Source organism: Triticum aestivum, chromosome 6A (genome assembly GCF_018294505.1).
Source record: "Triticum aestivum cultivar Chinese Spring chromosome 6A, IWGSC CS RefSeq v2.1, whole genome shotgun sequence".
In the NCBI taxonomy this organism is placed as follows: domain Eukaryota; kingdom Viridiplantae; phylum Streptophyta; class Magnoliopsida; order Poales; family Poaceae; genus Triticum; species Triticum aestivum.
Genome location: NC_057809.1, coordinates 313,356,367 through 313,500,545, shown reverse-complemented (window position 1 = coordinate 313,500,545; position 144,179 = coordinate 313,356,367).

Below are 144,179 nucleotides of genomic sequence, written 5' to 3'. Positions count from 1 at the left end.
GGAGGAGAAGGAAATGGGAAGGAGGAAGGGTTAAGGCAACGGGCTCCTGGTGTGGTTGAGGACCCAGCGAGCAATCGGATCGAGGAGGCTGCGGGTTGCGGGAGGCTCTCTAGGTCATCGGATCTATGATCTGGCGGTCCAGATCGAGTGGGGTTTGGCTGGTGGATCTTGCCAAGTGGATGCAGGGGACTAGGTGCATGCGGATTACGAGGAGAGAGCGGCGGCGGCTACGGGATGGAATATATGGATGGGAAAATTTAGGTCTAGGGTTAGGTTCTTTATATAGGTAGGTTAGTTAGCTTAGGGGCTATTAGGTCCCTCCGATTGTAATCGGATGACCCGGAATAAATAGGTTAGGTAGCCCATAGAAGAAACCAAAGATATTTTAGGGAAGTTTGTCGATGATCCGGACCCATTGGTCATGACTTCCCAGGTCAGGTTCGGGACAGCTTTCAGATGTGCGTGAGGGGTTTGACAAAAGACCATGGAGACAAGGGGGTTTGATAGGCTCAGGAAATATAGAGAAGAGAGCGGTCTAGTTTATCTGAGAAAAGGTCAACAGAGACAAGAAAGAAGCGGCAACTAAGAGCAGATGCAAGTTTTATGAAAACATGTGGATGCAATGCTCATGATGACATGATGAAATGCAACAAACAAATAAATAACACAGCTGGCATGCAAAACATGGAAGGCATCTGGAGCATCAGTCTCGGGGTCTCACATGGTGTCATGTGAAAGTCGACTACATGACACTTCACCATGATTTGGGCCTAGGGGAAGGCATTGGGAAGTAATAAGTAGATGATGGTTTGCTAGAGTGACAGAAGCTTAAACCCTAGTTTATGCGTTGCTTCATAAGGGGCTGATTTGGATCCATATGTTTCATGCTATGGTTAGATTTATCTTAATTCTTCTTTCATAGTTGTGGATGCTTGCGAGAGGGGATAATCATAGGCGGGAGGCTTTTCCAAGTAAGGATAGCACCCAAGCACCGGTCCACCCATATATCAAATTATCAAAGTAATGAACGTGAATCATATGAGCATGATGAAAACTAACTTGACAGTAATTCCCATGTGTCCTCGGGAGTGCTTTGCTTTATATAAGAGTTCTTCCAGGCTTGTCCTTTGCTACAAAAAGGATTGGGCCACCTTGCTGCACCTTAGTTACATTTTTCACTTGTTACCCATTACAAATTATCTTATCACAAAACTATCCGTTACCGATAATTTCAGTGCTTGCTAAAAACTGCTTGTCATTTCTTTCTGCTCCTCGTTGGGTTCGACACTCTTACTTATCGAAAGGACTACGATAGATCCCCTATATTTGCGGGTCGTCAAGACATTTTTCTAGCGACGTTGTCGGGGAGTGAAGCGCCTTTGGTGAATGAAATTTGGTAAGGAAACATTTATATTACATGCTGAAATTTCCAATCACTTGTCACTTTGGAAAATCATCCTTTGAGGGGCTTGTTCGCGGTATCTTCACCTCGACCGGAAGAGCAAAGATTTTCTCCTCAACCTACTAAAAATATTTATTATGAAATTCCTTCGGGTATGATAGAGAAACTACTAGCTAATTCTTATGTACGAGATGGAACACTACATCTTGATATGCATATAATCTATGTGGATGAAGTTTGTGGATTATTTAAGCTTGCAGGTTTGCCCGAGGATGATGTCAAGAAGAAGGTATTCCCTTTATCTTTGAAGGGAAAGTCATTGACATGGTATAGGCTATGTGATGATATTGGAGCTTGGAACTACAACCAATTGAAATTGGAATTTCATCAGAAGTTTTATCCTATGCATCTAGTTCATCGTGATCAGAATTATATATAAATTTTTTGGCCTCCTGAAGGAGAAAGTATCGCTCAAGCTTGGGGGAAGCTTAAGTTAATGTTATATTCATGCCCCAATCATGAGCTCTCAAGAGAAATTATTATTCAGAATTATTATGCTCGACTTTCTCGTAATGATCAATCCATGCTCGATACTTCCTATACTGGTTCTTTTATGAAGAAGTCTATTGAATTCAAAAGGGATTTATTGGAAAGAATGAAACGCAACTCTGAAGATTGTGAGCTCGATGATGGTAAGGAGTCAGGTATAAATCTTAAGTTTGATTGTGTTAAATCTTTTATGGATACTGATGCTTTTTGTGAATTTAGCACTAAATATGGACTTGACTCTGAGATAGTAGCTTCTTTCTTTGAATCATTGGCTACTCATGTTGATCTCTCTAAGGAGAAGTGGTTTTGTAACACCCATAATGCGGCTATATCTCCCACGTGCCGGGGCACGACTTAGAGGCATAGCCGCATGGTAGGCATGTCGCAAGAGGGGTAATCTTTACACATCCCATTTACTGAATAAGAAAGGGATAAAGAGTCGTCTTACAATTGCCACTTCACACAATACATAAATATATCATACATCACCCAAGTTACAATCAAAGGTCCGACTACGCAACCAAAATAAAGAAAGACCACCCCAAATGCTAGATCCCCGATCGTCCCAACTAGGTTCCACTACTGATCATACGGAAAAGAAACATAATAGCGACCCAAGTCTTCGTCGAACTCCCACTTGAGTTCGGTAGCATCCCCTGCACTGGCATCATCGGCACGTGCATCTGTTTGGAAGTATCTGTGAGTCACGGGGACTCAGCAATCTCACACCCGTGAGATCAAGACTATTTAAGCTTAAGGGTAGGAAAGGGTAGTGAGGTGGAGCTGCAGCAAGCACTAGCTTATATGGTGGCTAACTTACACAAAATAGAGCGAGAAGAGAAGCAATGCACGGTCGAGAAGCTAAAAGTGATCAAGAAGTGATCCTAAAACTACTTACGTCCAAGCATAACACAAGACCGTGTTCTCTTCCCGGACTCCGCCGAAAAGAGACAATCACGGCTACACACGCGGTTGATTCCATTTAATTAAGTTAAGTGTCAAGTTCTCTACAACCGGATATTAACAAATTTCCATTTGCCCATAACCGCGGGCACGGCTTTCGAAAGTTCAAAACCTTGCAGGGGTGTTCCAACTTAGCCCATCACAAGCTCTCACGGTCAACGAAGGATATTCCTTGTCCTAGGAAGACCCGAGCAGACTCGGAATCCTGGTTACAAGACATTTCGACAATGGTAAAACAAGACCGGCAAAGCTGCCCGAATGTGCCGACAAATCCCGATAGGAGCTGCACATATCTCGTTCTCATGGCACACCACATGAACACTACGTACAACTAAAACCAACCCTCAAGTTTCCCCTAGATGGCACTGCAAGTGGCTCTGTTTTGGACCAACACTCAGAGGAGCACTGGCCCGGGGGTTTAAAATAAAGATGACCCCTGAGTCCGCGGAACCCAAGGGAAAAGGCTTAGGTGGCAAATGGTAAAACCAAGGTTGGGCCTTGCTGGAGAAGTTTTATTCAGAGCGAGTTGCCAAGGGGTTCCCATAACACCCAACCGCATAAGGAACACAAAATCAAGGAACATAACACCGGTATGACGGAAACTAGGGCGGTAAGAGTGGAACAAAACACCAGGAAAAAGGCCGAGCCTTCCACTCTTTACCAAGTATATAGATGCATTAAAGTAAATAAGAGGTAATAATGATATCCCAACAATATCCATGTTCCAACATGGAACAAACTTCATCTTGAGCTGCAACTAGCAACGCTATAAGAGGGGCTGAGCAACAGCGGTAACATAGCCAAACAACGGTTTGCTAGGAAAGATGGGTTAGAGGCTTGACATGGCAATATGGGAGGCATGATAAAGCAAGTGGTAGGTAGCGCAACATAGCAATAGAGCGAACAACTAGCAAGCAAAGATAGAAGTTATTTCGAGGGTATGGTCATCTTGCCTGCAAAGTTCTCAGAGTTGTAGAAAGCTTGATCCTCATTAGAGTACTCAACAGGTTCCTCGATCACGTACTTGTCTCCCGGCTCTACCCAAAGAAAGAACACAATCAAAGTACCAACAATCAATCATGGTGTAATGCAGAAGCAACATGATGCAAAACATGGCATGATATGCAAGACATGATATGCAATGCATATGCATGCTCCGGAAGAGAAAGAATGATCAAGGAATCAACTTGGCAAACCAAGGGTTCCGTTGGAAAGATGAGATGATTTGGGTCGAAATCGATATAGAGATCACCAGAAACGGAGGTACGGTTTGCAAATGGCAAGCAAAACAAGAATGGCACAATTCTGCGATTAACAGCACGATGCCATATAGAATACAACAAGAAACTAAGCTACTGCACTCCAACATAGCAACAAAGCACATGGCAGTGATTTACACAAGATGCTTGACAAAACATGAACATTGAGCTATGGCTAAATCACAAAAGAGCAGGTTCAAACAAGCATGGCAAAAGAAGATATCAGCTTCATAGACTTAGTGAAAATACTATCATGCCAGAAATAACATCAGGAAGCCATGTTTAGAGCAAGCAAACAACATGCTACAGGAACATACCATAGCAATACAAGGAATGGCATGAATCTACTAAATGCATAGATCAAAAGTCTCTGACTGAACATAAGCCAAAAAGGCACAGAAGATATGATGGCACTCATGTAAACGTAGCAAGTTTTATTAACAGTTTCAAACAGCAGAAAACAGAGCATGGCATAAACAGAATTATGAAGGTAACTTTGCGAGCTCAATGCACTCACCACAATGCATTGCATGACAAAACAAGCATAAGAATAGCAAGATGACATGTTCATGAAGCTCACCATGGCAACATCAAGTTCATAGCATGCATGGATCACTAGTAACAGCCACGGCAAAATTTATTAACATGTAAACGATCTGCCAGGAACATTTTATAGCAAAAGTAGAGCAAGATTAAGACATCCTATGGCACTCAATAATTGCAAGAAGGGGCATGGATGGATAGAGCATAACCATATGTTTAAAACAACCTTACTGAAGATACTCAAAACAAGCATGTAACTCACTATAGCAGGCACAAGACTTACAAAATCCTAAGTCTCTAAGAACAGCAATATCACGAAAGCTACTTTGCATGCTTGTGCTAGTCACCAGATAGATCACAAAAATACATGGCAAGCACCTCTGTAAAGATGGCATGGCATAGTTCAAAGCACATGTAGAGCTCATGCCCATATGAAGAACACATCAAATGTGGCAAAAAAGAAAAAACATGGTAATCTCGTAAGTAGCAGCAATAAACATTTTATAGCACTCTTGCATCAATGATTTAAGAATCAAGATGAGCTCAAACAAGCATACCACAATGGAATGAAATGAATAGCATCTCACAATGAACATTTTAATATATCACGCGGATGAAACGGAGCTACGGTCATGGAGATATGGCATGATGAATAGGAGCATAAAATGTAACAGGGGAAAAAGACTTGGCAATTTTTACCCTCCGGATTCACAGATCTAGGGTTCCGACATGACTTTCGAGGATGGCCGGGGTTGCTCGCCGGAGAAGAAGAGGGCAGAGGCGGCGCGGGGTCGACGGTGGAGCATGGGCGGCGGCGACCGGCGTCGAAGCTGCGGGCGCGGAGCTCTGGCGTAGGTCCAGCGAAGAGTGGCGCCGGCGCGGTGGCGGTGTGCGGCCAGCGGCGGAGGCACGATGCGGAGTCGGGCGGCGAGGGGAGCGGCTCGCGCGGGGGCGGCGGCGCCGAACCGGGCCGGGAGGGCCTCCCGCGAGCACGGCGGGCTGCGGTGGCGGGGAAGACGCGCACGCAACGTGTCGACGCCTTAGTGGCTCGGGGCGGCGGCGCGAAATGTCCGGCGGGCGGCGGACATCTCCGGCGGCGCAGAGGGAGTTGGATCTAGGGTTTCGGGACCCGAATTTGAACGAGGTGCTCATATTTATAGCTAGGAGGAGGTAGGAGTGTCCAAATGGAGTGTAGTTTTCACCCACACGATCATGATCCGACGATGGAGGACATGGGAGTGGTTTGGATGGGTTACTGGGCCGTTTTGGAGGGGTGGTGGGCTGCAACACACAAGAGGCCTGCCTGGTTACCCGGTTAACCGTTGGAGTATCAAACGCACTCCAAATGGCACGAAATTTGACATGCGGTCTACCAGTGGTGTACCAAGGCCACTTGGCAAATCTCGGTCCATTCCAAGAACATTTAACACTCACTCATGAAAAGATACAAAAGGGGCACACCGGTGCATGTAGGAGTGTCGGATTGCAAAACGGACAACGGGGAAAATGCTCGGATGCATGAGACGAAGACGTACGCAAATGTGATGCACATGATGACATGATATGAAATGCATGACATGAACAAAATGCAAAACAAAGACAAAACCCAACCATGAAGGGAAATCTCATCACTTAAAGCCAAAAACGGCAAGATTTGGAGTTACAAATATGGCAAGTTACATCCGGGGTGTTACAACACTCCACCACTACGAGAGGATCTCGTCCCGGGATATAGGAGTGAAAGAACTCCGGATATTCAGAACGGAGGTGATCCTCGCGTTCTCAGGTGGCTTCTCGGTCGGAATGGTGTGACCACTTCACTTTCAGGAATTTGATAGACTTGTTGCGAGTCTTGCGCTTGGTTTCTTCAAGAATAGCAACTGGATGCTCATGATAAGACATGTCTTCTTGGAGATCAATCTCTTCGAAGTTGATGGTGCGCTCAGGAGTCTTGAAGAACTTGCGAAGCTGTGACACATGAAACACGTCATGCACATTTGTGAAGTTGGACGTAAGCTCAAGTTGATAGGCGAGATCACCTCTTTTTCCAATGATCTTGAAAGGACCCACGTATCTAGGGGCAAGCTTCCCTTTGATACCGAAGCGACAAGTTCCTTTCATTGGAGAGACTGGGAGGTAGACATGGTCTCCGATTTCGAAAGCCAAGTCATGGTGCTTGCTATCATAGTATCTCTTCTGACGCGATTGCGCGGCTTTGAGATTTTCACAGATGACTTTACACATTTCTTCAGCCTCTATGGTTAAGTCATTGCCAAGAAGTTGGCGTTCACCAGTCTCTGACGAATTAAGAGGAGCACGACACTTTCTGCCATAGAGAATCTCGAATGGTGCCTTGCCCGAACTTGCATGGAAGCTGTTGTTGTAGGAGAACTCGGCATATGGAAGACAATCTTCCCACTTCATACCAAAGGAAATGACACAAGTCCTGAGCATATCTTCAAGAATTTGATTGACTTGCTCGACTTGGCCACTAGTTTGAGGATGGAAGGTTGTGCTGAAGCAAATGTTGGTGCCGATGGCCTTCTGGAAGGAGTCCCAGAACTTAGAAGTGAAGATGCTTCCACAATCTAAAGATATCAATTGCGGAATGTCGTGCAAGGAGACAATCCTGGAGGTGTATAGCTCTGCCAGCCGAGCTGCTATGATCGATTCTTTGATTGGAAGGAAATGAGCCACTTTAGTAAGCTTGTTGATGACAACGAAGATAGCATCATTTCCACGCTTGGACTTGGGAAATCCAGTCACGAAGTCCATCTCAATATGGTCAAACTTCCATTCTGGAATAGCAAGAGGTTGGAGGAGACTAGCTCGCCTTTGGTGTTCTGCTTTCACCCTTCTACAGACATCACATTCATTCAAGAATTGAGCGATCTCTCGCTTTATTCGAGTCCACCAATACGACTGCTTGAGGTCATAGTACATCTTTGTACTTCCAGGATGAATGGATAGAAGGGAATTGTGCGCCTTGTTCATAATGACTTTCCTTAGATCACCTTTAGGAACCACAATTTGATCCTCGAAGAATAGAGTATCTTTGTCATCAATGTGATAGCACTTGTACTTGGGTTGGCTCTTGGCAATCCCATTTTTCACCTTCTTCACCATGGAATAAAGAAGTTGTGCCTCACGAATTTGATCGTCCAATGTAGTAGAGACTTGGAGGTTGGCAAGAAAGCCTTGAGGGACAACTTGGAGGTTCAGTTTGCGGAAAGCTTCACAAAGGTCCGGTTGGAAGGGCTTGAGAATTAAGCTGTTGCAGTAAGCCTTCCTGCTCAAAGCATCTGCAATGACATTGGCCTTGCCTGGAGTATATTCAATACTTGGATTGTATTCTTGAATCATTTCAACCCAATGAGTCTGCCTGAGGTTGAGGTTGGGTTGAGTGGAGATGTACTTGAGTCTCTTATGATCAGTGAAGATGTCCACTTTCCTTCCCAACAAGAGATGTATCCACGTTAATAATGCATGGACAACTGCCGCCAACTCTAGGTCATGAGTGGGGTAGTTCCTTTCGTTGGGCTTCAAATGACGAGAGGTATAGGCCACAACTTTCTTCTCTTGCATTAACACAACACCGAGACCTTGCAGGGAGGCATCATAGAAAACTTCAAATGGCTTGGATTCATTAGGAGGAGTCAAGACAAGAGCTGTGACTAACTTCTCTTTGAGGGTGTTGAAAGCAACGTCACATTCAGGTGTCCAAACATACTTGACATGCTTCTGGAGGAGGTTGGAAAGAGGCTTTGCAATCTTAGAGAAGTTCCCAACGAATCTTCGACAATAGCTTGCAAGCGCAAGAAAACTGCGGAGCTACTTGACATTCTGAGGAGGCTCCCTATTCACAATTGCAGACTCCTTCTCGGGATTAACAGCGATGCCCTTGGCGGAGATGATATGACCAAGGTAAGGAACTTCGTCAAGCCATAACTCACACTTGGAAAACTTCGCATAGAATTGATGCTCTCTGAGTTTGTCGAGTACCAATCTCAAATGCTTGGCATGATCCTCCTTATTCTTGGAAAAGACCAAAATATCATCGAGATACACCAAGACGAAATGATTTGTGTAAGGGTTGAAGATGAAGTTCATCATGTGAGAGAACAATGGAGGAGCATTGACAAGGCCGAAAGACATGACAGTATATTCATAAGAACCATAGCTTGTTCTGAATGTTGTCTTGGGGATATCTTGTTCATGAATGCAAATCTAATGATAACCCATATGGAGGTCAAGCTTGGAGAATACCTGAGCACCCTTAAGTTGCTCGAATATCTCATTGATGTTGGCAAGTGGATACTTGTTCTTTATTGTTTTCTTGTTCAATGGGCGGTAGTCGACGCAGAGTCGTTCCGTTCCATCCTTCTTCTTAACAAAAATAACACCACAACCCCATGGAGATGAACTCAGTCTGATCACACCCATGCGCTCTCGTTCATCGAGTTGTTTCCTCAACTACTTCAACTCCTCTGGTCCAAGCTTGTAGGGACGTTTGCAAACAGGTTCCGTGCCAGGCTCAAGATCGATAACGAATTCAACTAGCCAATGAGGAGGCATTCTTCGAAGCTCTTCTGGAAAGACGTCTTGATATTCACAAATGACTGGAATCTGAGAGATGGCGTTCAACTCGTCCTTCTCATTGAGAGAAAACAATTGAATGGTATCATCACGAGCGGCATAGATGATTACATCCTCAGAAGAGTGTGTCAATTGAATCTGCCTGGCAGCAAAATCAAGCTGAGCCTTGTGCTTAGAAAGCCAGTCCATGCTGATAATTAGATCAATATCCGAGTCACCAAGAACAATTGGAGAAGACAGAAACTTATAGTCGCCCATCTCGATAGACACATCCGGGACGCAATTATTAGATGCCATTTGCTTACCTGGGGACACAATCTTCAATGGGAAAGGAATCTTTTCGGTCACAAACACATGCTTGGCAACAAAAGGTCTTGAAATGAAAGAAAACGATGCACCAGTATCAAACAATACTTTTGCAGGAAAGGAGTTAACTAGAAGGTTACCCATGATCACTTCTGAAGAATCCTCTGCCTGAGCTGCATTCATCATGTTGACCTTAGCATGCTTGGGATTATGCTTGACCACTGCATTGCTGGCAGATCTCACAGGAGGAGGAGGCGGAAGGCGCCTTTGGTTGAAGCACTTGTTTGCATAGTGCCCTTTCTGCTGACACTTGTTGCAAGTAACCTCTGAGAGCGGACGGTGATAAGGAGAACTTGACCTTGGAGTATGAGACTGAGCTTTGTTCTGATAGCCTGGGTTGGGTGGGTGAGAAGATCCATTGCCACCTTTGCTCTTCTGCTGATAAGGCTGATGAAACGGAGGAGGAGAAGGCAACCAGAACTTTTGTTTCTTAGCTGCCACTTTTGATGAAGAAGAAGATTGAACTGCATCCCTGACTCTCTTCTTAGATGCCTCACACTTGAGCTGAGCGGCTTCTTTCTTTAGTGCCATGTTGTAGAATTCATCAAACTTAGTCGGCTCAAGAAGCACGAGAGCTAATTGCTGATCTTCTCTGAGGCCACCTCTGAACTGATAAATCATACTCTTTTCATCAGGGACGTCTTGTTTAGCGAAGTGAGCGAGTTTCTGAATCTGGATATTGTATTGATACACGGACATGCTGCCTTGCTTGAGATTGCGGAACTCCTCACGCTTGCTCTCAGCAACACTTTGTGGAATGTGATGAGCTTTGAAATCTCGGCGGAAATCATCCCAGGTAATCACACGACCTCCTATGGAATCTCTGTATTGTTGAAACCACTCAGCAGCTTGGTCCTTGAGTTGAAACAAAGCAAACTTGACAAAGTCCTCAGGCCTGACATTGCTACACTCAAAATGTTTGCAGATATCCACGAGCTAGTCGTTGGCGTCTATGGCCTCGACACAATTGCCGAAGGACTTCGGCTGGTTTGCGAGGAAATGGTTGAGGGTAGCAAACTGAGGCTGATTGTTGCCTTGGCCTTGATTTCCTTGGTTATCTTGCCCTTGGTTGCGCTCTTGCAAGAGTTTCAAAAGCATCTGAGTGTTGGCGTTGGTGGCTGCCATGACAGCTTTCCATGCCTCCAGAGGTGGAGGTGGTGGCGGAGGGTCTGGATTCTGACGCGTTGGAGGAGCCATCCTGAAGAGGTTGACATCCGTTAGCATCTTGAAAAACAGATATTCAAGCTGAATCAATGGATCAAAATTGCAACATAAAGTCTTCACAATAAACATTCGAACAAGGATGAATGAATGAATTCCAAATTAAATCATCACACTTCCATTAAGGTTGAGAAGCCACTTAGATAAAGGTAGATGAATAAAGCAACAAGGTACGGATATGAACAAATAAGTGGTAAGGATTAACCAATCACAAACAAAAAATCTGCTGGAAGAAATACTAGAGCTACATGAATTCCCACCTATGAAACTCCCGAAACTTTCTGGTTATGCAATCAGGTGGTTGGGATACAGGGGAAGCATAACATCTCACCCAAAACTAGCAACTCCTACATCCAGCTGTATCCATCCTTCAACACATAACCAAGAAACCTTTAGAAATCATTTACCTCAACCTTCAAAAAGCATCTGTTATACGAGTTATGGCAAAACTCCAGAACTCCCGCCCCAGTACTGGGTGGCGTCGAGGTTATCTCACCAACAACTGCATAAAAGAGATTTTCGATGTCGGCGAACTCAGGTATTCCAGAATTGCAATGATAAAATTGTGACGACAACACCTCGGAGCTCAACTCCCCAGGACACTACCACAACCCCTAAATGTCAGGAGGCACGAAGAACAATATTCTCGTCACAAAACCATCGGAACGATTCCAAGATACCCGCGTGATCCTAATTTTTTTTCATGAAATTTGAGGAGAGAAGAGTCAAAACTCTACGTCAGGAGGCCTCACTAGAGCGACGAAGGGACTAAGGAGTAAAAAGAATCCAACTCTCCGATATATATAATCCTAAGACTCAAAACATTTTCTTCTAGACTCAACAACGTCAGCGATTCGATCAAGCATGGGCTCCTAAGTCGGGCAAGGCTCTGATTACTAGCTTGTAACACCAACATTGCGGCTATATCTCCCACGTGTCGGGGCACGACTTAGAGGCATAGCCGCATGGTAGGCATGTTGCAAGAGGGGTAATCTTTACACATCCCATGTACTGAATAAGAAAGGGATAAAGAGTCGGCTTACAATCGCCACTTCACACAATACAGAAATATATCATACATCATCCAAGGTACAATCAAAGGTCTGACTATGGAACCAAAATAAAGAAAGACCACCCCAAATGCTAGATCCCCAATCGTCCCAACTGGGCTCCATTACTGATCGCCCGGAAAAGAAACATAATAGCGACCCAAGTCTTCGTTGAACTCCCACTTGAGTTCAGTAGCGTCCCCTGCACTAGCATCATCGGCACCTGCATCTGTTTGGAAGTATCTATGAGTCAAGGGTACTTAGCAATCTCACACCCGGGAGATCAAGACTATTTAAGCTTAAGGGTAGGAAAGGGTAGTGAGGTGGAGCTGCAGCAAGCACTAGCTTATATGGTGGCTAACTTACGCAAAAGGGAGGGAGAAGAGAAGCAACGCATGGTCGAGAAGCTAAAAGTGCTCAAGAAGTGATCCTGAAACTACTAACGTCCAAGCATAACACAAGACCGTGTTCTCTTCCTAGACTCCGCCGAAAAGAGACCATCACGGCTACACACGCAGTTGATTCCTTTTAATTAAGTTAAGTGTCAAGTTCTCTCTAACCGGATATTAACAAATTCCCATCTTGTCATGGAATTGTCATGGCAGATTTCCTAGCGAAAGGACTTAGTCGTAGGGCCATCGCAACAAGGAAGCTTAAAGGGGTTAATCGGGACAAAGGACACGAGAGGTTTATACTGGTTCGTCCCCTTACGGTGAAGGTAAGGCCTAGTCTAGTTGATGTTGTATTGCTAGGTTTCGATGACCAAGGAGCGAATCCGCTTGCTCGGTTATTGGTCTATTGTCTCTTCCCTCAAGCCGTTGCCAGGTCATCCCCTTATCTACACGGGTTAACGCCTGACGGCCTACAGAGTCCCGGCTGGCTCATAAAATGTGTCCGGCTCGGTGACTTCTTTTATATGCCTTCTTTACAAGTCTTTCTTTACATATGGCTATTTAAAATATTGGGCCTTAAGTCGCCTCTGGGCTTAGGCCTTCTATAATTCTTATCAACTTGAATGTTTACTGGGCTTCTTTTGTAACCCGCCATTGGGGTTGACCCGGCCCCTCCTGGGCGGGTCATACCGGGTAGCTATATCCCCAACATTAGGCCCCAGGTTGACTTGAACTTTGTTCTTTGTCAATCTTCAACACTTAGCGAAATCCATCTTCATCTGTCTGTAAAAACTCTGTAACCCGCCATGACGTCATCTTTCGAAAACATGAAAGCCTATTATGACGTCATCTTCAATGGATCTTTATCTTTTAATGTCTTCCAAGAATCGAGGCGTCCATTTAGGTGGATAATCATTATTTTGGTATTCCTCAATTTTCATGCCTGCCTGTTCACTTATCCCCTTATAAATAGGCTTGGTCGGTCCTTCCTCTTTCTTCTTCTTCCTTCCATCTTCTCGCCACCTCTCTGCCTCTCGATCTCCGCCATTGCCATAGCACTCACCTTCGCCCTCAACAATGGCCGCTGCGTCACCCTGAGCTCGTCTATAGAACCGCCGCGACCCTTTGTAGTAGATCTGCATTCGTAAGTTCCTACCTTTCCACGCCCTTAGATCTGTATTAGGGTTGCGAATTCGTCGGTGTTCTTCTCCATTCATCATAGAACTTCTTGTAGTTTCTTCTCCGTACCCTCTTTTGATCTAGAAGAAATATAGAACTTATGCAGTAGTGGGTTTACACCCATTTTAGATGCTAGCAGATCCCTTTCCTTTGTACAGATACCTTCTTAGACCTGATGAACTCCTCTACGTTCATTTTTTAGGTCTAAATTTATTTTTCTTTTCTGACCCATTTTGATCCAGAATAATAGCAATAGCTTGGGAAACTTGTTTGTCTCAACACTTAGCCAATTCTGTTTCTGGCTTCCTTCGAATGTCTTTAGTTATGGCGGCTTATCACGCCGGCTCACTTTTCCTTTATATGTCATTAGCCCTTACTTAAGCCGCCACAGTTACTGAGGATACCTTGAAGGAATTTGTCACCATAGGATTTTTGCCAGAGAAGAATGTTATGTCTTACCGTGCACCTGACCCGAACGAAAAACGGCCTCAACCCAAAGACGGTGAAGTTATCATTTTCACTAATCACATGAACCGGGGCTTCTCACCACCCGTCTCAAAGTTCTTCCGAGACATTCTGCATTTCTTCAAGCTTCGCCCACAACACATTGGACCCAACTCTATCTCCAATATCTGCAATTTTCAAGTTCTTTGTGAGGTATATCTTCAAGAAGAACCGACCGTGGAACTCCTCAGAGAATACTTTTATCTGAACCGCCAGAATGAATGCACCAACGGCCTTAGTTTGGAGCTTGGTGGAATCTCAATTCAGCGCCGACAGGGCGCCATATTTCCCTTAATAGTCTTATCAAGCCATCCCAAAGATTTGAATCAGACTTGGTTCTACTGCCAAGATACGTCACCAGCCAATGAAATACCACTGTCGGGTTATCGCGCGGAGCGTCTGGATTCCAAGTTTGTGCTCCCTGATAAGCTTACCGCTGCTGAACGCAAGAATCTTATTCCATCTATTAGATGGATTAAAGCTTTATTAGGGAACGGCTTAACTGGAGTTGACCTGACCCGTTGCTAGGTCTCATGGCGGGTCATCCCTCTAAGCCGCCGATCCAAGTTAATGTATGAGTATGGCGGAGGCCCAAATGACTCTCTGCGTTACAGCTCTGTTCAATTGACTGAAGAAGACGTTGTTGCAATGTCAACCATCCTTGTGAATGGCAAATACGAGGACTGCAGTAAGGTTAGGTTAGACCCCTTCTGCAAACTTAACCCGGCCCCAGAGGTGAAAACCCCTGACCTCTTTCTCTTTTTGTGTTTTCCTCAGTAGTTTAAATACTTGCATGACCTTTCAACCTGTTTATTTATTTACAAGCCAAATCTGACTTCTGGAAGGCCAAGTATGATCATGAAGCTGCCAAGAAGGCTAGAGCCACTGCCATAGCTGCTAGGAGAACGACCTAGAAGCTCAAGAAGAAGAAGACTGCATCTGACATGTTCCTGCTGGATGATGTTTCTGAGTCGGAGGTAGCCCTTGACTCCCTTGGCCAATATTTCAACTATCTTATTGACACTGACTATTGCCAGGACGACACGGGGGCCAGCTAGGCCGTGGAAGAAGAGGTAACTATCTCCTCTGACTCAGCCCCTTTGCCAAGATAGAAACTTCGACTGGTAACCCGGAAAGTAAAGTTTTCGCACCCTTTGGCTTATTTGGACCCTCATTTTCTTTTGAAAAAGCAGCAACATGAGAGCCGCCGTCAGGCCCGGACTAATGATGATGGTGAACCGCCTTCTGACTTACAAAAAACTCCTTGAAAACGCTAGAATGAGGTTTCTTTCACCTTTGTCCTTTGTTTTTATCCTTGAATCTATTTCCTCTTATGCTTTAACTTTATTTTACTTTTGCAGGAGGTTTCTCGCTCTTTTGGCGACTCATCTCAGACTCAATTTCCGGCTTTCAAGACTGCCCCTAGGTAAGGAAAATCCTATTTCCTCTGCATCTTTAAAACTGGATCATTATACTAACTGTCTCATAAAAAATCTTTCTTAGTGGTCAAGCGAAGTCCAAGAAAGCTAAGGTTATTAAACCGATAGAAGACCCAAGAAATCATGCACCTGAACCGGCAAAATCAACTCCTCCCGCTCAATCTGAAGTACCAGAAGATCCGGCTGTCCATGCTCAGTTGGACCCTCCTGAGCTGTCAGCTGATGAAACCATTGTTGATCCCTCCACCGTCAGACCATCCGGTTAAGCTAACCTGCCAGCATCTTCTGACCGTGACGTTCTGATCACTGGCAGCGGATTTGTTGTGCCGGGTAATCCGACTGTGCTGGCCAGGCATTCTGCCAAACAGGAGACCTTAGAAAGGCAGAAAGTACAATTTGATATCTCTCACTACACTCATCTGAATGCTAGTGACATACTATCTGGCTATCTCAGTCATGTGCATTCCAGCCATGAGTCGGAAATTGAGATGGTCAAGCAATTGCAACTGAAATATGAGGTATGTACTCTGGTTTATATATACTCTGCCAGCCCCCGAGTCTTCAGATTATGATGAGCCTGAATGATCTGTAGACTTATGATATAGGTTGATACATTGTCTTTAGATTTTTCCTAAGTCCAATAGATTAGTATAAACTTTCACCTGTAGTCCCCAAGGGCCGGCCCAATTTATCATAAATGAACCGGTACTTAACTTCTTAACTATCTTAACTCAGTCCAAATTAGTATGATCCGGCTCAACTTAAAAACTTTCTGAATGTCATGCATTAGCCCCCAAGTGCCAAGCGTTGTTACTTTGTAAAACACTTGGGACTTGAAACATAGAAGAGTCATGTTGCATAAAAATTGCTTTGGCAGACATTAGCCCCCAAGTGCCAAGTTCTATTGCGTTTGCAAAGTACATGGGACTTCAATCATTATAACCTTTAGTTAAATCTTGACACACGTGTGCATGCTTGTAGACCGCCCTAACTGAATTGGGTTCTCAATTGACGGATGTAAAGATCCGGCTGGCGGATCAGGAAGTAGAGATAAAGATTGCTAATTCCAAACTTCAATTGAGTCTCTCTGAGACTGAAAAATTGAAGAACAGTTTGAGCGAGAAGAAGAAATCCTGGGCCGATGAGAAGACCTTGCTGATACAACGTGCCGAGACAGCAGAGGCGGCTCTTGAGGAGGTTACCACGGAGCTCACCGGCTTAAAAAACCATGTGTGTCAAATAGTCTCCACCATCTTCAGTAAGTCATTTGTATTAATCACTTATACTTTATTTTGACCACGAATATGAGCCGCCTACTGAGCCTTTGTTAAAACACACTCGCAGGTCCACGAAGCAGAAATCTGAGCCAAGAGAGTGTGACAAAACTGAAGGCGGTTTATACCTTGGTGGAGCAATTGTATACTGGCGCTCAATGAGCACTTGCTACTATCTCCCCTGCCAACCAAGGACACAGCCACCTAAGTGATGTTTTGAAGAAGTTATCGATCTTACCCGCCAGGTTTCAAGAGGTCAAACGATCTTGTGCCAGAGCTGGAGCCCTGACTGCCCTGAGCCGCTCCAAAGCCTGGGTGCCGGATCTAGACCCGGTGGACATGGCTAAGGGGTACCCTACCGTGAAGGAAGACGGGACTCCATTTGAGCAAGATGACTTTATTTCCTGTGTGAGGGGAGTTCGTCCTGAAGCTCCATTCTTGGAGAGGAGACCAACATCGACAAATATCAGCCGGGTTTTGATATGGAGAATAAGAATATGGCGACTCCCTCTTATAAAGTGATGTATCTTATCCCGTCGGTTCGTAAACACACTTTTGCCCTGGAAATTGACACGGGCGGCCTAATTGACGATGAGGCTGAGTTCATTGCTCTGAATGGCTTTGACTGGTCCAATCCCAGCTTCCAACCAGTGGAGGGAGGTGAGCCGGCCAGGGGGGAGTCATAACCATCTGAACAATCCAGATTTTAGCTTAAGACCTGCTTAGGAGGGAAGAACAGTCTAACCTTTTGGGCGCTCGATGCCTTGTAATAGGTTAGTTAAAAAACTGCATATTTTGCCTATGCCATCGTGCATAAGATGTTGCATATGACTCTTTACCCATGATGTCAATATGTGTGTTATATCCGTGGTTACATCTGTAATGTTTTAACTCTATTCCTGTAAAAGATGAAAAAACTGTCCTGGCGGTTTACCACCGGACGGGTCAAAAACACCCGATATATGACTTATGAAATTATCATAGTGGAAAAAACAGAACCGGATGTAAGATAAACAAGGCTGAAAAAACCTTTGATTAACGAAAAAACACAGAGAAACTTGTTCATGAATGACACTGTCATACCTGTTCTCTTTGAACCCGGACTGCCGGCTTACATGACCCGGATGATGAGGTTGATAACCCAATCTTTTGTAGAAGTCAATACTTCCATATGTCTAATGACTGCTATGCCCTGGCAACTCATTGTCAAATAACCGAGCCGGTTTAATTTGAAACCATACTGACAATTAAATTTGAGATTATAAAAAATAGTAAGACAAAACACTAGGCTTCAGACAATGTAAATCAAAATATTTAAATAAAAACTAGAGGCTTCTGATTCGAATACGATCAGTAAACCAGACCAAAGGGGTTAAGCTAAGATTCGAATATGATCATATATCCCCCAGTGGCTCTGGCGTTGCGCCGATCAAGAGGGTACCGACAGCTATGTTCTCTTTGGTTCGAATACGACCTATGTTTGAATAGGAAGCCCCCAAATGACCTTGAGAGGTTTTTAACGACCCTGATTCAAATACGATCCAAGTCGGACCCAAAAGGGGTTAAGCTATGATTCAGATACGATCAAGAAGCCCCTAGTGAGTTTGGCTTTTAGTCGATCAAGAAGGTTATGACAGCTATGTTCTCTTTGGTTCAAATACGACCTTTGTTTGAACAGGAAGCCCCCAAGTGGCAATGAGGTTTGCAGCTAGATTCGAATATGATCATGAGGTGGACCAAAATGATTAAGCTAGATTCGGATACAATCATCCCCCTTTTGGTCATTGTAAATAACTAGCACATATGCCCATGCGTTGCAATGGGAGAGATATTTTTTTACGACAGGCAACGTGAAAGATAATCAATGTGTCCACAAAAATATGGTCTCCACAACGGTACTACCTCCTCCTAGGTGAATAAGTCATTCGTGTACTTCTAAGTCGGCGATTTAACTATCTAAACATGTATTATATGTGACAAAATATATATATTTAGATACTACATTCGTGTAGAAATCTAGTGATATACTTTTCATGAAATATAACACATATTTAATTCGTCAAATCTATGACCTAGAACTACGCGAATGCCTCATTCATCTAGAGGGAGGTAGTAGGTGACCGAGCAAGGAGTTGTGGTCTTCTCACTGGACATGTTTGGCCCATGAAATCTTCATAGTGGTGGGCTTGCTAGGCATGGTGGCGAGCACCGAACTCGTGCATTTTTCTTTCGCGTCCGCATCCTTCTCGGGGTTGTGCATGCCTCCTCATTTGGTGGATGTGTGATGACCTTCGGGACACGGTTACTTCGACCACTGTCCTACGACGGCATAACCGGATAGATTACTAATTGTACCGCATAAATCATGTTTCATAAGTATAACCAGGCATGAATGTCGCTTCATTATGACAGTTTATTCTCTTTGATTATTTTAGGGCTCATGTGTCCATATTTTTTTTCTAATTAGAGCCAAATAACATATTCTCTTTTGTTGGCACATGCCCACAATTTTTTTTAATTTATATCCAACCAGGATAAAACAAATGCGCACTGCTAACCAATGGTCATCGGGAATATTAAAGAAAATAGAATAGCTTCAGATTCGATTTATTTATTTATTTATTTGAACATTCAAAGAAATATGAACTTCTGAATATTCTTGGAAATGTTTTTCTGAAAGCCTTGGAAGTTTTTAAAAATGTGAACATTTTTTTGAAAAATCCATATAATTTTGGAAAAAACACAAACAAAATTAGAAACATGAATAGTAATTAAAACTCAAAAATAATATTTTGAAAACATGAACCTTTTATGAAAAACAATGTTATTGATTGTTTTTGAAATGGGGAACATTCAGAACAATTTATAAAAATGCTTTCTGAGACACAAACATTATTTTTTTTTGTGAACTTTTCACTAAAATAGGAATATATTTTTTCTTATGGAACATTTAAAAAATAATAATTTTATAAAAGAAATCTTGAAAAATTATGAAATATCTTTTTTACATGACAACATTTTTTAAATGTTGAGGAAATTCAGAAATCAGATTTTTTTAAGTTTCTATTATTTTTCAAAACAGGAATAAATTTTTGTAATGCTGACTTTTTGAGTATTTGAAAAAACATAAAATTCTGTATATGTTTTGTATTTTTTTATTTCACATCAAAATAAAAATAAAGAAGGAGAAAATAAAAACGAAACAGAAAAAAACACTGAAAAAACAAAAATGGTTCGGCCCAGTCTTGGGCGACCTGTGCGTACCTTCAGCTATTTGTTGCCACGTGCAACAAATAAGGTGCTCCCAACACACGGGCAGGATAATTATTGGGTTGGATTTGTTGGGATGGAGTGCGCCTGGCCCAATTGTGGAATTCTGGACAAACTTTTTGTCTTTTCTAGTGGAGAGACACACAAAAATTTAGTACCACCTGGGATAAAAAAATCTTTTCAACGTTGAACGGATGAAAATATTGGCAAAATGCACCTCGCTTTATTAGTAGGTGTAGATGAAAATAATAAAGATATATGATCATTGAAAGGGAAAATGACAGAGGTCCTGCTTTATTACTTATCATAATATATACAACGTCAAAGTATGTACATGACGAGAGTCGGTGGCTTAAGTATAGTACGGCCAAAGCTGAGCAATGTTCCACGACATGCGGGTCTCCTCCTCCGACTTACGTGAGTCTTTGTACTCTCGAACGTCAATGAGGTAATATGACGTATTGTTTAAGTTCTTGTTGACCGCAAAGGGTCCTTCCCAAGGCGGGGATAGTTTGTGAGCATTAGACATATCCTGGATGAGCCGGAGCACTAGGTCACCTTCTTGAAAGGTCCTGGACTTAACCCGGCGGCTATGATAATGGCGCAGGTCCTGTTGATAATGCTGATCGAGCCGCCGCCCAATATCTCCCCTCATCTAATAAGTCAAGTGCATCCTGTCGGGCTTGTTCATTATCAGCTTCAATGTAAGCCTCCACACGAGGAGACTCATGACTGATGTCACTAGGCAGCACTGCTTCTGCTCCAAAACCATGAAGAAAAGTGTATAACCTGTAGACCTGTTAGGAGTGGTATTGATACTCCACAGCACAGAGGGTAATTCCTCTACCCAACAACCCGGTGTCCATTGTAAGGGAACCATAAGCCGGGGCTTGAGACCTTTTAAGATTTCTTGATTTGCTCTCTCGACTTGACCATTAGATTGGGGGTGAGCTACTGAAGAAACTTCAAGCCAGATTTGCTCACGTTGACAAAACTCCTCCATAGCACCTTGGGACAAATTAGTGCCATTGTCAGTTATAATGCTGTGTGGAAAACCGAAGCGAAAAATCACCTTTTTATGAACTGAACCGCCGTGGCTGCATCACACTTGCTCACTGGCTCTGCCTCAACCCATTTTGTGAATTTGTCAACTGCCACCAAAAGATGTGTCTTTTTATCTTTGGATCGTTTGAAAGGTGCCACCATGACAAGCCCCCAGACTGCAAGCGGCCAAGTGATTGGAATCATCCGCAACTCTTGAGCTGGTATGTGCGCTCATCGTGCAAATTTTTGAGATCCATCACACCTACTGACCAGCTCCTCCGCATCAGCATGAGCTGTTAGCCAGTAAAAACCATGACTAAAAGCTTGGTCACAAGAGACTTTGACCTCGCGTGATGACCACAATCCCCTTCATGGATCTCACGAAGAATTTCTTGACCTTCTTCAAGAGAAACACAATGTTGAAACGCTCCAGTGACGCTGCGATGATACAACTCACCGTCAGAAATTGTCATTGACTTGGACCGCCGGGTTATCTGTCGGGCCAGGGTCTTCTCCTCTGCTAACTCGCCCCGGGTCATGTAAGCCAAGAATGGTATTGTCCAATCTGGAATGACATGAAGAGCTGCCACCAACTATGCCTCAGGGTCAGGAATGGCCAAATGTTCCTCTGTAGGCAACTTAACAGACGGGTTATGTAAAACATCCAAAAAGGTGTTAGGTGGCACCGGCTTACGCTGAGATCCCAACCGGCTTAAGGCGTCGGCCGCTTCGTTCTTTCTATGGTCAATGTGTTCCACTTGATAACCTTTAAAATACCCTGCAATAGCATCGACCTCGCGGCGATAAGCCACCATGAGAGGATCCTTGGATTCCCACCTGCCTGACACCTGTTGAGCCACCAAATCTAAGTCGCCAAGGCACCATACCTGCCTTAGACTCATCTCTTTAGCCATTTGAAGACCATGGAGCAAGGCTTCATATTCTGCTGTGTTATTAGTACAAGGAAACATCAGTCACAACACATAACAAAACTTGTCACCTCAAGGAGAAGTTAAAACAACTCCAGCTCCCGAGCCATCCAATTGTCTGGACCCATCAGAAGGAACCGTCCAATATCTGTTGTCTGGTTTCTCCTCTGGCATCAGCAACTTTGTCGAGTCATTAATGAAGTCAACCAGCGCTTGATATTTGATCGCAGTACATGGCACATACTTCAAACCATGAGACCCGAGTTCAATAGCCCACTTGGCGACTCGTCCCGTGGCTTCTCTATTTTGAATAATGTCTCCTATAGGAGCAGAGCTAACCACAGTGATTGGCTGACCCTGAAAGTAATGCTTGAGCTTCCGGCTTGCCATGAACACCCCATAAACAAGCTTCTGCCAATGTGGATATCTTTGCTTAGATTCAATGAGCACCTCACTGACGTAGTAAACCGGCCATTGGACCGTATGTTCCTTGCCAACCTCCTCACGTTCCACAACAATGGCCACACTGACAACCCGTGAGTTAGCAGCCACATACAACAACAATGGCTCCTTCTCAACCGGAGCAGCGAGAATCGCCGGCTCAGCGAGCTGTTTCTTCAGATCCTCAAAAGCAGAGTTAGCAGCGTCACTCCAGACAAAGTCATACGCCTTCTTCATCATTTTATACAAAGGCATCGCCTTCTCCCCTAACCGGCTTATGAACCGGCTTAAGGCTGTGAGGCGACCCGCCAACCGCTGAACGTCATTGATGCACGCCGTTTTAGACAGAGATGTAATTGCCTTAATTTTCTCTGGGTTAGCCTCAATACCTCTGTTAGACACCAAAAAACCCAAGAGCTTGCCAGCTGGGACTCCAAAAACACACTTAGCCGGGTTAAACATCATTTTGTAGACCCAGAGGTTATCAAAGGTCTCCTTCAGATTAGTTACCAAGGTTTCCTTCTCTCTAGATTTCACCACTATATTATCCACATAAGCATGAACATTACGCCCAATCTGATTGTGAAGGCAATTCTGCACACATCGTTGATAAGTCGCCTGGGCACTCTTAACCCCAAAAGGCATAAACACATAGCAGAAGGCTCCAAACGGAGTGATGAAAGCTGTGTTCTCCTGGTCCTTAACTGCCATCTTGATCTGATGATAACCCGAATAGGCATCCAAAAAACTCAGCCACTCGCAACCCGCCGTAGCATCAATTATCTGATCAATATGAGGGAGAGAAAAAGGGTCAGCCGAACAAGCTTTGCTCAAATCTGTGTAATCCACACACATGCGCCAGGTGCCGTTCTTTTTAAGCACAAGCACCGGGTTAGCCAACCACTCCGTGTGAAAAACTTCAACAATGAACCCGGCCACCTCTTCTCCAATAGCCTTGCGCCTTTCCTCGTTAAACCGTCGAAGAAACTACCTGACCGGCCTAAATTTCGGATCAGTATTGAGAGTGTGCTCAGCGAGTTCTCTCGGGACACCCGGCATGTCAGAAGGCTTCCATGCAAAGATGTCCCGGTTCTCACGGATGAACTCGATGAGCGCGCTTTCCTATTTTGGATCCAAGTTAGCACTGATAATGAACTGTTTGGATGAGTCGCCAGGCACAAAATCAACCATCTTGCTGTCATTAGCTGATTTGAACTTCAACACCGGTTCATGCTCCGTAGTTGGCTTTTTCAAAGACGTCATGTCTGCCGGGTCAACATTATCTTTATAGAACTTTAATTCCTCTGTTGCACAAACAGACTCAGCATAAGTAGCGTCACCTTCTTCCCATTCCAGTGCTATTTTTCGACTTCCATGTACTGTGATGGTGCCTTTATGACCCGGCATCTTGAGCTGCAGATAAACATAACAGGGCCGAGCCATGAACTTGGCGTAAGCCGGCCGTCCAAACAGGGCATGATATGGGCTTTTGATCTCAACCACTTCAAAAGTTAACTTTTCAGCCCTAGAATCATATTCATCCCCAAAGGCCACTTCCAGCTCAATCTTACCAACTGGGTATGCCGACTTACCAGGTACAACACCATGAAAAACAGTGTTGGGTTGTCTAAGACTCTTGTCAGTCAACCCCATGCGACGAAATGTCTCATAATAGAGGATGTTGATGCTACTGCCTTCGTCCATGAGTACCTTAGTAAACTTATATCCACCAACCTGAGGCGCCACTACCAAAGCCAAGTGACCCGAATTATCAACCCGGGGAGGGTGATCATCCCTACTCCACACAATAGGCTGTTCTGACCATCTCAAATAACGTGGAACCGCTGGCTCAACAGCATTTACAACCCTCTTTTGAAGTTTCTGGTCCCTCTTACACAAACTAGTGGTAAATACATGGTACTGCCCACTGTTCAGCTGTTTTGGGTTACTCTGACACCCGGACTGCTGCTGCTGTTCCAGCTGATTACTTTAGCTGGATTGCTGATTATAACCACCCTGGCCGTGAAAACCGCCTCCGCCTGAGCCGGCGCCCGGGCCATGAAAGCCGCCACCGCCTGAACCGCCGCCAGGTCCGTGGTTACCATCGAAGATGTTGGAATTTTTAAATGCCTTCAGATCATACAGTCCTTCCACAGATGGGTAGCTAGCTTCACTACAAAAAAAAGACACATCTGTGACATTTTGGGTCGAACGAACTTTTTTTCTGTCATACATATGACACTTCTATGATGATAATTATGACAAAACCCCGTATCATCATAGATGTCGTGGGCTCCTACTTCTATGACAAAAAATCATGACAGAAAATGGTCTTTTCGTCCTGGGCGGGCCGGAGACGCGGCTGCATGACATTCTTTGGGCCGTCCATGACGGAAAAAACGATGGTAGAAGCGAGGGGGAGGAAAATTTCGGGGAGTTCCCGGTTACGGTGGCAGGTCGAGGGCCGAGCGATGCGTGTTTCTCTCATACACATAGATGCGTGTGTGCAAGGCATTGGCTCTAACTGAACCCGAGCGAGGCGTTGGGCTCTAACTGAACCCGAGCGATTGCACTTCGGCTACGCGTTACTGAACCTGAGCGATTGATCGATGGCTGTTAATTGAACCCGATCGAGCGATTCCTTCGCTACTGCTGCTAACTGAAGCTGATCGATGCTGCCTCTGGGATGAACAGTGAGCGTTGCGGGGGGGGGGGGGGGGGTTGGATGAACAGTGAGCGATGGCGTTTCCTTTGGATAAAAACCCCGTGGTGTGATGGAGGGCTGGATGAATAGTACATGGTGGAGGGGTGCCCGTGGAGGGCTGGTTGAACATGACCCCATGGTGTGAAGGGCTAGATGAACAGTAGACGGTGGAGGGGAGGTTTAATAGTAGCCGGTGGGGTAGCGAGCGGTGGAGGCCGGATGAACAGGAGCCCGTGGAGGCTGGAGGAGGTCGACGGTAGCCCGTGGAGGCTGGAGGAGGTCGATGGTGGAGATGAACAGTATCCCGTGGAGTCCCGTTTTGCAGTATGCCACACCCCTCCTGATGAACAGGTCCCGCATTTTGACCATAGCAGGTCCGTTTCATCCATTTTGCGGTATGCCACACCCCTCCTGATCAACAGGACCCCCGTTTCGACTGTAGGAGGTCCGTTTCCACCGTTTTGCGGTACGCCAGACCCCTCCCGATCAACAGGACCCTGTTCCGAATGTAGGAGGTCCGTTTCCTCCGTTGTGCGGTACGCCAGGCCTTGTTTCCATCGCATGTTCCGTCCAAGCCCTCCCGATGAACACGACACACATTCCGTTCCGACCCAGCCGGTTGGCTCCCACGTGTTCCGTTGCCTCCCGATGAACACGACGCATTCCGTTGCCTCCCCATGAACACGACGATGATGTTGTTTCTCCGTTCCGACCCAGCCATGTACATGAGCCCTGGCCGTACGTATGCGCGAGTAGGCGTTCGAGACCCCACCCATATGTACACATACGTGGCCGTATTTTCTATCTTGCACCCTGGCCGTTGTACGTACGTGTAAATGCTATGTGCGCGCCTCTACTACGACACATATGCGCCTCTACTACGACACGTGCGCGCCTCTACATCCACCAGTATATATGTACGTACACGTTCGCGACCAGAATGACAGCTACGTACGCTTCGACCAGGTGGGTCCCGACTGTCAGGCACTTCCTTGCCTGCGAAGATGTAGCTGGTGGGTCCCAGCAGTCAGGGGGGCGAATCGTTTTGTTTTTTTTGCCCGGACGCACTTCCTTGCGTGCGAAGATGTAGCTGCTGGGTCCCAACAGTTAGGGGGGCATCATTTTGTTTTTTTGCCCGGACGCACTTCCTTGCATGCGAAGATGTAGCTGGTGGGTCCCAGCAGTCAGGGGGCGAATCATTTTTTCGGACGCACTTCCTTGCGTGTGAAGATATAGCTGGTTGGTCCCAGCAGTCCAGTGGCGAATCGTTTTTTTTCGGAAGCACTTCTTTGCGTGTGAAGATGTAGCTGGTGGGTCCCAGTAGTCAGGGGGAAACATTTTTTCGCAAAATATGGTGGCCCGTCCGGTGGGTCCCCGCTGTTAATTGGAGGAATAATTATTTTGCGTGTAATAAGGAGGCACTTCCTTGCTGCGGATGTGGACCCAGCTGTCAGCCTCTCCACATACAGTCCACATCCGATGGAAGCCATTCCTTGACCACGTTGTCCGCGCCGCGCCAAGAACACTAGGGCGGTGGATAATGGCGAGGCCTAGGAAGGGGACGACGCGGAGCCGGGGAGGACACGATAGTGGATGCCCACGCATAGAGGAGTATGAGGGTTCACTCGCTCGGCTGTGGTGTGAGGCTGTCGTCGCCGCAGAATAACAGGGGGTGTGGGTGCATAGAGGGATGGTCTGGCGAGCGGTGGGAGTAGGGGGCCACGGGCGACAGGAGCAGGCAGCACGACCGGCGCTGCTTTGGGCGGATGGAGCAAGAAGACCAGAGGTTGAAGAAGCACTACGGCCGTTGGATGGACATCGTACGGTCATTGGAGCTAGAATCGTTCATATATTGATTAAAGTTGACAAAGGCCTCCGTCCCAGTCAACTCAGTAGGCCCACAAGTCAGCCTCCCACCAAGGTGGGTCCCAGGTAGCAGTGAGGTATTCATTTTTTGTGTGTAATAAGGAGGCACTTCCGGTGGGTCTCAGCTAACAGCAGGGGAACGTTTTTTTCGCGAAATACGGTGGCCCGTCCTGTGGGTCCCAGCAGTCAAGGGGAAACGTTTTTTTTTCGCGAAATACTGGTGGCCCGTTCGGTGGGTCCCTGCTGTTAGGTGGAGGAATAATTATTTTCTGCATAATAAGGAGGCACTTCCTTGCGGCTGTCGTGGACCCAGCTATCAGCCTCTCCACGTACAATACTCTTCCGATGGAAGTCGGTCATTGACCACATTGACCACGCCGCGCAGAGAGCACCACGGCGGTGGACGACGGAGAGGCCTAGGAAGGGCACGACGCGGAGCTGGGGAAGACGCGGCAGCGGAAGCCCGCGCAGAGAGGAGTACGAGGGTTCACCAGTTCGTCTACGGTGTGAGGCTGCCGTCGCCGCAGAATAACAGCGGGTGTGGGTGAGTAGAGGGATGCCCTGGCTAGTGGTCGGAGTAGTTGGGGGCGCTGAGGCCTGCGCGGTAGCACAGCCGGCCATGGGAGTTGGGATTAGGCGGTCCCGCCGGCGCTGCTCTGGCGGCTGGAGCAAGAAGATCAAAGATTGAAGAAACACGAGGCCATTGGATTGACATCCAACGGTTACGTCTGCTAGAATCGTTTGTTGACGTATATAATAACTAAAAAAATAGTGCATATGCTTCAACTAAACGGGCCCAGAAGTTAGACCAATCCCTCTTTTTTTCAATAATTTATATATAGCTCATGGCAACTTCTTATGCAATTTATTGCAGTCGTTTTTTTGGTTGGCCAGGGCCAATTTCGCATATTTCTATGGGTTCCAAACTATTTTTAATACCAAAATGTCGAGCGAGATTTAAAGTACTTTGAAGATATATTTAAATTAGGTTAATGCCCAGTGAAATAGGAATATGAAAATGTGAAGAAATTCAGAAATTATAAAGTAATTGCCAATTTGTCATCTATTTTTATATTTACAACCCATTTCATATTACTTTCAAGATTTGCAGGCGTCTTGAAAGAGTTGCAGCCCATCAGGGCGTAGAAAAACAAGTAGGCCTAGATTGGGTATTCTTCAGAAAAAATAAGCTGGGCTCATTTTCACAAAGAAAAAATAGCTGGGCTGGTCACATGGTGAACATAAAATAAAAGCCTAGGCTAGACGGGCCACAGCCCAGTTCAAACCCTACTTCGTCTCAACAATACCAAATAAAAAAATATTGCTCGAGTAGCTATGTCCCAGGTGTCATCCGATCTTGTGTTGTTCTCTTGTCTATTGACTTTATACGCTCACAATGTCGTGGGTCCCAGATGTCAGGAAACCACTAGGACGAAGTATTTTATTTTTCCATACGCTGACGTGGTGGCCCCTACTATCATCCTCTCCACGTACTTCTGCCGATTCCTGTTGTTTGTTGACCATGTTGACAATGCGATAGGGCGGCGCCACGGCAAGCACACCAAAGCGCGCGGAGGACGTCGGCATTAACGATTTTGGAGATGGTGGGGCGGCGATGTGTGCGCTGAGGCGCAGCCACCCATGGGAGGCGGAAGCAGGCGGCCCCGCCGGCGCTGGTTTGGTTTTGGCGGCTGGAGGAAGACAGGACTAAAGAAACACGACAGACTATAAAAGAAGTAGGAGTACTTAACAACCTTAACTGAAACCAGTAGGGGCACTTAACAACCAAAGTTGAAAGCAGTATGAGTACTTATACAGGTTCAACCATACAAAACACGCCTCGAACAGTGCTACATAACCAAGGGTGAGGCCGCCAAGCCCCAGGACAAGGCCCAGGCTCCACCCCGCGCATCCACAACCTTATGAAAGTGGCTTCATCTCGCAATGTGGTCAATAAAAAATGAGCAGACTGCTTAACTCTGAAAAAACCTACATGTGCCACCAATTATAAGAAAATATTAGTTAGAAGTAGCATCTTCGTGAGAGATTCATTGCTACTTCTAAAGTTAAATTGTGATTAGTTAGACAGAATAGGTGGATTAAGAAGTAATCGAGGCAACAAGCAAGAACCAGATACAAAACTAACATGGATGAACAATTGGAACGACGTTGGGGTGGAAGATCGCAGTGAAGATGAGACCAGGTTCTGCTATTTCCATCAACTTTCGTGCGCCAGTAACACTTGAGAAAGTTTATCCAAGTTCGGACATAAAAAAAGAAGCGATCTTCTTGGTTCATGAACCCAACTCAGAACTTATATCCATGGCTTGTCTTCACTGTGACCATTAAACTAGTGTATTCAGTTATGGCAAGGACGAGCATCTTGAGTACATGTGTTCTGGCAGAGCAAATAATACACTGCAGGAAAAATAATATGAGAACAACATGTTCAAAAAAACCCCACCCTGCCGGATAGAAAAGAGGATTCTAGGAACATACTGTGCTCGTTTCAAAATGTTGTGTTAGGATGAGAATGAACAAGTGCGGCGTCTCGCCGAGGGCGCAGAAACCTGTAGGGTACTCGCACTTTGGGCACTACAAATGAAACACACTAGATTCAGTAGGAAGAAAAATGCATCAATGGCGGCGGCTGCCATCCTAGGATTACCTGCGACCAAGGGACTTGGATTCATCGGGGATGGATGAAGAATTCATACCTGGTTCTCCATGAGAAAACCCTATGCAATCACCAAGAGGGGGTTTTCTCTGAACAAGCAAACGAGGGAGAAGGGGATTCAGGCCGAGTGAAATATTGTCGCTTCGTCCGTCCAGCTTACTGCTAATGCTGGAAAGGGGGTGTTGTGATTTGATGGCTCATTAGGCATTACTGCGGCACTACGACCAGGGTGTGTCTACCATGAAGTTGTGCACTCTAATTTGTGCATATGGCATGTGGACCCCGTTGCCGGTTGCCCCACATATCAGCAAAAGGAAGTAGAAAGACAGGAGTAACTAGTTACACATAAATATATTTTTTAACAGAGAGATACTCCCTTTGTAATAAAATATACAAATATTTTATATAACAGGCTCACCTTGCCGAGAAATATACTTCCTCTGCAACGCACGGTAATTATGGGGGTTCAGCTTTTTTATGAGAGTTCAGCTGAGAATATAATACTCAGATAGGCTCATGGTTCTGGACTTTGGGTCGTAGGACGACCCTGCATGTTTGGGGGCCCATGTGTTCTACCTGAGCGCTTTTCATATTGCAAGCGATTGGTACAACGCTAGTTTTAGATGCTGTCGCAAGGCGAACACACAAAATTGAATAAAGCATGACAGCTGTTGGAATGAAATCGAACGACAGTTCCTAACCAGCAATCAGAGTTGCAATTCTATCAACGATATACCATGTGATAAATAATACCGTCGTACTACTTATATACACAGGACACTTGTTTCACCATGCCAGATTATTACATCAAAATCTCTCGGAGGATAGATTAGTTCGGCAGTTGCATGCTGCTACTGAAGAATTTCAAAGTTGATTTGGACCAGCTCTCCTTGCCGAGAAAGTTCGATTTTGACATCCTCACCTACCACAAGATATGATTTAGATTTGAACCTTGACCATCCTTTAGCATCAATCATCATGCGACCATCCTTTGTACTGACGGTATATTGAGCAGGTTCATTCACACCAAGGCTGCGCATGGTAAGAGAAACTTGGCCGCGGTCGCCCGGATTGTTGAATGACTCCCTTGTTGCTCTAGGAATTCTCTGTTTGCAAACAAGAAGACATAACCAAACAGTTACATCAACACAGTGAATCATGTGAAACAACATGGAAAGAAAAAAGAACGAAGAACTTGGGCGGCCAATGCTTACCAAGAAGGTGGACATGTCGGTTTTTGTAAGGACTTTGGTATATGAAGTGCGAACTGCAACCCAGGCTGTTGCCGGTGCAACTGAACGGGCTGGAGCTGATGCAAGTTCAAGTGTTGGTGCAGGTGCCGAAGCCGCTGCTGCTGCCGGAGATGGTGCTCCTTGTAGAGCTGGTGCCGGTGTCGGAGCAGGTGCCGGTGTCGATGCCCGATCCTCCGGTAGATCAGACTGTTCCGTTGACGCGGTCGGTGCCCAATCCTCAGCTGGATCAGACTGAGCTGCTGCCGCTATCAGTGCTAGAGCAACTGCTGGTGCTCGATCTATGCGAGACGGCAGCGATCGTGTCTGGTCTTCTATGATCAGCTTTCTAACTTGACTAGGATCCGTGACCGTGATCCAGTCTTTTCTTCATTTCTTCTAAACGCGAGAAGGACTAATTGTGGCGTTTTTGTTAAACCAAACTGCAGTTCATCATAGGGATTCAGCTTGTACTCAGACAATAGACTGGTCCAATTTTTTCCAGTAATATAAGGGATGGACAGTGCCTTCGTTACTGACACGACATAAGAAGTGAAACCTACAAAAATAGCCATCATAGAGCAAACCAAACGGTTTATTCTGTGACGAATGTCACATGGAAAAACCTACACCATAAAATTGCAGGAAAAGAAAGAAAACATGACATTAAATCAATAAGATTTAGACAGTAAATCAATAATATTTACTTGATGTGACATGAGTGAATCCTTACCAGGAAATCACAATGTTGAAGTACTAAACAGAAGATTGATCGTCCAACTATGCATGGCATGCAGGGGCCCCGCCTACTCCCACAAGCAGGACAGTCCAAAGGTCATGACAAATCGTATGGACCGAACATCCATGGGACTTGAAATCCGGGTGGGTCCGATAAACCCTGCAATGCATACAAATATTGGAGTGTAACCATAATTGATAAACCATCCTCACAAAAAATATGAACTGGATACTTCAAAATATACAGACTGAATTGAGTGGACAGACATTAACATAGACCGTTCTCAGGACAGACCACACATCAAAAGCGGCAGTACTAATAAACAATACAGGGTTCACAAACAAAAATCAAGTACTGAACAATAGTACTTACTACAGACAAGCAAAGTTGCACTAACTAAACTCTGCAGACTATTTCTTGCCACCGACCTACGGGATGAACCCCGCATAACTGACTAGGCCATGGACTTCATGTGAGATGTCTACATGCACCATCATCATCTTGTCATCCTTGGAGAACCTAACAGAGTGGTCTTTCCACTCATAAACATGATGATGAAGAAATGCCGCATCAGATTTGTTGGGAAGCTTTACAAGAACAACACCATCGTAATTGAAGGCACAGCCAGGAAATTGTTGTGGTCATGTACAGCCTCGAGAACATGCCTGACAACAATGCTACATGAAAACACAAGTTCAGGACACGTGGCGACAAGGACACAACAGCTGGATAGTTCAGCAGTAGAACTCATCATCAGGTCTTCCAGTTCACACGACATGACTTTGAGAACTTCATCTGCACCGCAGACCTGGTTCTAATTCAAACAAAAACCATATTTTATTACTACATCCGTTCAGAAATATAAGATGATTTTCGATATTATACTCCATATATGACTACATATACGCATAGAAATGAGTGAACAAAGATAGTAGAACATGTCTTCAAAGTCATGAGAGCAGAGGGATTACATGCAATATCCATAACACAAGTTACTGATGCAAATATACCCTCATAAAAGGTAGCATTGATGTTCATAAAGTACTCCCTACGTGCCAAAATTCTTGTCTTAGATTTGTCTAGATACGGATGTATCAAGTCACATTTTAGTATTAGATACATCTGTATCTAGACAAATCTAAGACAATAAATTTGGGACAGAGGGAGTAGTTGAAAGTAGTCTATAAGAAATCAGTGTCAACCTCTCGCATGTTTTGGTCAAAATAGGAATTTAGAATCATCATTTGGCACACTAAAATCACATGCAAGATCACCCAGAAAGTTGTACTACAAGTACTAGTACTGCGTGTTAGATGGAAAAACACGATCAAGATCGAGAAAAAGATCGTCAACAAGAGACATTACCTGGACTTGCTTAATGAGGGATCCTGGAGAGGGGGCTTGGACAGGGCGATGGCTTTGAGCTTGTCTGCGGTAGTCTCGGCGGGGTGCTTGCGCTTTTTCGTACCACGAGCCTCGACGGTTTTGGCCAGAGCCATAGACATCACGTCGGCCGGTGCCCCGGCATCCATCCAAGAGAGGAAGCTGAGAGAGAAGAGTGAAAGGAGGAACGAGATGAGGGAGAAGCGAAGCGAGTGGGGGTTTTCTTCAAGAGAGGAAGCTGAGAGAGAAGAGTGAAATGATGGTTGCTTCGTCCGTCCAACTTACTGCCGGAAAGGAGGGGGTTTTGTGATTTGACGGCTCATTGGGCATTACTGCGGCGGTTCAATCAGGGTAGTCTACCATCACTTTACTATGGAGTAATTTAGTGCATGGCTGGTGGACCCAGGTGCTAGCTGTCCCACACGTCGACGAAAGTGAGTAATTTAGTGCATGGCTGGAGGAGGAGGATCCGCATGGTAGAGCGTGTCCACTATTTTTCTGAAGACAAAAATGATTACAACAAGCGTTTCCACTCTTACGACGGAGGAGTGTGAAACACGACAGCCACTTGAACATACACAGTGCTCCTACTACTAGGCATGTGCAGTGGTTCATACGTCGGTACTACACAATCTTGTTGCTAGTGTAGTAAGATATGACGATAACAAATGATGTTGTGCGCATGTCAACCACTCCTATATGTAACATAGTACCGCTTTTGCGACTGTCCGGGCGAGAATGAACGGTGAGATCAATGTTAACAGAACTAGGTGCACAACACATGGAGAGTACGGTGCTACAGTACTCCATGAAACATGAACCAAATGAAGCACGAATAGTGTTGGGTGTATGAAGGGTGCACGCGATGGGAGCAAAAGTTCCCTTCTCGACCCACTTTTGGGTGTTTGGTAGAGTGCATGAGTCCACACTAGTAGGTTGACAAAAATACACGAAGAGGAAACAACTATATTGAGATGAGAATGCAACCAAACACGGCCACACGCTTTGTGCTACAATGACTGATCTCCATCGTCTGAGTTTGATCCAACGGTCATGTTGCACCGAGACATGGACATGCCCATGCAGAGGGCGCCTAAACACCACCGAAGTCCATCTGCTTCTCGAGGCGCACGATGTTGGTGATGCAGGGTGCAACCGCCCGCAGAGCCCGCTCCCGGTCGACGGGAGCCAGCTCGTCAAAGACGGCATCCATTGGCACGAATGGATTCCGGTGACGGGGCCCTGAAAGGATTCGCCCGGCAACGGCGACGGCAGCCCGCAACCCCTCCTCGTCCAGCTTAGCCACCACCATCGCGCGGAGACGGCTCAACTCCTCGGAGATATAGGTGAAGAAGGAGACCAGGTCAGGAAGCCGCAGCTCGTTGAAGTCGACCGGGTGGTCGAACGGGTTTAGCCAGACGGCCGGCATCGTCACGCTGGCACGACGGTAGGCATCGCGCAGCCGCAACACGTGTGTGGCAACTTGGTTCACCAAGTGGCTGAGGCGATCCTGGACCTCGTCACGATCGGCCCACTCGCACTCCAGCCGGCTCCCGTGACAGCCTATCGTATCTCCCGCTTTCTGCAGCAATGCCGCCGACGCCTCAAGCATCTTTGTAGTGGACGCCTGCCGCTTTTGAAGCTCAGTTAACTCCCGAACATAACGGAGGAGCATGGCACTCCTCTCCTCCTTGAGCTCACGGAGCTCCATGTCCTTGGCCCTGAGCTCTGCATCCTTGGCATGGAGCTCCTGTGTCAGGAGCCTCACCTCAGACTCTGTGATCTGCTGCGCCGCCATGGCACCAGGTGGAAGCAATGGGGAGAGGAAGCAAAGGGGGCGAAACGGCTGAAAGGCAATGCGATCTACGCGAAGGCGGAGGGAGCGGGGAATCTTTTGGTTTTCACCATGGTAAAACACCAGTCGACGACTTCTCACATCAGGGAGCAGTGGGTTTTTACAGGCGGAGTCATCATGACTAATTGCTGCCGCGCCTGCTCCCGTCAATCAAAAAATAAAAAATCCTGCCGCGCCTGCTCCCGTCAAGCAAAAAATTAAAAATCGTGCCGCATCCAAACACCAGAGCAACGCCGTGGTGGATATTTAAATTTACCTGCCGGCAAGTAGATACAAAAGGGGTGAAAAAACAAATGTGGCGGCGGCCTAGCTAATCGGTTGAACTAGCCCAACTAGCTAGCCACCGTGCTTCACTGATGTACTCGGCGGGAAAGGTGGTCTTTCGTGATTTGATGACTCATTTACTTGCTTCGGTGCTACGACCGAGGAGGACCCATAAAACGTGCGGTAGGGCATCCCACGTCAGGAAGAATATATGTGTGCACCACCCGGGAGGACCCTGAAACTGCATGGTACGGTGTGCCACGTCCCGGCACGAAGGAAAAATGTGCATGTAAAAATATACTGTATCAGACGTAGTACCTATGGTTCGACCTCGGGACCCAGCCAGTCGGTCGAAAACACCCCACTAGCCACACAGCTTCATCATGCAAACGTGGCACGGAGGATAGATGTGCTTAGCTCCGTCTCGACCAGCCACAATGTCTCTTGTTCTAGGCGATTCTTCTATATTCCAAGTTTTTTTAGTTGTAATAACACCATGGCAAGCTAGCGCCGCTCTTCGCGTGTGCCCGTGCAAAGGTTAGACAATGGAGAGAAGAGAGATTGAGATCGCAGACCTGGAACCACCAGTAAGTGAGACAACGGTCATGCACCTGTTGACGAGGCAACTTCCACTATAGGAATCAACTATTTTGCCGTCTGCCACGGTGGACGGAAAAGGCATGAACGGCGGACGGCAAAGGCCTTTGCCGTCAGCCACGGAAGGCAAAAGGCTCTGGCAAAGTAGGCTACGGTAAACAGCTACTTTGCCGTCTGCTTCCTGGCGGCTGATGGCAAAGGCCCTTTGCCGTCTGCGGCGGACGGCAAAGAGAGCGGACTGCAATAATTGCGTTGTCAGTCCGTTAAGTGGCTAACGGCAGGCCTTTGCCGTCCGCTGCTGACGGCAAAATTTCTAGTGTCTTTGCCGTCCGCTGTATGATGTCATCTACACGTCACTACATGGCAGGTTCTTTGCCGTCTGCCACTAATGGCAAAGTGCAGGTTCTTTGCCGTCTGCCACTGATGGCAAAGTATTTGCCGTCTGCCACTGTAGGCAAACTGACCAAATGGGTCAGCTCCCAGGAAGCACAGCTGGATGCCACATGTCTTGTTTGCCGTCCGCGGCAGACAGCAAAGAGCCCGTTGCCGTCGGTGGCAGACGGCAAAGAGCCTGCATATTGGCTCTTTTATCTGTTTTTTATTAAATCCAACAATTTTCATCACAAGTATATATGACATATATAGATATATTTCAAAAGGCCATTACAGAGCAAACATATAAGATATCCAACACATAACTTCATCATCCAACCATATATATTACATGCATAGTTCCATCATACATAACAAGTTCAACATAGAGGCATCCAACCATATATATTACAAGTTTCATCCAACATACATGCATAGTTCAACGATACAAAAGAAAAAGAGAAAGGGATAAGGAGCACTCCATCTATGCAAGCTTTCGTCAAGTGAATGAAATCTGCAAAATGAAAAATAAGAAAGTTAGAACAAGAAGAGTAGAACAAGAAGAAGAGTAGAACAAGAAGAAGACTAGAACAAGAAGAGTAGAACAAGAAGAAGACTAGAACAAGAAGAGTATGTCATTTATGAGCTAACTTACGTGAAATGGATCATATATGAGCTAACTAAGTTGAAATGGGTCGTTTATGAGCTAGCTAAGGTGAAATGGATCATTTATGAGCTAACTTAGTTGAAATGGGTCGTTTATGAGCTAACTAAGGTCAAATGGATCGTTTTTGAGGTAACTAAGGTGAAATGGATCGTTTTTTAGCTAACTTAGGTGAAATGGATCATTTATGAGCTAACTTAGTTGAAATGGATCGTTTTTGAGCTAACTTAGGTGAAATGGATCATTTATGAGCTAATTTAGTTGAAATGGATCTTTTTGAGCTAACTTAGGTGAAATGGATCATTTAAGAGCTAATTTAGGTGAAATGGATCGTTTTTTAGCTAACTTGGTGAAATGGATCGTTTATGAGCTAAATTAGTTGAAATGGATCGTTTATGAGATAACCTAGGTAAGATGGGTCATTTTGGAGTTAACCTAGGTGAAATGGGTCATTTTAAAGCTAACGTAGGTAAAATGGATCATTTAGGAGCTAATCTAGGTAAAATGGGTCATTTTTGAGCTAACTTGGATGAACTGGATCATTTATAAGCTAACCTAGGTAAAATGGGTCATTTTAGAGCTAACTTAGGTAAAATGGATCGTCTATGAGCTAACTAAGCTAATTATGCAATTTTTGACATAAGTAAGCTAAGTACAGATCGTTTTAGAGCTAACTTAGGTAAAATGGATGGTTTTGGAGGTCAGTAAGCTTATTAAGTCATTTTGGAGGAGAAGAAGCTAAGTCTAGGTCATTATGGTAAGCATTGGAGGAAATAAAGCTAAGTCTAGGTCTTTATGCATGTGTTAAGCAAAACACTAGATAAACTTACCAAGATCCAGGAGGTGTAGGAGCGGGGTGGCTCGTGTCGGTAGCTGGAGAAGGATCGTGCGATGCTTGTCTGGAGTTACGCTGCACCAAAGATCATTTCCAATGTCTTGTTAGCATGATGACACTCAAATGTTAAGACTAGCAAGTAATGTCCATTCAAATAAAACTCACCGTGGTCCCAGGAGCAATCACTGGCATCGGCGGAGCGGTCTGACCTGTCTTCTCGCACACAGACTGCACATTTGGTTTTGACGACTCAGTCATACTAGTTAGTAATGAGACAAACACTACATGAATGTTTTGGCTAATCTGCAGAAGAAACTTACCACAAGGAGCTCGTACATGGCCCTTGCCTGCATGTCATTCCGTGCCCTCTCCTCCTCCATCATCTTTGTCGTCCTCTCCTCCAACTCCCGCTGCCTCTCCGCCGCCTCCGCCAGAAGTTTCTCCGTTCTATCTCTCTCACTCTGTATAGCAGCCTGCAACACCACTCACATGACCATTTGTAATCATTGATGGAAGCGCACACAATGTAATGGAGAAAGATAACTGAGTACGTATCACTAACCTTGATGGCGAGTTGCACTGGCCGTTCACGAGGCCTTATCTCAGGAGCGGAGCTCGACTGGCGCGCCTTGATCTCCGGGAGAGTGCTAGGACAACGGATAAGTCCATCTCCAATGGCTATGGAGCCATGGGACCTCCCGCCACCAGATATCATCACCAGCTCTGGATCAATGGGACCCTGGCTCGGGTTAAAGTCCTCCCCTTTCCTCGCCTTCCCCTCATCTCTATATCTCACGAGCTTGTTGTGGGAGGAGATGTTGGTGAAGTTGTTTGCATCATCGAGGTCAGACTGAGAGAAAGCCTTGACTTTCTTGAAAGAGGCAGTGTGGGCCATGGCATACAGGTCGTACACCTCTGGCACCTTATCCGCCTTATTGTAGCGTGCCTGAAAGAGAGAAACAATGAAAATTAGTAATTAAAGGGCTCAAGCTAGCATGATGAATGAATTGCATGAATCATGAAGCAAACCACATACCCAGTTGCGCCCGAACTGATATAAGTTGGAGCTGCCTTGATGGTGTGGCACACCTTCCATTTGGGCACGTTTGTCCTTGGCCTCGTTGTGGAGGGCTAGCCATTGTTTTGAGCACCACTCATCGACCAACACCTCCCAACAATCCATCCGATCCGCACACCATCTCGGAGGCGCCTAAGTTAGCAAATAGAAACTTGAGCGCTACGGCTAAGAATTACTAAATGAAGGAACTTAAGTAGAGAAGGCCTTAAGAATTACCTTCATGTACTGCTCCTTACTCAGGAACTTATCGCGGCACGCCGGCTTGGTCTTCTTGATACCACGCAAGGCGTAGTAGTCTCGAACAGCCTGCACCCGAGCCTCGTGCCGTAAGTTCTGGAGTAGGCGCTTGCAGACGTTCTCGATAACATGTGCCGCGTCCTCCTCGTATCCCTCCTCACACCTGTAGAATGTCTGCAATCAAATGAGACAATATTGATTAGTACAATTAATAACTAGCTAGTTGAAGATTTTTAAATGTGTAAAGGAGAAATTACCCAGAACTTTCTGATCACCATGTCTGCCCTCGTGTCGCACACGACACCGTCGATAATCTCATCCGGCGGGGCCGGGGCAGCCACGTAGTGCTCCCAGCTCAATCCAAGCTCTGGAAGCCGACCCTCACCAGGCAACGTGACAAACCCCGGGAAGTTTTGCCGGCAAAGAACTCCAAGGACGGAGTTGGGCCGGCGGACACTATGATGGTGGTCCCAACCCCTGCAGCATGACAAGGCCAACGCATTAGTTATTTGAAGAAACGTGAATGCAGAAGGTACAAAAATATTAAATGCACTTACGTACCTCTCCCCATCAGGGAAAATCAACCACCTCTGCTCGCGGGTCAGCCGGCACGGACGGGAGCCGTGTAGCACCACGCTTGTAGACGGTGCCCCCCTCCTCCCTCAATATCAGTCGGCTCCCCGCCATCATCAGCATGGCCACTCGGCTCCTCGGGGCTGATCCCGGCCAGGTACCCCATCCGGACGTGTGCTCCTCCGGGGTCTCGTGGGCCGAAGGCCCAGTCGACCCGAGGCTCGTGGGCCGAAGACCCGTGGACCGGAGGCTCGTGGACCGGAGTCCGTGTAGCCTCCTCCTCGGACGAGTCCACCCTAGCAGTCACGTGCTCGGGTGAAACAGCTGGGGGCGGTGGCGAGGAAGGCGCCGTAGCAGTCACCCTACCTCCTCTCCCGCGACCACGTGCCCCACCTCCTCTCTTCCTACCTCGTCCCCTGCTGGGCACCGCGGTCGACGAAGAAGGGCCCGGCGGTGTCGCCATACTGTCCAGCAACGCTCGGCGGAGAGGTGCGTCTGGAATGGAAGACCTCAGACCACGCGCCGACGAAGAAGGGGCCTCGGCGCGCTCCCGACCAGCGCCCACCATCTTTCAACACCTGCCATGACAAAGAATAAACGAAATTAGTACAACATAAAAAAAGTACCGACATGAATAATAATATGTATATCACTTAAGTGTATCATCATCAAGTACAACATAAAAAAATTGAATACCTGACACTACTAATAATCTCGATCAGTATCATCAATAAATGCATAATCATCATCATCACTATAATCAATGATGGGCTCATAGGGTTCATTGGCATCAACATGTGCAAGGCCACCTTGACGTAATCGGTCAAGCATTGACAGGTCATCCGCAGCAGTAACCTCTTCTTGTTCCGGCTCTTCTTGTTCCTCCTCTGGGGTGATGTCGGATTCATTGTCGCTGTCTACTTCAATGTTTTGGGGTGAAGTATAGCGGTTCTTGAAACGCTTTTTGGAAAGACGTGTCTCTTGGAAGAATTCTCCTTCATATGTGTCTGGGTTAATGTGAGGTTCATAATCCTCTTCCTTTGGGGGAGAAAGTCTAGCACGTGGCGGCACTTCATAAACGACATCCCAACCTTTCAGATTTGGATTAGTTTGGCAGGCCCACGGTAGATAGAATACTTGGGTCGCCTGTTGAGCCATAATATAGACATCAGGAACATCTAAATGAGTGCTTTGGTTGATTTCAACTAGCCCTATATGTTCATGAGTCCTTCTAGTCTCCTTCGGCTGAAACCAATAACATTTGAAGACTACGACATTCGGTGGGTTTTCACCATAGAACAGAAGTTCATAAATTGCTTCAACTCTCCCATAATACTCGGTACCTCCTTCGCCGATAGCAGATACACAACAATTTGTAGACTTTCGGTCGGCCATAGATAGCTCTTTGCCATAGGTACGAAAGCGATACCCGTTGATGTCGTACTTGTCAAATGAACGGACCTTATAGTCAAAACCATTAGCGACTTGTCTCAATTCGGCGTCCATAGACTCTGAATTAGCCTACAAGTTTAATATGAAAGGATTGTTGCATTATGCACAAATTAGCGAATGAAATGAAATTGTCTAATAGAAATTACCGTTTGTTTGAACCAAGAGATGAAACCGGGATAGCCACCTCCTTGCTTTGCGAGAAGCTCATACTCTTCGACGGAATCCTTTTGGATCTCCGCTCCATACGAGAATATGGCGACGTATCGACTGTATGACATATCCAGGAATAAGAGTAGTTCAAAGGAAATAGAAGTTGCGAAACAATGTACCGAGAACTTACTCGATGTACGGCCGCACTTCTATCAGGTTGTTGAAGATATACAACGAAATGGTCCGCCATTCTTCGTTATCCAAAGATACTGGATGTGAAACACTAGCTGGTGCGAGATTCCCTTTGAATAGGCTGAGGTTGGATCCACCCTTTTTAGGCTCGTCAGCATTGTACCGAGGCTTCGGATTATGCAAATGACGATTTTTGGCTTCGTAGTGCGCTGTTACGAAGTTTGCCGCCTCCTCTGTGATGAATGCCTCAGCCATCGATGCTTCAATTCTACGTTTATTTTTACATTTTTCTCGAAGCGTCTTCTGCATCCTCTCAGTTGGGTAGCACCAACGATTTTGCACGGGCCCCCCCAATCTTGCCTCGGTCGGGAGATGCAAAATCAAATGCTGCATTGGATTAAAGAAGCCCGGTGGAAAGATCTTCTCTAACTTGCAGATCAACTCCGGCGCCAACTCTTCCATTTCTTCTAGCACGCCAGGCGATAGTTCTTTCGCACAAAGAACACGGAAGAAATAGCTGAGTTCTGCCAGTACTAGCCATTCATCCTCAGGGATGAAGCCACGCAACATCACCGGCATTACCCGCTCAATCCATATGTGCCAATCATGACTCTTGAGACCAAATATCTTCAGTTTATCAAGATTCGCTCCCCTCTTTAGATTCGCTGCATACCCATCGGGGAACATCAACTGCTGTTGCACCCACAAGAGAATTTCCCTCATAGCTGGCCTTCCAAGATTGAACCATGCCTTTGGCTTCGTCCAGTTCTGCTTTCCTTTCGGTTCTTTCATGTTTTGTAACGGCCTATCACATAGCGCCTCCAGATCGACTCTAGCCTTAGTATTATCCTTTGACTTCCCATCTATGCCGAACAATGTACCAAAAAGTGCCTCGGCGATATTCTTCTCAGTGTGCATCACGTCGATGTTGTGTGGGCAAAGGAGGTCTTTGAAGTAAGGCAGATCCCATAAGCATGTTTTGTGAGTCCACGCGTGCTTAGTATTATACCCCTTGAAGTACCCTGGACGTTGTGGATCTGGCTCGAGAGCGTTTAACTGATCCAGGGTCTGTTGGCCTGTCAATGCAGGTGGTGCAGAGTTTTTGACAACTCTACCCCTGATGAAGTTCTTCTTGTCTTTCCTGAACTTATGGCGAGGATCCAGGAACTGTCTATGCATGTCGAAGCAAGAAAACTTGCGACCGGCCTGAAGCCAACGAAACTCAAGAGCTCCCTTGCATGTGGGGCACGGGAACCTTCCATGCACACACCAGCCAACGAATAGCGCATACGCCGGCAAGTCATGCGTCGAGTACATGTACCAGACACGCATTATGAAGTTCCGTTTGCTAAAGGCGTCGTATGTCTTGAACCCATTATCCCAGGCTTCTTGCAATTCGTCCTTAAGCGGCTGCATGTACACATTCATATTTTTGCCCGGATAGTTGGGTCCTGGAATTATCAACGTCAGGAAAATGTTCTTTCTTTGCATAATCTGTCCGGGGGGGAGATTGAGTGGAAAGACAAATACGGGCCAACAACTGTATTGGGCTGCCGTCATACCAAACACACTGAACCCATCCGTGCTGATGCCGACTCGAGGATGCCTCGGATCTGCCGCTTTGTCAGCATGTAATTCATCAAACTTTTTCCACGCAACACCATCCGATGTGTGTACCATCATCAGATTCCCATCTGCATCTAGTTCGGTTCTTTTGCCTGTTTTGTGCCATGTCATCTGTCTGGCCGTCTCTTCGACCATGAAAAGACGTTGAAGTCTTGGTACGATTGGCATATACCGAAGAACACTAACGGGGATTTTGGTCTGTGTCTTCTCACCCATACCGTTGTCTACCACAATATACCTGGAAGACTTGCAAATGGGACAATAGTTCAAGTCCGCATAGTCAAGCCTAAATAAGGCACATCCTTTCTCACAGGCATGTATCTTCTCATAGGGCATCTTCAGTGCACGGAGGATTTTGTCCGACTGGTACAGGTTTGCAGGCATTACATGGCCTTTGGGTAGAAAGCGTCCAAATACTGTCATAATTGCGTCATAGCATTCTCTGCCCAAGTTGAACTGAGCCTTCAGAGCCATTACTTGTGAGATGGCATCCAACTGACAAAGCTCAGTGTGCTCGTGGAGCGGACGTTTCGAAGACTCCAACATTTCATTGAAGGCCTTTGCAGATTCCTCCATCTCCTCGTCCGAATCCCGAGCATCATCATAGCCTTGCACCATGTTTTCCATCCCGGTACCATGCTCGTCGGTGCGACGACGATCCACCTCAGCTCGGTCACGTTGGGCAGACTCACCATGAAATGTCCACACCGTATAATCGGGCGTAAAACCACTCTTCTGCAGGTGTTTGCCCATTTCAGCCTCTGTCTTCTTTTCCCAATTGCCGCACCGGAAACAGGGGCACCAGGTTTTCTTTTGGCCATTTGCAAATGCGGCTTGCACAAACCCCTTAGTTTTTGTGAACCATTCAGCGCTCCATTTGTTCTGACCAGTGTGACCGGTATACATCCAAGCACGGTCACTCATCTTGACTTTCAGAGCTACTGGGCACACAACAATTATATATGTAATTCACCATGTATATATTCATCAGTTGATCTACTTTGTCAATTTTATTACGTCCATGCAACCTACACTCTAATAGGTAATGATAGGTCCTAATCCCACCCGTGTATGTGTAGATTGGGTTCATTTTCCCATGCTATGCTCCGGATCCGACGCAAAATTTCGGCAGCACCTCCCCGCTGTTCTCCTGATACACGTCTCTGCAATAAACAGAGAGGATGTGTACCCGGAGAACAACAGGGGAGGCACTGACGAAATATATGCGTCGGATCCGGAGCAAAGCATATGGGAAAACGAACCCAATCTACACATACTCGGGCTGTCCATGGATAGCGTTGGACAATTCGAAAGAATCAAGGTTATAAATATGCAAATGCATGCATATTTATAACTATGACGCTTTCGAACGGGAGACACATATTGGTTACGCATACTGATGATTCAAGACACATATATAGCTAGCTATCAAGTTTCATCGGAATAGATCAAATAATTAATGGGGGAGGAGGACTTGTCATTTGTGCTCACCCACGAACGAAGGGGCAGAGCTCGTCAAACGCACGGCGAGGTCGTCGAACACCAAACCTCGCAGCAATGAAACAACTGCACATTTAAAACTACACGATCAACACAATTATATATGATGTTTTTCATAACAAAATCAAAAAACATATGACCTAACTAATAATTCACAAATATATGACCCCGTCGGCCTCTGGAAGGCCAAAGAACACCTTTTCGGGAGGTGTCAGTGGTCGGGGTGTCCTGTCGGTGTCGGGGTGCCGTGTCGGGGTCGGGGTGCTGTTTCGGGGTCGGGGGGTCGTGTCGATGTCGGGGTAGTGCCGTGTCGGTGTCGGGGTGTTGTTTCGGGGTCGGGGTGTGGTGTCGGGGTCAGGGTGTCGGGTCAGGCTCGGGGGCGGGGTGTCGGGTCAGGCTCGGGGTGTCGGGGTCGGGGTGTCGGGGTCGGGGGTCGGGGTCGGGGTGTCGGGGTCGGGGTCTCGGGGTCGGGGTGTCGTGTCGGGGTGCCGGGTCGGGGTCTTTTTTCCTTTTCTTCTTCTTCCTCTTCTTCCTTTTCTTCCTTTTCTTCCTTTTCTTCCTTTTTTTCCTTCTTCTTCTTCTTCTTCTTCTTCTTCCTCCTTTCCTTTTTCCTCTTCTTCTTCTCCTCCTCTCTTGTTTTTTTCTTCTTCTTCTTCCTCTTCTTCTTTTTTCTTCTCCTCCTCCTCTTCTTCTTCTTCCTTTCCTTTTTCCTCTTCTTCTTCTCCTCCTCTCCTGTTTTTTTCTTCTTCTTCCTCTTCTTCTTTTTTCTTCTCCTCCTCCTCTTCTTCTTCTTCCTTTCCTTTTTCCTCTTCTTCTTCTCCTTCTCTCCTGTTTTTTCTTCTTCTTCTTCCTCTTCTTCTTTTTTCTTCTCCTCCTCCTCCTCTTCTTCTTCCTTTCCTTTTTCCTCTTCTTCTTCTCCTCCTCTCCTGTTTTTTTCTTCTTCTTCTTCCTCTTCTTCTTTTTTCTTCTCCTCCTCCTCTTCTTCTTCTTCCTTTCCTTTTTCCTCTTCTTCTTCTCCTCCTCTCCTGTTTTTCTTCTTCTTCTTTTTCTTTCCTAAAACTGAACTAAACCTAAAACTAAACCTAAATCTAATCCAAACATAAACCTAGAACTAAAAAAACAGAAGAAAAAAAGGAAAAAACTAAATCTAAACCTAAAACTAAACCTGAACCTAAAACTAAACCTAAAACTAAAACTAAAACTAAATCTAAACTAAACATAAACCTAAAACTAAAAAAACAGAAGAAAAAAAATGGAGAGGTAGAGCTCACTTGGGCCGGTGGAGGAGGTGGGCGGTGGAGGAGGGGGCGGGGCGGCCTGGGGCGGCGGCGCCGGTCCCAGGGCGGTGGGGCGCGGGGGGGCCGGGGTGCCGGGGGGCCGGGGCGCAGCGGGGGCGACGAGGCGGGCGGCCGGTGGAGCGACGGCGCCCGGGGCGCGGGGGGCCGGGTCGCCGGGGGGCCTGGGCGCGGCGGCGCCGAGACGGGGCGGGGGGCGGGGGTGACGGGGCGGTGGGGCGACTGGCGGGGGGACGGTGGGGCAGTGGGGCGGTGGTGCGACCGGGCGGCGGCGAGTGGTGGGGGCAGTGGCGCGTGTGTGTGGGAGGGAAACAGAGAGAGAGGGGGGTGGGGCACGCCGGCCGTTTAGATACGTTTAATCTTTGCCGTCCGCCACCTTTGCCGTCCGCTAATGTGCGCTTTGCCGTCCGCTAGCGGACGGCAAAGAGGGGGCCGTTAAGTATTTTTTAACCAGCTCCTCAGTGGGGCCCCCTCCCTCTTTGCCGTCCGCTAGCGGACGGCAAAGATTCTTTGCCGTCATCTAGCAGACGGCAAAGAACAGGCTGATGGCAAAGGCTTTCTTTGCCATCAGCCTGTTCTTTGCGTCTGCTTTCAGGTAGCTGATGGCAAAGAGCTTCTTTGCCGTCCGCTAGCTGACGGCAAAGAGCTGGCAGATGGCAAAGTAGCTGATTCCAGTAGTGTCAAAAGAAGTCTGTATGCAGATGGGGCAAGTAGCTCAGGCATTCCAGTAGTGAGTTATGTCTTCGATTGTTAGTTTGCATTGATTAATGACAGGTGGGACCCCGTTGTGTTGTTCCGATATTTCAGTGTAGGATGGTTTTTTTTGAACAAACACTTTGCGCGGTTAGACAAGTAACAGCACAAGTTACACATATTTTGCAAGTTTACGAACAAAAATGACAGTGGCTGTCAGGACCCCGATTCCAAGTCACATCGATCTAGCGGTAACACCTCATATCACTTTGCGGCCTCACGCACGGTATTCCCATGGGTGTCGCCTTACCATGGCCCGGGACCGTTTGCGCCTTTTGGCTCACGTATATGATAGTGTCGCTAGCATCCATATGACAGAGAAGCCGAGCCGACATGGCTAATCATGAACCCAAAGCGGCACTAACCTATGGGGACAGGCATACATGAATCACATCGAGCGTGTTGGTCAGCAGCGTGTGAATCCAGGCTGTAGCACTGGGCTAACAGGACTCCGGGAACCCGGGCTGTAGCAGGCTAGGTAGGACTCCGGATGTCACGCGTGACATTTCCCCGAAGGGACAGACACAGAACGAAGTGAAACACATGCCGGCCAGTCAAGTGTCCTGAGCAGTAGTGCTGGGCTAACAGGACTCCGGTGAACCGGGCTGTAGCGGACTACTATGGCTCATGGAAGCACTAGACTACATTTCCCCATAAGAGAGGCTGCCAAGGATAAACAACTAGATTGTCGGATCCCACACATACCAAGCATTTCAATCATACACACAATATGCTCGATATGTGTAAATACAACATGGCATCACAACATAACTCTACGACTCAAGTATTTATTCATTAGGCTCCGAGGAGCGAGATATTACAAACATGGGTCTCATGACCCAACAATCATAGCATACAAATCAAAGCACATGCGGAAGCTTAACATGTCTGAGTACAGACATCTACAAATGAAAAAGGCTGAGAAGCCTGACTATCTACCAGATCCTGCCGAGGGCACAAGATCGTAGCTGAGGTAGCAAGCTAAACGTCGAAGTCCACATGGAACTACTAGCGAGACTGACGTCTCTCTGCAAAACATAAAATAGGCAAACATGAGTACAAATGTACCCAGCAAGACTTACATGAGAACTATCTACATATGCATCGGTATCAATAAAGGGGGTGGTGGAGTTTAACTGCAGCAAGCCAGCTTTGACTCAGTGGCTAACCTGAACTACGACTGCAAGCAACTCTTTGAGGTGGTGCGCACGAGTCCACATATTCACCATTCAAAACACCACTATGGATTCGCTCTCGTCTCCCTACGAGAAGGCCATCCATAGCACTCACACTTATCTTGCGAGTTTTAGAGTATCCACTTCAAGTTATCTATGAACTATGCAAGGAGTCCAAGTTTCCATATCCGAGGAATCCAGCTATTCGAATAGATAATGATAACCCTGCAGGGGTGTACTTCTTCACACACGCTCCCACCACTTACCGTCGTTTACACGACATGTACTCGACAACCTTCAAGCGGAAGCCCAACGAGGGTGTCGGCCACGGCCTACCCAAACACTCAAGTCTCTCGTCCAGGTTTATCGCCTATCCAGGTTCCATCCGTAGGGAGTCCGGCCGAGGTTTCCACATACGGCCCCGAACGATGTGTACAGGGTTCTGAGACACCAAACGGGCGCCCGGCATGCCCGGCCACGGTGTATCTACCGCATCATAGCCCACCCCTAAGGTCAGCGCTATGCAGGGCCACCAACACATATCCTATAAACACCAGAAACTAGTTGCAACTCCTGCACAGAGGACTAGGGTGATTAAGAAGCCGAGAGGGTCAATTAAGGATCCCAATGAGTGATAGTAGCTGTTCATGGATCACAGACATAGAACTCAGTTCCTAAGAACGGTTTCAATGAGACAACCCACCATGTACTCCTACATGGCCTCTCACCGCTACCTTTACCAAAACGTGTTCACACACTTAGCTGACACACAGTAGGACATGTTCATCACCATTCCAATTCATTCCCGATGAATCAGACCCAACACAACTCTATGCAATAGCAGGCATGACAAACAAGCATGAATGAGTAGGCACATCAGGGCTCAAACAACTCCTACTCATGCTGGTGTGTTTGATCTATTTACTGTGGCAATGACAGGTCATGCAGAGGAAAGGGGTTCAACTATCGCAGCATGTAACAGTTGAATCGTTGTTGTCCTAATGCAGTAAAAGAGAGCAGGAGCGAGAGAGTGGGATTGTATCAGAATGAACAAGGGGGTTTTCCTTGCCTGGCACTTCTAAAGATAGTATAGTTCTTCATCGGTGTCATCGAACTCATCGTCAGAACCATGTGTAACGAGAGGGGACAAATACTGGCAAACAAAGAGGAACACAATCAATGCAATGCAACAATTATGATGCATGATAATGTCATGGCAATATGTTGTTGAATGAGCTAATGCAACTAGCAATCATATTAAATGAAGTTAGTTTGAACCAAGGGTTCAAATTCAAACTCCATATGTGCTTATTTAAATGTCAATTATGCAAATTTCCCTGTACAGCAACCCTGGGTTGTTCAAACATGCATGCAAATGCCATAAACAAAATTCTTGAATTTTTCTCATAATTTTTCATATATAATTCATTTCATTCTGAGTTATAGATAATTTTCTATGAATTTTAGAAGTTTTGGGCATTTTCTGGAATTTCTTGAATTAAATTAAATCCAGAAAATAGACTATTGCATCGGCAAGACATCAGTGTGACATCAGCAGGTCAACACGCCAGGTCCAGGTCAAACCTGACCAGTGGGTCCCACTAGTCAGTCTCACAGTGATGGCTAGGCTCATAGACATGTGGGTCCGGTCAAAGGCCACGTCAGCATGGTAAATGCTGACGCATGGGTCCACTGATTTTATTAGTTAACCTAATTATTTTGGTTATCCAGTAATCTAACAAGGCGGGTCCCACTGGTTAGTGTCTTGTGTTAAATTAACAGGGTTAGTTAGCCCCTAAACTAATGACGGCCACGTCGGCTAATTGACAAATAGCCGCCGACGCTAAGCAGGACACGGCGGAGGTCCTCGTCCGGCCGTTTCCGGCGACGAGAGGTCGTGCGGATGGGCTCATTGGAGAGCCCTTGCCAGCATGCGTCGGATGGTGGTGGTGCCGGGCCTATGGTGGCCGGAGTCATCGCCGTCGACGACTTTGGCGACAGCCGGAGCTCGGGTGAGCTCGGGGCCGAGGCTACGGCGAGCGAGGCGGCACGTGTGAGGCATCAACAGGCTCTACACGGAGCGGGGATCAAGCGGGGCACGACGGCCGGGCCATTGAGTGGCCGAGGGCACGTCAGCGGCGAGCACAGGCGGCGGCGTGTTCGGTCACAGGCGAGCTGGCGGGTACGGCACGCAAACGAAGCAAATGAGAGGTGGGTTAGGGGGAGGAGCTCCCGGCGGATGCGAGGAGAGGCTCAGCGGACTCGGGGAGGGGATGATGAGATCGTGCAGCCGCCGGCGATCTCGGGGCAAAGACGACGAAGATGGCGGGGTAGAGGGCGAGGCAGGGCGTCCGGCATCGTGCGAGCTGACGGAGAGACATGGGAGGTGGAGGCGGAGCCCGTGGACTGCTTGGAGAGGCGAGGGGAGCTCGGTGGCCACGGGGACAGCGGGCGGCGGCAACGGTGGTGCTCGGGCGCGAGAGGGAGAGAGGACCAGAGGAGGGGAAAGGCAAGGGAGAGAGCTCGAGGGGGTCGGGGAGGTTGCGTGGCGTCGCGGGGAGGGTCCAGAACGACGAGGGGGCAGCCAGGCAGGGTGGAGGTGGCCGCACTGCGGTGCGCGCACGTCGGGCACGCGCCCGTCCTTCTGGCAGAGGAGGAAGACTACAGGGAAGGAGGCGGTGGTGGGCTGGGCCGGTGAAGCTGGGCCGGCAACAGGTAGGTGGGCCGAGGTAAGTCCAGGTAACTCTCTCTCTCTCTGTTTCTGTTTTTTTGTTCTGTTTGTTTTTATTTTATCTTTGCCACTGCTTTTAAAATTCAAAACAGTTTCAAAAATAGTGTCAATTATCCTCTAATAATTTCATGTTGCAAAATGGACTTTTCCAAATGCACATAAAATATATCAGAGGTATTTGGAGATATATCCTATATATATTTGGGTATATTTCCAAATTCAAATAGGATAGTGATTAAAATTCAGTGCCCAAAATATTCCACAAAAATGTTACCCATTTTTGGTTTGGTCTCAAAGCCTTGCCAAAATTAACAAACATTTATGAAGGCATTTTGGAAACAATGAATGCAATTTAAAGGGTTCTTGCCCTTCTTATAAATTTATTTTTGAGGCTTTCGCTTTCCTCATTTCAAGTTTCTTGAAATTAACAGGATGCATGATGCTCACTTATGCAACTATCTCCAAACAATTCTAGGGCTGTGACAACTCACCCCCACTAAACGAGAATCTCGTCCCGAGATTCAAGACATGAGGTAAGAAGATAGAGGGATCACCAATAAAGAATCTTCACGATCTGATTGCCCTTCTCGAAGATGTTGATTCATTGCATCATGTCGATCTTGACATCCTCGCTTTTGAGATCTTCATGCACGGGATGACGACAGAAAGAAACTATACTGAGATTGATCTTCTCGAAGATCGAGCTATAAAGAACCACTCGCGGAATGAGATGTTGAAACATCTTGAGTTGGGACACAGAACACATCGAGAGGGATGGAAGAACAAACTGCGGGGTTTGATTTGGTGGGCAACAATTCCACGCTTAGAAAGATGGTGGATGGTGTCAAGGTGGCGAGGAAATAATTGCCATGATTCCATAATGGGGCACCTTGGAAAAAAGTGACTCGATGAACTATTCCCTTAAGTGGCAAAAAGAATTACTTTTGATCCATAGATCGTTGAAACTCTCTATACCAGCCTAAGGCAATTTACAATTGATCGTTTGAAATAGCTCGAAGAAATGGCATACTCGGACTAGGATGAATGATGTGGACTACCTTGTTGAAGACAACGCAATGGATGATTTGCTTATCATCGGAGACGGATGGGACCCATGGTAAGTCCACTTTTGAAGATGATCCTGGACAACCACTACTGGGGTGCAAGCTGGGAACAAAAAGCAAATGCTGGGAATGATTCTGGTAACTGGGGCAAAACTCAACAGTCGAGAGTGTTTCCAGTGTTTCAATGGTTATAGAATCATCGAAGAAACTGAGAGCACAAGGATCCCTAAGGAACAACTTCTATAATAAATCGCACGAAAACCTCATGGAAAGATGGGCAAAGATACTATAATGACAGATCTTCCGGCTAGGTGTGTCGGCCACAACATCAACCCTGTCGGGACCTACATCATAGATCCTAGAAAAGTTCCAACCATCATATCTGCCTGAGATTCAGATCTGGTTGGTAATAGGATATTTCAGACAGCATGTCTGGAAAAGAAAGTTTGCAACACAAACCGACGAGATGACGTTGCGAGATTCTCAGAAAATGAACTACGATAGTAAGCTCCAAAACATGAGCCGGTTTTGCTACAAACCTGTGAACACGCTGTCCCAGACAAGCATGACCACATAGTAGTCTTATAATAAAACACTACCGAGTCCAGATGGGGAACCATCATCGAGGATATCGAAGTCCTTGCGTAAGTCTAGCTCTTAAGAAGAAACTTCTTCTCCTTGAACAAATCAATCAGTGGCTTGGTGTGCTAGGGATTCATATAGAATGAAGGTTGCAAGTCTCCAGACCACAGAATACTTCGCACGTATGCATGACTGACTTGGGATGATTCCAGAGAAAGCGAGACAAACTTTCCCAAATTCATGGCGGCAACTTGCTTCAAATGCACGTGAACTAGAGGAAGTCACTTCTTATACCAAACATATGCTTCATGAGCTAGCATGAAGAAATGCTTTCAAAGTTTCCAACACTAGCTTAATGTTCAACATGAATCATGGATAAGATGAAAATATTGTCGATGGGCTCAACAACAGGTCATCCAGATTTCCGTGAAGATGGAATTCCATAATTATGTGAACAAGGTGATAGCATTGGTCAGACCCAAAAGATATAACGGTGTATGCTCGAGGAAACAACCACGAGTAAGACAACATTATGAACATCGTTGGTTCTCATTTGACTTGACGATAGCCCGCACTCAAATCAAGGTTTGGACAAGACGATAGATTCAACAACCGATCCCGAGGAACAATCGATGAAAATATCATCTTTCTTCAACACACACACACACAAGGATATCCCTTTGGAATGAACTGAGCCGGACAAGCTTTCATCTTCCAACTCTCCAAGTTGTTGTTCAGCTTAACCGACTAGCTCAGGGTATCCAACACAGATTCTTGGAGAAGGGGTGGTTTACAAGAAACCAACTTGATCACGAGCTCAACATAACAGTCAGGGGGAAACCTGGTGATACTTCCGAGGAAATATTCAGAAAATCACGAACCACCAATATGTTTCTAAGCTCGGGAACAATCTTGCTTTTCAGAGCAAGACGATATGATCAAGAGAGCGAGGGACTGACACAATCCTAACTCATTGATCGAAGAGTGCACCAGGAAAAATGGACTAGGTAGCACGATCAATCTTAGGATGATGATTCAATAACCAACACGCTAAGAAAGAAATTATTGTCCATTAGCTACCTAGGAACTAGTTGCTAGCAGTATTGATTTCACACATCATGGTTCACTTGCCGGCATTCCGGTTGCGACAACACGGGACCGAGGAATGAAAAATAATGGTAAGAAGTATCACTGCGTCAAGAATTCATGAGAGAGGGTTCAATTCTCATGACAATCCTGACATAAAGGGGGTAATACTCCAAGGTATAACAGAGCAAAAGCTGGATTGGCATTTGATCTGCAGAACACAACTACTTTGACCCAATCCTGGATATGGATGAGGTACTGGAGTTTGCTTCTCCTAGTCATTCCGAAATAGAATGGCTTGACGGATCACATGAACAATAGGCATCGATAACACCAATGCACAACTACTCTTGACCAACAATTAACGGACGAGGGTCAGAATACAACTAAAGAGGGACAACTCAAAGGAATATATAATTTTCTGAGTTGTGGATGCATAGATTAGTATGTCGAGCAAAGCTTAACATTCCTTCCGGACAACCCATGCAGAAAGGTAGGACTGGCAGATTCACAATGAAGAATGGAGAACTCACCAAGAGCACTGTGGTTGTGATCTTTTGGTTCAAAGAACTTCTGCCATAGGCGGTTCGTAGTATTTCGAAGAAGGATATACCACGGACCTCGAGCACTAATGAAAAGGTTACTAATATCCTAAAGGCACTAGTAACACTATCAACATGAGGTAAGTAGGGTGAATCTTGGGTTAAAGAACCCAGGAATAGAATACCTACTACTAAATGGCATCACGGAACGCTTTCGAGAATGGTGGCCAGAATCATCACACTGGGGATACAAAGCATTGCTAGATTACTAGGTGACTCCCTAAAACACCTACGGTCATAATAATAGCTCCAACATATATGTCGAGACAATAAATTACCTCAACGCACTGGTTAGTGTGCTTATTCTCACCATAAAGGACATCGGGAACGGAAAGAAAGGATTGCAAATGCATCAGATTATCTAGAAACCTGGGATGACTCGGATAGCATAACGGCTGTAAATGCTCAAAAGATTTGAGACATCCTACAAAATGGTGGCATAACCACTCAACAACACAATATCAAGGTTCTGAGATCAACTGTCAACACACAGAAATAGTAGGAACTGAACTAAGAATTGAATCCATCAATCCTATAAGTCTATGGATTAGTAACACGTCATCCTGATAGATAGATTAGAAGGCCTAGTTCTTAAACCCCGTAGAAGAGAAGAGGATGACTCAAATTAGAAGGCCATAAGGTAAAGGAGTAAAAAGAGCCTTATGTTCCCATCCACAATCAACTCCCCTACATAACTAAAGCATTTCTAGACACAACTTCGACCGGTTTGGCTTGGTAATCCTACAGGCAGTCAGGCTCTGATACCAACGCTGTCAGGACCCCGATTCCAAGTCACATCGATCTAGCCGGTAACACCTCATATCACTTTGCAGCCTCACGCACGATATTCCCACGGGTGTCGCCTTACCATGGCCCGGGACCATTTGTGCCTTTTGGCTCACGTATATGATAGTGTCGCTAGCATCCATACAACAGATAACCCGGGCTGACATGGCTAATCGTGAACCCAAAGCGGCACTAACCTATGGGGACAGGCATACATGAATCACATCGAGCGTGTCAGTCAGCAGCGTGTGAATCCGGGCTGTAGCACTGGGCTAACAGGACTCCGGGAACCCGGGCTGTAGTAGGCTAGGCAGGACTCCGGACGTCACTGCGTGACATTTCCCCGAAGGGACAGACACAGGAACGAAGTGAAACACATGACGGACAGTCAAGTGTCCTGAGTAGTAGTGCTGGGCTAACAGGACTCCGGTGAACCGGGCTGTAGCGGACTACTATGGCTCATGGAAGCACTAGACTACATTTCCCCGTAAGAGAGGCTGCCAAGGATAAACAACTAGACTGTCGGATCCCACACATACCAAGCGTGTCAATCATACACACAATATGCTCGATATGTGTAAATACAACATGGCATCACAACATAACTCTATGACTCAAGTATTTATTCATTAGGCTCCGAGGAGCGAGATATTACAAACAAGGGTCTCATGACCCAACAATCATAGCATACAAATCAAAGCACATGCGGAAGCTTAACATGTCTGAGTACAGACATCTACAAATGAAAAAGGCTGAGAAGCCTGACTATCTACCAGATCCTGCGAGGGTACAAGATCGTAGCTGAGGTAGCAAGCTAAACGTCGAAGTCCGCACGGAACTACTAGCGAGACGGATGTCTCTTTGCAAAACATAAAATAGGCAAACGTGAGTACAAATGTACCCATCAAGACTTACATCAAAACTATCTACATATGCATCGGTATCAATAAAGGGGGTGGTGGAGTTTAACTGCAGCAAGCCAGTTTGACTCAGTGGCTAACCTGAACTACGAATGCAAGCAACTCTTTGAGGTGGCGCGCACGAGTCCACATATTCACCATTCAAAACACCACTATGGATCTGCTCTCGTCTCCCTACGAGAAGGCCATCCATAGCACTCACACTTATCTTGCGAGTTTTAGAGTATCCACTTCAAGTTATCTATGAACTATGCAAGGAGTCCAAGTTTCCATATCCGAGGAATCCAGCTATTCGAATAGATAATGATAACCCTGCAGGGGTGTACTTCTTCACACACGCTCCCACCACTTACCGTCGTTTACACGACATGTACTCGGCAACCTTCAAGCGGAAGCCCAACGAGGGTGTCGGCCACGGCCTACCCAAACACTCAAGTCTCTCGTCCAGGATTATCGCCTATCCAGGTTCCATCCGTAGGGAGTCCGGCCGAGGTTTCCACATACGGCCCCGAACGATGTGTACATGGTTCTGAGACACAAAACGGGCGCCCGGCATGCCCGGCCACGGTGTATCTACTGCATCATAGCCCACCCCTAAGGTCAGCGCTATGCATGGCCGCCAACACATATCCTATAAACACCAGAAACTAGTTGCAACTCCTGCATAGAGGACTAGGGTGATTAAGAAGCCGAGAGGGTCAATTAAGGATCCCAATGAGTGATAGTAGATGTTCATGGATCACAGACATAGAACTCAGTTCCTAAGAACGGTTTCAATGAGACAACCCACCATGTACTCCTACATGGCCTCTCACCGCTACCTTTACCAAAACGTGTTCACACACTTAGCTCACACACAGTAGGACATGTTCATCACCATTCCAATTCATTCCCGATGAATCAGACCCAACACAACTCTATGCAATAGCAGGCATGACAAACAAGCATGAATGAGTAGGCACATCAGGGCTCAAACAACTCCTACTCATGCTAGTGTGTTTGATCTATTTACTGTGGCAATGACAGGTCATGCAAAGGAAAGGGGTTCAACTACCGCAGCATGTAACAGTTGAATCGTTGTTGTCCTAATGCAGTAAAAGAGAGCAGGAGCGAGAGAGTGGGATTGTATCAGAATGAACAAGGGGGTTTTGCTTGCCTGGCACTTCTAAAGATAGTATAGTTCTTCATCGGTGTCATCGAACTCATCGTCAGAACCACGTGTAACGAGAGGGGACAAATACTGGCAAACAAAGAGGAACACAATCAATGCAATGCAACAATTATGATGCATGATAATGTCATGGCAATATGTTGTTGAATGAGCTAATGCAACTAGCAATCATATTAAATGAAGTTGGTTTGAACCAAGGGTTCAAATTCAAACTCCATATGTGCTTATTTAAATGTCAATTATGCAAATTTCCCTGTACAGCAACCCTAGGTTTTTCAAACATGCATGCAAATGCCGTAAAGAGATTCCTTGATTTTTTTGATAATTTTTCATATATAATTCATTTCATTCTGAGTTATAGATAATTTTCTATGAATTTTAGAAGTTTTGGGAATTTTCTGGAATTTCCTGAATTAAATTAAATCTAGAAAATAGATTATTGCGTCGGCATGACATCAGTGTGACATCAGTAGGTCAACACGCCAGGTCCAGGTCAAACCTGACCAGTGGGTCCCACTGGTCAGTCTCATAGTGATGGCTAGGCTCATAGACATGTGGGCACGGTCAAAGGCCACGTCAGCACGGTCAATGCTGACGCGTGGGTCCACTGATTTTATTAGTTAACCTAATTATTTTGGTTATCCAGTAAACTAACAAGGCAGGTCCCACTAGTCAGTGTCTTGTGTTAAATTAACAGGGTTAGTTAGCCCCTAAACTAATGATGGCCACATCGGCTAACCGGCGATTAGCCGCCGGCGCTAAGCAGGACACGACGGAGGTCCTCGTCCAGCCATTTCCGGTGACGAGAGGTCGTGCAGATGGGCTCGTTGGAGAGCCCTTGTCGATGCGCGTTGGATGGTGGTGGTGGCCGGGCCTGTGGTGGCCAGAGTCATCGCCGGCAACGACTTTGGCGACAGCCGGAGCTCGGGTGAGCTCGGGGCTGAGGCTACGGCGAGCGAGGCGGCGCGTGCGAGGCATCAACAGGCTCTATGCGGAGTGGGGATCAAGCGGGGCACGACGGCCGGGCCATTGAGTGGCCGAGGGCACGTCGGCGGCGAGCACAGGCGGCGGCGCGTTCGGTCACAGGCGAGCTGGCGGGTACGGCACGCAAACGAAGCAAATGAGTGGGGGGTTAGGGGGAGGAGCTCACGGCAGATGCGAGGAGAGCCTCAGCGGGCTTGGGGAGGGGATGATGAGGTCGTGCGGCCGCCGGCAATCTCGTGGCAGAGACGACGAAGATGGCGGGGTAGAGGGCGAGGCAGGGCGTCCGGCGTTGTGTGAGCTGACGGAGAGACGCAGGAGATGGAGGCGGAGCCCGTGGACTGCTCGGAGAGGCGAGGGGAGCTTGGTGGCCACGGGGTCAGCGGGCGGCAGCGACGGTGGTGCTCGGGCATGAGAGGGAGAGAGGACCATAGGAGGGGACAGGCACGGGAGAGAGCTCGAGGGGGTCGGGGAGGTTGCATGGCATCACGGGGAGGGTCTAGAGTGACGAGGCGGCAGCCAGGCAGGGTGGAGGTGGCCGCACTGCGGTGCGCGCGCGTTGGGCACGCGCCCGTCCTTCTGGCAGAGGAGGAAGACGACAGGGAAGGAGGCGGTGGTGGGCTGGGCCGGTGAAGCTGGGCCGGCAACAGGTAGGTGGGTCGAGGTAAGTCCAGGTAACTCTCTCTCTCTCTGTTTCTGTTTTTTTGATCTGTTTGTTTTTATTTTATCTTTGCCACTGCTTTTAAAATTCAAAACAGTTTGAAAAACAGTGTCAATTATCCTCTAATAATTTCATGTTGCAAAATGGACTTTTCCAAATGCACATAAAATATATCAGAGGTATTTGGAGATATATCCTATATATTTGGGTATATTTCCAAATTCAAATAGGATAGTGATTTAAATTCAGTGCCCAAAATATTCCACAAAAATGTTCCCTATTTTTGGTTTGGTCTCAAAGCCTTGCCAAAATTAACAAACATTTATGAAGGCATTTTGGAAACAATGAATGCAATTTAAAGGGTTCTTTCCCTTCATTTAAATTGATTTCTGAGGCTTTCACTTTCCTCATTTCAAGTTTCTTGAAATTAACAGGATGTATGATGCTCAGTGATGCAACTGTCTCCAAACAATTCTAGGGCTGTGACAGCGGCATAGAATATCACATCCACCCCGCAGCTTAGATACTATGGTGATACGAGTTTTTACACCGTTGGAAGTGAGATCCAATGGCTTGGGAGTAGTCTTTGTAATTATGCGCAATTTCCAAACTCTCCAAAGGTTTGTTTTGCAAATAAAACATTCAGGCCTCGTGTGTGCCGCTGCATCTTCGATCCAACGGCTCCCCGGTGCTCATATTAGGTGCTCCCCGTAGCTTAATTACCCGCTACCGTGATATGAGCATCTAGGTCGTATGATCAGTGATCAGATGGCACATGCATAGTACTTGTACTTCCTGCGCATTTCCCAAACTCTATCAGTAGTATATTGCAAAAACATTCAAACCTCCTACTATGGGCCATTAGATCTCAGTGAACTGGTATCACCATAGTATCTATGGTGCGGGAGCACCTCATACTCTCCCGTGCGAGAAAACATACGGTGCTATCGCAGCTTGGATGCTACGGTGATACGAGCTTGGAGGTCGTTTGATCTGAGATCCAATGGCATCTGAGCAGTCTTTGTGCTTGTAAGCAGTGGCCGAACTCTTTTGGGGCTTTTCTGCAAAAAAAACCATTCGAACCACCGAGGAGGTGTTGGGTCACAAATCCAACACCTCCGAAGAGCTTGTATCACCAAAGCATTTAAGGTGTGGTAGCACATGATATTCTTACATACAGGAGAATATGATGTCCTCCTTCATCTTAAATGCTACGGTGATACGAGCTTCGAGGTCGTTGGATATGGCATCAAAGGGCATCTAAGTAGTTTTTGTACAAATTGTGTGCAATTCTCAAACTCATCAAGGTTTCCTGCAAAAATATTAAGCCACATCATGTGAGCTGCTATATCTCAAATCTATAAGCTCCAAGCAACTCATATCGGCATATAGCATCTAAGGTATGGGGGCACATAATATTCTCCCGGGGAGGAGGGGTGGGGGTGCACAACCAATCGGTGGTTGGGAGGGTGGGGACAAATATAATCTAAACAACCCTAAACAGAGCTCCACAATTTTATCTAAGGTCGAGGGGTTGACCCCAGACAATCATACCTCCGCCTAAACACAACATTTGCATGTACTGTAGTACTAGACTTAATATTCATGTTTCAGTTTCATGTTCATTTTAAATATTGAACTGAGGACCATGGATGTATTACATTTTACTCCCTTTGTTCCTAAATATTAGTCTTTTTAGAGGGTTCAAATGGACTGGCACATACGGATGTATATAGACATATTTTAGAGTCTAGATTCACTCATTTTGCTTTGTATGTAGTCACTTGTTGAACTCTCTAAAAGACTAATATTTAGGAATAGACGGAGTATTTTTGAATTCATGTCATACATGCATGGTTTGGAAAATAGATGCACTATACTTATGGAATTGTTGTTGTGTTCGTGCTTGTGTGTCTCTCTCTGTGTGTGTGTGGTCATATGCTTGATACATACAATGTTTTCTCACCTCCATATTGTTCATATTTTAAATTTGAATTTGCATTGGAAAACATACTAGGGATACCATGAAATGTGAAATCCACGTTGAGAGTAGTATATCACAAACTCACTCTAATTCAAGAACTCGTCATTAATCAATTACCACGTTGAGATTAGTATTTGCAAGGAAAATACGGGTATTGTAATACACATAGATTCGTTCGGCAATTTAAAATGTTCCTTTTGTATTTTCGAATGGTAGGACCCAACAACGTACCAGCCAGACCTTGGCTCATGTTGATCCTAAAAAAACCGGGCTCGTGTCCTTCGGTGGCGTGCGTGGTACACACATTAGGCAACCCCAACCAGTCGAGCCTCAGCATTTCAAGTCAAAATATCTGGCGTCCAGAATACCAGCCCTAGGAAATTCCCCTCATGTCCCCGGTCCATAATGACTACCGATGAACAATGGAGGGATGCTTTAGTAACTAGACAATGTTACCCACCGTGCCGAGCACGGTTCAATTCCCTCGCTCGCCGCTCATCAAGGTCACCCGTCAACTGCATTGCTTAGTACTACTACTACACCAGGATGGGCACAGAATTGAGCCCGTTTGTTCGTGCCTAGTACTTGAGTTAATATATCAGGCAATGCACTGGTACAGAGGGATTATCCTTTTACTCTGCATATATAACTTGTCTGAAGTCTAACTAAGCAAAATGTTTGACCAAATCCTTTCTTAAGAAATACAACAGGACAGATGTGCGGCTTGAAAATTTATTGCATGATGCAGGTTATGATATTGTTTCGAATCCTGGATCTTAAATTTCAGAAAATCCAAAAGTGAGCATAAATTCTTGAAACTAAGCATGGTCACGTGATATGGCACAAATATTACTTCGTAAGTTTTTTCTTCAATTTGAGACAAGCTGCTTATGACAAGTTGCACAAATGAAGAGCCAAGGTATTTTGGAACAAAGACCTGTCACGTTAAGGCGAACGCTTTCACTATTGAAACCGTGGGCGTTTACGTGCTGCCACGAGTCCCCGCTTCTCATCGGCAGGTGCCGTCTGAGCAAGCGTGTGAGTCCACGGGAGGTGTGCGAGCAGACCGCTACGCCGCCTGTCAGGGAGGCGTGCGAGCAGACTACTATGCAGGCTCACCGGGAGGCAAGCCCTTTGACCAGGCTCCACCGCCCACCATCGTCCCAACTGCTCCCACTTTTAATATCACCGGCACCGCAGTTTAAAATCAACCCCGCACTACCCGGTATAGCTACAATCCTCTTTCTTCCTCTCCGATTCTCCTGTCGTCTACCTCCAACTAGCCTGACCTAAACATACGCCATGCCGCATCACGATGGTCTGCCCTTAGTGTTCAAGTTTCCTGAGGAATACACCCAGCCGGAGTCTCAAGAACATAAGGTGCTTTGCGACGAGCTTGAACTGGCCTTGCGGGAAGAAAACACGCCTGTCCCCGCTCCCGTTCCGGCTCCCATCACCCCGACTGCGCCAGCGCCAATCCCCATGCACCTGCCAGCACATGCGCCTGCGCGTGCACTGACGCAAACGCCCATGCCGGTGCCCGTGCACGTGCCAGCGCATGCGCCTGCGTGTGCACTGACATGTGTGCCCGTGTCGATGCCCGTGCACACGAATGTCTCCCCCACGCCATTAACAGCGCCTGTCTCCGTGCGGGTGCCAGTGCCCCCCTCAACGACATGGATGGCCGCCGTCGACCGCTTCCTTGCACCAAAGCCAGTCGCCTCCTTCCACCAGTTGACTCGCTCCGAAAACCAAAACATTTTGGCCTTCCTTGAAGCTAGGCCAACGTCCAAGAGTACGCCAAGAATGGCGCAAGACGCCGCCGTCGCCGTCTGTTAGTGGCCCGACGACACAGAGAGCACGGCAAAGGAACCGCTTCCCACCGCGAGACGCCCCCGCCGCCGCCGCGTAATCTAAACTTGCCATGAAAAACGTTCGGATTGCCATGCTTAAAATCCGAATGTTTATCATTTCCATTTATTTTATATCGATCGTCGTATAATTTAAAGTCAGAGTCAGACTGAACGAAATGTATGGTTTGCTCAATCGAATGTTCTGCTAGAGCCGTATCAAATTAAATATAAAACGTCATCAAGCCACATGTATTCCTTGTCATCCAACGACCTAGACTGCTTCAATGTCGAGCGCTCAACACGTTTAGCGTGTAGTTAATTTCATGCCAAAAATAGTGTTAATCACATCACAACACGCAAATAATATCCTAGTATTTAATATCCGCATGCACTTAATATACTTCCAAATTAACGTGCATTGCACGTACACACTGACTAGTACTGCTAGTATGTGAAACTGGTGTCGTGACTTGTGAATGCGTCCAGATATGGTCAACGGCAACATCGCCCGTGAGTTCTTCCTGTTTGCATGTGCATCTAAACGCAGAAGGGGAGGAGAGAGAGAGCACACATGTAACCCACCATTAAGTGAAGGCGAATAGTACTAAAAATAATATTACACGTTATCCATTAATTAGGCTGTGGTAATATGAAAACATTATGTGAACAGAGGGAGTACAACAAACATTGCTATTCTACGTATGTTGCCTATTGACGTGCGGCTTGAAGGCCCGGTCGCATGTTCGATCCTCGTCCTTTATTTGTTAATTTGTATATGGGTCCAAATTTGTTTCATGACATGTGGGCCCCTCGGTGTGTAGTTTGTAGCACTTTAATTTGTGGGTCGAAATTTGTTCCATTCCAAGTGGACTATCGGTGTGTAGTTTTATAGCTTATTTATAATAATTAAAGAGAACAACATAGTTTTTTCAATAATACCATGGTGCGACATTGAAGGCGAGAAAGGACGTGCGAGAGAGCGATGACCGAGCCAGAGGGAAATCAACTAGGGGAGTTGCATGGGTTGCAACGGTGTTTGGAGTAGTCGTGGGCCGAATGCTACGAAAATATAATCTAAACCGACCGGAACAAATGCCTACACAAATTAATCCAAGGTTGTAGTGCCCCTTGCAATGTAAATAGTTATGGCTTTGCGAGGGATGGAGAGGTAGTAGCTTCAACGCGTGGAGGATACGGTGTGAGAAAGCGAGGTCAATCGAGAGACATATAGATAGACAGACAAAGTGAGTGTGGTCTGACATTCATTGAAGAAATATATATGCTCTCGAGAGATATTGTCCGATTGAGCTTTTTGGTAAGGGTGAGGGTTGTAAGATAGAGCTTGAGAGATGATCCAGTCACAGACGTGTAGATATATTTTGTGCGTGGGAGGAAGCAAGGTCAACCGATCACATAGGGTTGCCGTGCGATCGAAAGAGTGAGACGGGTTGGAGAGAGTGACCTAGATAGACGATGTGCCTGAGAGAGTATACAATGTGAATAGGTCGAATTGGGCTCAAACATGGTGATATATCATTTTTGTCCGAGAAAGAGCGAGGTCAATCAAGACATACGGAGAGAGAGAGAGAGAGATTGAGTGAGAGTGGCCCACCATGAGGTCGAAAGAGTGGCAGCGGCTTGGATGGACTGACCTAGATAGACAATCTGCGTGAGAGAGTATAGAGTGTGTCGATCGAGGCCCGAACAGGGAGATATATCATTTGTGTGTGAAAGAAAATGAGGTTAAACGAGACTCAGATAAAGAGAGCGAGATTGAGCGTATGTGGCCCGCCGTGCGGAAGAAAGAGTGAGATAGTCTCGAGGGAGTGACCTAAATATACAACGTGCATGCATGCGGACGAGAGGTTGGGGGCTAGATAGGCAATGCATGTATTTAGCGCGAGAGGGTGAGAGGGAGAGGGGGAGAGAGAGAGCTCGTCATGGGGCGCAATGGCGGGTGTGTGAGGTAAATACATTTGGTAACAGAGTGGAAAAAGGGGTTGTGTAGTTGAGAGACTTAGAGATCAAAACATGGAGAGAAAGAATGAACGTGTGTTGGAAACCGATAGCTTCCTAAGGTGGTTAGGAGAGGAAGATTGACCGATACAGGAAGTATGTACCGTTTGTGCGGGGGGGGGGGGGCAAAAACAACATTTGAATGTACATAGTATGAGACCTAAAATCGACGTGTCAATTCGGTGTACATTGTAAGATTTGAACCAAGGACCAGGCATATGGGTAAATATTTCAAAATCGTGCCATACTAAGTTTCGAAAAGTTGACACTGACTCAGTTTGTTGTGCTATTTTCTAGGTCATATGTTTGAATACATCCAAAAGTTTTCTCACTACCATGGTGTTCATCATATACATATGAATTTGTATTAAAAACATAGCGTGGATACAGTGAAATGTGAAATCCACGTTAGAATTGGAGATTGCTACGTGACACACACTCTAATTCAAATAACTAACTACGTGAGACACACTCTAATTCAAATAACTATTTATGTGACACACACTCTAATCCATGTTAGCATGGGTACCATTTCGATATATTTTTTCAAATAACTCCTCATTAATTAATTTATAGTACTCCCTCTGTTCACTTTTATAAGACCTTGAAGACATTTCAGACAATGTGCAAAATAGTTCATTTTAAGTCGTCTGAAACGACTTACAAAAGTGAACGGATGGAGTATCTCGTTTCGAATGACTAATTATTGGAAGGAAAACACGGGCATGGTAATACATACAGATTCGTTTGCAAATGAAAGAAGATTCATTTGCATTCTCAAATGTAGGCGCACCAGGCAGACCAGGGTCGTGTTGGGGTGGACTCTACTTTGGTGCCTTAAAGGCAACCGCCTTTGGGTCACTGACATGTGGGCCAGCCACCTGTTGGGCCCACATGTCATGGACACAAAGGCAGTTGCCTTAAGGCACCGAAGCATAGTCCTGTCGGGGTGGTTGCGTGTGTCGGACGGACGCGTAGCACCAAGCCACCCACCCCCCTCCCCCCCAAAAAAGGACGACGACAATGTAAGTTCGCGCTTCCATGTTTCAGATTGAAATATCTGGCGGCCCCAATTCCAGACCTGCAAAATCTCTCTTCTCCACCATCCCCTTCCATGCCCAGATTGCTCAAATCCCTAATTCACCGCCAACCCTCGAATCGCCCCTTGTCTCATCTCTTTCCCCACTGTTCCCCACCTATGTGCCAGACGACAACGACGAAGATGACGGTCGCACTTCACCACCGCACCGGGTAGTCCACCGACAATGTCGGCCACCGCAACCGACGTGCCTCACAGACACCGAGTTCCACAGCATCAGGTGCGCTTCACCGACGCCGTCTCCCAGCTCACCGGGGCTACTTCACCGAGCACATTATCGCACCTCCGCCCCCCGAGGCCGTTGGGGCTTCACCAACGGTCTCGTCCACCGCATCGTAGCGCTCTGCAGCCACTCAAGATCTGCATCCATGCGTGGCCAGCCAATGCCAGCGCATCACCCTCAATGGTTCTGAAGTGACCTGCACTGTAGCTAGGCGACCATGCCCAAATGCCGGCCCGAACTAGGTATCCACACATCACTCCCTTGTGCACTGTTCCGACGATGTTTGGGTATCCTTTCACTGCTCTCTTAGCTTAGACGCCTATGCAACTCTGACTTTAACTCTTATTTCTTCTGGAGATATCATCTGAAACAAGCTAATCCATTTTTTAGCGAAGCATGACGGTGCTACGGGATCTGGTACACATCTTGCACACCCGTATAACCTTGTAAGTATCTGTCCACCGGTACAACATCAAGTTCGATTCCTCTTTTTTGATCAACCATTCGCCGTGTCAAAAATGCAGAGGTGGATGCAGGGAGCACAAGGTTTGCACATCCAAGCAAGTTGTAACATGGACTTGTACATGGAACATCCCAAGCGCAAGCAAAGCTGAAGTGAGCCTATACAACGAGCTAGCATAAGTCCCTGCATTTCATTTAATTCGTACTGACATTCGTGTATGATTTGTGTGAAGTGGCTGATCCACGAATTCAAGTTACCAGGGGCGAACATTTTAACTTAAAAAATACGAAGGCACTTGCACTCCGGAAATCAACATAACTTGAGAAATGTGAAGCTACATGCACTTTGAAAACTAGCTAACGATCCAAAGTAGTTCAGATTATAAACACTAAATGATGCAAGCACCAAAAAACACAAAATGCAACATGGTGTACAAGGACTACAAACATGGTCTGTACCTGCTTGAATTATTCGTTCTCTGGCTGAAAATATCGAAGTGCAATTGCACGTATAAGCAGTGCGCAAACTGCATATCAATATATCTATCCTGCACAAGTATGCCAATAGTTTCAAACAACAGATCAGAAAAGTATTTATGCTATGTTGTCATGATACGGGGACTTTCTGGCTGATGGCCTTGGCGTTTCCTCAAACTATGAAAATGCACTATAATTTGCTTGTCATCAATGCCTACAAATCTCTGTCTCTCTCAACATAGTAGATCATCATTAGACACTAAATCCTTCAATGAGGTTGCAAAATGCTTGCATTAGATCCCTCATTAGACACTATATGTTCATCACCAGGAGCATGTAAAATGTTTGCATCAAATCCTTCATTAGCAGTCTGTTCATTAGACACTTCAGGCTCAAGAACAACATGAGCTTGTATGTTTGCACCGGAAACTTGATTAGATACATCAGATTCAGTCAGTTCAGTATTGATTGGGGGAGTTATAAAATAAGTAGAAATTGGTTTCATTTTCTCATAGATTCCCTACATACAAGCAGTTTTACAACACCGTCAGGTTTAACTATTGGCCAGAAATTGAAGAGTTGAATTAGATATAATCAGAGATGTGATGTACCTTCTCGTTGCACATGCTACTCTTGCAAGCTGCGATTGCCCGTGCTGCCGCCGCTGCCTCCCATGCAGGATACACCCAGGATTGGATCTTCATCTTCTGGTCCTTCCGTTCGCTTGAAGCCCGGCGACCGCCCTCCAACGAGGGCGCGAGGAAGTGTTGTGTCGGTCTGTCCAGCGGCGGCTAGGTTAGGAGCGAACCAGACTGGAGGCTGGAGCGAATGAATTGGGATTTTTCCTGCTGTCGATCGATATTGGAGGCGCTCATTTGGGTCGCGAGCCTGCTATAAGGCCTGCCTTGCACTTATGTTATTGGCCCATCCAGATTGAAACATTTTTCTTCATTTTTACATTGCCTGCTCGTGCGTTGGGACGAACAAAACTAGCATGGGCCAACCTGGACGACTCAAACTAGGTGCACACTTTCCAACCACCTAATATTCCAGTGGCGCTGTTGATTTACCCATGGAATGGTTGAATTTCTTGTTTCTATGAACTGAGTTTGCCAATAATGTGAAGGATGCCAGTCTTTTCATCCTATTATAGATTGCTTAGATCTCGATATGCCAAAAGTAATCGCATGAAATATACAGTAAAAGCCAGTGTGATGTGTTTGGCTACAACTAGTCTGGCTACACGTCCTCATATAACATATCAAGGATGCACCATCTTACCAGATTAACCATTCGACTTACCCACGCAGTGTGGGAAGAAAGAAGTATTGGGACTGCGTATCCAAGCAATTGATGCCATGGACTCCTTCATACAACCTTGTAAGTGAAAAAGAAGTTGCAGTGTGCCTGTACAAAGAACTAGCGTAAGTTCAGTTACCTACTTCTCGGAATTTTAGTTAGCCACTTATTGCAAAATTGTTCAATTATGTTGCTTGGTTTAATTTAGTTTGCTACTTATTACATAATGGCACAGCCTGTTAATCATATTGTAGACTGCGCGTGTCTATGTGTTTGATACTTACTGTTAAGAATTACCTGTTTTCCTTAACTTAATTATCTACTTGTTTGTTTAACTGCTTTGCTACTGCAACAACGGGTTCCAATAATGTTAATATCTACTTTTCAGCATCCAATTGAAACTCTTTAATTCCTTGTTTGTTTAACTGGTTTGATGTTATAACTCCCAATTGAGATGTTTTGCTAACTTCAACTTTTCTGAATCCAATCGGAACTTTAATGGAAAAACAGGTTAGCCCAAGATCGAAGAGCGAGGTCCCCATGGACGTTGCATCATCCCACAGCAGTGGCACCGGCCCAATCATGCATTATGAATTGCCAACTGCTGATGCTCTAGAGGCTAAACTAGTGGTAGAAAGAGATTCTGCTTCTGCACATAGAGATGAAGTTGACATGTTGAGGAAGCAAACAGCACAATCACAAGCAGTACTCAAGACAACCATTAAATATTTGGTGGATTTCAAAATGAAGCAAGCTGAGACTGACCAGATTGTTAAGGTCCTGAAGGAAAAATAGAAATTAAATTCCTACTTGGTAAATCATAGGTGAAATGTTCTTTGCATAGTTGAATAACCTTTGTGTTGTCTGTTCATGTAATCAATCAAACCATTTGTTTTAGAGATCATGTAATAATTGTTTTTTTTGGTTTGTAATTTTATTTGAGCACAAGTCTATATTAATTGATAAGACTCGGAGACATTTCATTTGGATTGCTGTGCCAGACCTACAAATATGCCAATCGGGCTGAATGTGCATTCAACAATAGTAGTAGTATAGATTGACCATAAGTGGCATGCATCAGAAAGGGCCAAGATGCTGGCTAAAAAAGGACACTGTTGTAGCCAAAAAAAAGTACAGCGGCCTGGCTTATGTATGTTAGTTGATATTATTGATCCATATACTCTATAAGTGTTTATATGTTTGTTAGTTCTGTACATTCTTCGTTGATTGACTCGGTATTTGAATCTTGATACATCGCTTGTGTACATATCTAAATGGGAGTACACATTATGCTGTGTGTGACATTTGAGTTGGACATGAAGTGTTCCAAATATTCGAATTCACCTTAAACTGGATTCTAGTTTCTGAATTTGAGTATCGACATTTGTAAACCATATTCATATATGACAGTGGAATACATCTTTGTCGTCCTTTTGAAGATATATAAAAACACATAGAATGATTTATAAAGATTAATATAGGAATACAAAATGGATTCAAATTTAGTTGCCAGGGTAAACATGGATGCTTATTGTCCCAAAATTCAAAAGAAGCAGCAAAATGTCCACTCCCACGTCGGCTGCCCGAAGTGAAGTGTTTGGGAGATGGAAATTACTGTCTACCCATTACACAGACAATCCATCGGCCCGATTTCCACTGCTCTAAATAGGGGTAGGTTAGTAACTTCAATTAGATGTGACACGACCATCTCTGAGCCCATTCCGACACGGTGCACGTCAAACATGGGCGGCAAAACTCATTTGATTCAAGATCGTCCGAAAGACCTCTGTTTCTCCCTCCATTCCCCATTCATACACGGTGGGCGGCAAAACAAACTCGACTCGGCCGAAATTGATGTAGGAAAATATTTTCAATAGGGGCAGGTTTGTAACTTCACTCAGACGTGACACAACCGCCCTACCTGTCAGCCCCGTTCATACACCGTGGGTGCCAACCATGGGTGCCAACCACCCTCTCCTCGCCCGAAATCGCTCTGGGAAAATATTGGCGAGATGCGAGATTACCGTCCTATCCCCAACCGACGAGACGTCCAAATTCTAAATGGGGGCTAAGTTCGTAACTTTCCCATATTTCAGACAGGCGCGTCCGAAAAACATGGTTCCCCGTACCTCTCCCTCCATTTTCCCATTCATACACCGTCTGCGCTAGAACATCCCATCCGCACACCAACCTCCGTCCGCCACCCCATCCATCGCCGTCGTCCTCCACCACATCCATCGCTACCGTCCTCCACCATGCCGGAGCGCCTACCAAGACCGCGTCGTCCACTTCTAGAGATGGACGTTTCTCATCCACGGCGACGGACCAATAGCCTTGCATCGCGTCCTCTCGCTTCATCAGCGCCGTCGTCCTCTTTGTCGAGGCCGCTCACACGACCTTCTCTTCCACCACAACGGGACTTATCCCCCGATGCACCCGTCTACCGTCGCAGATCTACTTCAACACCACCGACATCCATCGCACCCCCGATGCCTACATGCCACCGCAAGAGAGGTGGTACTTCATATCTCCTCAACTTTTGGATCTCAACCAGAAAAGAGATCTTAACTTGGTTACTCTACTTTCTTTTCAGCTCTTAGAATTTAGTTCTTAGTTCGAAGCAAACAACGGATGCTAAATATCATTTCTCTGGTTTGCAGCTTCAAATCTGCCATGGCACATCCATAATACGATTTAATTGATCATGCTTAGGGTTTAATTGATCATGTTGGTTCTGTGGTGGTTCCTTTAATAGAAATCGGAGGGGAAACCCTCTTTTGCTAAAAAAATATATGCTTAGAGTTTCCCCCTTTTATGATCATTATACGATCAGAATACGTGCTTCGTGTCATAATAACACTGCTCCACCCATCAAGCTAAACAAGCTTAGTTGTTCAAATACGAATCTGATATTATTAAAACAGAGTTGTTTAATTGGTCAGCTAAATATTCCTAAATTAGTTTTGAAAATGCATGTTCGCCGCTCAGCTATGTATCTCTACAGGGTGCCCACGGTGGGCCGGCCCACCCCGGGATTTTGGGTTGTCCCAGGCCTCGATTCCCCTCTGTTTTGCTGCGCGCTTCCGGTCTCTACTCGCCCCCAGCTGCCTGCCTCGCCGGCGACTTGCCATCCCCGGATGGCATGACTCTAGGAGGAGATGCCGGACTAACAGGAGGCCAGGAGCCACTCGCCCAACAGTGTCACTGCTGCCCGGGCGCGCCGCCGTGCCTACCTTCCCAGTCCGTTCAGGGCTCAGGCGTGCAGCACCCACCAAGCCAACCCGATTTATCTTGAGATACGTCCTCAACACTCAGCAGCCACTCCTCATCACCCATTTTCTAATTGATTCATTACTCATTAGGCAGGACTGTCATTAGGGTTTGTTGTGTGCTCAGTGCTACCTACACTTAATGGTTCAGATGTATTTCGGTAATCTTTAGTACCTCTAAAGTTCACAGGGTTTTCAAAAATTTGGCCCTCGGAACAGACACTAGTCATTTTGGATTGTTGGTCGTAGTGACATTGACCCAGATTACCACTGCAAGCCAGGTTTGTTGATAATTTTACTTGTCTTTCTTACTCATTCGATATAATATCCAATTATTCACGTCGATTAGTTGCAAACAATAAGTGCTAGACAAACTTCTTCATTCAGATTTTGGACGGTCTCTTACTGCAGTTACAATTCTGCATATTTGTCCTAGTAAGCTTGCAAGTAAATGATTGATTCACTACATCTATGCTTGCCATGTCATATTTGTTGTCAATATTCTTTTAGGGTGGACCACCCTGTTTCTAAATACTGGAACCGTAGACATGAGTGAATAGTATTTCTCTATGTGATCTCTTCCATCATGTGTGGGTAACGAACACTGCATTGTATAGAAAGAAAGTGTCATTTCCAGCTTTTACATAGGTTTCGATCTTTTACATGGAATACAATCTGCCTACTTGCTTTGTGTCGCACTACCAACACTCCACCCTTGAAGCTAAACATTACGCCACTCATAATTGCTTAGTTTATTTGTTCAAATACGAATTTCATATGATTCTAATGTTCCTACTTCAGTTTTGAAATGTGTGCCTGCCTGTTATAGAGACATAAGGGGTTTGTATTTCTGTGTGTGGTCTGGTCAGCACGGTTGGGGAGGTGAACTTTGCATATGCAGGGGTTTATAGGGAGACACTCTCCGAGTTGAATCCGCAATGCATTCCATAGATAATCTGACTACTTTTTATGTTTTCATGAATCTCAGATTCTGAACAGCATCATAATGATTATGAGCTTGCGCGCATGAAAAGAATAAAGCAGAACAATGCCATGGCTGTCAAACTTGGCATTAAGGGACTGAAATCAAGTCTGGATGCAATGCAATGCAAACGCTCTCCACCTACAGATTCATGCTCAGAATATGATCCTAACAGTGATTCTGAGCTAGAGGGAGACCTAAGTCAATGTAGCTCCCTAGTGGAGGAGTCAGAGGAAGATGCCCTATCTTATTCACCCATCAAGGTACTTGCTCTAACTTTCCAAGGTTACATTGCTCGCACATATCTTGCAACTGATGCTTTGCATTGCTTCTACTTTGTTGAACTGCCATTAGCTTAGTTTACACATCGTGTATGTGAATACGCCCTGCCTATCCATTTTCAGTACATATTCCATCTGTCATCATACCATATTTATCCATTCAAATGTTGTTCTTGTGTATCAGACGTTCAAAAGGAAGAGGGCGATTGCTGATCGTGGAGGAGCACAAGCAAAGTATTTGGAAAAGGTAGTGGCACCTGATAAATCAAATAGCCCATTAGGTGTAGTTGCAATATCACCTGACCCACAAAATACCCCAACTCTAGCAGACTCTAGCCCTACTACACTGGTCATTTCTGATGCCCCAACTCAGCAGACCCCAACTGCAGCAAACAGTATGATTATGCCAGTTGACATAGCACCAGCTGTACGACGCAAAACCCCCATTCCAGCAAAGAGTACACCAAATCCAGTTGCCAAATCCCTTTTCGAACCAGAGAGAGCCCCAATTGCAGCAAATAGGACCCCTGTTCCATTTCTTCCCAGTTTAGAAGACGAAGCTTATGTTGTTGTCAGGAACTTTGTGCGCATCTTTCCTTCATGGAAAGATTATACCGCAGACACAGAACAATTTCCAGTCTTCCTCCGCAACTTACGCGTAAGTAATGTACTAATGTTATTCATGGTCATTACTGCATATGTTTCTGCTGACAGAAGACACAAGATTTCATTCTTTTAAATAGGCGAGGAGCAAACTGGATTGTGATGACGAGCAAGGGTTGGTTGCGCTTTTCAAGCACTCGTTGATGAAGTATCGTTCCTACCTGAGGCAAGCGCACTTCGATGGCAAGCCTCTGAACGAAATTTCTGTAAAGTCTCCGGTGCTACATTTATCCGACGGTGACTGGAATAATCTTGTTACACATTGGTCTCGGCTGCAGCGTAAGGTACTGTCTATGATATCACATCACAATTTGAACTACATTTCTGCATTTGCCTTAATGTCTCACTTGTACGAAAACTGTTAGCAGAAGAACATTCGTTCTCAAGGGACCACAGAATCTCGCAACTATACTGCACACTGCATTGCTCTTGTGAGTACCTCTTGCCCTGTATGACCATACTTACTTTCATAGCTGTTTGATTATGTAGCATCACTGCACATGTTAGCCTCGTAATCGTCCATTTGGTGGACATTATAAGATCCGTATGGACTCTTACATAAATTTAGAATCAACCCAATGCTTTTGAAGAGGTTTAGCTCTGCAGTCCTCTTGTAAGGACTGAACGTGGTCTATCACTGTACTTACATTAACAGCTACTCCCTCCGTCCCATAATATAAGAACGTTTTGTACAGTACACCAGTGTTCAAAACACTCTTGTATTATGGGAAGAGGGATTGGTTCATTTTGTAGCATTCTGCATCTTATCTCCCTCGCCCACCATTTACTAAAAAAGATCAGATCTATATTTAATCTTACCAACAAGTAGAATACACAGACAATGCCAGTGCAGAAGTGTAGCCCATTGCTCTTGTCAGTACATTTTGTCCTGTAACGCTTGTACTTCCAGGGATTGGTAGTTGATTATGTAGCATCAATCTGCATCTTATCTTCATTATCCTCTATCCCTTCCAGTATTATCATATCTATAATTACTCTCTACAAAATGTAGAGTACAGGCAATGCTTATGAAGAAGATTTGTGCTGAAATTCTTGAGTTATCCTTCCCTTGACATGGAGAAGGGCATTATAAAGCCGGTGTTAACTGTTAATGTAAGTCAGTCCTTCTAAAGCCTTTATCCTCAACTGCTGTTTAATTTGCTCATACTCCCTATCGTTTACTGCTGTTTAGTTTGCTGTTTCTACCAAAATGCATGTTCGTAAGAACCGTAAGTTCTAAGTTTTACTTGTAAAACCAAATTCCTTATTCATACCATGCACATTACTTAATACTCCCTATATGTATGCTTGTTTTGTGGATCTATAATCCAGTGTGTGGTGAAGCAGCCCACGTTTGCACCTTGTCATCTCCTGTTTTATCTTACTGATGTGGCTGATGATATGAACAACATGCCATGCACATTATCCAAAATAGATACAATGATTTTCTTTGCCCTTCATCTATGCTTGTTATGTTGACATGGTAATCCAGTAGTGTGGTGAAGCTCCCCGCATTATGAACAATGCCAAATTATGCTATTGATATTTTGAACTTACTCTTTATTTTCTAATTTGAAATTGGATAGAATTGACAGAACAGTTATCATCTTTGTTTATACACGTGCAAAACCTGTCATCTCTCTGCTTTGTTTCAGGGTGATATGCCTGATGGCATGCACAAGTCTGCTGAAGGCTGTGAGACAAACCCAACATATATTGCAGCAAAGAAGGCAAAACATCTTGAAGATAGCGAGACAACCCCAAAGTCTTGTCTTGATGCAGTGTTCAAGTTACTTGAGACTAACAGTCAGACAAGCTCACAGAATTCGTTGTCTGAATCAGTTCGACTTCTTCAGACCCAAGTTCTAGCAGAAAGGCATTCTGCAACTCAACTTTGACTTGAAGTCCTATCTCTAAGAAAGATTGCGGAGAACACCAATGAGAACCTCATCGCTAAATAGCTACACCTGGAAGTTATGACCGACATGCTAGACCGGTCTCACAGCCTTGCTCAGCAGCTTGCGTAGCAGTTCCCCCGCAAGGCTAACCTTTCTTGAACTGTCTTGGAAGTGGTCTAGGTTCCGTATTATTTTGTTACGCTGCAATGGTGCCCAGTTTTTGTAATCTGCTTCTTTGTTGCGCTTTATGATGACTGGTGGCGAACTTCGATGCCCAGTGGATGTAATATACCTTAAATTCTTTATTGTATAGTGTAGGTTTATTCTTAGTTACTATTCCGTAATTTCTTTATTGTATAGAGTAGGTTTGTTCTTAGTTCCTACTAGTTACTGCCATCATTCGCTATCTGAAAAAAATTAGATGTAGTCAACCGGACCGAAACATTCGACTCTAACGGGCCAGGTTTTTAGCGGGCCACAATTGGGCCGGCCTGCGTCTTTCTTGGGCCCGAATGATTGGGGCCTTCACACATTGCGCCAGGTCCAAACTTACACCGTCCTATATTTTAGTTGGGCCTTTTGTCGACCCAGCGCTTAGTTTGGCCCAGGTAGCGTTGGGCCATTAACAGGCTGGATATTGTACTGGCTTGTTATAGCCGAGATGAAACCACGGGCCTTTAGCATGCCAAAATGCATGTTGGGCCTCAATTTTCACTAGTCGTCGACGGGCTTTCAGCAGGCCGAAATGAAGACCGGGCTGTTTTGGGCCCATTTAGCTCATGGGCCGTTACGAGGCCGAAACATATCTCGGGCCTTAGTTGGCTCACTGATATCATGGGCCTTTAAGAGGCCGAAAGCTTAGCACAGGCATCAACAGGCCAAATTACGCGACAGGCCTATAACAGGCCCAAAGTCATATTGGGCTTAACTGTTGCCACTTTTAGCACGGGCCGTTAGTGGGCCTGATGTCCCGTCGGACCATATATGGCCCATGGGCAGCATGGGCCATTCCCAGGCCGAAAGTCACACCGAGATGAAATGGGCCCATGTCTACATCAGGCCTCTAACAGGCCGAAAGTCACTGGGCTGTAGTCGGGCCCAAATATTCAGCGAACAATTAACAGGCCAGATCTGGCTTCGGGCCGCAAATGGGCCCAAATATTGGTCGAACAATTAACGGGCCAGATCTGGCTTCGGGCCGTAAATGGGCCCAAATATTGGGTGAACAATTAATGGGTCAGATCTGGCTTCGGGCCGTAAATGGGCGTTTATTCAGCAGGCCGTTATTGAGCTGGCCCACTAGTACATGATTAAGTTCTACGGGCCTTTTACTGGGCCGGCCTTTTTAACCTATATGGGCCTCTGTTGGGCCTAGCCACGTGTCGATGTATCATAGGCATGTCTCCTCCAATGGACGGGCGACATCTGGAACACTGACGAGCTAACAGGTGTTCCCTTCGGCCAATCAGAATTTTACACGTGGAAATTTCCCATTGGTCAGGGCTGTTAACGGGTTATCGGATCCAAAATCCGACCCGATAGCTTAACGGCGTTCCCTTACGGTGGATGCCACGTGTCGGTCACCCTTGACGAAAGCACTTCTGTTACGTGCGATTTATCGTCATGGAACTGGACACTTCCGTGATGATAATTTTGGTAATGTCATGGAACACTTCTACAACTGCACAGGTATGACTATCTTGATTCTGTCATAAAATCGTCATGGATGTACATGCATGACAAATAACGCGACCTACTATGACAAACACGTATCATCACGGAAGTGTATTTTTTTGTAGTGCTTCTCCTGGGTGTCGTGTCTTGGACAGGGTTCATTCAGTAGTTGCTCAAGGGTGGGGCCTGACCCACTGGACCGAGGAGGTGGCCTCCCCTTGCGCCATTGGTTGTTGCCCTGTGTACTGGTGTTAGCCACAAACTCGTCAGCCTTACGTTTATTTCCTCCTTGATTCGCCGGGTTATGCTGGTGACCCTCGCCATTGTCATTCTTTTTTCCCTTCACTGCCTTCTCTTCATTATACGCGGGATCCTTAGTACTATCTGAATCAACATATTTGACCAGAGCCGCCATCAACTGGCCCATGTCATGACAATCACGCTTGATCCGCCCCAGCTTCTGCTTTAGAGGTTCAAAACGGCAATTTTTCACCAACATTAAGACCGCAGAGCCGGCATCCATCTTATCAGATGAATGTATTATCTCCGTGACCTGGCACACCCAATGGGTCATGGACTCACCTTCCTCTTTCTTACAGTTAGTCAAGTCTACGATTGACATAGGTTGCTTACATGTGTCCTTGAAGCTCCCAATGAACCGGGCTTTCCACTCCGCCCATGAGCCGATGGAGTTGGGCGGTAACCCTTTCAACCAAGTGCGAGCTGTTCCGTCCAACATCATAGTGAAATATTTAGCCATTGCTGCATCGCTCACCTCCAATAGCTCCATCTCCATCTCATAACTTTCAATCCAAGCTCCAGGCTGCAAGTCGGCCGTGTAATTAGGCACCTTATGAGGCCCCTTAAAATCTTTTGGCAAGCGCTCATTACGTAGAGCCGATACCAGGCAAGGGACACCTCCTGCTATAACATGGGCTCCGGGTTGGGCGAGGGGTTGAATGGATTATGTCTCGACTACAAGAGTACGTATCCTACTGTGCCAGGGTTGTGTCAAGAAGTTCTCTGACCCTTCGTGTTTTGATCGCCGTTGGAGAGTTGCCTTCCATTGGGAGAGCCGCCAGACGAGCCGACGCAGCAATTATATTCTCTAAAGGGTTAGATAAGTGACCCGGCGGTACTGGCATGTAATAAGGCGGAGCAGTATTCACACGGGGTGGTTCCATGTCTCTCGGCTGAACCGGCGCCCCCGTCCCGGGTGTTGTGATCCGGTTTGCCTCCGGTGGGGTTGTTGGGACCGGCCCCAAGTGCGTGGAAAAGATTCCTAGGATCGTAATTCAGAGGCAGACGTGACTGCGTTTTCTGGTGTCTTCTCCTCATGACCTCGTTTGATGCGTTCAGATCCACCGAGAGCCGGAAAGTCTCGATTGAAGCTGCTGAGCACGAGCATCTAAAGCCGCCCGCTCCGCAGCCATCCTGACATCTTCTGCTGCTAAATTTTCCTTGGCTTGTGCCACCTCTTCACGTAGTCATGCCACCTCTGCGTCATGCTGAGCCTTATCCGCAGGCTCAACCCAACAGTCAACAAAGCCGTCATCTTATCCATGAGGTCCATTAATACCTGAGCCTGGGGGCGCGCGGGGTCTCCTGACCCGGCTGCTACCGACCCGGTGGTTATTGTTGCCGTAGCCGTAGAATACTGCCCGGGTTGAGTGCCAGCCATGAAGACTCCGGCTCGATTGGCAGCTCAGAGGGGTCCGAAATACTGCTGCCATCGGAATAGCCCCCAAGCACGCCATCTTGTAGCTGATACAAAGAATCTGTCTCGCCTGTGGACGATGCACTATCAGAACAGATGGCCGTCTCACCACCGTCTACTGATCCTTTTGAAAATTCCCCTCCATGGATGCAACCCATGAAGGCCTGCCGCACGGTGGGTTGAGCCTGGGCGGGTCTCGCGTGCTGAGCCGTCTCGATGAGGTTGGTGGAAACGTCCGGCTCAGGGCATGAGTCGCCGATCCGGCCGATGAAGACATGGATTCCACCGAAGGGGACCCGGTACCTGTACTCAATCGAGCCGGCGTCGGGTCCCCAACCTTCGTTGTCGAAGTAGAGCTTGCCGCGACGACTCTTGGTCATCCAGCCCACAGCGTATCCCTCGAGCCCTTCGAAGTTGCCCTTCAAGAACTCAAATCCACTGTGTGCTGGCCCCATGGTGGGCGCCAACTGTCGTGGAATTGTCAGGGCAGATGTCCTAGCGAAAGGACATAGTCGTAGGGCCATCGCAAGTAGGAAGCTTAAAAGGGTTAATCGGGACAAAGGACACGAGAGGTTTATACTGGTTCGGCCCCTTACAGTGAAGGTAAGGCCTAGTATAGTTGATGTTGTATTGCTAGGTTTCGATGACCAAGGAGTGAATCCGCTTGCTTGGTTATTGATCTGTTGCCTCTTCCCTTAAGCCGCCACTTGGTCATCCCCTTATCTACACGGGTTAACGCCTGGCGGCCTACAGAGTCCCGTCCGGCTCATTAAACGTGTCCGGCTCGGTGACTTCTTTTATATGCCTTTCTTTACAAGTCTTTCTTTACATATGGCAGTTTACAATATTGGGCCTTAAGCCGCCTCTGGGCTTAGTCCTTCTATAATTCTTAATAAACTATCACCTTGAATGTTTACTGGGCTTCTTTAGTAACCCGTCATTGGGTTTGACCCGGCCCCTCTTTGGCGGGTCATACCTGGTAGCTATATCCCCAACACATCTGGCCATAACCGCGGGCACTGCTTTCCAAAGTTGAAAACCCTGCAGGGGTGTCCCAACTTAGCCCATCACAAGCTCTCACGGTCAACGAAGGATATTCCTTCTCCCAGTAAGAACCGATCAGACTCGGAATCCCTGTTACAAGACATTTCGACAATGGTAAAACAAGACCAGCAAAGCCGCCTGAATGTGCCCACAAATCCCGATAGGAGCTGCACATATCTCGTTGTCAGGGCACACCGGATGAACACTACGTACTGAAGGAAATATGCCCTAGAGAAAATAATAAAGTTATTATTTATTTCCTTATATCATGATAAATGTTTATTATTCATGCTAGAATTGTATTAACCGGAAACATAATACATGTGTGAATACATAGACAAACAAAGTGTCACTAGTATGCCTCTACTTGACTAGCTCGTTAATCAAAGATTGTTATGTTTCCTAAACATAGACATGAGTTGTCATTTGATTAATGGGATCACATCATTAGGAGAATGATATGATTGACTTGACCCATTCCGTTAGCTTAGCACTTGATCGTTTAGTTTGTTGCTATTGCTTTCTTCATAACTTATACATGTTCCTATGACTATGAGATTATGCAACTCCCGTTTACCAGAGGAACACTTTGTGTGCTACCAAATGTCACAACATAACTGGGTGATTATAAAGGTGCTCTACAGGTGTCTCCAAAGGTACTTGTTGGGTTGGCGTATTTCAAGATTAGGATTTGTCACTCCGATTGTCGGAGAGGTATCTCTGGGCCCTCTCGGTAATACACATCACTTAAGCCTTGCAAGCATTGCAACTAAATTAGTTATTTGCGGAATGATGTATTATGGAAGGAGTAAAGAGACTTGCCGGTAAAGAGATTGAACTAGGTATTGAGATACCGATGGTCGAATCTCGGGCAAGTAACATACCGATGACAAAGGGAACAACGTATGTTGTTATGCGGTCTGACCGATAAAGATCTTCGTAGAATATGTGGGAGCCAATATGAGCATCCAGGTTCCGCTATTGGTTATTAACCGGACACATGTCTCGGTCATGTCTACATTGTTCTCAAACCCGTAGGGTCCGCACGCTTAACATTTCGATGTCGGTTATATGATGAGTTTATGATTTTTGATGTACCGAAGGTTGTTCGGAGTCCCGGATGTGATCACGGACATGACGAGGAGTCTCGAAATGGTCGAGACATGAAGATTGATATATTGGACGACTATATTCAGACACCGGAATGGTTCCGGGGGTTATCGGATATATACCGGAGTACCGGGGGGTTACTGGAACCCCCCCGGGGGTTATTGGGCCTCATGGGCCCAAACTAGTGGAAGAGAAGAGGCAGTAGGAGGTGGCGCGCAGCCCCCCTTGCCCCAATCCAAATTGGGAAAGGGAAGGGGGCACGACCCCCCCTTCTCCTTCCTTCTCTCCACCTCCTCCTTCCCCCTTCTCCTAGTTGGAATAGGAAGGGGGGGGGGCAAAACCTACTTGGAGTAGGATTGCCCCCCTTGGGCGCGCCTCCTCCTCTAGGCCGGCCCCCTCCTCCTCCACTCCTTTATATACGTGGCCAGGGGGCACCCCATAGAGACAACAATTGATCTCTAGATCTCGTAGCCGTGTGCGGTGCCCCCTTCCACCATAATCCACCTCGATCATATCGTAGCGGTGCTTAGGAGAAGCCCTACGATGGTAGAACATCATCATCGTGACCACGCCGTCGTGCTGACGGAACTCTCCCGTGAAGCTCTACTGTATTGGAGTTCGCGGGACGTCATCAAGCTGAACGTGTGCTGAACTCGGAGGTGCCGTGTGTTCGGTACTTGGATCGGTCGGATCGTGAAGACGTACGACTACATCAACCGCGTTGTTCTAACGCTTCCACTTTTGGTCTATGAGGGTACGTAGACAACACTCTCCCCTCTTGTTGCTATGCATCACCATGATCTTGCGTGTGCGTAGGAATTTTTTTGAAATTACTACATTCCCCAACAGTGGCATCCGAGCCTGGTTTTATGCGTTGATGTTATATGCACGAGTAGAACACAAGTGAGTTGTGGGCGATATAAGTCATACTGCTTACCAGCATGTCATACTTTGGTTCAGCGGTATTGTTGGATGAAGCGGTCCAGACCGACATTACGCGTACGCTTACGCGAGACTGGTTCTACCGACATGCTTTGCACACAGGTGGCTGGCGGGTGTCAGTTTCTCCAACTTTAGTTGAACCAAGTGTGGCTACGCCCGGTCCTTGCTAAGGTTAAAACAGCATCAACTTGACAAACTATCGTTGTGGTTTTTATGCGTAGGTAAGAACGGTTCTTGCTAAGCCCGTAGCAGCCACGTAAAACTTGCAACAACAAAGTAGAGGACGTCTAACTTGTTTTTGCAGGGCATGTTGTGATGTGATATGGTCAAGACATGATGCTAAATTTTATTGTATGAGATGATCATGTTTTGTAACCGAGTTATCGGCAACTGGTGGGAGCCATATGGTTGTCTCTTTATTGTATGCAGTGCAATCGCCCTGTAATGCTTTACTTTATCACTAAGCGGTAGCGATAGTCGTGGAAGCATAAGATTGGCGAGACAACAACGATGCTACGATGGAGATCAAGGTGTCACGCCGGTGACGATGGTGATCATGAAGGTGCTTCGGAGATGGAGATCACAAGCACAAGATGGTGATGGCCATATCATATCACTTATATTGATTGCATGTGATGTTTATCTTTTATGCATCTTATCTTGATTTGATTGATGGTAGCATTATAAGATGATCTCTCACTAAATTTCAAGATAAAAGTGTTCTCCCTGACTATGCACCATTGCCAAAGTTCGTCGTGCCCAAACACCACGTGATGATCGGGTGTGATAAGCTCTATGTCCATCTACAACGGTGCAAGCCAGTTTTTGCACACGCAGAATACTCAGGTTAAACTTGACGAGCCTAGCATATGCAGACATGGCCTCGGAACACTGAGACCGAAAGATTGAGCATGAATCATATAGTAGATATGATCAACATATTGATGTTCACCATTGAAAGCTACTTCCATTTCACGTGATGATCGGTTATGGTTTAGTTCATTTGGATCACGTGATCACTTAGAAGATTAGAGGGATGTCTTTCTAAGTGGGAGTTCTTAAGTAATATGATTAATTGAACATAAATTTATCATGAACTTAGTACCTGATAGTATTTTGCTTGCCTATGTTTGATTGTAGATAAATGGCCCGTGTTGTTGTTCCGTTGAATTTTAATGCGTTCCTTGAGAAAGCAAAGTTGATAGATGATGGTAGAAATTACACGAACTGGGTCCGTAACTTGAGGATTATCCTCATAGCTGCACAGAAGAATTACGTCCTGGAAGCACCACTGGGTGCCAGGCTTGCTGCAGGAGCAACACCAGATGTTATGAACATCTGGCAGAGCAAAGCTGATGACTACTCAATAGTTCAGTGTGCCATGCTTTACGGCTTAGAATCGGGACTTCAACGACGTTTTGAACGTCATGGAGCATATGAGATGTTCCAGGAGTTGAAGTTAATATTTCAAGCAAATGCCCGGATTGAGAGATATGAAGTCTCCAATAAGTTCTATAGCTGCAAGATGGAGGAGAATAGTTCTGTCAGTGAACATATAGTCAAAATGTCTGGGTATCATAATCACTTGACTCAACTGGGAGTTAATCTTCCTGTTGATAGTGTCATTGACAGAGTTCTTCAATCACTGCCACCAAGCTACAAGAGCTTCGTGATGAACTATAACATGCAAGGGATGGATAAGACGATTCCCGAGCTCTTCGCAATGCTAAAGGCTGCGGAGGTAGAAATCAAGAAGGAGCATCAAGTGTTGATGGTCAATAAGACCGCCAGTTTCAAGAAAAAGGGCAAAGGGAAGAAGAAGGGGAACTTCAAAAAGAACAGCAAACAAGTTGCTGCTCAGGAGAAGAAACCCAAGTCTGGACCTAAGCCTGAAACTGAGTGCTTCTACTGCAAGCATACTGGTCACTAGAAGCGGAACTGCCCCAAGTATTTGGAGGATAAGAAGGATGGCAAGGTGAACAAAGGTATATGTGATATACATGTTATTGATGTGTACCTTACTAGAGATCGTAGTAGCACCTGGGTATTTGATACTGGTTCTGTTGCTAATATTTGCAACTCAAAACAGGGACTACGGATTAAGCGAACACTAGCCAAGGACGAGGTGACGATGTGCGTGGGAAATGGTTCCAAAGTGGATGTGATCGCGGTCGGTACGCTACCACTACATCTACCTTCGGGATTAGTTTTAGACCTAAATAATTGTTATTTGGTGCCAACGTTAAGCATGAACATTATATCTGGATCTTGTTTAAAGCGAGACGGTTATTCATTTAAATCAGAGAATAATGGTTGTTCTAAATATGAGTAATATATTTTATGGTCATGCACCCTTGAAGAGTGGTCTATTTTGATGAATCTCGATAGTAGTGATACACATATTCATAATGTTGAAACCAAAAGATGCAGAGTTGATAATGATAGTGCAACTTATTTGTGGCACTGCCGTTTAGGTCATATCGGTGTAAAGAGCATGAAGAAACTCCATACTGATGGACTTTTGGAACCACTTGATTATGAATCACTTGGTACTTGCGAGCAGTGCCTCATGGGCAAGATGACTAAAACGCCGTTCTCCGGTACTATGGAGAGAGCAACAGATTTGTTGGAAATCATACATACAGATGTATGTGGTCCGATGAATGTTGAGGCTCGTGGCGGATATCGTTATATTCTCACCTTCATAGATAATTTAAGCAGATATGTGTATATCTTCTTGATGAAACATAAATCTGAAACATTTGAAAAGTTCAAAGAACTTCAGAGTGAAGTTGAAAATCATCGTAACAAGAAAATAAAGTTTCAACGATCCGATCGTGGAGGAGAATATTTGAGTTACGAGTTTGGTCTACATTTGAAACAAAGCGGAATAATTTCGCAACTCTGCCACCCGGAACACCATAGCGTAATGGTGTGTCCGAACGTCGTAATCGTACTTTACTAGATATGGTGCGATCTATGATGTCTCTTACTGATTTACCGCTATCGTTTTGGGGTTATGCTTTAGAGATGGCCGCATTCACGTTAAATAGGGCACCATCGAAATCCGTTGAAACGACGCCTTATGAACTGTGGTTTGGCAAGAAACCAAAGTTGTCATTTCTTAAAGTTTGGGGCTGCGATGCTTATGTGAAAAAACATCAACCTGATAAGCTCGAACCCAAATCGGAGAAATGTGTGTTCATAGGATACCCAAAGGAGACTGTTGGGTACACCTTCTATCACAGATCCGAAGGCAAGAAATTCGTTGCTAAGAATGGATCCTTTCTAGAGAAGGAGTTTCTCTCGAAAGAAGTGAGTGGGAGGAAAGTAGAACTTGATGAGGTAACCGTACCTGCTCCCTTATTAGAAAGTAGCTCATCACAGAAATCGGTTCCTGTGACAACTATACCAATTAGTGAGGAAGTTAATGATGATGATCATGCAACTTCAGATCAAGTTATTACTGAACCTCATAGATCAACCAGAGTAAGATCCGCACCAGAGTGGTACGGTAATCCTGGTCTGGAAGTCATTCTACTGGATCATGATGAACCTATGAACTATGAAGAAGCGATGGTGAGCCCAGATTCCACAAAATGGCTTGAAGCCATGAAATCTGAGATGGGATCCATGTATGAGAACAAAGTGTGGACTTTGGTTGACTTGCCCATTGATCGGCAAGCAATTGAGAATAAATGGACCTTCAAGAAGAAGACTGACGCTGACAGTAATGTTACTGTCTACAAAGCTCGACTTGTTGCAAAAGGGTTTCGACAAGTTCAAGGGATTGACTACGATGAGACTTTCTCACCCGTAGCGATGCTTAAGTCTGTCCGAATCATGTTAGCGATTACCGCATTTTATGATTATGAAATCTGGCAGATGGATGTCAAAACTGCATTCCTGAATGGATTTATGGAAGAAGAGTTGTATATGATGCAACCGGAAGGTTTTGTCGATCCAAAGGGAGCTAACAAAGTGTGCAAGCTCTAGCGATCCATTTATGGACTGGTGCAAGCCTCTCAGAGTTGGAATAAACACTTTGATAGTGTGATCAAAGCATTTGGTTTTATACAGACTTTTGGAGAAGCCTATATTTACAAGAAAGTGAGTGGGAGCTCGGTAGCATTTCTGATATTATATGTGATGACATATTATTGATTTGAAATGATATAGAATTTCTGGATAGCATAAAGGGATACTTGAATAAGAGTTTTTCAATGAAAGACCTCGGTGAAGCTGCTTACATATTGGGCATTAATATCTATAGAGATAGATCAAGACGCTTAATTGGACTTTCACGAAGCACATACCTTGACAAAGTTTTGAAGAAGTTCAAAATGGATCAAGCAAAGAAAGGGTTCTTGCCTATGTTACAAGGTGTGAACTTGAGTAAGACTCAATGTCTGACCACTTCAGAAGATAGAGAGAAAATGGAAGATGTTCCCTATGCTTCAGCCATAGGCTCTATCATGTATGCAATGCTGTGTACCAGACCTGATGTGTGCCTTGCTATAAGTCTAGCAGGAAGGTACCAAAGTAATCCAGGAGTGGATCACTGGACAGCGGTCAAGAACATCCTGAAGTACCTGAAAAGGACTAAGGATATGTTTCTCGTTTATGGATGTGACAAAGAGCTCATCGTAAATGGTTACGTTGATGCAAGCTTTGACACTGATCCAGACAATTCTAAATCGCAAACCGGATACGTGTTTTTATTGAACGGTGGAGCTGTCAGTTGGTGTAGTTCTAAAAAAAGCGTCATGGTGAGATCTACATGTGAAGCAGAGTAGATAGCTGCTTAGGAAGTAGCAAATGAAGGAGTCTGGATGAAGGAGTTCATATCCGATCTAGGTGTCATACCAAGTGCATCGGGTCCAATGAAAATCTTTTGTGACAATACTGGAGCAATTGCCTTAGCGAAGGAATCCAGATTTCACAAGAGAACCAAGCACATCAAGAGACGCTTCAATTCCATCCGGGATTTAGTCCAGGTGGGAGACATAGAAATTTGCAAGATACATACGGATCTAAATGTTGCAGACCTGTTGACTAAGCCTCTTCCATGAGCAAAACATGATCAACACCAAGGCTCCGTGGGTGTTAGGATCATAACAGTGTAATCTAGATTATTGACTCTAGTGCAAGTGGGAGACTCAAGGAAATATGCCCTAGAGGCAATAATAAAGTTATTATTTATTTCCTTATATCATGATAAATGTTTATTATACATGCTAGAATTGTATTAACCGGAAACATAATACATGTGTGAATACATAGCCAAACAGAGTGTCACTAGTATGCCTCTACTTGACTAGCTTGTTAATCAAAGATGGTTATGTTTCCTAACCATAGACATGAGTTGTCATTTGATTAACGGGATCACATCATTAGGAGAATGATATGATTGACTTAACCCATTCCGTTAGCTTAGCACTTGATCGTTTAGTTTGTTGCTATTTCTTTCTTCATAACTTATACATGTTCCTAGGACTATGAGATTATGCAACTCCCGTTTACCGGAGGAACACTTTGTGTGCTACCAAACGTTACAACATAACTTGTTGATTATAAAGGTGCTCTATAGGTGTCTCCAAAGGTACTTGTTGGGTTGGCGTATTTCAAGATTAGGATTTGTCACTCCGATTGTCGGAGAGGTATCTCTGGGCCCTCTCGGTAATACACATCACTTAAGCCTTGCAAGCATTGCAACTAAATGAGTTATTTGCGGAATGATGTATTATGGAACGAGTAAAGAGACTTGCCGGTAAAGAGATTGAACTAGGTATTGAGATACCGACGATCGAATCTCAGGCAAGTAACATACCAATGACAAAGGGAACAACGTATATTGTTATTCGGTCTGACCGATAAAGATCTTCGTAGAATAGGTGGGTTACCGAAAACATGTCTCGGTTCCGCTATTGGTTATTGACCGGAGACATGTCTCGGTCATGTCTACATAGTTCTCGAACCCGTAGGGTCCGCACGCTTAACATTTTGATGTTGGTTATATTATGAGTTTATGATTTTTGATGTACCGAAGGTTGTTCGGAGTCCCAGATGTGATCACAGACATGACAAGGAGTCTCGAAATGGTCGAGACATAAAGATTGATATATTGGACGACTATATTCGGACACCAGAATGGTTCCGGGGGTTATCGGATATATACCGGAGTACCAGAGGGTTACGGGAACCCCCCGGGGGTTATTTGGCCTCATGGGCCCAAAGTAGTGGAAGAGGAGAGGCAGAAGGAGGTGGCGCGCAGCCCCCCTTTCGCCAATCCGAATTGGGAAAGGGAAGGGGGTGCGGCCCCCCTTCTCCTTCCTTCTCTCCACCTCCTCCTTCCCCCTTCTCCTAGTTGGAATAGGAAAGGGGGGGGGGAACCTACTTGGAGTAGGATTGCCCCCCTTGGGCGTGCCTCCTCCTCTAGGCCGACCTCCTCCTCCTCCACTCCTTTATATACGTGGCCAGGGGGCACCCCATAGAGACAAAAATTGATCTCTAGATCTCTTAGCCGTGTGTGGTGCCCCCTTCCACCATAATCCACCTCGATCATATCGTAGAGGTGCTTAGGAGAAGCCCTGCGACGGTAGAATATCATCATCGTCACCACGCCGTCGTACTGATGGAACTCTCTCGTGAAGCTCTACTGGATTGGAGTTCGCGGGACGTCATCGAGCTGAACGTGTGCTGAACTCGGAGGTGCCGTGCGTTCGTTAATTGGATCGGTCGGATCGTGAAGACGTATGACTACATCAACCGCGTTGTGCTAACGCTTCTACTTTCGGTCAATGAGGGTACGTAGACAACACTCTCGCCTCTCGTTGCTATGCATCACCATTATCTTGCGTGTGCATAGGATTTTTTTTGAAATTACAACGTTCCCCAACACGTACAACTAAAACCAACCCTCAAGTTTCCCCGAGGTGGTGCTGCAAGTGGCTCTGTTTTGGACCAACACTCAGAGGAGCACTGGCCCGGGGGTTTAAAATAAAGATGACCCTTGAGTCCACGGAACCCAAGGGAAAAGGCTTAGGTGGTAAATGGTAAAACCAAGGTTGGGCCTTGCTGGAGGAGTTTTATTCAAAGCGAACTGTCAAGGGGTTCCCATAACACCCAACCGCGTAAGGAACGCAAAATCAAGGAACATAACACCGGTATGACGGAAACTAGGGCGGTAAGAGTGGAACAAAACACCAGGCAAAAGTCCGAGCCTATCACCCTTTACCAAGTATATAGATGCATTAAAGTAAGTATGAGGTAATAATGATATCCCAATAATATCCATGTTCCAACATGGAACAAACTACATCTTCACCTGCAACTAGCAACGCTATAAGAGGGGCTGAGCAAAAGCGGTAACATAGCCAAACAACAGTTTGCTAGGAAAGGTGGGTTAGAGGGTTGACATGGCAATATGGGAGGCATGATAAATCAAGTGATAGGTACCGCGGCATAGCAATAGAGCGAACAACTAGCAAGCAAAGATAGAAGTGATTTCGAGGGTATGGTCATCTTGCCTGCAAAGTTCTCAGAGTTGTCGAAAGCTTGATCCTCGTTAGCGTACTCAATAGGTTCCTCGATCACGTACTCGTCTCCTAGCTCTACCCAAAGCAAGAACACAAGCAAACGACCAACAATCAATGACGGTGCAATGCACAAGCAACATGATGCAAAACATGGCACCATATGCAAGACATGATATGCAATGCATATGCATGCTCCAGAAGAGAAAGAATTATAAAGGCATCAACTTGGCAAACCAAGGGTGCCGCTGGAAAGATGAGATGATTTCGGTAGAAATCGATATAGAGATCACCGGAAACGGAGGCACGGTTTGCAAATGGCAAGCAAAACAAGAATGGCACAATTCTACGATTAACAACACGACGCCATCTAGAATACAACAAGAAACTAAGCTACTGCACTCCAACATAGCAACAAAGCACACTGAAGTGATTTACACAAGATGCTTGACAAAAGATGAACACGGAGCTACGGCTAAATCACACCAGAGAAGGTTCAAACAAGCATGGCAAAAGTGCAAAAGATATCAGCTTCACAGACTTAGTGAAAATACTAACATGCCAGAAATAACATCAGGAAGCCATGTTTAGATAAAGCAAACAACATGCTATAGGAACATAACATAGCAATACAAGTAATGGCATGAATCTACTAAATGCATAGATCAAAAGCCTCTTACTGAACATGAGCCAAAAATGCATAGAAGATATGATGGCACTCATGTAAACATAGCAAGTTTTATTAACAGTTTCAGACTTAGCAGAAAACAGAGCATGGCATAAACAGAATTATGAAGGCAACTTTGCGAGCTCAAATCACTCACCACAACGCATTTCATGACAAAACAAGCATAACAACAGCAAGATGACATGTTCATGAAGATAACCATGGCAACCGCAAGTTCATAGCATGCATGGATCACTAGTAACAACCATGGAAAAATTGATTAACATGTAAACAATCTGCCAGGAACATTTTATAGCAAAAGTGGAGCAAGATTAAGACATGCTACGGCACTCCATAATTGCAGATAGGGGCATGGATGGATAGGGCATAACCATATGTTCAAAACACCCTTACTGAAGATACTCAAAACAAGCATGGAACTCACTGTAGCATGGCATAAACAGAATTATGAAGGCAACTTTGTGAGCTCAAATCACTCACCACAGCGCATTGCATGACAAAACAAGCATAACAACAACAAGATGACATGTTCATGAAGCTAACCATGGCAAGAGCAAGTTCATAGCATGCATGGATCACTAGTAACAACCATGTCAAAATTGATTAACATGTAAACAATCTCCCAGGAACATTTTATAGCAAAAGTAGAGCAAGATTAAGACATGCTAGGGAACTCCATAATTTCAACCAGGGGCATGGATGGATAGACCATAACCATATGTTCAAAACGCCCTTAGTGAAGATACTCAAAACAAGCATGGAACTCATTGTAGCATCAAGTTTACATGGCATAAAAATAACAGCAGGCACAAGACTTAGCAAAATCCAAAGTCTCTGAGAACAACAATATCAAGAAGGCTACTTTGCATGCTTGTGCTAATCACCACATAGATCACCAATATACATGGCAAGCACCTTTTTAAAGATGGCATGGCATAGTTCAAAACACATGTAGAGCTCATGCCCATATGAAGCACACATCAAACGTGGCAAAAAAGACAAAACATGGTAATCTGATAATTAGCAGTAGTAAACATTTTATAGCACTCTTGCATCAATGATTTGAGAATCAAGATGAACTCAAACAAGCATGCCACAATGGAATGAAATGAAGACAATCTCACAATGAAATTTTTTATATATCATGCGCATGAAACGGAGCTACGGTCACGGTGATATGGCATGATGAACAGGGGCATAAAATGTAACAATGGAAAAAGAAGGGCGATTTCTACCCTCCGGATTCACAGATCTAGGGTTCCGGCACGTCTTTCGAGGATGGCAGGGGTTGCTCATCGGAGAAGAGCAGGCGCGGCGGCAGGAGCTTGCAGACGAGGAGGGGGCCCGGCCGGAGTCGGGGAAGAAGAGGGCGGAGGCGACGCGGGGTCGACGGCGGAGCACGGGCGGCGGCGGCCGGCGTCGAAGCTGCGGGCGCGGAGCTCCGGCGCAGGTCCAGCGGAGAGTGGTGCCGGCGCGGTGGCGGCGCGCGGCCGGCGGCGGAGGCGCGATGCGGAGTCGGGCGGCGAGGGGAGCGGCCCACGCGGGGGCGACGACGCTGAACCGGGCCGGGAGGGCCTCCCGCGGGCCCGGCGGCCTGCGGCGGCGGGGAAGACGCGGGCGCCACGTGTCGACACCTTAGTGGCTCGAGGCGGCGGCGCGAAATGTCTGGCGGGCGGTGGACATGTCCGGCGGCACGGAGGTATTTGGATCTAGGGTTTCGGGACCTGAATTTGAACGAGGTGCACATATTTATAGCTAGGAGGAGGTAGGAGTGTCCAAATGGAGTGTATTTTTCGCCCACACGATCGTGATCCGACGACGGAGTACATGGGTGTGGTTTGGATGGGTTATTGGGCCATTTTGGAGGGGTGTTGGGCTGCAACACACAAGAGGCCTTCCCGGTTACCCGGTTAACCGTTGGAGTATCAAACGGACTCCAAAGGGCACGAAATTTGACAGGAGGTCTACCGGTGGTGTACCAAGGCCACCTGGCAAATCTCGTTCCATTCCGAGAATGTTTAACACCCACTCACAAAAAGAGACAAAAGGGGCACATCGGTGCACGTAGGAGTGTAGGATTGCAAAAACGGACAACGGGGAAAATGCTCGGATGCATGAGACGAAGACGTATGCAAATGCGATGCACATGATGACATGATATGAAATGCATGACATGAACAAAATTCAAAACAAAGACAAAACTCAACCACGAAGGGAAATCTCATAACTTAGAGCCGAAAAAGGCAAGAGTTGGAGTTACAAATATGGCAAGTTACATCCGGGGTGTTACAGGTTTAAATATCATCCTCCCATTTTCCTGCTAGGATAAACGAGCATGCTAAAGCTTCAGCTATGGTTCATAAGGGTTATATTAGAACACCTACACCCCCTTAACAAATTAAAGTTGAACCTAGTACTTCTATGGTTAAATATCTCTTGGTCAGCAATATTGATGGGCATGTTATTTATTTCTTTCATGAAGCTTCCAGATTGCTAAACCCGATACTAAAGAAAAACATAGACCTATTGTTGGCATGCTTGTTGTTTCTGTTAAGATAGGAGATCATTGTTATCATGGCTTATGTGATTTGGGTGCTAGTGTGATTGCAATTCCCTTTACCTTATACCAAGAAATTATGAATGATATTGCACTTTACCATAGAAGATATTGATGTTACTATTAAGCTTGCTAATGGAGATACTATACGCCGACTAGGATTGTTAGAGATGTCAAAGTCTTGTATGGGAAAATAAAATACCCTACTGATTTTCTTGTTCTTGGTTCCCCACAAGATGATTTTTGTCGCATTATATTTGGTAGACCTTTCTCTAACACTCTCAATGCCAAGATAGATTGCAAGAAAGAAACTGTTAGTGTAAGTTTCGGGGATGTGTCTCATGAGTTTAATTTGTCCAAATTTCGTGGACAACCCCATGATAAAGAATTGCCTAGTAGGGATGAAATTATTGGTCTTGCTTCTATTGCGGTACCTCCTACTAATCCTTTAGAGTAATATTCGCTAGACCATGGAAATGACATGTTCATGGATGAGACAAATGAAATAGATGAAATATTCTTTAAACAAATGCTTGTTTTGAAACACAATTTGCCTATTGAGACTCTTGGAGATCCTCTACCACCCAAGAGTGATCCTGTGTTTGATCTTAAATAATTTCCTGATACTTTGAAATATGGTTATCTTGATGAAAACATGATATATTCTGTTATTTTTAGTGCTAACCTTTTAGAGCATGAAGAAAAGAAATTATTGAAAACTCCGAGGAAGCACTGTGCCGCTATTGGATATACTCTGGATGATCTTAAGGGAATTAGTCCCACTCTATGTCCGCATAAAGTTAATATGAAACCTGATGCTAAACCAGTTGTTGATCACCAACGATGGTTAAACCCTATGATTAAAGAAGTGGTAATAAATGGAATACTAAAGCTTCTAGAAGAAGGTATAATTTATCCTATTACTGATAGTAGATGGGTAAGTCATATTCATTGTGTCCCTAAGAAGGGAGGTATCGCCGTTGTCCCCAATGATAAGAATGAATTGATCCCACAAAGAATTGTTACAGGTTTTGGAATGGTAATTGATTTTAGAAAATAAAACAATGCTAGTAGGAAAGATCATTACCCTCTATCTTTTATTGATAAAATGCTAGAAAGATTATCCAAACATACACACTTTTGCTTTCTAGATGGTTATTCTGGTTTTTCTCAAGTACCTGTGTCACAAGAGGATCAAGAAAAAACTACTTTTACTTGCCCTTTTGGTACCTTTGCTTATAGATGTATGCCTTTTGGTTTATGCAATGCACCTGCTACCTTTCAAAGATGTATGACTGCTATATTCTCTAACTTTTGTGAAAAGATTGTTTAGGTTTTCATGGATGATTTTTCTGTTTATGAAACTTCTTTTGATGTTGCTTAAGAAACTTTGATCGAGTTTTGCAGAGATGTGAAGAAACTAATCTTGTCTTGAATTGGGAGAAGTACCACTTTATGGTTAATTAAGGTATTGTCTTGGGGCATAAAATCTCTGAAAGAGTTATTGAAGTGGATAAAGCTAAATTTAATGCTATTGAGAAAATGCCATGTCCTAAAGATATCAAAGGCATAAGAAGTTTCCTAGGTCATGCTGGTTTCTATAGGAGATTTATTAAAGAATTCTCAAAAATTTCTAGGCCTCTGACTAATCTCTTGCAAAAAGATGTCCCATTTTGTTTTTGATGATGATTGTGTATAAGCATTTGAAATTCTTAAGAAAACCTTAATTTCTGCACCTATTATTCAACCACCTCATTGGAACCTACCCTTTGAAATCATATGTGATGCCAATGATTATGTTGTTGGTTCTGTTCTAGGACAAGGAGTTGATAAAAAATTGAATGTTATTAATTATGCTAGTAAACCATAGACAGTGCTCAAAGGAATTATGCTACTACTGAAAAGCAATTTTTAGTAATTGTGCTTGCTTGTGATATTTTCAGATCTTATATTGATGATTCCAAAGTAACTGTTCACACTGATCAGGTTGCTATTAAATATCTTATGGAAAAGAAAGATGCTGAGCCTAAACTTATTAGATGGGTTCTCTTGCTACAATAATTTGATTTACATATTATTGATAGAAAAGGAGCTGTGAACCCCGTAGCACACAACTTGTGTAGGTTAGAAAATGTTCTTGATGACCCACTACCTATTGATGATAGCTTTCCTGATGAACAATTAGCTGTCATAAACGCTTCTCATAGTACTCCATGGTATGCTAATTACATTGTTGCTAAATTTTTACCACCTAGTTGCACATACCAACAAAAGAATTTTTTTCTATGATTTAAGACATTACTTTTGGGATGATCCACACCTTTATAAAGAAGTAGTAGATGGTATTATTAGACGTTATGTACCTGAGCATGAACAGGAACATATCCTACACAAATGACACTCCGAAGCCTACGGAGGACACCATGCTGGATATAGAACTCCACATACGGTATTTCAATCTGGTTTTTCTTAGCCTACTCTCTTCAAGGATGCTCGTAAGTTTGTCTTGTCTTGTGATGAATTTCAAATAATTGGTAGTATTAGTAGACGTCAGGAAATGCCTATGAATTATTCGCTTGTTATTGAACCATTTGATGTTTGGGGCTTCGATTATATGGGACCTTTTCCTTCCTCTAATGGGTATTCACATATTTTAGGTGGTGTTGGTTACGTTACTAAGTGAGTGGAAGCTATTCCACCTACTAGTGTTGATCATAACACTTATATTAAAATGCTTAAATAAGTTATTTTCCCAAGGTTTGGAGTCCCTAGATATTTAACGACTAATGGTGGTTCACACTTTATTCATGGTGCTTTGCATAAATTGCCTGCTAAGTATGATATTGACCATATAATTGCATCTCCTTATCAACCTCATTCTAGTGGCCAAGTGGAATTAACCAATAGAGAAATAATGTTGATCTCGCAAAAGACTGTTAATAGGTCTAGAAGAATTAGTCTAAGAAACATGATGATGCATTATGGGCTTATAGAACTCCATATTAAAATCCTATGGGTATGTCTCCATATAAAATGGTTTATGGAAAAACATGTCACTTGCCTCTAGAACTAGAACATAAATCATGTAGGTGACCATGTCTTGCTATACAACTCTCCTTTTAGGTTTTTTGCAGGTAACTTCTCTCTAAGTGGGAAGGTCCTTACATTATCGATGATGTTTATCGTTCTGGTGCCATCAAGATCAACAACGCCAAAGGCAATAACTCGAAGGTGGTAAACGAGCAAAGAATCAAACATTATATCCCAGGTACTCCCATAAATGGTGAAACCAATATTATTAATACAATAACTCCGGAGGAGTACATAGGAGACCTAGCAGAACGCTCCAGACCCCTGAAAAGGAATAGGTACATGATACGGTAAGCAAACCGACTCCAAAACTTTTCCAAAGGCAATTTTACTCCGTTTTTGAATATTTAAAAAATTATAAAAATAAGTAGTCCAAAAAGTGCACGAGGAGGCGACAAGCGTTAGTGGCATACCCTACCCCCTGGGCATGTTTCCCAGGCTTGTGGCCACCTCATGTGCCCTCCAGACACTGTTTTCTTGTAGAACACTTCTTTTGGTCGGTAAAAATTCATTTTGTAATATCCCAAAGGTTTTGACAACCGTACCACAACAATACCCTTTGTCCTTGTTTCGAGCTATTTTCTGACATATCTAGAATGCTATGACGTCCCAGTGCTCTCCGAAGGACAAGTTCTTCGAGAAGGTCATCAATCCTTACCTTGAGGAGGTGCGGCAACACCCTCAAACCATTGAGATGCGTGCGGAGGTTTTGCACATCCACGATGTTCAAGGGCCAAGGATGACCGGAAGCGTGGAGAAAAGGCTCGAAGCAATGGAGTAGCAAGTCCTCAAGTGCCAAGGGATGGTGCAACGCGGGCTCAACACCAATCACTCCATGGTCATGGAATTTACCCGTGACCACAAGTTAGATGCCAAGAACATATCCAAGCTTCAAGAGAAGATAGAGCATCTCCAAGCCCAGATCTATGACCTGCAAAACAAAAATTGTGAGTATGAATACAGATTTAAGAGGATGAGTTTGGCTGCAGATTTGAGGATCCCGAAGACTCGATCATCCTTTTACGATGGTGAACCTATGACTTGGAAGACGGAGGACAAGCTTCCCGCATCATCAAATCCATCATCACCACCTCCGAAGAAGGAAAATTGAGTACATGGGTGTGGGCACTCCCCTTTGGCTTGTGCTAAGCTTGGGGGAGGTGCCCCGGTATTGTACACCATCACATCTTTACATTTATCCTTTTTCTTAGTTCGATCCTTTTGGTTATATCTTGATCTACTAGAATAAAAGTTTTTAGTATGATCTAGTTTCGTTCTTTGCTTTGAGTTCTATCTATGTAATTGAGTCCGTGAGTTATATAATAAAGAGTAGTTTTGAGTTGATGGCATTCCTTTCTTGCTATGATCTTGAGAAAAAATTAAAGAAATAAATATATAATAATCTTATGGAGAGTGATGACTTCACATATAAAGAGTATGATGAATAAAATTTGTTAAGAGTTGACAAACATAGTTTTGGTCATTGTTGCAATTAATAGGAAGTAATAAAGAAAGAGAGGTTTCACATATAAATATACTTTCATGGTCATCTTTTGTGATTGTGAGCACTCATTAAAATATTACATGCTAAAAAGTTGATGTTGGACAAGGAAGACAACATAATGGGTTATGTTTCCTTATATCCGAATAGAAGTTATATTGTCATGGATCCTCCAACATGTTGAGCTTGCTTCTCACCCCATGCTAGCCAAATCTACTGGAGCAAGTGGAGATACTACTTGTGCATCCAAACATCCTTTTGTGGTTTTGTCACGGCAGATGACCTTGCGAAAGGACTTAGGTGTCGAGCCATCGCGACGTAGGTGTCAGGACCCCGACTCAATGCCACATCGATCTAGCATGTAACACCTCATATCACTTTGCGGCCTCACGCACGGTATTCCCACGGGTGTCGCCTTACCTTTGCCCGGGACCGTTTGCGCCTTTTGGCACACGTATATGACAGTGTCGCTAGCATCCATATGATAAGGAGCCCGGGCTGACATGGCTAGTCGTAAACCCCAAGTGGCACTAACTTACAGGTACAGGCATCCATGACCCAGCATCGAACGTGTCGGTCATCAGCGAGTGAATCCAGGCTGTAGCACTGGGCTAGCAGGACTCCGGTGAACCGGGCTGTAGCGGGCTAACAGGACTCCGGTATTCATCGCGTGACATTTCCCCGAAGGGACAGACACAGGAACGAAGAAGGACACATGCCGGCCAGCCTAGGTGTTCCGGAGCAGTAGCAAGCTACCATGGCTCAGTGGAAACAGTAGGAGACATTTCCCGGTAAGAGAGGCTACTAAGGATAAACAACTAGATAGCCAGATCCCACACATACCAAGCATTTCAATAACATACACACAATATGCTCGATATGTGCAAATACAACATGGCATCACAAAATGACTCTACAACTCAAGTATTTAATCAATAGGCTCCGAGGAGCGAGATATTACAAACATGGGTCTCATGACCCAACACTCAGAGCATACAAGTCAAAACACAAGCGGAAGCTTAACATGTCTGAGTACAGACAACTATAAATGAAAAAGGCTGAGAAGCCTGACTATCTACCAGATCCCGCCGAGGGCACAAGATCGTAGCTGAGGTAACAAGCTAAACGTCGAAGTCCAAGCGGAACTACTAGTGAGACTGAAGTCTCTCTGCAAAAACATAAAATAGGTAAACGTGAGTACAAATGTACCCAGCAAGACTTACATCAGAACTAACTACATATGCATCATTATCAACAAATGGGATGGTGGGGTTTTAACTGCAGCAAGCCAGCTTTGACTCGGTGGCTATCCTGAACTACGTCTGCAAGTAACTCTTTTGAGGTGGCACACACGAGTCCACATATTCACCATATCAATACACCACTATGGATCCGCTCTCGTCTCCCTACGAGAACACCATCCATAGCACTCACGCTTATCTTGCGCATTTTTAGAGTATCCAATTTCACTTGTCTATGAACTGTACAAGGGGTCCAAGTTTCCATATCCGAGGAATCCGGCTATTCGAATAGATAATGATAACCCTGCAGGGGTGTACTTCTTCACACAAGCTCCCGCCACTTATCGCCCTATACACGTCATGTACCTCGGCAACCTTCAAGCGGAAGCCAGGCGAGGGAGTCGGCCACGACCTGACTAACCAAACAAGTCTCTCGTCCAGGTTTATCGCCTATTCGGGTTCCATCCGCAAGGAGATCCGGCCGGGGTGTCGCTCACGGCCCCAAACGATGTGAGCAGGGTTCCCAAGCCCATCATCCGGGTGCCACTTGGTACACCGTGCCACTGTGCCTAGTCTGTCCCAAGCCCACCTGTACCGGGTGCCACTTGGTAGACTACTAACACTACCTACAAACACCAGAAACTAGTTGCAACTCCTGGACAGAGATCAAGTTGATTAATAAGTCGAGAGGGGCACTTAAGCATTCAAATGTGTGGTAGTAGCTGGTCATGGATCACAAGCACAGAACTCAGTTCCTGAGGACGGCTGCAATGAGACAACCCACCATGTACTCCTACATGGCCTCTCATCGCTACCTTTACCAAATCGTGTTCACACACTTAGCTCTCAACGGTAGGACATGTTCACACACCTCTGGTTCATCCCCGATGAATCAGACCTGACTCAACTCTAGGCAGTAGCAGGCATGACAAACAAGCAAGAATGAGTAGGCACAACAGGGCTCAAACAACTCCTACTCATGCTAGTGGGTTTCATCTATTTACTGTGGCAATGACAGGTCATGCAGAGGATAAAGGGGTTCAGCTACCGCAGCAAGTAACAGATGAATCGGTGTTGTCCTAATGCAGTAAAAGAGAGCAGGAGCGAGAGAGTGGGATTTTATCGGAATGAACAAGGGGGTTTTGCTTGCCTGGCACTTCTGAAGATAATATAGCTCTTCATCGGTGTCATCGATCACATCGCCGGTACACGTCTATCGAGAGGGGACAATTACCGGCAAACAAGGAAGAACACAATCAATGCGATGCAACAATATGATGCATGATAATGACATGTCAATATGAATGTGTTTTGGGCTAATGCAAGCTAGAACAGATTGAAATGAGTCCATTTGAACCAAAGATTCAAATGCAAACCCATTTTATGAAGTCATATTAGTGCATTAACTTGTTTCACCTAAACAGCAAGGTTATTGTGTTTTAACATGCATGCAAATGGTACAGATGGATAGATTGGATTTTTCTGATCATTTTTCATATATAATTTGTTTGATTTGGAGTTACGGTTGAATTTCTATGAATTTTAGAAGTTTATACAATTTTCTGGAATTTTTTGAATAAAAATAAATCCAAAAAACATTTACTGCGTTAGCATGACGTTGGCATGACGTCAGCAGGTCAACAGACGCTGCTGCTGGTCAAACCTGGCCAGTGGGGTTCACTGGTCAGTGACTGGGGCTGGTTAGTGTCAATGACAGGTGGGGCCGGGTCAACAGACACGTCAGCACAGTCAACTTTGACTTGTGGGGCCACTGTGATTGGATTAAACTAAACAGGAGTTAAGCTGTGATTAATTAGGGGCGTGGGGCCCATGAGTTAGTGTCCTAGGGGGTTGGTTAGTGTGGGGGGGTTAGCCGCTAACGACGGCCACGTCGGATTCGCCGGCGGTTGGACGACGGCGACGACCCAGAGCGGCGGTGGCTCGCCGGAGTTGCGCCAGAGACGACGGATCGACGCGCCAGGGGCACCAGAGGATAGCCCGTGCCCGCGCGCATCTAGGGGAACCAACGGGAGGTGCGGGGGTGGACGGAGTTCGCCGGAAGCGAGGTCGTGGCGGCGGCCGGAGTTCGGGCGCCGATGAAAACGACGACACCGTGCATGGGAGGATCTACGGTTAGCACCTACGCGTTCTATGAGAGCTCACGAACCCAACGGAGGCACGCACGGGACCAAATGGCCACCGGAGCCTCGTCGGCAATGAGCTCGTGCGGCGGTGTGCTGTCGAGGGAGAGAGGCGCGGCGGCTACGGCATGCTAGAGAGAAAACGGAGAGGGGGAGGATGAAGAGGAGCTCACGGGGAGTCGGTTGAAGAAGACGGCGAGCTCAGGGAGGCCCTGTGGACGACGAATCGGGCGGCGGCATCCGGCGGCCGTGGACAGGGAAGAAGGGTCGCGGCGTCGTCTTGGGGTCCTCCGGCCTTGCGTGGGTCGGCGGAGAGGTGCTCGGGTTCTAGGCAGAGTTCGTGGGCTGGTCAGAGAAGCGAGGGGGAGGCGGTGGCCGCGGCAGCAGCAAGCGGCGGCGACGGGCTCCGCTCGGGCGCGTGAGGGAGAGAGAGCAGAGGAGGGGGAGGAGCGAGGGAGAGCGCGAGGGGTTCCAGGGAGAGTGAGAGAGAGGCCAGGGGTGTCGTGGTGTCTCTAGGCGCATCGAGGAGGGAGGCAACCAGGCAGGAGGTGGCGCACGGCGGCGCGCGCGGCCGAGAGGCAGCTGCCTGCCTGCTCTGGCGGGAGGAAGCAGGTGGCTGGCACGGGCCAGCACAGTGCTGGGCGGCCAGCGGGCTGCCAGGTAAGGCCAGGTAGGTTTCTGCTCTTTTTTTTTATATTTCTGTTCTGTTTTATTTTATTTAATCTTTTGCCACTGTTTTTTGAATTTAAAATAATTCAAACAATGCCAAAAGCTCCTCTGAATATTTTTATTTTGCTAGATGGACTTTTCCAAAAGCTCATAAAATATTTCAAGGGTATTTGAAATTATATTCTAGTTATATGAATATAATTCAAATTCAAATAGCTAATGATTTAAATTCAAAGTCCCAAGATTAAGTCCTTAAAAATGTTCAATATTTTGGTTGGGACCAGAACCCTTTGCCAAAATTATCAAACATTTAAGAAGAGCATTTTGGAACAATGAATGAGATTTTAGGGTTTTTGCCCTTCTTTTATTTAGGGTTTTGAGGCTTCTAAATTCCTCAGTTCAAGTTTCAAAAATTTAAACATGATGCACAGATGGAAGCAAGCATAGGTCAGGCCAGAACTAGGGATGTGACAACTCACCCCCACTAAACAAGAATCTCGACCCGAGATTCAAGTGTAGGGTAAGACGATGGGGAACACAACCTAACACAATCTTCACGATCCAGGTTGCCCTTCATAAGAACATTGATTCGATCACCATCATTGTCTTGATGTCTTGCTCCGAGAATTCCAGCTAACATGACGAGAGGAGGAAAGGAAAACCTAGAAGAATCTATCTTCTCGAAGATCAATCTACTTCGGATCAGCTCACAAAGTGAGTCATAGCAACATATCTTGAGCTGAGACACGAAGCATACATCTGAGGAAATGGAGTGAGACAAATGACGAGGGCTCACTAGGTAGACAACAATTTCACACTTAAAAAGGTGGTAAACGATTGTCAACGTAGCGAGGAGTTGAGTTGCCATGATACCACAACGAGACACCTTAGGAACCGTGACTCGTAGATATATCCCCTTAAGTGGCAAAAAGAATTACCTTTGATTCAGAGATCATTGAAACTCTTTAAACCAGCCTAAGGCAATTCTCGAGCGATCGTTTGGAGGGGGTCGGTAGAATGGCATACTCGGACTTGGATGATGTGGATTACCTTGTTGAAGACAACGTAATGGATGAATTTGCTTACCACCGGAAATGGAAGAGACCCATGGTAGAATGGCACATTGGCGGTGCAAGCTGGGAACAAAATGCAAATGCTGGGAATGATTCTGGTAACTGGGGAAGAACCCAACAATAGAGAGTGAATTCACTGTTTGAAATGGTCATAGCATAATCAAGGAAACTGAGAGCAATCCAGTTAGTGCCAATGATAACACCTAGCGCTTGTGCGTGCTCTCAAGAACTTGAGCATTTCCACAATCATCAAGGTTTTATCAACATCCGTGTCAAGGGTGCTGACAACACAACATACTACCATGATGGCTAAGGATGGATGATGCAGATGCAAAGGAGGATAACACCTTCTCAGATTTCACCTTAGCGAGGCCAAGGAAACAAAATCTGGATGATCGACCAAGAGACATTTAGCACTCCGCTTCTAATGTTCTCCTTGATGTGCTAGTGTATCCCATTCATTGAAATGGTTTGGTATCTAGAACATCAAGTAAAGGTCGGACTTCAGGAACACAAAAATCCATGAGGAACAACTAGGGAGTAAATCCTACGAAGTCCTTATGGGAAGGTGGCCAACTTTCTCAATCAAGATACTACAATAATAGGTTTTCCGGCTGGGTGTGTTGGCCATGACATCCACTTTACCGGTTATCAAGGGATCAGTATTATAGTTCTTGGGAAATGTTCCAACCATCATATCTGCCTGAGATTCAGATCTGGTTGGTGTCAGGATATTCCAGACTCATCGAGTCTAGGGAGAAAAAGAAAGTTTGCAACACAATTTGACGAGATGATGTTGCGAGATTCTCGGGAAATGAACTACGATAGTAAGCTACAAACATGAGCTGGTTCTGCTACACACGTGTAAACACGCTGTCACAGACAAACATGAACACATGGTAGTCTTATAATAAAACACTACCGAGTTCAGGGGGGAACCATCATCGAGGATATCGAAGTCTTGTGCACTTAAATTAGACTTCTTTACCTAGAACAAGTCAATCAGTGGCTTGGTGTGCTAAGAACACATATAGAATGGAGGCGGCCAACCTACCAAACCATAGAATACTTCGCACATATGCATGATCAACTTGGGATGATTCCAGAGGAGCAAAAACAAACTTTCTCGAATTCACGGCGGCAACTTACATCAAATGCACGTGAATCAAAGGAAGTCACTTCTTTCATCCAACATATACTTCATGAACGAGGCATGAAGAAAATGCTTATACAAGTTCCCAACACTAGCTTAATGTTCAACAAAATCATGGAGGAGATAAGGATGTTGTCAATGGACTCAACAACAATTCATCCAGGTTTCCATATAAAAGGAATTCCATAGTTAAGTGAACACGGTGATAGCATTGGTCAGACCAAAGAATATGATGGTGTATGCTCGAGGAAAACCACGAGTAAGACAACATTACGAATATCGTTGGTTCTGATTTGATTTGACGATAGCTCATACTCAAATCAAAGATTGGATAAGATAATAGGTCCAGCAACTGATCACAGGGACCAATCGATGAAGATATCATCTTTCTTCAACACACACTACACAAGAATATCCCTTTGGAACGAACTAAGTCAGGCAAGCTTTTATCTTCCAACTCTCCAAGTTTTTGTCTAGCTTAACCAACTAGCTCAGGGATATCTAACACCGATTCTTGGAGAGAGGGTGGTTCACAAGAAACCAACTTGATCACGAGCTCAACATAACCGTCAGGGGACAACCTGGTAATACTTCCGAGAAGATATTCGGAAAATCACGATCCACCGGTATGTTACTAAGCTCGAGAACAATCTCGCTTTTGAGGGCAAGACGATATGATCAAAGAAGCGAGGGATTGAAATAAGCCTAACTCATTGATCGAAGTGTGCACCAGAAATATGGACTAGGTAGCACGATCAACCTTAGGGTGATGATTCAACAATCAACACGTAAGGATAAGATTATTGTCCATTAGCTACCAAGCAACATAGTTGCTAGGAGTATTGATTTCACACATCACGGTACACTTGTCGGCATTCCGGTTACAATAACACGGGAACCGAGGAATGAACAATGATGGCAAGAAGTATTACTGTGTCAAGAATTCATAAGAGGTGGTGCAATTCCCATGACAATCCTGACATAAAGAGGGTAACACTTCAAGGTAGAACAGAACAAAAGTTGGATTGGCATTTTGGTCTGCGGAGTATGACTACTTTGACCCAATCCTAGATATGGATGAGGTACTGGAGTTCATTTCTTCTAGTCATTCTGGGATAGAATGGCTTGACGAACCACAGGAGTAATAGGCATCGATGAAGGACTGCACACATACTCTTGACTATCAATTGATAGACGAGGTCAGAAGACAACTAAAGCGGGACAACTCAAGGAACATACGATTTTCTAAGTTGTGGATGCATGGTTTAGCATGTCGAACGAAGTTCAACATATTTCTTCCGGATAGCCCATGCAGAAAGGTAGAACTGGCAGAGCCACAATATATAATGGAGAACTCATCAAGAGCACTCTGGTTGTGATCGTTCAGTTCAACGAGGAACTTCTGCCATAAGTAGTTCATGGTATTTGGAAGAAGAAGATACCACGGACTTCAAGGACTATCGCAAAGGTTACTAATAACCTAAGGGAGCTAGCAATTACTATCAACAAGAAGTAAGTAGGGTGAATCTCGGGTTCAAAACCCAGGAATAGAATACCTACTCCTAAGTACACCACGAGATGCTTTCGAGAATGATGGCCAGAATCTTCATACTGGGAACACAAAACATTGCTAGATTACTAGGTGACTCCCTAAAACACCTAGGGTCATAATAGTAGCTCCAACATATATGTCAAGGCAATAAATTACCTCAACGCACCGGTTAGTGTGCTTATTCTGACCATAAGGGACATCAAGAACGGAAAGAAAGGATTTGCAAATGCATCAGACTATTTAGAAACCTGGGATGACTCGGACAGCATAACGGCTATAAATGCTCAAAAAGATTTGAGACATGCTACAAAAATGGTGGCATAACCACTCAGAAGCACAATATCAAGGTTTGGAGATCAACAATTAACATACGGAAGTAGTAGGAACTGACCGAGGCTTAAATCCAACAATCTTATAAGTCTACGGACTAGTAACACGTGATCCTGATAGAAAGAAGAGAAGGCCTAGTTCTTAACCCCGTAGGAAAGATAAGATGACTCAGATCAGAAGGGCATAAGGTATAAGGAGTAAAAAGATCCTTACGTTCCATCCCACAATCAATTCCCTTACATAACTAAAGCATTTCTAGACTCAACTCCGACCAGTTTGGCTTGGTAATCCTATAGGCAGTCAAGCTCTGATACCAATGCTGTCAGGACCCCGACTCAATGCCACATCGATCTAGCATGTAACACCTCATATCACTTTGCGGCCTCACGCACGGTATTCCCACGGGTGTCGCCTTACCTTTGCCCGGGACCGTTTGCGCCTTTTGGCACACGTATATGACAGTGTCGCTAGCATCCATATGATAAGGAGCCCGGGCTGACATGGCTAGTCGTAAACCCCAAGTGGCACTAACTTATAGGGACAGGCATCCATGACCCAGCATCGAACGTGTCGGTCATCAGCGAGTGAATCCAGGCTGTAGCACTGGGCTAGCAGGACTCCGGTGAACCGGGCTGTAGCGGGCTAACAGGACTCCGGTATTCATCGCGTGACATTTCCCCGAAGGGACAGACACAGGAACAAAGAAGGACACATGCCGGCCAGCCTAGGTGTTCCGGAGCAGTAGCAAGCTACCATGGCTCAGTGGAAACACTAGGAGACATTTCCCGGTAAGAGAGGCTACTAAGGATAAACAACTAGATAGCCAGATCCCACACATACCAAGCATTTCAATAACATACACACAATATGCTCGATATGTGCAAATACAACATGGCATCACAAAATGACTCTACAACTCAAGTATTTAATCAATAGGCTCCGAGGAGCGAGATATTACAAACATGGGTCTCATGACCCAACACTCAGAGCATACAAGTCAAAACACAAGCGGAAGCTTAACATGTCTGAGTACAGACAACTATAAATGAAAAAGGCTGAGAAGCCTGACTATCTACCAGATCCTGCCGAGGGCACAAGATCGTAGCTGAGGTAACAAGCTAAACGTCGAAGTCCAAGCGGAACTACTAGTGAGACTGAAGTCTCTCTGCAAAAACATAAAATAGGCAAGCGTGAGTACAAATGTACCCAGCCAGACTTACATCAGAACTAACTACATATGCATCATTATCAACAAAGGGGATGGTGGGGTTTTAACTGCAGCAAGCCAGCTTTGACTCGGTGGCTATCCTGAACTACGTCTACAAGTAACTCTTTTGAGGTGGCGCACACAAGTCAACATATTCACCATATCAATACACCACTATGGATCCGCTCCCGTCTCCCTACGAGAACGCCATCCATAGCACTCACGCTTATCTTGCGCATTTTTAGAGTATCCAATTTCACTTGTCTATGAACTGTACAAGGGGTCCAAGTTTCCATATCTGAGGAATCCGGCTATTCGAATAGATAATGATAACCCTGCAGGGGTGTACTTCTTCACACACGCTCCCGCCACTTATCGCCCTATACACGTCATGTACCTCGGCAACCTTCAAGCGGAAGCCGGGCGAGGGAGTCAGTCACGACCTGACTAACCAAACAAGTCTCTCGTCCAGGTTTATCGCCTATTCGGGTTCCATCCGCAAGGAGATCCGGCCGGGGTGTCGCTCACGGCCCCAAACGATGTGAGCAGGGTTCCCAAGCCCATCATCTGGGTGCCACTTGGTACACCGTGCCACTGTGCCTAGTCTGTCCCAAGCCCACCTGTACCGGGTGCCACTTGGTAGACTACTAACACTACCTACAAACACCAGAAACTAGTTGCAACTCCTGGACAGAGATCAAGTTGATTAATAAGTCGAGAGGGGCACTTAAGCATTCCAATGTGTGGTAGTAGCTGGTCATGGATCACAAGCACAGAACTCAGTTCCTGAGGACGGCTGCAATGAGACAACCCACCATGTACTCCTACATGGCCTCTCATCGCTACCTTTACCAAATCGTGTTCACACACTTAGCTCTCAACGGTAGGACATGTTCACACACCTCTGGTTCATCCCCGATGAATCAGACCTGACTCAACTCTAGGCAGTAGCAGGCATGACAAACAAGCAAGAATGAGTAGGCACAACAGGGCTCAAACAACTCCTACTCATGCTAGTGGGTTTCATCTATTTACTGTGGCAATGACAGGTCATGCAGAGGATAAAGGGGTTCAGCTACCGCAGCAAGTAACAGATGAATCGGTGTTGTCCTAATGCAGTAAAAGAGAGCAGGAGCGAGAGAGTGGGATTTTATCGGAATGAACAAGGGGGTTTTGCTTGCCTGGCACTTCTGAAGATAATATAGCTCTTCATCGGTGTCATCGATCACATCGCCGGTACACGTCTATCGAGAGGGGACAATTACCGGCAAACAAGGAAGAACACAATCAATGCGATGCAACAATATGATGCATGATAATGACATGTCAATATGAATGTGTTTTGGGCTAATGCAAGCTAGAACAGATTGAAATGAGTCCATTTGAACCAAAGATTCAAATGCAAACCCATTTTATGAAGTCATATTAGTGCATTAACTTGTTTCACCTAAACAGCAAGGTTATTGTGTTCTAACATGCATGCAAATGGTACAGATGGATATATTGGATTTTTTGATCATTTTTCATATATAATTTGTTTGATTTGGAGTTACGGTTGAATTTCTATGAATTTTAGAAGTTTATACAATTTTCTGGAATTTTCTGAATAAAAATAAATCCAGAAAACATTTACTGCGTCAGCATGACGTTGGCATGACGTCAGCAGGTCAACAGACGCTGCTACTGGTCAAACCTGACCAGTGGGGTTCACTGGTCAGTGACTAGGGCTAGTTAGTGTCAATGACAGGTGGGGCCGGGTCAACAGACACGTCAGCACGGTCAACTTTGACTTGTGGGGCCACTGTGATTGGATTAAACTAAACATGAGTTAAGCTGTGATTAATTAGGGGCGTGGGGCCCATGAGTCAGTGGCCTAGGGGGGTGGTTAGTGTGGGGGGGTTAGCCGCTAACGACGGCCACGTCGGATTCGCTAGTGGTTGGACGACGGCGACGACCCAGAGCGGCGGTGGCTCGCCGGAGTTGCACCAGAGACGACGGATCGACGCGCCAGGGGCACCAGAGGATAGGCCGTGCCCGCGCGCATCTAGGGGAACCAACGGGAGGTGCGGGGGTGGACGGAGTTCGCCGGAAGCGAGGTCGTGGCGGCGGCCGGAGTTCGGGCGCCGATGAAAACGACGACACCGTGCACGGGAGGATCTACGGTTAGCACCTACGCGTTCTATGAGAGCTCACGAACCCAACGGAGGCACGCACGGGACCAAATGGCCATCGGAGCCTCGTCGGCGATGAGCTCATGCGGCGGCGTGCTGTCGGGGGAGAGAGGCGCGGTGGCTACGGCATGCTAGAGAGAAAACGGAGAGGGGGAGGATGAAGAGGAGCTCACGGGGAGTCGGTTGAAGAAGACAGCGAGCTCAGGGAGGCCCTGTGGACGACGAATCGGGCGGCGGCATCCGGCGGCCGTGGACGGGGAAGAAGGGTCGCGGAGTCGTCTTGGGGTCCTCCGGCCTTGCGTGGGCGGCGGAGAGGTGCTCGGGTTCTAGGCAGAGTTCGTGGGCTGGTCAGAGAAGCGAGGGGGAGGCGGTGGCCGCGGCAGCAGCAAGCGGCGGCGACGGGCTCCGCTCGGGCGCGTGAGGGAGAGAGAGCAGAGGAGGGGGAGGAGTGAGGGAGAGCGCGAGGGGTTCCAGGGAGAGTGAGAGAGAGGCCAGGGGTGTCGTGGCGTCTCCAGGCGCATCGAGGAGGGAGGCAACCAAGCAGGAGGTGGCGCACGGCGGCGCCCGCGGCCGACAGGCAGCTGCCTGCCTGCTCTGGCGGGAGGAAGCAGGTGGCTGGCACGGGCCAACACAGTGCTGGGCCGGCCAGCGGGCTGCCAGGTAAGGCCAGGTAGGTTTCTGCTCTTTTTTTTATATTTCTGTTCTGTTTTATTTTATTTAATCTTTTGCCACTGTTTTGAATTTAAAATAATTCAAACAATGCCAAAAGCTCCTCTGAATATTTTTATTTTGCTAGATGGACTTTTCCAAAAGCTCATAAAATATTTCAGGGGTATTTGAAATTATATTCTAGTTATATGAATATAATTCAAATTCAAATAGCTAATGATTTAAATTCAAAGTCCCAAGATTAAGTCCTTAAAAATGTTCAATATTTTGGTTGGGACCAGAACCCTTTGCCAAAATTATCAAACATTTAAGAAGAGCATTTTGGAACAATGAATGAGATTTTAGGGTTTTTGCCCTTCTTTTATTTAGGGTTTTGAGGCTTCTAAATTCCTCAGTTCAAGTTTCAAAAATTTAAACATGATGCACAGATGGAAGCAAGCATAGGTCAGGCCAGAACTAGGGATGTGACAGTAGGTTGGCTTGAAGGTGTTGAACGGGGCAAAGGACACAAGGTTTAACCAGGTTCGGCCCCTCACAACTAGGTAGAAGCCTACACTTGCTCTTGTTGACTATTACTTGAGTATCGATTACAAGGGAGCGGAATTGCTTGACCTAGCTCTCGATCAATTGTTTCTTGAGTTAACCCACGGCATGTCTCGCCTTTATATACATAGGTCGAGGCCCTGGGCTTATAAGAGTCCAAGTCGGATCACACAACACGACCGACTCGGTTTCTAAGTCGCCTTGCCTTGCTAGGCAAGTCGCCATCGGGCGGCTCACACCTCCAGGCCATGGGCCCTCAACAGGCCCACCTCTAAAGCCACCTACAGTCTTCATGTCTTGTTTGGCCCGTTACTCTTTTCTCTTGAGTCGCCAACAGTGTAACCCGGCCGCTCCTAGGAGGGTCACACCGTGGGGTTATATCCCCAACATTAGGATCCAGATTGATTCGAACTTGTTCTTGTCTATCTTCACTTCTTCTGGTTGGCGAGTCTTATTTTCCAATGCTTAACCTTGAACGAATCGTTTTAACCCGCCATGAAGTCATGCGAGATAAATCCCGAAAAACCTATGGCATCACAACAAATCTTTTTGCATTAATTGGTCATCCGAGAATCGAGGCACCTCCACTATTGAGATAATCATGACGCCTCCTCGATTTCTGTGCTTGCCATTCTACTGTTTCCTTATAAATAGGAACGAGGGGGTTCCATTTTTCACTTTTACCCCATCTTCCTTTCTTCTTCTTCTTCCTCTCGCCGCCTATTGCCACCAGAGCTCCGCCGTTGCCGCTGAGCTGCATCAACCGCTCCGTCAAGGCGGCCGCATCACCCTGTTTAGATCAGATAACTATGGAACCCCTATGCTCTTCACTCAAATCTTCAGGTAAAGCTCCTTCCTTGGTTCAGATCCAAATTAGGAGGCCCTGGCTCACGAAGTTCGTCGTAGTTCATCCAAGTTCATCCATCAATTTCTTAGAAAACATAGATCAATCCAAAAGTATATACAGTTAGAATGACCGTTGTTTTCAACCTCTATCTTGCATCTTAGATAAATCTTGTTTCTGTTTGAATCACTGCGTAGCCCACTAATTCTTCTCTGCTGCATCTTAGGTTTTAGAAATAACTTTTCTTTTTGAGCTGTCATAGATCTGTAAATATAACCACATCCTGTGAAACTTGTTTGCCCTACACTTAGGAAAATTTTAACAGCCTTGATTTTGTAGACATCTCTCCGCCGTTCTTTGTTCGGGCGGCTTAAATAACAACTTTCTAACCCGCTAGCACCTCACTGGCTTAACCATGAATTTTGCAAACCTGCCCAAAAATCCAAAGACTTGTTTAACACGCCGACATGTTGCCAACTTATACTTTCACAACTTAACCCTCCATGTACTTATAACCTAAAATTACTCCATTCCATGGATAGGGTGGCTCACAATTCCTTTAATGGTCCAGAATGCGTAGCCTTCTAGCTGTATCTAGCTCATCATTACTGAATCATTGTGTGATCATTTAGGCGGCTTACCATAGTAGTTTTTAACCCGCCACATTTTTATTTTTTGATCACAGCTTGTTACTCCAGCTCATCATGACAAAAGCACTGACCTCTTGTGATTGGATTGCCTCCCGAGTCACAGAGAATACACTCACCGATTATGTGACCATGGGGGTTTTACCGCCGAAGCGATCATCCACTGGCGGGTTCCATGCTCTGAATTTCCTCCTCAGCCCCAAGATGGTGAGGTTGTAGTTTTCACAGACCACCTACTCTGTGGTTTCTCACCACCCAGCTCAAAATTCTTCCGGGACGTTCTTCACTTCTATAACCTTCATCCACAAGATATTGACCCCAATTCTGTCTCTAACATATGCAACTTTCAAGTATTTTGTGAAGTGTACCTTGGAGAAGAACCCTCTATTGACTTGTCCAGAGATTATTTTTATATCAACCGCCAAACTGAGATAACAGACAGACCCAGCCTGGAGCTTGGAGGTGTTTCTATTCAGAGGCAGAGGGATGTGACTTTTCCTTCAGCCACCACAAAGGATTGGAACCACACTTGGTTCTATTGCAAGGACACCTCCCCAACCGGAGAGAACCCTCTGCTGGGTTATCGCCCCTACCAGCTCACCACCAGCGGCCCGCTTCTAGGTCGACTGACCGCCGCAGAGTGCTGTCTATATTCTTCCACCTTTTCAAAGGTCCAGGCCTTGATCGCTAATGGTTTAACCGAGATTGATCTGGCCCGCTGCTGGGTTGCTTGGAGGATCTAGCCATTAAGCCGCCGCCGCAGCTTAATGTGCCAATATGCGGGTGATACAAAAGACCCACTGAGGGAGTCCTGGACTAGGGGGTCCTCGGATGTCCGACATATGTGATGTGGGCCGGACTGATGGGTCGTGAAGATACAAGATCAAGGACCTTCCCCTGTGTGCGGATGGGACTCTCCTTGGCGTGGAGGGCATGCTTGGCGTTCGGATATGAAGATTCCTTTCTCTGTAAATTGACTCTCTACAACCCTAGCCACCTCTGGTCTATATAAACCAGAGGGTTCAGTCCGTAGAGGCAATCATAATCATACAGGTAAGACATCTAGGCTTTAGCCATTATGATCTCGAGGTAGATCAACTCTTGTAACCCCTATACTCATCAAAGTCAATCAAGCAGCAAATAGTGTATTACCTCCATCAAGAGGGCCCGAAACTGGGTTAACATTGTGTCCCCTGCCTCGTGTTACCTTCGATCCTTAGATGCACAGTTCGGGATACCCTACCCGAGATCTCCCGGTTTTGACACCGACATTGGTGCTTTAATTGAGAGTTCCTTCGTGTTGTCGATAGAAGGATCGATGGCTCGCCTCGTCGTCAACGAAAAAATCTCCTCTGGAAGAGCCCTAATTCTTGGGCAGATCCTCCAGATCAGCAATTTGACAATAGGCGCCCGCCCGGCCATCAAGCCCAGGGCGGTCCCCCGGATTGCCAAAAATCATCTCCGCATCAACCCCGAAAGCATCGATAAGATGGATCCGGCTGATGTCTCGTCTTTAAACGAAATGCTAGATTGCGTCGCCACCCTGGGGGTTGCAACAAATTATGACCTGATTGGGCTTAAACCCGATCAGAGGGAAATCAGGTCTCCACCTGTCACCCACCTGGTGACTGTCGTGGAAGAACAAGTTAAGGATACCACTCCTCCTATGCTGAAAACAAACTATGTTTGGATTTCCGAGCCCTACGAGCCGGACACTCATCTTCGAGAAAGGACCATCTGTCCTCCGAACATAGAATCAAGTGCGGAGTCTAAAAACCCCGAGGACACTCCAGATCCTGGCCAACAACCTCACAAATTTTTCAAAATCCGGATTCCATAGTGGGTCAGGGTTCAGATTTAAGCCCACCCACTGCAATCAATACTCTCCAAGAAATTCTGGTCCCCCGGACATATGCGATTTAATGTATATACGACAACAACCTTAGGAAATAGTCCATCACTTTTGGGCTAGATTCCTACTTGTCAAAAATAAGATCAAAGATTGCTGTGATGACGACGCGGTATCAATCTTTTGCCGCAACTATATGGACAAGGGCATCCTCAATCCCTTAATCAGCACCACATACTGCACATTGCAGATTTGGTGCACATAGTATAGAAGTATCGTGCAATGGAAAGCGCTTGGAAAGCCGAGACAACTCGGTGGGAACCACCGGCCTTTAAGCCACCCACCGGTCAGACAAAAAGGATGCACCCTTACGGGGCACCTGATTATTACTTCACGGAAAGAAAAATTAAGTCCATACCGAGACACAGAATTGTCGTTGATGAATGGCTAGACAAGCCCTGACAGATACACGTGATGCCAAATTCCAAACCAACTCATAGCCTTCAGGCATGTTGGATACTCCGGCAGGTGGCTAAAAGCGGGGAGGCTATTCTCACAAACACTACTCCGGCAAGGCATCCCCCCAAGGATAACGACCTCAATGTGTTTACGGTCTTCGAGACCTTTTCTTCAAACAATCGGCGTAAAAGGGCGCTCCGCGACCTCGCCGAAGTCAATGATGTAGCCGCAATACATCCTTGGAACGATATGGCGATAACCTTTGACGCCAATGATGAGCCAAGGGCCCGATCAGTCTAAGCACCAGCCGCTCTGGTTCTAAACCCAATTGTAGATGGCTTCTGCCTCACCCATGTGCTCATTGACGGTGGCAGCGGACTGAACCTCATCTACAAAGACACGCTCAATAAAATGAAATGGACAGAGGTCGCATTGAGCAAAGTAATACAACCTTTCGAGGAATTATCCCCAGTCGGGAAGCAAGATGCTCAGGGAAAATTAAACTCGATGTGGTATTCGGCATGCCTGAGAATTATAGGTCCGAAGAAATAATCTTCCAGGGGGCCCCTTTCAATAGAGGATATCATGCCCTGTTAGGGCGAGATGTATCCGCATGCTTTCAAGCCATGCCTCATTACGGGTACATGAAGCTCAAAATGCCCGGGCCCAACGGTGTTATCACTATCGCCGGTGATCTTGACAAAGCACTCCGCGCCGAACACAAAACCGCATCCCTGGCCCTCGAGGCACTGTCCGAAGCCCTAGCGGCTGAGGAGCTCACCACTCTGTGTTCAAAAATGGATAGAGACGACGTAATTATTGATAAAAGGCATAAATCCACTTCTTTCAAGCCAACAGATGAAATAGTCAAATTTCAAGTTCACCTGACAGACCCCAATAAGACAACTTTGATTGGGGCATAGCTGGATCTGACGGTCGAGGCCGCATTACGTGTGTTCTTGCGTGAGAATTGGGACATCTTCGCCTGGAACCCCTCAGATATGCCAGGAATCCCACGCGTGCTGGTCGAACATTGTCTCAATATATTGAAGGGATATAAACCTGTCAAGCAAACGATGCGGCGATTTTACGAACCCAAATGACAGGCTATGGGTGAGGAGCTAGCCAAGCTACTCGAAGCCGGGTTTATCAGAGAGATCAAACATCCGAACTAGCTAAAAAACCTAGTCATGGTAGCAAAGAAGGATAAATCCTGGCGCTTGTGTGTCGACTTCAAGGACCTTAATAAAGCCTGCCCTAAGGATCCCTTCCCACTACCTCGCATCGACCAAATTATTGATGCAACCGCCACTGTGCTTCCTCGACGCATACTACAGATACCATCAAATCAAAATGAAGGAATCCGACCTAGCCGCAACCGCATTCATCACCCCATACAGGCCCTTCTGCTTCAACATCATGCCCTTCGGGCTCAAAAATGCCAGCACCACACATCAGCGCATGATTCAAACATGTGTGGAAAATAAAATCGGCAAGACAGTTCAGGCATATGAAGATGATGTAGTCATAAAAACTAAGCAATTCAAATCTTTGGTGGACGACTTATGCCTTACATTCGACAACCTCCAAAGATATGACATACGGCTCAATCCCGAAAAGTGCATTTTCGGCGTTCCCACCGAAAAACTTCTTAGGTTCATTGTTTCCAGTAGGGGAATCGAAGCAAAACTAGCCAAAATCTAAGCCCTGTCACAGTTGGCTACACCAACAGACCTCAAGCAGGTCCAAAACCTACCCGGGTACGTCGCAGCTTTGCGCCGCTTTATCTCCAGATTAGGAGAAAAGGCACCGCCATTGTATTGCCTGCTCCGATGCACCGACCACTTTGCCTGGACGGATGCTGCAACAGCCGGACTGGAAGAGATAAAAGCTTTGTTAGCAAGCAACCTAATCCTGGCCACGCCAAACATCGGCGAACCCATGTTCCTATACATATCAACAACCCAGCAGGTGGTGAGTGCGGTGCTCGTCGTCGAACAAGAGGAAGAGGGACATAAATTCCCACTTAAAAACTAGTATACTATGTATCGACAGTACTCACACCATGCAAATCCCGATACCCACATTATCAAAAGATAGCGTATGCGGTCTTCATGGCATCTCGGAAGCTGCGCCACTAGTTTCAAGAGTGTTTGTCGGCGTCCTGGGAACGCGGATACCCAGACTTGCCAGCCTGTGGCCCAGGGCGTGGCTCCAGCAGCACCCTGTTATGACCCATCTTCATCAACAAATACTCAAGACCCTCGCGATGGGCCAAGCCTGTCGGTGTTCTGGGAACGGGGGTCCCCAGACTTTCCTTCCTGCGGCCTGCTGTGTGGCTAAGCCAGCAGGCCGTACGACCCATCTTCATCAACAAGGCATCCATGACCCTCGCGAGGGGCCAAGCCTCGCAAGGCGGACCACACAAGACCTCCTCTGGAGTGGCCTAGTCGGGCAGGCTCACGAGGATCGGAGATATCAAGGCGAGGCAAACCTCACGAGGCTCTCATGATGCGAGCCATGACGATAGACACCAGGTGGGCGCCAGGCGGGTGCCAACGTGCAACGTCCTTGTTTCCTCTTTGGTGCTAAGGAGACCAGCGCAAGCGAGGCATACCGAGGCATCAGGTAAAGGTTTCCATTTTGGTGCAACAATACCAAGACCAGAAGGACGGCAAGATGGAGGTCATCGTGGATCCCAAGACGGCGTCACCACCAGAGCCTTTGGCAGGCGAAGACCACTTTTGTCAAGATTGCTTGTACTAGCTGTCCCCCTTCAAATTAGCCCGCCGTTGTTGGCTCCCTTCCCGCTATTTTGGAAGAGGACTAGGGCCTCTATAAATAGGACTAGCCACCACCATAGGCAGGAGAGGACGATAGAGAGGGGGAGGACGAGAGAGATAGAGAGAGAAAGGAGAGCCTGAAGATCATCCCCACACACACAAGTTAGCAGGGCACAAGAACACCTCAACCTCAGGAGGCTGTTCTTCCCCTTGTATGGTTCATCATCAGCCCAAGAGGCAATCCACCACCGCACTGGAGTAGTGTATTACACCACAACAGTGGCCCAAACCAGTATAAATCTTGTGTCTTTCTGTGTTGCGAGTTCGTCGAGTTCGTCCGCGAGATCTTAGGGAGCTAGGGCGTAGATCGGTGGGAGGAAAAGACTTCGCTTCCACCCCAGTGTTCCAACTTTAAGGGTTTGCCGGAACCCCACATCCGACATTTGGCGCGCCAGGTAGGGGTGCGCCGTAGCTTCCCTTCCATCAGTTTGTCGCTCCGTCGCTCCATCGTCTCCATGGCGGACGCTCGCCGTGCTTGAGTTGAGCGTCGGGCTGCCCTCACCGCCCGTGTTGCTCAGACGGCCCCCATCGGCGGGCCACGTCATCATTCTCTGTCTCCCGCCGCCAATGCTGCCACCGGCCCGGTGGGGAACGAGTAGCAAGCGTCTTCGCTGCATCCTTCGGTACGGCAGGACGGCCGCACCGCCACTCCATCGCTGACCCCAGCCGGTTGTTTGTCCCATGCATGCCATGCTCCCATGGAGGCGCAGGCCACACTCCTTGCTGCAAACTAACTCTTGTGCTACCACCCAGTCGACGACCTCTACAAGGAATGGCTCGACCGCGTCGCCGAGCTCGTCCGAGCCGCAGGGGGCTCCCCGGCGCTATCCATCTCTCTGCCTCACCCTCCGCCGGCCACGGGCGATAAGGGTTGGGGCGCGCCTCCACCACCCCAGCCCAAGGACGGCGTCTTGGCACCAAGGCGCGCGGCCCTGTGGTGTGATCCGCCACGTCCGGTGCCCGCACGCCAAGAGAGAAGCTGCCAAGAAATCCCTCGGCCTCGAGGAGCTGCACCCGTGCTCCCCGCACTGCCTCGTCAAGACTGCAAGCTGCCCGCGGTGGCGCTGCGCGGACCTTATCAAGACCAAGCTCCACCTCCGAAGCGGGCCCCAATATCTATGTGTCACATCCCTGGTCCTGTTATGCACTAGGCTAGACCTCATGTGAGCATCATGTTTTAATTCAAATGAAATTTGAATTGAGGGATTTTTAAAGCCTCAGAAACCTTCTAAAAATGATCAACATTAAAATCTTCTCAAAGAAGTCCAAGAAAATGTTCCTCTTAGTCTCTGAAAATATTGCAAAGAGGTAAAACTCAAAACAATATTTTTGGTATCTCAGAGTTAATTATTTTGGGCCTTTGAATTAAATAAATAACTATTTGCATTGGATATATATTTGATATATAAATAATATATGTCCAATAATGCTGGAACATTTTATGTGGTTTGGTATATTTTAGTTCTAGCCACATAACTATTTTCAGGATTTTATAAAATGGTTTAGTATTTTACTAAACTAAAACAACACAGAACAAAATAAATAAAAACAACAAAAATAGGAAAAGCAGAGAGGAGAGAAACCTTACCTGGCGCTCACCTGGTAGCCCAGCCGGCCCAGCTCCTGTGCGGCCCAGCCCACCAGGCGTTCCCCCCCCCCCCTGTCGTCTTCCTCCCCTCGCCCCAAAGCTGCTGCTGTCACCGTGAGAAAGCGCCGCGCACGCAGGCTCCACCTCCTGCTTCGCGCTGGAGGCTCAACCTCCTCCCTGTCCCCGCGCCTGGAGACGCCTCGACCCCCTCTGTTCTCCCCCCCCCTCTTTCCTGGCTCTCCCCCTCGCTTGCCGCAGCCATGGCCGAACGCCACCATCGCCACCGACGCCGTTCGCCGCAGCCATAGCCACCGCCTAGCCTTCCCATCTGTCCAGGAGCTCCACCTCCGTCGTCTACGCCTCCTCAAGGGCACACGCGCCGCCGGACGCCCCCGAACGCCCACACCGCCGCCTTCTTCAACCTTCGGCCCCGTCGGTCGCCGTCGTCGATTCGCCCCCGACAAGACATCTTCGAGCCCACTAACCCTCCCAACGGACTCGCGGTGAGCCCCTGAGTCGTTTCCCCCTTCTTCCCTGGTCGCTTTTGACCTCTAGGCCATAGCCCCGTCGTGGCCGAGAGCTCCATGCCGCCGCCGCGTAGCTCGTCGTCGTTTGAGCCAGCATCTGTCACGGCCGAGCACATATTTGTGCTCCTCGCGTCGTCAGGAGTCTGCTGAGACCCTCCACTAGTTTCCCCGTGCACCGGAGCTCCATTCTCATTGAGGTTCGGAACTCCGGCGCCGCCGCGAGCTCGTTTCCGGCGAGCTCCGGCCACCACAGCCGCTGCCGCTCGCCCAGTTGGATGCGGCGCATCTTCAGCTACCCGTAAGAGCAAACCACACGTCGAATGGTGCTCCGTAGCGAGCACACGTTGCATCTCCGTCGTCGGCCATGGTCGTCGTCGGCGAAACTCCGGCGGGAGCTGACGTGGCGTTGCCATTAGCGGCTAATCCCCCCAATTAGCACACTAACAGACACTGACAGCGGGCCCCGTAGCGGGTCAAAGCCCGAGTCAACGCGGGATTAGTTCCTGTGTCACTGACGTGTGGACCCCGCACGTCAGGTTTGACCTGGACCTCACCGTTGACTAGCTGACGTCATGCTGGCGTCAGGCTGACGCAGTTAAATCATTTTCTGGAATTATTTTAATTCTAAATATTCAGGAAATTCCAGAAAATGTTCAAAACTTCAAAAATTCATAGTAATTCAACTGTAACTCCAAATTAAATAATTTATATATGAAAAATTATCAGAAAAATTCAAGGAATCCATCTGTACCATTTTCATGCATGTTAGAACAACTTATAGATGCTGTTTAGCACAAATCATATAAAGGGCATTTAAATAATCACATATGGAGTTTGAATTTGAATCTTGTATTCAAACCAACTTCATTTAATCTGTTGCTAGTTGCATTAGCTCAAAACACATTCATTTTGCCATGTCATAATCATGCATCATATTGTGCATTGCATTGATTGTGTTCCCTTCTGTGTTGCCGGTATTTGTCCCCTCTCGATAGACGTGATACCGATGATGTGATCGTTGACATTGATGAAGACTCAATGTTATCTTCAGAAGTGCCAGGCAAGCAAAACCCCCTTGTTCATTCCGATACAATCCTACTCTCTCGCTCCTGCTCTCTTTTAATGCATTAGGACAACAACGATTCAACACCTACTTGCTGCGGTAGCTGAACCCCTTTATCCTTTGCATGACCTGTCATTGCCACAGTAAATAGATGAAACCCACTAGCATGAGTAGGAGTTGTTTGAGCCCTGTTGTGCCTACTCATTCATGTTTGTTTGTCATGCCTGCTACTGCTTAGAGTTGAGTCAGGTCTGATTCATCGGGGATGAATCAGAGGTGTGTGAACATGTCCTACTGTGTGTGAGCTAAGTGTGTGAACACGATTTGGTAAAGGTAGCGGTGAGAGGCCATGTAGGAGTACATGGTGGGTTGTCTCATTGCAGCCGTCCTCAGGAACTGAGTTCTGTGTTTGTGATCCATGATTCAGCTACTACCATACATTGGGCCCTGAAATATGACCCCGCTCGACTTCTTATTCACCCTTGTCCTCTGTCCAGGAGTTGCAAGTAGTTTCTGTTGTTTGTAGCTTACTGGAGGCCGTGGACAGCGCTGACCGTAGGGGTGGGCTGTGATGCGGTAGGTACGTGGCACGGTGTACCGGATGCCCGTTTGGTGTCTCGGGAACCCTGTTCACATCGTTGGGGGCTGTGAGCGAAACTCCGGCCGGATCTCCTCATGGATGGAACCCGAATAGGCAATAAACCTGGACTAGAGACTTAGGTGTTTAGGTAGGTCGTGGTCTACACCCACGTCGGTTTTCGCTTGAAGTCTGCCGAGCACATGTCGTGTGCAGACGCTAAGTGGTGGAAACATGTATGAAGAAGTACACCCCTGCAGGGTTAATATCATCTATTCGAATAGCCGTGTCCGCGGTAAAGGACTTCTGGGTTGCTTATATCAGTTCATAGACAAGTGAAAGTGGATACTCTAAAATACGCAAGATAAGCGTGAGTGCTATGGATGGCGTTCTCGTAGGGAGACGGGAGCGGATCCATAGTGGTGTATTGATATGGTGAATATGTGGACTCGTGTGCGCCACCTCAAAAGAGTTGCTTGCAGTCGTAGTTTAGGATGGCCACCGAGTTAAAGCTGGCTTGCTGCAGTTAAACCCCACCATCCCCTTGTTGATAATGATGCATATGTAGTTAGTTCTGATGTAAGTCTTGCTGGGTACATTTGTACTCACGTTTGCCTATTTTATGTTTTTGTAGAGAGACTTCGGTCTCACTAGTAGTTCCACATGGACTTCGACGTTTAGCTTGTTACCTCACCTACGGTCTTGTGCCTCGGCAGGATTTGGTAGATAGTCAGGCTTCTCAGCCTTTTTCATTTATAGATGTCTGTACTCAGACATCATAGCTTCCGCTTGTGCTTTGATATGTATGCTCTGAATGTTGGGTCATGAGACCCCTATTTGTAATATCTCGCTCCTCGGAGCCTATTGATTAAATACTTGAGTTATAGAGTCATGTTGTGATGCCATGTTGTATTTGCACATATCGAGCATATTGTGTGTATGTTATTGAAATGCTTGGTATGTGTGGGATCTGACTATCTAGTTGTTTATTCTTAGTAGCCTCTCTTACCGGGAAATGTCTCCTAGTGTTTCCACTGAGCCATGGTAGCTTGCTACTGCTCCGGAACACTTAGGCTGGCCGGCATGTGTCCTTCTTCGTTCCTGTGTCTGTCCCTTCGGGGAAATGTCACGCGATGAATACCAGAGTCCTGTTAGCCCGCTACAGCCCGGTTCACCGGAGTCCTGCTAGCCCAGTGCTACAGCCTGGATTCACTCGCTGATGACCGACACGTTCGATGCTGGGTCATGGATGCCTGTCCCTGTAAGTTTGTGCCACTTTGGGTTTACGACTAGCCATGTCAGCCCGGGCTCCTTATCATATGGATGCTAGCGACACTATCATATACGTGTGCCAAAAGGCGCAAACGGTCCCGGGCAAAGGTAAGGCGACACCCGTGGGAATACCGTGCGTGAGGCCGCAAAGTGATGTGAGGTGTTACATGCTAGATCGATGTGGCATTGAGTCAGGGTCCTGACAGCGTTGGTATCAGAGCTTGACTGCCTGTAGGATTACCAAGCCAAACTGGTCAAAGTTGAGTCTAGAAATTCTTTAGTTATATAAGGGAACTGATTGTGGGATGGAACGTAAGGCTCTTTTTACTCCTTATACCTCATGCCCTTCTGATCTGAGTCATCTTATCTTTCCTACGGGGATTAAGAGCTAGGCTATCTCTTCTTTCTATCAGGATCACGCGTTACTAATCCGTAGACTTATAAGATTGTTGGATTTAAACTTGAGTTCAGCTTCTACTACTTCCGTATGTTAATTGTTGATCTCGAAACCTTGATATTGTGCTTCTGAGTGGTTATGCCACCATTTTTGTGAATGTCTCAAATCTCTTCTGAGCATTTACAGCCGTTATGCTGTCCGAGTCATTCCAGGTTTCTAAATAGTCTGATGCATTTGCAAAATCCTTTCCCTCTGGTTTCGATGCTCCTTTATGCCAGCTCAATCACACTAATTGTTGAGTTGAGGTATTCTACTGCCTCGACCTTTATGTTGGAATAATTATTATGACCCTAGGTGTCTCAGGGGATCATCTAGTGGTCTAGCCATGATTTGTGTCCTAGTGTGATGATTCTGGCCTTTATTCTCGAAAGCATTCCGTGATGCTACTTAGGAGTAGGTATTCTATTCCTGGGTTTTGAACCCGAGATTCATCCTACTTATATCATGTTGATAGTGTTGCTAGTTCCTTTAGGATAATAGTAACCTTTGCGATAGTACTCGAGGTTCATGGTACATCCTTCTTCCAATTACCATGAATCATTCTTGGCAGGAGTTCTTCTGAACCAAAAGATGACAACAAGAGTGCTCTCGATGAGTTCTCCATGCTATATTGTGACTCTGCCAGCTCAACCTTTCTGCATGGGTTATCCGGAAGAATTATGTTGAACTTGGTTCGACATACTAATTTATGCATCCACAACTCAGAAAGTTATATGTTCCTTTGAGTTGTCCCTCTTTAGTTGTCTACTGACCTTCGTCTATCAATTGATAGTCAAGAGTATGTGTGCGTTCGTTTATCGATGCCTATTACTCTTGTGGTCCGTCAAGCCATTCTATCGTGGAATGATAGGAGAAACAAACTCCAGTACCTCTTCCATATCTAGGATTGGGTCAAAGCAATTGTGCTCCGCAGATCAAAATGCTAGCCCAGCTTTTGATTCTGTTCTACCCTGAAGTATTACCGTCTTTATGTCAGGATTTTCATGAGGATTGCACCGGCTCTTGTGAATTCTTGATGTAGTGATACTTCTCGCCATCATTATTCATCCCTCGGTTCCGTGTTGTCGCAACCGGAATGCCGACAAGTGAATCGTGATGTGTGAATTCAATACTCCTAGCAACCTTGTTGCTTGGTAGTTAATGGACAATAATTTCATTCTTAGCGTGTTGGTTTGGAATCATCATTCTAAGGTTGATCATGCTACCTAGTCCTTGTTCTCGGTGCACTCCTCGATCGATGAGTTAGGATTATTTCAAATCTTCGCTCTATTGATCATATCGTCTTGCCTCAAAAAGCAATATTGTTCTCGAGCTTAGTAACATATCGGTGGTTCGTGATTTTCCGAAGATCTTCTCGGAAGTATTACCAGGTTGTCACCTGACCGCTGTGTTGAGCTCGTGATCAAGTTGGTTTCTTGTGAACCACCCTTCTCCAAGAATCTGTGTTGGATATCCCTGAGCTAGTTGGTTAAGCTAGACAACAACTTGGAGAGTTGGAAGATAAAAGCTTGCCTGACTTAGTTCGTTCCAAAGGGATATTCTTGTGTAGTATGTGTTGACGAAAGATGATATCTTCATCGATTGGTCCCTGTGATCAGTTGCTGGACCTATCATTTTTATCTAACCTTTGATTGCAGTATGGGCTATCATCCAATCAGACCAGAACCAACGATATTCGTAATGTTGTCTTACTCGTGGTTGATCCCTCGAGCATACACCATTATATCTTTCGGGTCTGACCAATGCTATCACTTGTTCACTTAACTATGGAATTCCTTTTAAAGGGAAACCTGGAAGAATTGTTGTTGAGCCCATTGGCAACATCCTTATCTCCTCCATGATGTTGTTGAACATTAAGCTAGTGTTGGAAACTTTTGAAAGCATTTTCTTCATGCTAGCTCATGAAGTATTTGTTTGATGAAAGGAGTGACTTCCTCTTATACACGTGCATTTGGTGAAAGTTGCCGCCGTGAATTTGAGAAAGATTGTTTTGTTTCCTTTGGAATCATCCCAAATCAGTCATGCACACGTGCGAAGTATTCTGTAGTCTGGAGACTTGCAACCTTCATTCTATATGTGTCCCTAGCACACTAAGCCACTGATTGACTTGTTCAAGGAAAAGAAGTCTATGCTTGGGATCTAATCCATGGACTTGCGTAAAGACTTCGATATCCTCGATTATGGTTCCCCACCCGAACTCGGTAGTGTTTGATTATAAGACTACTACGTGGCCATGCTTGTCTGGGACAACGTGTTCACATGTTAGTAGCAGAACCAGCTCATGTTTGGAGCTTGGTATCGTAGTTCATTCCCGAGAATCTCGCAACGTCATCTCATCGATTTGTGTTGCAAACTTTCGTTTTTCTTCCTAGACTCGATGAGTCTGGAATATCCTGACACCAACCAGATCTAAATCTCAGGCAGATATGATGGTTTGGAACATTTCCCAAGAACTATAATATTGGTCCCTCGAAAACCGGTAAAGTGGATGTCGTGGCCAACACACCTAGCCGGAAGACCTGTTATTATAATATCTTGATTGAGGAAGTTGGCCACCTCCCCATAGGGATTTCGTAGGATTTACTCCCTAGTTGCCCCTATGGATTTTGAGATCCCGAAGTCCGACCTTTTTACTGTATGTTCTAGATATCAAACCATATCTATGAATGGGTTACACTAGCACATCAAGGAGAACATTAGAAGCGGAGTGCTAAATGTCTCTCGGTCGATCATCCAGATTTTATTTCCTTGGCCCCGCCAAGGGTGAAATCTAAGAAAGTGTTATCTTCCTTTGCATCTGCATCATCCATCATCATCCATCATGGTAGCAAGTTGTGTTGCCAGGATCCTTGACACGGATATTGGTAAAACCTTGATGATTGTGGAAATGCTCAAGTTCTTGAGAGCACGCACAAGCGCTACGTGATATCATCGGCACTAACTGGGATTCCTCTCAGTTTCCTCGGCAATGCTATGACCTTTTCAAACAGTGAATTCACTCTCTATTGTTGGGTTCTTCCCCAGTTACCAGAATCATTCCCAGCATTTGCATTTTGTTCCCAGCTTGCACCGCCAATGTGCCATTCTACCATGGGTCTCTTCCATTTCTGGTGATAAGCAAATTCATCCATTACGTTGTCTTCAACTAGGTAATCCACATCATCCAAGTCCGAGTATGCCATTCTACCGACCCCCTCCAAATGATCGCTTGTGATTGCCTTAGGCTGGTATAAAGAGTTTCAATGATCTTTGAATCAAAGGTAATTCTTTTTGCCACTTAAGGGGATATATCTACGAGTCACCATCCCTAAGGTGCCTCGTTGTGGTATCATGGCAACTCAACTCCTCGCTACGATGACAATCGTTTACCACCTTTCTAAGTGTGGAATTGTAGTCTACCTGGTAAACCTCGTCATCTGCTCCACTCCATCCCTCTAGAGGTGTGCTTCGTCCCTCAGCTCGAGAAATGTTGCTATGTCCCATTCCGTGAGTTAATCCTGAGTTGTTCGACCTTCGAGAAGATTGATCCTTCTAGAGTTCCCCTCCTTCTCTCGTTGTCATGGTTGTTGGAGTTTCCAGAGCAAGACGTCGAGACAGGATGATGATCAAATCAACGTTCCTATGAAGTGCAACCTGGATCGTGAAGATTGTGCTAGGTCGCGTTCCCCCTTCATCTTACCCTACGCTTGAATCTCGAGACGAGATTTTTGTTTAGTGGGGGTGAGTTGTCACATCCCTGGTCCTGTTATGCACTAGGCTAGACCTCATGTGAGCATCATGTTTTAATTCAAATGAAATTTGAATTGAGGGATTTTTAAAGCCTCAGAAACCTTCTAAAAATGATCAACATTAAAATCTTCTCAAAGAAGTCCAAGAAAATGTTCCTCTTAGTCTCTGAAAATATTTCAAAGAGGTAAAACTCAAAACAATATTTTTGGTATCTCAGAGTTAATTATTTTGGGCCTTTGAATTAAATAAATAACTATTTGCATTGGATATATATTTGATATATAAATAATATATGTCCAATAATGCTGGAACATTTTATGTGGTTTGGTATATTTTAGTTCTAGCCACATAACTATTTTCAGGATTTTATAAAATGGTTTAGTATTTTACTAAACTAAAACAACACAGAACAAAATAAATAAAAACAACAAAAATAGGAAAAGCAGAGAGGAGAGAAACCTTACCTGGCGCTCACCTGGTAGCCCAGCCGGCCCAGCTCCTGTGCGGCCCAGCCCACCAGGCGTTCCCCCCCTGTCGTCTTCCTCCCCTCGCCCCAAAGCTGCTGCTGTCGCCGTGAGAAAGCACCGCGCACGCAGGCTCCACCTCCTGCTTCGCGCTGGAGGCTGAACCTCCTCCCTGTCCCTGCGCCTGGAGACGCCTCGACCCCCTCTGTTCTCCCCCCCTCTTTCCTGGCTCTCCCCCTCGCTTGCCGCAGCCATGGCCGAACGCCACCATCGCCACCGACGCCGTTCGCCGCGGCCACAGCCACCGCCTAGCCTTCCCATCTGTCCAGGAGCTCCACCTCCGTCGTCTACGCCTCCTCAAGGGCACACGCGCCGCCGGACGCCCCCGAACGCCCACACCGCCGCCTTCTTCAACCTTCGGCCCCGTCGATCGCCGTCGTCGATTCGCCCCCGACAAGACATCTTCGAGCCCACTAACCCTCCCAACGGACTCGCGGTGAGCCCCTGAGTCGTTTCCCCCTTCTTCCCTGGTCGCTTTTGACCTCTAGGCCATAGCCCCGTCGTGGCCGAGAGCTCCATGCCGCCGCCGCGTAGCTCGTCGTCGTTTGAGCCAGCACCTGTCACGGCCGAGCACATATTTGTGCTCCTCGCGTCGTCAGGAGTCTGCTGAGACCCTCCACTAGTTTCCCCGTGCACCGGAGCTCCATTCTCGTTGAGGTCCGGAACTCCGGCGCCGCCGCGAGCTCGTTTCCGGCGAGCTCCGGCCACCACAGCCGCTGCCGCTCGCCCAGTTGGATGCGCCGCATCTTCAGCTACCCATAGGAGCAAACCACGCGTTGAATGGTGCTCCGTAGCGAGCACACGTTGCATCTCCGTCGTCGGCCATGGTAATCGCCGGCGAAACTCCGGCGGGAGCTGACGTGGCATTGCCATTAGCGGCTAATCCCCCCAATTAGCACACTAACAGACACTGACAGCGGGCCCCGTAGCGGGTCAAAGCCCGAGTCAACGCGGGATTAGTTCCTGTGTCACTGACGTGTGGACCCCGCACGTCAGGTTTAACCTGGACCTGGCCGTTGACTCGCTGACGTCATGCTGGCGTCAGGCTGACGCAGTTAAATCATTTTCTGGAATTATTTTAATTCTAAATATTCAGGAATTTCCAGAAAATGTTCAAAACTTCAAAAATTCATAGTAATTCAACCGTAACTCCAAATTAAATAATTTATATATGAAAAATTATCAGAAAAATTCAAGGAATCCATCTGTACCATTTTCATGCATGTTAGAACAACTTATAGATGCTGTTTAGCACAAATCATATAAAGGGCATTTAAATAATCACATATGGAGTTTGAATTTGAATCTTGTATTCAAACCAACTTCATTTAATCTGTTGCTAGTTGCATTAGCTCAAAACACATTCATTTTGCCATGTCATAATCATGCATCATATTGTGCATTGCATTGATTGTGTTCCCTTCTGTGTTGCCGGTATTTGTCCCCTCTCGATAGACGTGATACCGATGATGTGATCGTTGACACTGATGAAGACTCAATGTTATCTTCAGAAGTGCCAGGCAAGCAAAACCCCCTTGTTCATTCCGATACAATCCTACTCTCTCGCTCCTGCTCTCTTTTAATGCATTAGGACAACAACGATTCAACTGTTACTTGCTGCGGTAGCTGAACCCCTTTATCCTTTGCATGACCTGTCATTGCCACAGTAAATAGATGAAACCCACTAGCATGAGTAGGAGTTGTTTGAGCCCTGTTGTGCCTACTCATTCATGTTTGTTTGTCATGCCTGCTACTGCTTAGAGTTGAGTTAGGTCTGATTCATCGGGGATGAATCAGAGGTGTGTGAACATGTCCTACTGTGTGTGAGCTAAGTGTGTGAACACGATTTGGTAAAGGTAGCGGTGAGAGGCCATGTAGGAGTACATGGTGGGTTGTCTCATTGCAGCCATCCTCAGGAAATGAGTTCTGTGTTTGTGATCCATGATTCAGCTACTACCATACATTGGGCCCTGAAATATGACCCCGCTCGACTTCTTATTCACCCTTGTCCTCTGTCCAGGAGTTGCAAGTAGTTTCTGGTGTTTGTAGCTTACTGGAGGCCGTGGACAGCGCTGACCGTAGGGGTGGGCTGTGATGCGGTAGGTACGTGGCACGGTGTACCGGATGCCCGTTTGGTGTCTCGGGAACCCTGTTCACATCGTTTGGGGCTGTGAGCGAAACTCCGGCCGGATCTCCTCATGGATGGAACCCGAATAGGCTATAAACCCTGTATTTGCACATATCGAGCATATTGTGTGTATGTTATTGAAATGCTTGGTATGTGTGGGATCTGACTATCTAGTTGTTTATTCTTAGTAGCCTCTCTTACCGGGAAATGTCTCCTAGTGTTTCCACTGAGCCATGGTAGCTTGCTACTGCTCCGGAACACTTAGGCTGGCCGGCATGTGTCCTTCTTCGTTCCTGTGTCTGTCCCTTCGGGGAAATGTCACGCGATGAATACCAGAGTCCTGTTAGCCCGCTACAGCCCGGTTCACCGGAGTCCTGCTAGCCCAGTGCTACAGCCTGGATTCACTCGCTGATGACCGACACGTTCGATGCTGGGTCATGGATGCCTGTCCCTGTAAGTTTGTGCCACTTTGGGTTTACGACTAGCCATGTCAGCCCAGGCTCCTTATCATATGGATGCTAGCGACACTATCATATACGTGTGCCAAAAGGCGCAAACGGTCCTGGGCAAAGGTAAGGCGACACCCGTGGGAATACCGTGCGTGAGGCCGCAAAGTGATATGAGGTGTTACATGCTAGATCGATGTGGCATTGAGTCAGGGTCCTGACACTATGGCCGGCTGCCGCGCCTTCACCACCGAGCTGCGCAGCGTCGCCTGGCCAACATCGACCCCCGTTACGACAGCATCGCAAGTTCAAGCCGGATCTGCCTCCTCGCTACGACGGCACCGTCGACCCCGCGGAGTTCTTGCAGCTCTACGAGTTGAGCATCGAAGCAGCAAACGGCGATGAGAAAGTCATGGCAAACTGGATTCCCATGGCTCTCAAGGATGGGGCCCGCTTGTTGGTGTCAAAACCGGCGGATCTCGGGTAGGGGTTCCGAACTGTGCGTCTAAGGCGGATGGTAACAGGAGGCAGGGGACACGATGTTCTACCCAGGTTTGGGCCCTCTTGATGGAGGTAATACCCTACGTCCTGCTTGATTTATTCTTGATGATATGAGTATTACAAGAGTTGATCTACCACGAGATCGGAGAGGCTAAACCCTAGAAGCTAGCCTATGGTATGATTGTATGTTGTCCTAAGGACTAAAACCCTCCGGTTTATATAGACACCGGAGGGGGTTAGGGTTACACAAGGTCGGTTACGAAGGAGGACATATCCATATCCGTACTGCCTAGCTTGCCTTCCACGCCATGTAGAGTTCCATCCGGACACGAGACGAAGTCTTCAATCTTGTATCTTCATAGTCCAACAGTCCCGCCAAAGGATATAATCCGGCTGTCCGGATACCCCCTAATCCAGGACTCCCTCAGTAGCTCCTGATCCAGGCTTCAATGACGATGAGTCCAGCGTGCAGTGTTGTCTTCGGCATTGCAAGGCGGGTTCCTCCTCCGGATTCACCACAGAAGAGTTCGAATAAAAGGATAGTGTATGACCCTGCAAAATAAGTTCCACATACCACCGTAGAGAGAATAATATTTCCACAAATCTAATCTGCAGACATGTTTTGGCAACATGACATTATGCCATGGCCCGGTGAATATTCGAACCGTTTCCTTTAACTAGCCCCGACATAACGCGAGGCGGTTTCTTGAAACGTCTTGTCAAAGCAGAGATCGTGTACCCCTCATTACGGGATTCTCATCAATATGGGTGTGGGTAACCCAACCGCGCCATTAATTATGGTGCTTGGGGGATAAGCGAGTTTTACCAGGTTAGTGGGGGCTCATAGTTTTGGCCGCCCTTATAAGGGGATAAGTTTTAACCTTTTTCTACCCACGCCTTCTTCCTCCTTGCTCATCCATTCTTGCGCACTTGAGCTCCAATGCCCAAGTCCACATCCTTCTCCTCAACCTTCTCCAAACATGTTCGGAGCAGGAGGCATGTGGATGGCTTCCTCCGTCATGGAGGGTCACATCAAAAAGCTGCGGGGAGCCGGATACTTAGTCGCGAATATCGCGCATCGGCTGCTCGCTGCGTGGCAGATCGTTCCTACCCCGGAACCTCACGAGAGGGTAGTTTTCCTCCACCACTTCCTCCGCGGACTGTGGTTTCCCCTCCATCCATTCGTTCGCGGTCTCATGTTCTACTACGGGCTGGAGTTCCATGATCTGGCCCCGAACTTCATCCTCAACATTTCGGCGTTCATCGTCGTGTGTGAGGCTTTCCTCCGCATGCAGCCCCACTTTGGCTTGTGGTTAAAGACCTTCAATATCAAGCTGAGCGTGGTGGGATACCAACAAGCGGAATGCGGCGGAGCCATGGTGGGCAAGATGCCCAACGTTACATGGCTTGAAGGCTCCTTCGTGGAGACCATAAAGGGGTGGCAATCGGCGTGGTTCTACATCACCGAGCCGCGCGACACCAACTGGGAGGTGGCCCCTGAGTTTCGATCCGGTATCCCCACGCGGCTCACCTCCTGGAAAGAGAAGGCCTATCCTGGGTGTCATCAGTGGAGTTGGACGGACTCCAGAAATGTATCCGGAATATGGCAAGCAAGAAGCTCAAGCTTGTCAACATAGTCCAGGTCATGCTCATCCGTCGGATCCTCCCGTGTCAACAATGGGATTTCAACTTGTGGGAGTTCGACCCAGCCTAGCACCAGACTCTAAGCGAGCTCTTCGACACAACGCACAAGGACGTCTGGAGGGTGCTATTCAAGGGCGCCTAGGTCCCTCCCTCTCTCACCGAGGACCGCGGGCTAAACGCGGATTGCCTAGCGCATTCGGTGAGTTCTATACATCCGGTAGGATATTTATTTCCCCTAGCTTAACGATGTGCGGGGTCTGAGCTCCATGCCTTTGACAGGTCTGGTGGAGACGTCAGGGCATATTAACTGTCCGGCCCCTCTGCCCGAAGACACTGTGGACGCTCTCCTGACGGAGATGCTGACTCCGGCTCCTTACAAGGTGCCGGAGAAGACCAAGAAGGCCAAGGGAACCCGAAAGAGTTCCCGATGCCAGGTGTTATCGGACTCATCGTGCGATAACTCCGCGACGCACTCCTCCCCCAAAGACGAGGAGGAAGATGAAGATGTTCCCCCTTCAGTCGGGGGAGACAAGAAAAGGAAGGTCGCCCCGACCGGGGGGGGGGGGGGGGGCGAAGGGTCGAAGAAGGGGAGAACCCTCCTTCCGGACTACTCCACCACTGCCACCGAAGGCGTAGACGAGTGGCTGCTTAGGGCCAAGCCCCTGGCGAAGTCGTAAGTATTTGGATACCAGAGTAACTCATAGCATACCTTCGTCACACTGCTTCCCCTAACGCCGAATATGATTATGCAGACCGCCCCAAGACCGTATCGACATATCTTCGTCGGGCGGCTCCTTGGACTCGTCGGATATGGATAGCGATCCACTTCTGACCGCCACCTCCCCGTGCCGTACGGATAATTCCGAGGTATTGTCTCTAGAGGCACCGGGTCGAGGGGAGACAATCCCGGAGGCGCCTCAAGGCGACCTTCCGGACTCTAGGAGCAGAGGGAGTAAGGCTCCCGAGGGCTCCGAGTTCGGCCCTCCGCCGAACACTGCGCCGGAACCCCCAGTGGTTCCGGACTCGGGCAGGCGCCTCCTTCCAAAAGGGGCAAGACGCATGTGCCGGTGACCTCTGCCCATCCAGGCGCACTGGACAATTTGCTGGGAGCGCTTCGCAGCGCTTCCATCGACGAAGAGCACCTCACTATTATGAGTGCGGTGATCCAGAATGTTCAGTCTGCCAAGAGCGGACTGACTGAAGCCTATGCCAGCCTTCTAACAGGCTTTGAGGTAAGTATTTGAAATATAGGAAAAATATTACCGCATAGACAGTAGCCCCTGATGCTCTATTCGGTGTTCACAAAGAAAATCCGACATTGGATCAAACAGTATCGCAGGAGTCTAATATAAGTATGTCTATATGCGTATGCAGGCTTCGCTGCTGGCCTCTGCAGCACTGACTGTGGAGGTCGCCACACTGAAGCAGGACCTTGAAGGGTCCAAGGAAGAGCTCGGCCTTGCCAAGAGGCAGCTCGAGGAGAACAAAGGTAAGTAGTACCTAGTCTATGCATATATATATAAAAAGAATGCGATTGCAAAACGACAGGATCATCGTAAATTTGCCAGGGGCCACGACCGAGGTGGAGACCCTAAAGCAAGCGCTATCCGTGGCCGAAAACAAAGCGGCCCAGGAGTGCACCGAGTGGGAAAAACAAGAGGCACGGGTGGGCGAGGTGCAGCAAGAGCTCCACGCTCTCGTGACGAAGCACGAGGCGTTGGAGCTTGACTTGAAGACGCGAGAGTCCGAGCTTGCTGCAGGCCCTTGAGAATGCAAAGAGTGCCAAGGCCGAAGCCCAAAAGGCCCTCCAGGAGATTGATGTGATGAAGAAGATAGCGGCGGGTAAGGTATTCTATATGCAAAGCAAGCATGTGAAAGTAAATTACTTGTTACTTACCCGAATCCGGAGCTCTCCAGGAGCATTCACAGATTTGCCCCGCAGCGTGACGGATGCCGCATAGTTTTACCAGGCCGAGGAAGGAAGCTCAATGGAGAAGCTATTCTGGTCTCAATATACTGGGCCGAACACCCGATGCCTCTGAGGGACCAGCTGAAGCAACTGGTCAAGCTGCACAAGGCGGCCGAACAGGACATGAAGGGCTTTATAGTTCGGATGTGGCCTGGAGACGCCCTTCCCAACAGCTACTTCGGCCTAGTGAGGCGGCTTGTGGATGCCTGCCCATGGCTGGAAGTCATCAAGCGGTCCGTCTGCATCGAAGGTGCACGCCGGGCTTTCGCCCGTGCGAAGGTGCACTGGGCCAAGATGGACGCCATGAAGCTGGTGATAGAAGGGCCGCCGCAGGGCAAGGAGATCGCCACCCCGAGATGTACTATGAGGGTGTCCTGAGTGGTGCCCCTCTTGTAGCGGACGAGTGTACGAAAGATGTAATATTTGAGTGAACTTGCTCGTGTAATCCTGTATTATGAAAACTTGTTCATATGCGCTATGCAACGCTTGTTTGAATTTAAAATATTACCTTATGTTCGGCTGTTTATCAAATATGAGAGATGGCTAGTCGTCGGCTTCTGCCCCCATGCCACGAGTGCTGGGGTGTTTGGGAATAAACCTGAGCACTCTTATTCCCATTTTTGGGTCCTTCGAGGGAGGTGCTCAGCACAACGAACAAGGCAATCGGACTATAATGCATTATCACTCTCACTTAGCCATAGAATTCTATAATTTTAAATTTCAGCGAAGCCCCTAGTATTCAGAAGGCCGAATTCGGGGCGCAATAGATGCCTTAAGCCGGATAGGGCCGACTCCTCGCTCTAAGCAGCATAAGTCTTTAGGGACTCGAAACCTCTCGAACAGCGATCAGACTCTCGCCTGATCATGATAGTCAGATTTAGCTTTCTCTACTGAGGTGCTTAGCCCAGCAGAACTGGGGCACAATTGCAGTAGTTCTCCCAGTGCTACCTTAGCCGATATAGGGGAATGTAAGGTACCAAAACATGGGAGCCGGGCAAACCCAACTATTGACCCAAGACGTGATTCGGAGTTGATGCATATAATGCTATAAGTTCGGGGTGCCGCACTGTCGAAAGTGTTCGGACTTCTCACGCCGCATTATGGGGTATTCTTAAGCCCCTAGCGTATTGGCCATACCAGAGTGTACAGATGCTAGATGTCGTGAATGAACATATATATATAAAATGGAAGAATGCAATAATAGTCTTAATGCTATGCATTGTTTATTCAAAAAGGTGTGTTAAAGCAGAATGATACAAGTAGTGCGATAAGCAAAAAGTAGGACTATTTGACATATCCCTTCCAAGGGCAAGCTGAGGAATAGTATTAAAGCAAATATTTCACTCGTTATCGTAATCCACCTGGGAGTTCCATGGTGTGATGTAGCTTTCTGCCTCCTTGGTTGCTGCATCATGTGTTCGGCAATCATGCTACCAGACAGGGTTTCTAGAGATTAAAGTCCTGAAAGAGAAAAATAACAAAGCGGGAAGCCCCCTAGTGTGGTTTAAGCCGCGACTTGGAGCGTGCCGCAGTCGTGCCCCCTCCCCGCTTGTGCCCATGGTATTTTTAATGCGTAATTATGTACGCGTGGCACGGATTTCGCCGTTTGGCTGTGACCGGGGTGGGGGCCGCATTGCTATGCGAGCTCAGAACGTGCCAGGCGGTCCTATTGCCGATTACTCCGGGCACGCTTGAAGGTGTCCGGGTCCTTAATCTCCGAACTAGTGGATTGCCTTAAGAGGCTGCTTTGCGCTTCTGTTGCAAGGTCCGCAGTGTGCTACTCCGTTCGGAGAGAGCGCTCTGTGTTTCCATTAACTATGATGACCCCCCGAGGTCCTGGCATCTTGAGCTTGAGATATGCGTAATGCGGTACCGCATTGAATCTTGCAAATGCGGTTCGCCCGAGCAGTGCATGGTAGCCACTGCGGAACAGGACTATGTCGAAGATTAACTCTTCCCTTCGGAAGTTATTCGGGGATCCGAAGACCACTTCCAGTGTGACTGAGCCTGTGCAATGGGCCTGTACACCTGGTATGATGCCTTTAAAGGTCGTTTTAGTGGGTTTGATCCTTGAGGGGTCTATACCCATTTTGCGCACTGTGTCCTGATAAAGCAGGTTCAGGCTACTCCCGCCATCCATAAGGACTCAAGTGAGGTGAAATCATTCAATACATATACGTCCATGGGTTGAACTTTTGGGCGACTAGCTCCAACACATATACGTCCCTGAGCGCACGCTTCCGCTCCCTTTTGGGGATGTGGGTTGCGTATATCATGTTCACCGTCCGTACTTGTGGGGGAACCTCTTCTCCTCCGGTGTTCAGCTACCGGGGCTCCTCCTCGTCATCGCTATGTGACCCCTTATCTTTGTGTTCGGCATTTATCTTGCCAGCCTGCTTGAACACCCAACAATCCCTGTTGGTGTGGATGGCTGGCTTGTCGGGGGTGCCGTGTATTTGGCATGAGCGATCGAGTATACGGTCCAAACTGGACAGGCCCGGATTGCTTCTTTTGAATGGGTTTTTCCGCTGACCGGGATTAGATCCTTTGAATCCGGCATTGACTATCGTATTCTCAGTATTGTCGCTGTTAATGCGGCACTTATGTTTGTTGCGACTTGACCTGCCATTGCCATCCTTGGTATCCAAAGTACCATGGTTCTTTGATATGTTATTGCTACGAGCCAGCCAGCTGTCTTCTCCTGCACAAAAGCGGGTCATGAATTTCATGAGGGCTGCCATAGATTTTGGCTTTTCCTAACCAAGGTGTCGGGCGAGCCACTCGTCGCAGATGTTGTGCTTAAAAGCTGCTAGGGCCTATGCATCTGGACAGTCAACAATTTGATTTTTCTTTGTTAGGCTTCGTGTCCAGAATTGCCTGGCCGATTCATCTGCCTGCTATTGGTCATAAGTGCCCTGGAAGTTGTCGAGGAATGGGGCTTCCAGATCCTCCCAACAGCCAATGGACTCTGCTGGCAAGCTATTGAGCCAATGCCGAGCTGGTCCTTTGAGCTTGAGTGGGAGGTATTTAATGGCGTGTAGATCATCACCGCGGGCCATGTGGATATGCAGGACGAAATCCTCTATCCATACCGCAGGATCTGTTGTGCCGTCGTATGATTCTATATTTACGGGTTTGAAACCCTCTGGGATTTGATGATCCATTACTTCGTCTGTGAAGCATAGGGGGTGTGCGGCGCCTCTGTACTAGTCTATATCGCGACGCAGCTAGAATGAGTCTTGCCCGCTGTGTTCGGCCTGGCCGGACTTACTTTTACTGTATCCGGCATGATGATTATCGTCTCGCATAGTGGCGCGCCCTCGTGATCCATAGATCGATCTTGCATTTTTTGCTTTGTCCTCCAATACGTCTCGCAGGTCTGGCATACTTCCCCATGCCTTTTTATTTGAATGACGTCTGGGTGCGGGCTGAGCTTTTGGCTGGAATGTCTCCCTGTCGCGGCCACGAGGTGGCCGATCAACCGCGTCATACGCCGGGGATGTAGGTTTCGGTGCTTCCTCCTCCAGTCGGGGTAGCAACCTGCACTTTGGGTATCTCTTGGAGGGGCGTTCGAGTTTATATTCCTCGGCCGCCAGGACTTCAGTCCATCTGTCACCTAGCAAATCTTGATCAGCTTGAAGCTGCTACTGCTTTTTCTTAAGGCTATTTGCCGTGGCTATAAGCTGATGCTTGAAGCGCTCTTGTTCGACGGGATCCTCTGGCATGACGAATTCGTCATCGTCGAGGCTTGCCTCGTCTTCGGAGGGAGGCATGTAATTATCCTCCTCCGCCTCTCCATCTGCCGCTCTCTCAAGAGGGCTGGCTCCTCCATCCTCCTGCTCTAAATCTTGCTGGAGGTGATTGTTGTTGTCTTTGGCACTGTCCGGAGTGCTATTATCTCTGGTGCCGGTATCACCACTTTTGCCTTGGCGGGACTTAGAGCGGCGCCGCTGACGCCGGCGCTTGGGTTGGTTCTTGGAGGGGTCATCCTCCGTTGTCTCGTCGCCATTGCCTTCTTTGGGTGTGTCCACCATGTATATATCATATGATGAGGTGGCTATCCAGTGCCATGTGGGCAGTGGTTCCTCTTCGTCTCCCGCATCGTCGTCCATACTGTCGATGTCTTCGGAGTCAAAGTCGAGCATGTCGGTTAAGTCGTCGACAGTGGCTATTAAGTGGGTGGTGGGTGGGCGGCGAATTTCTTCGTCATCCGCATCTCAATCCTGCCGGACTTAGTTAGGCCAGGACACTCCTGACAGAGAGAGACCTTAATGAGTTCAGTATGTCGCCAAAGGGAGAGTGCTGGAAAATATCCTCGAAGGTAAACTCCATGATCGGCGCCCAATCGGATTTGACAGGAACGGGCGCAGGCAGTTCAGAGTCCGTGGCCGGAGAAGGATTCGGCAGTTTGGCAATACGACTCTCGTGAAGGGTAAGGTCGATATTCGGCTTGATCGCCGCTGAGGATACGACCTCCATGACGGGGTCTATCCACCCGTCCATGGATGGCGCAACTGGCTCCGAATTGAGGCTCGGAGCGGCTACCGGTGCGATCTCCTGAATACGGTCCGATGGTAGAGCTAAATCGTACTCATCGTGACCGAGTGGCTCACAAGGCAGGGGCTCGAATCCGTCGAAGATCAAGTCTCCGCGGATATCGGCCGTGTAGTTTAAGCTTCCAAACCTGACCTGGTGGCCAGGGGCGTAACTTTCGATCTACTCCAGATGGCCAAGCAAGTTGGCCCGCAGTGCGAAGCCGCCAAACTCAAAGATCTGTCCGGGGAGAAAAGTCTCACCCTGGACTACATCACTATCGATGATCGTAGGAGCCATCAAGCCTAACGGCGACGACACAGAGGAACTCTCAATGAAAGCACCAATGTCGGTGTCAAAACCGGCGGATCTCGGGTAGGGGCTCCCGAACTGTGCGTCTAAGGCGGATGGTAACAGGAGGTAGGGGACACGATGTTTTACCCTAGTTTGGGCCATCTTGATGGAGGTAAAAGTCTATGTCCTGCTTGATTTATTCTTGATGATATGAGTATTACAAGAGTTGATCTACCACGAGATCGGAGAGGCTAAACCCTAGAAGCTAGCCTATGGTATGATTGTATGTTATCCTACGGACTAAAACCCTCCGGTTTATATAGACACCGGAGGGGGTTAGGGTTACACAAGGTTGGTCACAAAGGAGGAGATATCCATATCCGTACTACCTAGCTTGCCTTCCACGCCAAGTAGAGTTCCATCCGGACACGAGACGAAGTGTTCAATCTTGTATCTTCATAGTCCAACAGTCTGGCCAAAGGATATAATTTGGCTATCCGCATACCCCCTAATCCAGGACTCCCTCACCGCTCCTGGCTCCTGAACCTGCAGCACGGCTCGATCTCCTCCTGTGACGAGATGCGCGACCGCTTCGTCGCCAACTTCCAAGGCACTCGCGACCGCCCGCCGGCCGCGGGCAACCTGCGCCGTATCAGGCAACAGCTAGGGGAGACCCTCCAGAAGTACATCCAGTGCTTCAACAACACCCGCCTCAAGATCACCAAGGTCACATATGAGGCCATCATCTCCGCGTTCTCCGAAGGTGTCCGTGACATCAAGATGAAGGAAGAGCTCGCTATCCACGAGGAGCTCTACACGTCTTAGGAGCTATTCAACCTGGCGACCAAGTGCGCAAGAGCTGAGGAGGGGCGTCTTTCCCTCCTTGAGCTGCCAGTCGCAGGCACAGAGGAGAAGAAAGCCAAGGCCCAGGACGTGAAGCACAAGGAAGAAGTGGTGCTAGCGGTGGAGCCCGACACCAAACGGGGCAGAGATCAGCCCGTTTCATCCAAGAACAGCCGACCGTTCCACAACCTGAAAACCCACAACACCAGCGACTGCCAAGAGCTCCGAGCCTTACGTGAGGGATGCTACGGTCGATGCCTCGTGCGCAGCGACAGGGGCTATGGCCGTGGAGGAGGACGAGGAGGCGGACGATGGGACGACCGTGGCCCGCGCCAGGAATGGCACGACATGCCTCGTGAGGACCATTGGCAAGACCATCCTCGCGAGGGGCCCTGGAGGGACCAGCCTCGTGATGATCGCCCCCAAGCCAACACCGGTCTTCCCCCGCTGCCGCCACCAAGAAGGAATGACGATCATCATCAGGACGAGGGGGCTGGGGGCTTCCAGGAGCCGCGTGTAATCACCTGCATCTTGGGCGGCGCCCAGGCCCCAGCCCCTCAGTGCATCTTCAAATGGTTCGCTCGTGAGGTGAACACGGTGCTCCCCAAGCTTGAGGTCGCGTGCCCGCTCAGGTGGTCCAAGTGCGCCATCACTTTCGACTCGGCAGATCAGCTCAAGTGCGCGGCCATCGCTAGCGTCCTCCCGATGTTGTGTTCCCAGTCATCAGCAATGTGCAGGTTACCAAGACCCTCATCGATGGCGGTGCAGGGCTCAACGTCTTGTCCATCGACACATTCGACAACCTCCAAGTGCCATACAAGCAGCTCCAGCCTACCAAACCTTTCTCAGGAGTGACCGACGGCTCCACCACACTGATAGGGCAGGTCCGCCTGCCTGTCACCTCCGGCATGGACGACAACTACCGCACCGAGCTCATCGACTACGACGTCACTCACATCCGCCTGCCGTACAACGCCCTCATTGGGTATCCGTCCCTGGCCAAGTTCTTGGCGGTCACTCACCACGGCTACAATGTCCTCAATATGCCTGGAAGTGGCGGGGTCATCACAGCCCCATGTGAAGAAAGGGATGCGGTGTGCTCCCTCGAGCGTGCCTTCTAGGCTGCAGCAATCGACGACCCCGACAGCAAAAGTGAGGGCCCTCCAAAGGCCATCCCCAAGAAGAAACAATTGCGCCGCGCAGGACCTCAGGAGGATGGCATCGCGGCAGGAGCCTCATCAGGATCAGCGTCCGTCCCAGGGGCGCCTCCCTCCATCGCATAGGAAGGTGCGCCCAGCGCCCTCCTCGGGCAAGGCTCGGGGGCTCTCTTCTAGAGGGCCTCAGGCCTTGCCAACCTCAGGAGAGAGGCGCTTGGGCACCACTTGGAGGCGTGCTATGCGGCATGTTTTCCTCAGGATAACATAGGGCAAGGGGTGCCCACCACTCAGGAGTTCATCGCCAAGACCACACAAGAACTACAAGACGGAAGAGCCATGCGCGGCAACGGCTGCTCACAGGGCGTAGCTCACCACCCAGGCGAGGGTGCTGAGCTGCGTGTTTGCATCGATGTCCCAGGGCTCAACAGGGCTGCGTCTCAGGAGCGCTTCTGGCCTTCGTGTGTGGGCCATTGCACGGGCCCACCACACAGCTACGCTCGCATGCCGTTCGACGTGCCGAGCGTGGCGTCGGCCTATCAGCACGCCATGCAGGCGTGACCTGGCGGCTCAAGAGGCCAGGTACCGCACCTTCCTGGAGGGAATGGACACGGTCTTCAGGGAGCCTCTTGAGCCCCCAGAGCCTCCCGAGGCTCAGGGCTCCGGTGGCTCATGAGGAGTTGTTTCTTTGATGCACGCCTTCAGCTGCACCAACTCTGCTTCATCTACGGAACCAGGTGACATCTTCCAAGCTCGTTAAGCTGGGAGCGCCCCTTGGGCTGCATTATTCCCAGGCCATGTGGGTCCATCCCTGTGGCATGTATCCCTTTTGCTCATGTCGTTAGCTAACGTTGCTGGGGGAGCCCCTCGGGCTGCATCATCCCCAAGCCGCTCGGGCCGGACCAGTGGCATGTATCTTCCTGCATTTACCCAAGCTGATTTGCCTTCCCTGCTTAACCTTCCTACGGTTATCACATGCTTGATCATCGCCTCCCACGGGGCCTCCTCACAGGCACACCGCTGGTGCATGGTTCCGTCCCTGCCACATCGACAAATCTGAGCGGTCGAGCTTTGGCTCGCGGCACGCCCCGCACACGTCACCTCACCAGGCCCTCAGTGCCTTCACTCCATCCAGACCAACCAGCAGCAGGCTGACAACTGTAACGACAAACCATGTTCTTCTTGTGCCTGTTCACAGGGACCCCGCGGGGAGGATAGCAGACGGCACCGCGAGTCTCCTTTTCTCGCGTGCAATTCGCTTACGCATTAAAGGGGGGCTCCTAAGCATCGTGAGTCAGGAGCTCTTACTAGCTCCCCAGCCCTCACCCCTGGCCTTGACCACGGCATCGCGACCTGGCATACCAGCGGTGGCTGAGCTCGCTCAAGGGCCAGGACCTGAGGACGCAGAGCACTAAGAAGAGCATGGGAGGAGGGAAAATAGTAAGGTCCGGCTAGGCTATGCCGCACAAGTTGGCGCGCAGCCCCAGGGAAACGTCAGGAATCGCCACGAAGTTCACAAGATAAGTCTGGCCCTCGGATCGGCTAAATGTTTGGGCCTTATGGACACTCACGCCTTGCCGCAATCCCGCTGCGGCCACGTCAACTCCCTTTCTTCCCTTTTCATGGCCGCTTGAGCGCTAAAGGGGACCTCCTGAGTATCGCACCTCAAGGGCTCTTACTGGACCTCGGGCCGCACACCTCCTGGCCTTGACCACGGCATGTAACATGGCATACCAGCGACGGCTGTAGCCTGCCTGGAGACCAGGACCTGTCGGCGTAGAGCAACAAGCTATCACGAGGAAAGGAAGGGGGACCGAGCCTTAACGGGACGCGCGTTCATCAAATCTTCATAACAGGGAAGATAAGCACAAAAGACATTACAGACCCTTACATGCCCCCACGGGGCGCTTCATGATTCTTCGCAGGAAACAAAAGCTGAGACTAAGAAGGACCCTATCTACACCCTCCTGTGGCAGACGCAAATATCAATAGTGGGCCACGGGAGGCGGGCGCCAACCCCATCCAAATCAGCGGCAGCGACGGTCGGACATGGCGGCACTGCTCCAAGCGTGGCGAGAGCTCGGGGGCACGTAACTGTCGTCGCTTGTCTCCGGAGTCTCGCAGAGCTCAGGAGAGCTGCTGGACTCCCAAGGGTTGCTGTTGCTGGAGTGGTCGCGAGCGGAGCGCGCGTCAGCCTCACTCTCCTCTCCGGAGCAGCACTCCAGGTGGAGGCCCTCGGCATCAAGGACCTTGAATAAGAGCGTGGGGACGCCATCGTACTCAAGGTGGATGACGAGGGCACCCCTCGCGCAGCAGACCCACGCAATCTCGCCCCAGCCACGAGTCATGAAGATCTTGGCGGACCGCTTCGATCTCCGCTTAAGTCGCCGGAGCACCGTAGTCGGTGTGCTACAACCAGAGCTCGAGAGGCCCACTCGGCGGCATCACATCAGAGAAGAACCGCGGGAAGTGAATCCAAGATCTTGGGGGCATTGGCGCCCATAGCACCAGCTCGCGCGAGGAGTCTGCGAGGTGGATTCCTGGGGCGACGGCGCGCATCGCCGCGGCACGGCGACCCCGGACACGGTGCCGGCGGCGCTGCTCATTGCTCTGCCTTCCTGAGTCCTCGGCTTGGGCATACAAGGGTAGCTGTCGGCGTTCTGGGAATGGGGTTCCCCAGACTTGCCTGCCTATGGCCTGCGGCGTGGCTCAAAGGGGGGCCCAGCGTGGCCCATCTTCACCAACACAAACCCAAGACCCTCGCGAGGGGCCAAGCCTCGTGGGGCAAACGAAGCGGAGCTTCCTCAGGCACGGCCTCGTCAGGCTGGCTCACGAGGAGGCGGAGAGATCAAGGCGGGGTACCTCACAAGGTGCCCGTGACGCAAGCCATGACGACCGGGGGCGACAGGCGGGTGCCAGCCCGCGCAGTGTCCTCCCTTCCTCTTTGGTGCAAAGGGGGCAAGTGCAGCCGCGGAGTACAGAGGCGTCAGGCAAAGGTTGCCATTTCGGTGCAACGAGACCAAGACCAGGAGGATGACGAGACGGAGGTCACCGTGGGGCCCAAAGACAGTGTCATCACCAGAGCTTTGGGCAGGCGAAGACTACTTTTGTCAGGATAGCTGATACTAGCTGTCCCCCTTCAAATTAGCCCGCCATTGTTGGCTCCCTTCCCGCTCGATATTTGGGAAGAGAACCAGGGCTTCTATAAATAGGACCAGCCACCCACAGAGCAAAGGGAGAAAAGAGAGGGGTTTCGGTCAGAAAGAGAGAGAGAGAAAGGTGACTGAACTCCTCCCAGCAGTTCATCGCCCCAGCCAAGAACAGACCCTCGCGAGGCTGTTCTTCCTTGTATTGTTCATCATCATCATCCCAAGAGGCAATCCACCACACCACACACTAGAGTAGGGTATTACACCACAACGGTGGCCCGAACCAGTATAAACCATGTGTCTCTTGTGTTGTTCTTTCCATAGTTTAGATCGCAGCAAGGCGGAGGAGTGCAGGTAGGTAGGAGACGAAATCTCCGCGCGCACCCCAGTGTTTGAACCTCAAGGGTCTGCCGGAACCCAAAATCCAACATTTGGCGCGCCAGGTAGGGGTGCGCCAGGATTCGTCTTCCACCACCCTGTTCTCCTCTGACCATCACGCCCATGTGTGACGCTCGTCGGGCCCGTGTCGAGCGCCGGGCCGCACTCGCTTCCCGCGTCGCCCAGACGGCGCCTGTCGGCGGGCGTCCTCGCCGTTCCCCGTCACCTGCCGTCAACGCCGCCACCGGCCCAGCTGGGGATGAGAAGCAAGCATCGTCCCAGCATCTACCCGTGCGGCAAGACGGCCGCATCGCAACTCCCTCGCTCACCCCAGCTAGTTCTTCTTCCCGCGCGCTCCGCGCGCCCATGGAGCCCCGCGACCTCTCCCCCGTCCATCCCGCTGCACCAACACCCCCGGTCGTTGTGGCCCTCTTGGGAGGCTCGCAGGCACCGCATACAAGTCACCATGTCAAGCCGTTCATCCGCCGGGTCAGCGCCGCTTCCACGCGGCAGGGGGCTCCCCTGGACCGGGCGGCACCCGAGACCGGCCTGACCTTCAGCTCGGAGGACCACCCCTCAACTCGGCCTGCTCGGGTGCACTCCCCATGCTGTGCACCCCCACCATCTGCCAGGTGGCCGTCACCAGAACCCTCATTGATGGCGGCACGGGCCTCAGCATGCTCTCGGTCGAGGCCTTCAACCTCCTCTGCATACCCCTGGAACGGCTGCAACCCAGCCGGCCCTTCTCAGGCGTTGGGGTTGAGTCGTCCAGCTCCTTAGGACAGATCCGGCTCCGAGTAACCTTCAACACCTACAACAACTTCCGCACAGAGCTGGTCGACTTCGACATCGCCCCCATCGGCCTCCCCTACAACGCCATCCTCGGCTACCCAGCGCTGGCCCAGTTCATGGCCGCGACGCACCCGGCGTACAACCTCATGAAGATGCCCGGGAGCGGCCGTGTCCTCACTGTGCACTGGGACACCGGGGACGCGCTGCGGGTGCTCAAGCTCGCCTTCAAGACGGTGGCGTCGGCATAGCCCACCGACTTGGAGACCCCCGGGCCCAAGGGGGCTGCACCGGCCAAGAAGAAACAGTTGTTCACCCAAGACAAGGCAGAAACCAAGCAGATACCCATCGATGAGGACGGGTCCACCAACGCCACTTTCACCATAGGCGCCCACCTCAAAACCGAGCAGGAGAAGGCCCTGCTCGGGTTCCTGCGCGCAAACAAAAAGTATTCGCTTGGGAGCCTGACCAGTTGGCAGGGATCCCCAGGAGTGTAATCGAGCATCACCTCAACATGTGCCCCAACATGCGCCCTGTGAAGCAGAAGGCCGGGCGGCAGTCCACAGAAAAGCAGGCCTTCATCATCCAAGAGACCCGCAAATTAGAAGCCGCTGGGGTCATTCGCGAGGTCCGATACCC